General features: G+C 39.9%; 4 protein-coding genes across 6 annotated transcripts in view; 3 read left to right on the forward strand and 1 right to left on the reverse strand.

Annotated features, from left to right (window-relative positions):
* Positions 1–840: 840 nt before the first annotated feature.
* MAP3K1 (mitogen-activated protein kinase kinase kinase 1) lies at positions 841–61,537 on the forward strand. Its single transcript, XM_054397661.1, has 20 exons — positions 841–1,322; positions 40,250–40,400; positions 42,233–42,436; positions 44,325–44,525; positions 44,847–44,963; positions 45,497–45,645; positions 48,212–48,333; positions 49,045–49,126; positions 49,237–49,414; positions 50,066–50,356; positions 50,756–50,877; positions 51,874–51,965; positions 52,211–52,400; positions 52,711–53,989; positions 54,752–54,904; positions 56,296–56,458; positions 57,842–57,973; positions 58,993–59,135; positions 59,615–59,746; positions 61,002–61,537. The coding sequence occupies exons 1-20, from the start codon at positions 856–858 to the stop codon at positions 61,149–61,151; spliced, it is 4,518 nt and encodes a 1,505-aa protein (XP_054253636.1). The 5' UTR covers positions 841–855; the 3' UTR covers positions 61,152–61,537.
* Positions 61,538–62,031: 494 nt separating this feature from the next.
* On the forward strand, positions 62,032–74,793 carry SETD9 (SET domain containing 9). The gene is made up of 7 exons (XM_054397547.1): positions 62,032–62,199; positions 66,931–67,043; positions 67,806–68,170; positions 69,929–70,052; positions 71,866–71,981; positions 73,067–73,172; positions 74,705–74,793. The coding sequence occupies exons 1-7, from the start codon at positions 62,032–62,034 to the stop codon at positions 74,790–74,792; spliced, it is 1,080 nt and encodes a 359-aa protein (XP_054253522.1). The 3' UTR covers position 74,793.
* A 13,222-nt stretch (positions 74,794–88,015) lies between these two features.
* On the reverse strand, positions 88,016–111,443 carry MIER3 (MIER family member 3). 3 transcript variants are annotated; one of them, XM_054397240.1, is made up of 13 exons: positions 111,413–111,443; positions 110,619–110,643; positions 108,293–108,438; positions 106,411–106,545; positions 104,487–104,607; positions 98,116–98,201; positions 97,848–97,920; positions 95,434–95,585; positions 94,913–94,994; positions 91,456–91,550; positions 88,921–89,048; positions 88,600–88,745; positions 88,016–88,511 (listed from the first exon to the last, which is right to left on the reverse strand). In XM_054397240.1, the coding sequence occupies exons 1-13, from the start codon at positions 111,419–111,421 to the stop codon at positions 88,054–88,056; spliced, it is 1,656 nt and encodes a 551-aa protein (XP_054253215.1). In that variant the 5' UTR covers positions 111,422–111,443; the 3' UTR covers positions 88,016–88,053. The 3 variants fall into 3 exon arrangements, with proteins under 3 accessions (XP_054253215.1, XP_054253214.1, XP_054253213.1); XM_054397239.1 differs by lacking the exon at positions 111,413–111,443 and having other exon boundaries at positions 91,456–91,547; positions 110,619–110,667; XM_054397238.1 differs by lacking the exon at positions 111,413–111,443 and having other exon boundaries at positions 110,619–110,667.
* Positions 111,444–132,963: 21,520 nt separating this feature from the next.
* The window catches only part of GPBP1 (GC-rich promoter binding protein 1), a 15,955-nt gene continuing 4,739 nt past the window's right edge, over positions 132,964–144,179 (forward strand). Inside the window, 9 exon segments of the mRNA XM_054397883.1 lie at positions 132,964–133,026; positions 137,100–137,142; positions 137,145–137,222; positions 137,646–137,869; positions 138,837–138,903; positions 140,745–140,928; positions 141,684–141,825; positions 142,302–142,457; positions 142,733–142,917. Of these exon segments, the coding sequence (XP_054253858.1) occupies positions 132,964–133,026; positions 137,100–137,142; positions 137,145–137,222; positions 137,646–137,869; positions 138,837–138,903; positions 140,745–140,928; positions 141,684–141,825; positions 142,302–142,457; positions 142,733–142,917 (1,142 nt within the window).

The raw sequence follows: 144,179 nt of genomic DNA on the forward strand, positions 1-144,179 counted from the left end.
ACAGACGAAAACCAGTGTGCTCCGACGAGACATTAACGCTTCTGAGCGGTTAGAGAGATGGAGAAGTATCCGAAAAGGAGTGAAGCGGCGCCTGGCGAGTGAGGGCAGCCCCGCGAAGCAGGCGCGCAGGCTGCAAAGCAAGGATGTGCATTGAACTTCCTACTAACCCCAGAAAGGACTGAGCAGGTAAGCTCGGGCACGGCAGCGATTTCCAGGAAGCTCGCCGCAGCGCAGCAAGGCACCGCAGGCATTTTACTCTCTCCGCGCCCCTCGGCCGGCTACCGAGGAGGACGTCGCCTGGGGAATTTTGGGGGTGCTGGGGAGAGAAAGCACACAGAGGAAGTGCTAGGAGCTGGGTCGCACCGCCTGGAATTTCGGGAGCGTCCCAGCTCCTCACAGACTAGCGGCTGGCCCGGGACGGTAGACCTCCACCCAGGGGCCGCCGGAGTATCTACCGCTCTCCCACACGTGGGACGGGATGCGTGGGGGCGGGAACGTCCTCCCCGCCGAGCACCTCCGCCTTGCTCTCAAGCGTGGCCAGGCACGTCCCAGCCGTCCGCGGGCCGGCCCCATGCAAGGCCCTGCCCCTGACGAGCGGACGTGTCGCTAGGCGGTGGGCGCGGCTCCCTCCAACCGCCGACACCTGCGCGGGGGCGGGCGGGGCGGGATCACGTGTGGCCCCGCCTTACTGCACCTACAGGCGGCTACCCCGCCCCGCGCCCCTCGCCGCTACCAATCGGCACCCATCTCCCGCCTCCTCCCTACGCCGTTTGCGCAGGCAGCGCTGTTTCCGCAGCAGTTAGGAGTGCTGGCTGTCCCCGGTCCTCAGGAGTTCGATGTAACCCGCCAGAGAAAATGGCGGCGGCAGCAGGGAATCGCCCCTCGTCGTTAGGATTATCCTCGGGCAGCGGCGAGGAGGCGGCCGCTGCTGCTGCCTGCGGGAGCCTGAAGGGCGGTGCGGTCGCGGGGAGTGTTGCCGGGAGCAGCGGGGGGCTCCTGCGGGAGGCGGGCGGCGGCGGCTGCCGGGAGCAGCGCTCTGACTGGAGACGGAAGCAGCTGCGCAAAGTGCGGAGTGTGGAGCTGGACCGGCTGCCCGAGGCGCCCCTCTTCCTCGCCGCCGCCCCGGCCGCCGACTGCTCCTCCTCCTCCTCCTCGCCAGAGCCCCCCGAGACGCTGCTGCTTCACTACCTGCCCAGGCCGCCGCGCTCTAGCCCCGCCAGCCCGGCTGCCTCCCCCAGCCGCTGCGCCGAGCTCCTGGAGCCGCTGCCGGCGGGGACCGACACTGTCGCGGAGCGGAGGATGGAGCCGTCCCCCCCGTCGAGGTGAGTGGGCTCCGGCGGGAAGTGGTATGTGTGAGTGGGCAGAAGTCGACTCTGGGCGGCCGCGAGTGACAACGGCGGCGGGTCTGTTTCCGCGGGGATGTCTCGGGGTAGGCTCCAGCGCCCCGTTCACCCTCGCGGGCGCCCGGCTGCCGTCTGGCCACGACCCGGCGGCGGATGCGGGGGCGGCAGGAGCTGCCCGCGCATCTCAGAGCTGAGACACGGCGGGCAGCCTTCGTTCGCCGCCTTCCTACGGGGCGCTGGGGGCACCTAGTACGTGGGCAGGGGAGGAGCGGCTGCCCCTTCGGCCTTCCGCCGCTGTCAGCGGCGCGGGGCAGCTCGGGGCCCGGTGGCCAGCGTCGTAGGAGCCGAGCCGCGGGGGGTGGCGTGTGTGTTTGCGGGGAGTGCTTTTGTGCTGGAGTCCCGAAAGTCTTTGAAGTGTGAGCTCGGGGTGGTGGCGGGGCCGGATATGTCAGTCCTCGGAGCGAGCAGAGCTCTCGGACTCTGCCCACAGCTCTGCGGTGCCAGGCGTGGGCTGCGCCGCGGTTCGGGCGGCGGCTGTGCGCCCGCCTCGGGTGCTCACCGGGCACCTGATCACTCTCCGCGCTGTGCTGGCAACATGCTGCACGAATTTAAGGAGTTTTTTGTTTGTCTGTTTGGTTTTTTTTAAGGACTTATCCGAAGCCTAATTCCAATTCGCAGCATCGTAAAATCGCAGAACTGATTTGTTTAATTCTTAGAGAGGGAGGAAAGGCTTGTAAATATTTATGTCCTCCATTTTTTTCCAAAAGAAAGTAACTTTGTGGTGGTTTAGTCTAGGTGATACATTTCAGTGGTTTCACTTACTGCCCTGATGTTTGTAGCCCTTATTTGCCTTCCATATGTGTTACGTGCGAAGTTCTTTTTCTTGAGGTTTTATAGAACTACCCATATTCTGCTTGTTTTGACATGTGTAGAAGTATTCAGGATGAAAGCAAACTCAGTCGATGGTGAAGCAGTTTAAGTACTTTAGACCACATTAAAGCTTTAATATGCAGTTGCTAGTTCTAACTGGTATGTATGGGGGAAGGCACTGCAGTAGTGATGGTGTAATTTTGATGTGCAGTTCACAATTTCATATGGATTACACGTCAGGTTTTATATTATGTGGACTGTGGAGTTTAAGGACTTAATATTACTATCCAAGGATCTGTTATAATACTGTCTTACAGCTTCACTAGTTATTTAAACCGCATAAGAAATCTAGTTCGAGCTTGGATCCATGACTTGTGTAATTCTTTTTAGTTGTGTCTTACATCAGTTAAACCTCAAAGGTACTTTTTAAAGGCTTATTTGTCCTAGATAGTTAGTTAGAACTGTTTTCTAGACTGTTGTACTGTTTTGATGAATTCTCAGCAATTCAGGTGAATTTTGGTCTGTTTCTAGGGCAGTATAAAGGTACTAGATACACTGCAGTCATGATAGATGAGAAATGTCTCGGTACTTAGAGTGGGAAATCTGAAGCATTGGGGGGAGATGTATGGATGTTAGCAAGTAACTTATTTTTATGACCCTTAGCACCATCTTTGCCTCTGAAATGGTAGTGTACTGTATTTTATAATACTCTAGAAACCAGTTCCGTAGTTTCCAAGGAAAACAAAGAATCCATGTCGGAACACATTTAAAACAACTCAGTCTTATAATGATGGCAAATGTGATGTGGGTTTGATATTAGAGGATCAGGAAAATATCTATGTCATCTATATCTGGCATTAATGCTGAAAAACACAGTCTGGCCTTGCTAGGCAGTCCCACAGCAGCAGTGACAAAGCAGCTGTGGAAATTTTTTCCTTTTGCTTGGACAATTTTGCTTTCTTTTATGTACCTGCGTTTGGACAAGTCAGTGTTTTGAGTGTGTCTGCAACTTACAGCCCTTCTAAATGCTCTTTGAGTAGGAATATCAGCAAATCATGGACATACTAAATGACAAGTACTTTTCTCTTTAGTATTTAATGAGGTAGTGTACTTTCAATTTATCATAAATGCAGTTAAAATACATGGTAATATTAATAGTGATTGTTCTTCAAAATACTGTATATAAGCATTTGTAGGACATCTCAGCAATTCTGTACGTCATGTTACCAGTAACCAGATGTTAGACAAGATATTACTCTGTCAGGCCGTATCAAAAATTTAAAATATCTCTCTGCCCTTCCTGTAATATTAATGGATTTGTTCTAGCCCAAGGAAGTAGGTTAAGTTGTATGTAACAGTTAGCATATTGCACATTAAATTTGTGTGAAGCTGTTGCCCAAATACTTATTAAGAGTCAAACTGAAGGACATAATCAAAATAATATATTGTGTGAAAGTTTTTTTTCTGTTCTGTTTTTAAATACAGTAGTTGAGCTTTCCCGCTAAGACTCTACTGTTAAAAATAGTGTGCTTGTTCTGAAGTCCCCCTATCAGTCCCTTCGGTATTACAGTTACTGTATTTAAGTAGATTTTCTGTTTCTCTTGGTGCAGGAAGACCTGGATAAGCCGCACAATGAAACTGAGAAGGGAAATTGACTTTGCTGTTAAGTCTTAAAATGTAAATATTACCTTTTTTTTTTCTTTACTGCTTGTTACAGCAGTAAAACAAGTATTTTCACTAAAGGCTGTGAACTTTGTAAACTATCTTTTTATATCACTGTAAGAGGAATGACTTGTTTTATTAGGAAGTGCAGCTTCAACATAACGCACTTCAGACATCTTACCCTATATCTATACTGACAGCATATTGCTTTGGTTTATATGAACTGATCCAAACAGTGATTTAGTGATAACTCTAGTATGATTTCCTATTACTTGAGGGAAATCCATGAGAGCAACATGTACCTCTTTCTCTGGGACTTTGATAACGTTATTTTAAAACATCTCAACCCTTTAAGTGATGTTTATTCGTGCCTGAAATTGGTGTAGGTGACTTATTACATCCCAAAGTACAGGATTAGTTATGCTGCCATAACCACCATCTTATACAAATGAAAAGCAGGAGATGCTGCAGTTCATCTTCTCTGCATATGTTAACCATGTACTGTGTGACTTGTGTGAAAACTGTTTGAATTTGAAAATGCATGTGCTAGGTAAGAGATGCTTCTCAGATTGTTCATCAGCTGCAGAATAACCTTTGTAGATAGTTTTATTGTATTTTCTGCAGTTGCTTTTTGACCCTTGTTTAAGACACCCAAGATACACTGTATAATTAAAGGTTTAAATATGTACAAACGTGCATTTAAAAGCTCAGGTTTAGCTCTGTTTATTAATTTGTAGCACCTTTGACTTTCAGAGGAGGGCATAAATGCTTTAGCAGAACACTGGACAGGGAAGTGGGGCAGGCACAGAGTGACAGCAGATGCAAAGTGCAGTGTGGCCGAGATTTGACTTGCCTTTTTATTTTTAAAAAAAGTTATTATGTCTTTGTTTGTGTTGTCAAAATGTAGCTAAGATAACATATACTGCTTATTATTGACCTTGGCTATTCTTAGCTAAGGTAAAATGCAATTTTATGTCTTTTAACCAAGTCCATAATGCTGGATATTTTTAACCAGCTGCTTAAATAAGCCATATTTTTTTCTGCTTCTGTTTTGAGCTGAATGCCACTGTGAGAGAAAATTCAATTCCTACCTGTTCTGTGGCTTGAGAGTACTTTTGGAAGAGGGTCACCCTCTACCACCATGTCTGATTTTTATCAGTCTTAGTTATTGCAAGTAGTAGGGTTCTGCTTAAATGGTCTGATCTGGTATGGCAGTTTCTTTGTTCCTATGCTAAGTAAATAGATTGTAGCTAACTAATCTGGAGCTTTCTGTCTCACTGGATTTAGTGATACCAAAGGTTCAGTCTCCACTGTCACTCAGTGGAGTCTGAATACTGCTCAGTTCAATACCTGTGTGTAGACATGTGCAGTTGTGCCTTTAGTCAAAGGTTAAACATATAGAGTACAATATTTGGAGATTTTTTTTTCCCTTTTGTATGATGGATTTGAACATCATGAGAGTCTTCAGTGTGCTAATGCATTTGTTGTTATTTTAAGTTGGAGTAAAGGTAATGATGCAGATGTGGAAAAGTTTACTGTGGTGCCGAAGAGGATGAGGCAGGAGTAGCAACAAACATTTGGGGGTAGGGTGATTGGGAATGCTGCTGCTGGTGGTTGCCATCTTTCAGTATTGGTGAAACTTGGATAAGCTCGTTTAAAATAGAAATAATACATTGCCATGTAGTTTCACTTTAAGGAAACTTGTAAAGCAAGTTTTCATCAGCAGTGGGTGATAGGAAAACAGATACAGTTCGAGTTCTGAGTTTCTAATGCTAATCCTGATGTTCTTGGAGGATTCTCTTCAAAGATGCAAGAGTCATTCTATTTTACTTGTTAGCTGTTTTGCTTTTACTTAGAACTCTAGAAATAGTCACTCTTTTGCTTGAGGCAAAGTGGATAGAAAGCCCTTAAGAAGGCTTCATTAATTGTCTCTAGATGACTAGGAGAACGTGGTTAAATGGAAAGTTGCTCTCAGTTGCTTCCTCCTTTTTTATCTTTACCCGGAGGCTGAGTGTGTTGCCTGCAGGGCACTTCCTATTTCCTGTTGTCACCACAGTGGAGAACTGGAGAATCCTGCTCTGTGGTGAATAGAATTGATTATTTTTAAATAAGATATGTTCGGATTTGTTGGGTTTTTCAATGGGTTTATTTTTGGTGTTTAGGGTTTTTTTTTTTTTTTGTTTCTTGGTGTGGGGAGCTTGGCTTCTTTTTAGGTTTTGGTTGGTTAGGGAGTTCTGTTGGTTTTGCTATAGTATTTTTTCTTGGAAGATCAGTTTTATTTGGTCTTGGCTGAAAAATGTCCTGAAAAAAGCAGCAGCTCTGTTTACTTGATAATTAAGTTCCATTTTAAATTGTGAATTGTCTTGTGTCTGGAAACATAAATTACTTCTCAATTGTCTAAAAAGCTGTTAGAGCTGATCACTTTTCAGTTTTACTTAGAAATACCCATTTTTTCACTAGTGCTCAGCATCTGATGACTAAGGGTTTGAAGGTGTTTGCATAGAGTGTTTTATTCTTCAAATTTGTCATTGAATATTCATTCCTGTTGCTATGATGTGAAATTAAACTGGAATTCAAGTTAGTCTACCTTTGTTTCACACTTCTATGTAATTTCTTTTGTGTCCCTGAAATGTAAACTACTCACATAATTCATTGAAATGTAACAGAGTATTGTTTGTTCTCATCTTTCTCATCATAATACTCTAATTTTTAGTGTAATGGCTGCTAAGATACTGTCTATACTGGGGGACTTCAGTTCTTCCCTAGAACTTCTCATCGACAGATTTCTCACTGTGCTTGGTACTGCGGCACGTTGTAACTTACCCAGGGCCACTGCAGAAGGTAAGAGTAGAATGCTGGAAAAATAAATTGCGCCTGCTAGACCACGCTGACATCTGACCACATCTGACGTGTTTTCTGAGCTCTTCGTCCTTTTATTGAGCATCTTTGCTGCTTTTGAGCAAACTGAAATGAGTCAGCTGTGGGCAATGATAATCAGGTCCCTTTTTGAGCTGGTAGTTACCAATCAAAGGTATGCCACTAATACTCCTTGTTTTGGCCCAGGGGGTATACATTTCATTCCACCGAGGATTTTTTGTTTGTCCTGTATGACCATCATGCTTGTATCTTCAGGATTGTTCCTTTCAGATACTAAAATGGCTCTCTGCAATTATTTTAAATGTTCAAGTAAAAAAACCTAATTTGTGTTGTTTGGGGTTTTTTTTTAAACAAATGTTTAGATTATTCATGTTAAAAAACCCCAAGTGGTGGCTCATATAGTTATGTAGAGTAAGTACAGTCTTGAAACGGAAATATAAACAGCTGTTTTTAAAATGGACTGGAGGTGAATTCTCTTAAACTTAGGCATATTAATATAGTAGTAATTTTTTAAAGTTATTTCAATATTACCTGTATATAGTTCCAGAATACAAGCTCTTCTATAATTATAGAACATTTTGTTGGGTTTTTAATTGTATATTCTGCATTTATCTGTAATGAATAGCTCAGTACACTAGGTTTCCTAATCTCTGCAGGCACAGTGGATGCCCCAGGGTATATGAAGTGCCTGCGCGCTGGAATTTCTGTTAGGTTGTCCATGGGAAGTATGACAACTAATTTTTTTTCTATACTGCACTAATGTAATCAGGCTCTTCACTGCATGTTGGCTTCTGGCAAGGTAACCAGCAGAACTACTAGATTTCCCTTTTCAACTCCAAGGTTAGGATCTCCTAAACTGCTACATCCTGCTAGACACTGTCTTACTCATATGTTCTTCAAACATCTTAAAATTAACTGAGAATTCGTTCTTTTACCCCTGACAGGAATTTAGTCTGAATTACAGCTGTGTGTGTTTTATCCTCCCCAGAGGCTCTTGGGAGGAAGAGCAAGGTTACGTGGGGAAGAGGTCTTGAAGACATGCAGATTGTTCTGTAGTTGTTTTAAGTCAGTATTACAAGAAGGTCTTGTGTACAAGAAGGCATGAAATTAAAGTCATCAAGCCACACAGATCTCTTGAGGGTAAGCTTCAGCATTGCCATTTTTAAAATGCAGTGTTCCAAACTGATACAGACAGGATTCGATGACTGCTCTGTTTGATTTCTCTCACTGTGAAAACTGGCTTGCAGACTGATACTCAGACTGGCTTTCCTTTTTTTTAAGAAGGTAGTTAATCCTCATCAGGGTACTGAATAATAAAATATTTTGGGTTAAACTAAGACATCTTCCATCTGTGCAAAGTTGTAAGGTGCTTTCATGTTAGGGTGTTTTCGCTATTGTAAACCAGCATATGTTGATCCCTTCAGCAAGCTGAGTGAGGAGAAATACTGATTGGAAAAGTTTTGCTTAGATGTTACAGGCCAATTTAAAATTACTGCAGTGGGTTATAGCAGTGTAATGTCTGACCACTGCTTTTGGCTTCTGCTGCAGGTCAGTGTGCTGCTGTTGAAAATGGTTACTGTCATCACGCATTTCAACTATACTGCTTGTAGTGAAAGATTCAGTTCTTTAAAACAAAGCTTTTTCCTTGTATTTCAAACTCAGATGAGCCCAAGTGACTGTCCTGGGAGTGTAAAGCAGGAGGGAAAAGGTTAGAAAGAAGCAGATCAGTAAAATAAATATGTGAAATGTTTCCTTATATCAGAGGTGCTTTCAGCCCAGAATTTCTCAGAAATTTTCTATCCACAAAAGAAATTGGGTTTTGCAGACTGCAATTCTGAGCTCTTCTACAAATTCTGTTTCTTTTCTACAATAGAAGCTGGACTACGTCATTTTCAGAAGGGGGGGAAAAAATGTTGTAAGGCTTTGAGCTGAAAATTGCTTTATGAGATGTCCCTGGGAAAGGTCTTGATGACATCTCTTTCAAACCTTTACAGTCCATACCACTTAAATCAACGTTAGTAACTTTCTTTGGCTGTTGTTCTTGGGATACTTTGTAATGTTTTCCAATAAAATCACAAACCTTTGTGAAAACTGTCATTTCTCAGAAAGGTAGTGTCTTTAACCAGATAGTTCCTGTTTTCTCTAATGGTATTGAACTAATAAAATGGCTAAATGTTTATCTTCTTAACTCATTTGGATTAGAAATTGAAATTTCATTATTTACCTAAATCTTTACTGATTAGCTAGCTCTTTAGAAAGCTATGTGTATGTATGCTAAGAGGAACAGTGCTGCTTTTTCTTCAGTTTTGTTTATTAAGCATGTGGTTATGTTGCGGCATGCTTGGGTACAATGGTAAAACATCTTGTCCTGATAAACATGCTGAAGTATATGAATCCCCTTAGTACCTCAGCAGAAAATGGGTATGTTCTCCAGTTTGCTTGTTCTGACCTGCTGTGAGCTGCGTGTTTGTGACAGTATTTCACAGTTCTTCCACTAGTGAGGATGCCCAGCAAAGCCAAATGGGGAAGGACAAACGCTTCAGCATTTTGAAATCAGCTATGTATGAATTAAATTCCTGTGTTTTAGAATCAACTGCAAATTGGAATATAGGTCTGGTGCCAGGGCAGGCCACTTGTAGATCCTGGGAATCAAGACTGCAGGGGAGAGCACAGCCAGAACTTAGCTTTTGGCTTCCTTTCAGCCCAGGGAGTGGATTGCCGAGGAGCTAGCAAGGGGAACTGGTAGGAAATTTGCCAGGTTCTACCATGCAGACAAAGTTTCGTAGGAGTTTCATCAAAATATGTCCCTGATGTTTTTGGAGGGTTTTTTTTTTAATATTTGTCAATGTTTCTTTCTAGGCAGCATAATTGTAAATAGCTCATCCTTAAACAAAAATACATGTTTTAATCCTGTGAGTGAACCTCTACTAAAGCCAGTGCAATGGTGGAACCTTCCAGGCTTTACTGGATTCTTTTGTGAGCAAGTCTATATTTTATGTCTATCCCACTTATGGTTTTAGTGCCTTAAGCTGAAATAAAGCAAGACTGACACTGAATAGATGAAACTAATCTGGGTGTCATGCAAAACATGAATCCTGATTCAGAGGAAAATCAGGACCTGAATTATGACTGTGCCTTCCTTGGGGACATATTTGTAACTCTTGCAGTGTTCTGAAGTTTCTCTGCTTGTCAGCTCTGTCAAGCTACTGGCAGCAAAGCTAAGCTAGTATAAAGCCTGTTGTACTCTCAATGACTAGGTAAGTGCTGTGCATATTGTAGCCTTCAGCTACATAAATCTTGGTATGGGACCTGTCTGATTAGTGAGGTGGACCATGCTGATTTGTGAAATAACTAAAAATGGTGAGTTTCTGCCATGGTTTTAACCTAAATTCAAAGGATATAGCAGCGAAAGTTGTCACAAGTAAGAATATTACAATTTTCCCCTTTTTTAATTTTTATTTTTTCTCCACTACAAATAGTTATACTTAAGGAGCCAGAAGATTTTGAAAAAGTACTCAAGTTTGCTTCTTCCAGCTTACTAGGAAATAATTCAGCTCCATTCCCACTAATGTTTGTAAGGGAAAGACTACTGCACGTTTGCTTTATCCAGTTACCGTTGCTACAAAAGATGTATTAGGTTTCTCTGACTGTAGAGTCAACAGGGCTATGCAAATCCCTGATCTGCACATCTAGTAAGTAGGCAAACTGGACTGGGACAAAGGCAAAAATGAAGGACTGATTTGTGCAGTTGTGCATTTCCAGATCTGTGAAATCTGGATATATTGGATCAGATGGCCACTGTTAACAGGATGAGTTTAAACAAGACCAAATGCCAGGTTCTGCACTTGGGTCACGACCCTAAGCAACGCTACAGGCTTTGGGAAGTGTGGCTGGAAAGCTGTCCAGCAGAGAGAGGGACCTGGGGGTTCTAATTGACAAGCAGCTGACCATGAGCAAGCAGTGTGCCCAGGTGGCCAAGAAAGCCAATAGCATCCTGGTTTGTATTAGAAATGCTGTGTCCAGCATGAGTAGGGAGGTGATTGTCCCCTTGTACTCAGCTCTGGTGAGGCCACACTGAGTATTGTGTTCAGTTTTGGGCACCTCAATACAAGAGGGATGTTGAGGTGCTGGAGTGAGTGCAGAGGAGGGCAACAAAGCTGGGGAAGGGCCTGGAGAATAAATCTTGTGAAGCGCAACTGAAGGAGCTGGAGTTGTTCAGTTTGAAAAAGAGGAGGCTGAGGGGAGACCTCATTGCTGTCTACAACTACCTGAAAGGATGTTGTAGAGAGGCTGGTGCTGGTCTTTTCTCACAGGTAATTAGTGATAGAAGAAGAGGGAATGGCCTCAAGCTGCAACTAGGTAAGTTTAGACTGGACATGAGGAAAATTTTTTCACAGGAAGAGTGGTCAGGCACTGGAATGCGCTGCCAAAAGAGATGGTTGAGTCACCAACCCTGCATGTGTTTAAGGGTCATTTGGATGTGGTGCCTGGGGTTTAGAGGTGAACTGTGTAGAGTAGGGTTCTTGGTTGGACTTGGTGATCCTGAGGGTCTTTTCTAACCTCAACTTTTCTGTGATTCTGTGAAATGCTGTCATCTGTGGAAAAGAGTTCTACTAGTTACACTAGGTGGAACCCAGCTGTGTTCTCACTCTGTGGGGATAACACAAGTTCTGTTATGGGAGCTGGCACTTTAAGAAGTCTCTTTCCATTAAGTATTTTCAGTTAATTTTTGCAGGAGAAGACACTGTTATGTATGGATTTCAAAACACTTTCTTGTGTAGCAGATACCATGTCAAACTTATTATTTGATGGAGGTTTGTGGAATTTTTTTCCCTACTTTTTGTGCTTGAAACCATGAATAATCAGTGTATATGCATAAAAGCAAAATTTTCATTGTAGTTGGGCCAGGTTTTGGCATTTGTCAGTTACAGTCAGTCTATGCAAATCTTTCCTTGGGTTTGTTTACAATCACATTCAGAAAACACAAAATGCTATATAGATCTTGCTCTTTATTTTCCTCCCTTGCATTTAGTTTAGAGAACCAACATTTTACTTTTTCTCTTGAAGGCCCAGTGTCTGCTCCATTATGTTTTGAGTCTTATTGTGGCAACGTCTTAATTTTGATATCTAAAAGGAAATGGGAAATGAGACAACATGGGTCTAGCACTGTTACTCCCTTTCCATGTTCAAATAAATGTAATGTTTTTATAACTGGGAGGGATAAAGCTGGCTTTCACAAGGGAAGTTGTTAATGTAGTTGATTCTTACCATGGCAACTTTTGATAAGGTGTTATTGGGTTACCCATATACTTATTTGTGGTCACTAATTAGAGGATTTAAAATTTTTAATTTTCAAAAGCTGTGAATGGGGAGTCTGGGTATTGAAAAGCTAAAAAAAAAACCTAAACCAACCCACAAACTATTCAGCTTGCTTATAACTTTATCTAGATGCATGGCTGGATGGCTAATGCTTAACCCAAACATAACAAGCAAGTAGATGGGAAGGCTGTCTTCTGAAAGTGTTGACCTTCTCTGTCTGCACTGCTCAGAGGGATGCAGGTTGGGCCCTGTATCAGAATGTTCACATCTGAATGTTTGTTGTTAGAAATAAACCTGAAACTGACTATGCAAATACATTTAGCATTTTAGATAGGATTATGAGACAGTCACTGCTTCTGTGCCACCTGGGCTGAGGTCAGCCTTGTTCCAACTCCATTTTAAAGCCATGTCTTCTGCGTGATATCTGCATTGACCTGGGACTCTGTCACCCTAGTTCACAGATTGCCTGTTAGTTTAGTGTAGCAATTAATTCAATGGGTGATGTCAGTCTTCAGTGTCTAGTTCACAGTTAGGTCACTTTCAGTACCTACTGTAAGATTAATTTGTTGAGAAAAGTATTACCATAAACAGTCCATTAGTAAGACAGAAGGGCATGGCTTGTTTCGCACACAGGCTTTCCTGCAACTATATTTCCCGCAGTACTTCCTGGAAATCAGTTTTTATTTCTTGCTTTTTACATACGTGGTGTAGTTTCATAGTGATTTCAAAAGCACTTACACACCTGTTTAAATTGGGGACTGCTTTGCCATTTGCTGTTCCATTCTTGAGAGGCTGTGATACAAGAGCTCTTGACAAGATAAATATCATATATTTAGTGATTACAAATGTTTTCTTGATCTTTGATTATTTTATTAAAATTTAATAGGGAACTTACCAGTGTATTAAAGTAAATGCTTTTTACACCCTCTTTTCTTAGACACTGAAATAAAATTTATATTGTGTTAACAAAACAAAGAAAATGAAATTGGACTGCTTGGTAATCACCTGTTTAATTTGCTTTTGTATGCTGAAGCACAGCTAAGTAAAAGCTTTCTTGGTAGCATCTCAGAAAATTGCTTCAGATTCAGTTGTCTGGGTGAAAGAGATTTCCTTTAGGTGAAAGATTTCCTTTGAAACGAGGAGGATAATTTCCCATTTCTTCAGCTGGTTCAGTGAAACCTTGTAGTCATTTGCCACATTTTTCTGGCTGTTTCACTGCTTGAGTGATTATTAGTGCTTCAAGTAACAGTCCTAGTTTGTGTTTTGTATTGCTTATCTTTAGATGAATTGTTAAAGGAACCTTGCTCTGCTTTAGGTTATACTACTGATTTTTTTATTTTTTTTCATGGATTCTGATTTTTAAATCCTCAGATTGTGCAAGTGTGGGTGGCAACATGCAACTTACTGAGATTTTGCTTATGATTCTTTCTGTTAAGAAATACCTGTGAAATCTCTGGAGGAAAGCTTTAGAGGGCAGATTTTACAGTTTGATCTTTCCAAGAAAGAATGAACATTCTTGAAGGTAATTCGATCTTCATTTTCACTTAATTTCACTTGATTTTGAATAAGATAGTTACGGCTGCTTGTAAATAAGTCAGTTTAAAAATTGTAAATTGTTCTAATGAGTCTAGTGCAAAGAGTGAGCAACTAAGAATTTGCTTCAGAGGGAAGAAAAAAATGCCACAAAGACGCTTTTTTAAGCTGTTGTTTAAGCTGGATGTTTAGATTTTAAAATGTGAACGTATTTTAACCTAAGTTAGTGTACAGAGTAATTTAGTACAGAGCAGAAATCAGTTCAAACAGAAATCAATTGCACTGCCTCACCTAAACTTTTTTCCTCCCATGCCCATTTGGATTCTTTCCCTTGCAATTAGGCACTATTTTTTATTTTACAAAGTAACTGTCCTATTGTTTATTCACTGTATTTATTTTTTCTTTAGTATTGGAGTTTTAAACACATTCTTGTTTTCTATTCTTCTTTCTAGGTTGATTATATTTCTGTCTGAAGTATAATCCTGCTCAAGTTACTAAATTTTTTTTTTAATTAAAATTTAAGGTTCTGAATTTCTCTTGTTGGCATTTGATTTATATGTTTTCTGGGGATAAATGTATCTTCTTTAGTGTTCTGTCTTTGATAAGAATTGCTTATGCATAAAGTGAAGGTTGGATTTTAAATACAACTGAAATACAGAATTAGTTACCAAATTTAGACTTCAAATTTAAGTAACATTTTGAATTTTTTTGTTTTTAATTTTTTAGAAACCCAAATTTCTACTATAGATACTTCCATATAAACTGGGAAGATTTTGTAGTGTGAAGGTGACAACAGCAGTCACTGTCAGTCCTTCACCTCATTCTGAAACTGGCAATAGGGACAAATTAACTGAAGAGTATATGTATCAGCTGGTTTGCTCAAAATGATGTGGTTTATTCTGGCTTTTTTAGGATTGAGTGCACAATATTAAGCATTGCTTGCATTATGAATTTGAAGTTGGAAGTGCCTAAGAATCTTCCAAGAATAATGCAAAAATATTTACTTTTCTCAGATGTTGTATCTTGCTGAAGGTGCTTTTTGTTTAAATGTTCTCAAAGAGACTAGCTGGCTTTTATCTACCAATTTGTAAACCAATAAAGTTTAAGGTCATCATTGTAGTGGACTAGAATTTTCTTGTCATGTGAAGTTGTAAGATGGTTTTGAACAGAAATAAAAGAATCGGTGAATTCCCTTAGACCACTGAACTGAAATGAATAGGAAAAGCTCTGGAAATCAGATCAAGATGCTTAAAAGCACAGATTCACTTACTGCCCTTTTTTTTATTTAGGGCATTGTAGTGTGCAAAACGACGGGATAATCTTCATGAGAAACTGGTAATTGAAGTAAAAACTTTCTGCAGGAATGTATGCATTAGTTTCAGCAGTGTTTCATATTTCAATTGCTGTGTGGAAAGAGTATCTCAGTTGGTGAATTTAGTACTGTTAATTGACTGAAGAATTCTTTTCTAGGATAGTCCTGAAGTGAAATGGCAATGCCTGCAAATGATGGGGCTTTCGGACCTTTTGTAAGAGACAATGATTGCTCAGCCAGCCTCAAAACTTGTAGTCTGTGTTGGTAGGGATTTGAGTCTGACAGTGGGATGTGGAGAGGAAAAGGGACTGGTCTTGGCTTTACTGCCGACTCTGGAGCCAGTTCAACATTGTCGTTTATGGCCAATTTTTCTGGGTTTGCCATTGTTGTATGCATGTGTTCCAAGTACTTTCAATTTTTTTTTTCTTCACTGCACTAAACAGTAGGGTGAGAGTTAAGGGAAAAGATATTTCAGTAATTTGGTTTTATACTGGAGTTTCATAGGTGGATTTCTGATTTTGGCTATTTTCCTGAAAGCACAGATGCCCCAGGAATGCTAGTTTAAATAAAGCTCTTCTTGTAGGTGCAAAATTATGTGGATATCATTCAAACATAAGATGAGGAAATGAAGTACGTATTGTTCCTTAATTACACACATGTCTAGGTCTAATACTGATGTTTGAAACCAGTTAAATTTATGAAATATATTTGAATAGTGTCTATTGACAAGGAGGTGCTACACAGTACTTAGTTTTAGTATTTTCCGGGATGTTTTCTTAAGGTCTTAAAGTCGGAGAAACTGTAGAATTATGCCTTTGCTTTCATTGTAGATGCACAACTCTTAATGTGCAGGTATGAAATTTTCTGTCATATACATACATGAGTTAGGTGTTCTAGGCAAACTGACGTAAAAACACCACACAGAATTTGCTATGAAGTTAGAAATCTGGAAGTCTCTTTTAAGGGGTAATGTTTGGAGGAAAAAGAGAAAAAAAAAAAAAAAGAAAACAAAAGTGGAAGTTACAATTGTTCCATGGATTTAATCTAGTGTTTATTCCTGGTTTTTCGTCTTTGAAATGCTTTATTCAAAATTAAAGGGAAAGAAAGTCAAATCAGACATCTTCTGCTCCCAGAGACATAGTGTCGGTTGGGAACATTTTGGACCCAGAAGAAGTAAGGATGCCTTTCAGGACTGCCATAGAGGTTGTTTTCACAAGTGAAATATTGCTGACTACTGCAATGTCAGCTCATGGGAATGAGGAGTAGTGTAGTAATTGAGAAACTGTGACATATATATGCCTGTGTCACAAATTACATTACAAAAATGCCTAAATATTATCAAAGGATCATTGTCATGTCTGATTTTCCAGCACTTTGTGGAAAAAACACTGTTTCAGTCTCTTGTCTCAATTTATTTCATTGCCTATTAAGTACCAGCAAAATTGGGCAGGTACCTCTGTGGCACAAGTGACAGTTATGAGATACTTGAATATATGGAATGAAGTGCAAGGAAAGAATAATAATATATGTAGGTTGAGTTTTTCGGTGTGTGTAAGGAACAGATACTGAAGTGATTTCTTTTAAATATCTCTGTATTGTTTCAAGGCTTCTCTATTTACATGTTTTTCTTCCAGATTTAGTGTTAATAGGTATAATTGGTTGGTTGATTTGGGAGGCTGCCATTATTTCAGCATTGCTCTGATATCTTCATCTAATGGCAAGTTAGCAGTAGGTTTCAGTATGTTTACACTAGAAGCCTTGGGTTTAGCAATCATGCACTGAATGGGAATGCATGAAATATCGTCTTGTTTGCTTGTAATTTTACTAACTGGTGAATATATGAAACCAAAGAAACTCAGACAAGGATAGCTTTTCCTTCCCCACACCACTCTCTACCCCCTAGACACTAGTGGAGCTTGTGTTTTGTGTTGAAATAAACACAGACGCTTTTGCTTGTTGTTCTTATGCATTTGAATTCTACTGCCCTTCATATCGGAGAAATATTTTGGTTGAGTAAACTGGAGATTTTATTTTGGCTAACTAACTTGCTTCACGCATCAGTCATTGGTTTTGTCAGCAACACCTTCATGTGTGGGCTATATTTTGTGCATTGCTTTCTTCTCTGTAAGAACACTGATTTAAATTAATGGTGTTTACATATATGTGAGCACTTCCGGCTTAATGGGTCCTGAATTGAGGTGGCTGTGTGATGCTCCTATGGATAACAGATATTATTACCTGATGGATATGCAACTGCTAGTTACTCTCTAATGCACTATGGAACTGGAGCTGGTAAGTTGCAAATGGAACAATCAGCTGCTACTTACATGGTGTACCATATTCCAAATTAGCTAATGTTTGCTTTCCTATACTACTTTCAGGTAGGTGTATTATATAAATGACACAAGATTTCTCTTGCTGTAAATAAAATAATGTTTTGAAATATTTGCATTTCGTGAACTTCCAAAAAAAGGGGGGAGGGACGGAGGAGGAGATCTGAGTTTGTTTTTCTCCTAGATGAATTTTTTTTAAAAACTACTTATGTGAAAGTCTTCTGAGATAAATTCCAGGTAACTTGTGCCTTGTACGTTTTCAGCTTACCTCGTGCAGCTGAATCATTAGTGGATGGTGAGTTTACTGTGGGTTTGATGCAAAGTAACCGTTTACTGCAAAGAACCTTGCCAGTGAGTGTATTCTGCTGTACAAGGAAACCAAGTCCTGATTTCCAGTGAAACACTTCCTGTTGTGTTCTTAACAGCTCTGTCATAGTAAACTGTTTATTACTTGAACAGATTGGCTGAGGAGAAGTTGAATTGTGACAGTTCGTATATGTATAGGAAAAGTCCTGTGCTGATCATATCTGTTATGTACTTCAAATGAAGTCAAATGTGTACTGTGCTATTCTTACAAATTCAGTGCAGAAGTCACGTAACACTGTCACACACACATTTCCCTTTTGTAGCTGTTGAAAGAAACAGATGTTTTTCTACATTGTCCAACCATTTTGTTTTGGGTTGGGTTTTTTTAATGTAGCAATCCATAGGAGAGGAATTGCCTCATAAAACATGCTCCTATGGTTGAACAGCACTTGAAAAGAACTTCTGTTTTCCAGATTTCTGCCTGTCATGAATTGAATTTCACAGAGATTTTTGCATGCAGAAACAGGAAAGAGAAGAGTTTTTCTTAGCAAGAAAAAAGAAACTGAAAGCATGCAGCTGACTTGTGCAAAATGTTTTTTTCATTCCCTGTTTCTGCAAGGAACAGAGTCCTTGTGAAGACTTCTTTAACTTTAATTAGTAATTATTTTGTCTTCATGCCATCTGTGTTATGGTAAATATATTTTTAAAGTGTAAATTGAAATTTGTTCTTCTCATGTTTGTTTCAAAGAAAGCATGAGAATGCAGCTTCTGTGACTGTCTGGTCTTGTTCTATCTAGGCCTTGGGAAGAAATTTCATTTTTGTTGTTAATGTCTTCAATAATCTGAAGTTGGTTTATTTTTAATTCTGCTGCTAGCTTTCCTTTATAGCTGATGTACAATTCTCAGCACATTAATGAAACACTATGAACATCTAGGTACACTAATCTGTTCCTGTCTGCCTGTTAAATGTTGGAAAAGTGACAGTCATTTTGATAGTTTTGCAAAGCAGGAAATTACAAACTTCTTGCACTTTGTCAGGAACTTCAATGGCTAAAGCAGGAACAACTGCTGAGATCCCTAAGAACATATTCCAAAATACAAACACACAGTCTGTTTTAGCTTCACTGTTTGTGAGGAAATTGATTTAACTGAAGACTTTTTTGTTGTTTTTTTTTTTAATCATTTCCAATTGATAATTTTCTAATTTGTTTAGGTATGACTTATAGGTAGATTTTTAACAAGGCATGATGCAACCAGACCTTATTCTAAGAATTCATTGCTAGTACTACAAGCTCCAGGCAAAGTCCTCATGAAGGCCTTACTTTCCTGTTCTGGGCTGTATATACAGGATAATGCTGGCAGTTCCCTTTGAATGTCTGCTTGCATGAACTGCTTCTTTCAGGGTTTTAACACAAACCCTAGTTGTACAGCTTCTCTTTCTTCCCTCACCAAAAGGTCAAAAAGGTCATTTGGGTTTGGATTTCCACCTACCAGTTTGATTTGACTTACTCATTGAATACATTTTATGGCAATATAAGATGTCCTAATCTTTATTTCTCTGCCTCCTCATCTATCTCTCTTTCTAAATAGGAAAGAAATTTTAAGGGAAGCTAAGATAGTAGATTATATATATTACTAGGAAATACTGTCTGTGTAATTCATTGTAATGTATATTGGAGTTTGTAGTTCTCCACACTGGGAGAATTATTTGGCTTTTGCAGTTTAAGTAGTAGTTGTATATAGTTCTCTTAGATTTTTGTTTTTCCCCTGAACATTAAAACAGTGAAATTTCTTGTATCATTCTTGTGTTTTAATGCTGATAGTATCACATAAACAAAGACATACAATATCATCCTTCTAGGGAAGATCATCTTATTCAAAGCAAATAGCAAAATGAATTTTGTGAACCAATTAGTACCCTTTAGTACTTGGGAGTACTAAGAAAACCCTTCTCCTTTTTGACTTCTCTACAGGAACAGATTTGATGATTAGAACTTTTAAATTTGCCTCAGGAGTTTAAAAGAAAAGGAGAAGCTCCAGTGGGGTGTATGTTTATGTCTTTATGGGACACATAAGTTTAAGTTACTGTATTCCCAGGCCATGAGTTTTTCTAACAGTATGTTTTGTTCCCAGACCTACATTTGCACATGAAGGTGGCATATAAATTGGAATAAATGGCATGCATTTACCTCTGATACATATCTAACATAACTCTGTACTACAGTTAATTTAAGCTGTCATTTTATCTTTTTTTTTTTACTTTAATATTGTGGTATACTGAGTAAACATTTTTCTTTTTTTGTTCCTGAGGCCAACTTAACTTCTTTTAATCATCTTGGGTAACTTCATGTGACATGCCTTCAGTTTCTAAAGTGTAGTCTGCATACAAACCAGCAGATGAAAGCTTGCAGTAGACTGAAAATCAATTGGGCAGATTCATATAGAGGCTTCTCCTTTGATTCCTCCCTGAAGCCACACAATGCTGAAGGTGAAGGTGGCGAAGAATCTAAGGGGAGGAGTTGCTCAGAAGTTGTTCCTATAGTTTTACCACAGCTTCACATAAGGTACTGATCAGGTGAACATCTTGTTTGGCCTTTTAAAGTTTTTTGGTGTTTGGTTTTGGTTGGTTGGTTGGGTTTTGTGGGTTTTTTGTTTGTTTGGGGGTTTTGTTTGTTTTTTAATGGGAAGATCCTGAAGAGTAACAGTGCAGTTGAGAGTCATGTGAATGAACAGTATCACAGTATATCAGAGGTTGGAAGGGACCTCAAGAGATCATCAGGTCCAACCCCCCTGCCAGAGCAGGATCACTTAGGGTGGTCCGCACAAGAACACATCCAGAGAAGGAGACTCCACAGCCCCCCTAGGAGGGAGCCTGTTGCAGTGCTCCATCACCCTCACTGTAAAGTTTCTCCTCACGTTGAGGTGAAATCTTCAATGTTCTAGTTTGAACCCATTGTTCCTTGTCTTACCACTGTGAACCACTGAAAAGAGTCTGGCGCCCTCCACTTGACACCCAGAGTCTGTAGTTGCCCTATAAACTCTATTTGTGTATGTAGCTTCAAATCATACTGCCATGCTTCCTTTCTGTCTTGAAAATGTAGTGTTATCTTCCTGCCACAAAGAAATAAAGTAGTTATTTTAGGGGATTAACCTCTTGAACAGAAAAAAAAAATCTACAGAAAGCTAACAAAAATAGTAGTGTTTGCTTTCAGTGTGTTATGTTTTCCAATGCATCTAATCTCATGGCTGCAGATCATAGCCACTGCTATCTTGCTGAGCTGATTCAGATTGGATGAAAACAACCTTCAGATTTCAGAGTCTGTAGTTACTATTCCTACAACTTCATTTTCATGATAAGTTTTTCTTCATCCTCTGAAAATGTCGTCTTCAGTGTGGTAAATCCTATTTCTGCGTGTGGGGCATCTTCTGTGATGGAATAAATCTGTATTGTAGTACATGTGTGTACCAAAGAAATGGAAGATCTTACTATTATTTCTTAAAAGACTGACTGAAGTTTGTTCATCAGAAATACCAAGCTGTCTGTTTTCTTGGAAAACTATTGCGGGACCATGCTTTGAATTGGATTGGAGATCAAATGCAGTTCAACAGTTTCTTCTCTCGAGTTTCAAGTTTCAAAATGTGTAGTGTTGTTTTCAGTGTTGTTTAAGTCAGATCCGTATCAGTAGGGAGGAATCGATCAAGGAGGCAGTAGGAACTCTTCAAACTGACATTACTGCAGGGTGGTGTATGGAACTGTTGCAACAGGTTGCCTACCCCCAAGTTACATTAGCTTCTATCCCCTTCTTCCTCTGTAGTGGCATATATAGCTCTTTATTCAGAGCCTAGGTATTTAAATTACTTAATGTCATCTCTAACTGCTTCTTCCCTGAAAGGGGAACACAGCAGTCTTCATGTATCTAAATGTCTGTCATACACTGCTGTATCATTAAAACTTAGCTAAGTTTAAGGATGGCATTTTACAATAGCACGAACTCTTAGTCTGTGTTTGCATGTGCCACCTGATGCTGGATTTTGTAGATCAGTTGCGCTGCCAGTGATCGTTGTAAACTGCTGTAGGAGACAAGAGCTGCAAATTATGTCCCTCTAGAGCAGGTAAGCATAGCTTAAGACCATATTTTCCTACCTTTTATTTATTGTGAATTAATTGTATTTAAAGTGTCTGAAATGCAGCATTGGGGGTGGGGGGACTAGGGGGGCACATACAGGTAATAGGTAAAACACATCTGTGCTTGCATGAGCATCCAAATTTCTTCTGGTTTTCTTTTTTGAAACTTGACAGAGGGGCAGAAATACTGTCCTGTGCATAGGTAAGGCTTGGTGTATTAGGCTTTCTGCTTAAAGTGTGGACTTTTACAAGATTTATGTGGTAATGGCAACAATATCTAAAAAATTAACCATATTTTATGATTCCTTTATAAAAGACAGTCATACCATAGACTTAGCAGAGTTTACCTGATTTTCCTATATAGCTTTAACTTTGAAATATTTCTTTGAAAAGAAATAATAAAAAAAGTTCCAAGGACAATGCTAATACATGTGAAACTGAAAATCAGAGCTCTGATACTTCCTCACTTTACAGAAAAAAAAAAAAAAAAAAGGCATGCAAGGATAATTTGAATAAAATCTCTGCTATTGAGGACTGAGGTTTCTCTTGTTTTCAGTTCCACTGCTGTCTGAATCATACTTGCTAATTCCTAAAAAGGACTGTTCTTGTTAATCAGGTAGTGGTAGTAGTGACAACTAAGAAGCAGGGGAATATAAGCAAAATATTTGTAATCTTGCTTATTTCAATTTGTTTCAGGGCATGTAATTTCTTACAGAGAAATGCTGGGAAACAAATAATGAGAACAAGAAATTGCTTTCAGTTGAGTATGTTGGCAGTGTACATCTGTGCTAAAGATTTCAAAGGTTGAATATAAATGTATAAAATGCAGCCACATCAGTTATGCTATTAGTCTTTAAATCTGCTTCTTGATGGAAGACACCTGAAAAAGAAATGTAGGTGACTGTCGTTTTTTATTGCCTAGAGTGGGCGTTTCTGAACTGGGAGTCTGCACATTTCTCCAGGCTTTATACTTGTTACATATTTTTTCAGAAGTTGTCAAATATGAATGTTAAAATGAAAAATGAAGTTTCCAAATCAAGAGTTTTGAAAACAATTATGTAAGTTTGGGCTTGATACCTTTACAAACAGAAAAACCTTCTATGATCTTGTTTCTGCAATTTCCTTAAAACGTGTATCATGAGAAACTTGAACTGTGGAACTTCTCCATGTGTGTAGCTAAATGATTGTTCAACCTATCAAAAATGGGTTTAGTTATCATAGAATCATAGAATCAAGAAGGCTGGAAGAGACCTCAAAGATCACCAAGTCCAACCTGTCACCCTAAACCTCATGACTATCTAAACCATGGCACCAAGTGCCACGTCCAATCCCCTCTTGAACACTTCCAGGGATGGTGACTCCACCACCTCCCTGGGCAGCACATTCCAATGGCCAACCGCTCTCTCTGTGAAGAACTTTCTCCTCACCTCCAGCCTAAACCTCGCCTGGCGCAGCTTGAGACTGTGTCCTCTTGTTCTGGTGCTGGTTGCCTGGGAGAAGAGACCACCCCCCACCTGGCCACAACCTCCCTTCAGGTAGTTGTAGACAGCAATGAGGTCACCCCTGAGCCTCCTCTTCTCCAGGCTAAACAGTCCCAGCTCCCTCAGCCTCTCCTCATAGGGCTTGTGCTCAAGGCCTCTCACCAGCCTCGTTGCCCTTCTCTGGACGTGCTCCAGCAATTCAACATCTTTCCTAAACTGAGGGGCCCAGAACTGGACACAGTACTCGAGGTGTGGCCTAACCAGTGCTGTGTACAGGGGTACAATGACCTCCCTGCTCCTGCTGGCCACACTATTCCTGATGCAGGCCAGGATGCCATTGGCTCTCTTGGCCACCTGGGCACACTGCTGGCTCATGTTCAGGCGGCTGTCGACCAGTACCCCCAGGTCCCTTTCCACCTGGCTGCTCTCCAGCCACTCTGTCCCCAGCCTGTAGCTCTGCATGGGGTTGTTGTGGCCAAAGTGCAGCACCCGGCACTTGGATTTGTTGAATGCCATCCTGTTGGACTCTGCCCATCTGTCCAGCCTGTCAAGGTCCCTCTGCAGAGCCCTTCTACCTTCTAACAGATCAACACCTGCTCCCAGCTTGGTGTCATCTGCAAATTTACTGATGATGGACTCAATCCCCTCATCCAGATCATCAATAAAGATATTGAACAGGATGGGGCCCAGCACTGATCCCTGGGGGACACCACTAGTGACAGGCTGCCAGCTGGATGTGGCACCATTCACCACCACTCTCTGGGCTCGGCCCTCCAGCCAGTTCCTAACCCAGCGCAGAGTGCTGCTGTCCAAGCCACAGGCTGCCAGCTTGGCCAGGAGTTTGCTGTGGGGGACAGTGTCAAAGGCCTTGCTGAAGTCCAGGTAGACTACATCCACAGCCTTTTCTACGCCCACCAGGCTGGTTACCTGATCATGGAAGGAGATCAGGTTGGTGAGGCAGGACCTGCCCTTCCTAAATCCATGTTGGCTGGGCCTGATTCCTTGGCCATCCTTCAGGTGCGCAGTGATTGCCCCCAAGACAATCTGCTCCATGATTTTCCCTGGCACTGAGGTCAGGCTGACAGGCCTGTAGTTCCCAGGTTCTTCTGTCCTTCCCTTCTTGTGGATGGGCGTCACATTGGCCAGTTTCCAGTCTTCTGGGACCTCTCCAGTGAGCCAGGACTGGTGGAAAATGATGGAGAGAGGTTTGGCCAGCTCATCTGCCAGCTCTTTCAGCACTCTAGGATGAATCCCATCAGGTCCCATGGACTTGTGAATATCCAAGTGACTCAACAAGTCTCGAACTAATTCCAGATGGATTTCAGGAGTACAACACTGCTCCTTGACCCCATCAACCAGCTCAGGAGACCAGTTATCCTGAAGTCCTCCTGCCTTACTGTTGAAAATGGAGGCAAAGAAGGTATTTAGAATCTCAGCCTTCTCCTCATCCTTAGTGACAATGTTACCCTCCACGTCCAATAAAGAGTGGAGGCTCCTCTTGCCCCTCTTTTTAGCATTAATATATTTATAAAAATGCTTTTTGTTGTCCTTCACGGAAGCGGCCAATTTAATTTCTAACTGTGCTTTTGCCTCTCTAATTTTTCTTCTACATGATCTAGCAACATCCTTAAACATATCGCTAGTTGCCTCCCCCCCTTTCCAAAGGCGATAAACCCTCTTTTTTTTCCCTTAAATCCTTCAGGAGCTGCTTGCTCATCCAGGCCGGTCGTCTTCCCTGCCGGCTTGTCTTACGGCATGTGGGAACTGCCAGTTCCTGTGCCTTTAGGGAACATTATGAGACATTAAATAAAGTTTTATGTATACCTTAGCTTTTCTTAGTAAAATTACCATTATAAAAGCATTAGTACATTGTTTTTGTCGTCTCAGGGAAGCAGTACACTGCTTTTACTTCACTCTGAAGCTCATGTGAGCATTAATGCTTCATGATAGCCTGACCACAAGTTTTGTATCTTTTTTATTTTTAGTTAGCTCCTTTGAGTTAGGGGCCAGGGTTGAAACAAGGAAAACTTGCCATTACTTAGGCATTGTGAAAGTCATTTGGGAGCATTCCAGCGTTTTTCTTGTATTGGGAATATTTATGAAATGGCGTTGCTATTATTATTATTTTAGATTTCTTAATGCAAGTTTTTTCATAGTGTTAGAATTCTGTGGAACTGCTTCATTAATTTTCAGAGTTTGTTTGTAGAGGACAAACTCAGCTGTGGACAGAGGATTGCATTTGTTGAGCTTTGATTGCATTGATGAGCTTACACAAGTAGTACAGAAAAGCATGGTGTATAGTATTGCAAAACAAACAGTCTTTGTCTGGTAGTCTGTGTGGGCGAGTGATTTAACGCACAAGCATACTTTCAGGTTTTTAACGTTTCTTTGAAACCATGGATTTCACTTAGTGCTACTATCTCAGCTGAAGCGATGCTACTGCACAGATGGTTAGTAACTGCTTCCTATCTCTACCTTTCAGAGTCCTTTATCATAGATGAGAACAGCATAGCAATTCTTTACCAGATTTTTCTTGGTTGCTGGTTCATGGCTTGGAGTCTGTTTTGCAGTTACGGCTATCTTAATAGCTTGAGTGGGCCACAGGCTTATTCTGTCAGCTCTGTGAAAGGTGTTTGCTTAAGCAGTTGTGGGTCATTTAAGAAAAGTGGGTAACACTAGTCTTAAATTGTAAGTGATACCTTAATAACATACACAAAATCAGAACCTATTAGCTTGAATACTGACAGTCACTTTATGGTGAAGTGAGAGGTTTAATTGGGCAGATAGTTTTAAAAGAAGGATCTGACATTGTGCACTTTTAAAGTACTAAATACTCTGTTCTATTGCTGATGATTATCAACGTTAAATATTTTAAAACAAGTCCCCCAAAAAACCCAAACTTTAAAGTGCATCATTGTAATTCAGTTTATTAGGTTCCATTTTTAAGGGAATCTAATACATGCAAGAGAGCTCTGCCTTTGTCACTGGAAACGTCGCCTCTGCCTGAAGGGTACATATATTTCCATATTCCCATGCTCCAAGTAAGTCCCATCCCACCCAAAATACCTTTGGTGCTTGTCTTACAATGAATGCTGTTGAATATGGTTCTCTAAATAAGCTTTTTTTTTAAAAAGTAGTCATACTTACTGTGTAGCTCCAGCAATGTAAAACTACTTTCTTTTCTAAACCAATGATCTTTTCATTTTTATACTTGTGGCTTAAGAGAAATGAAAAATCTTTCTTGTAAGTCACTTTAATGTGATACCTATCCATCATAATAGCAACTCTCAAGTAGTTTTTGTTAGTTCTGAAATAAGTGTTTTTGAGATCCATTAACAGTTTTGCTGTTTGACTTTTTATACCTTATTTTACAACTGCCTTCTATGTCCACGAATCTTATGTACCATGATTGCACATGCTTATTCCCATTTGTAAATTCCATTGTTTCCACAACTTTTTTCCTCCTTTCTTGATTCTCCTGTTTCAATAAAAAGATGACATGGGTAAATTTAGCTATAACCATAGTGATTCTTTGATTACTTATTTTAAATTATTACTGCTAGCTTCCCCCCCACGAAGTTAGATACAGATTTGTTCCAGCTACCATATAAGTACATATACTAGAATATTTGAATAATACAATAGTGGGAGATGGGTGCATATCAGTGTAGTTTCTGGGCTGTTCCACAGGGTGGCTTGTTTTTTTATTTTTCTGTTGGCTATGTCTTTTTGTACTTCCTTAGATACAAAATTGCTTTCAAAGTGGCTTGGTGGTGTTACTCAGTACAGTGATATTTTGCAACTTTTCAAAAAACGTTTAGTTTAACCAATCTTGATGGAAGGAAAGGATTTCTTGTAATTAGGAAACATGGGAATTCTAAATAGTGCTATGCTTAATTAACAAGTTGCTGTTTAATATCATAAATGCAAGGAATGAGAAGTACCCAAAACATTTTCTGCTAGACTGATGAAACGCAGAAGTGGAGGTACCACCCCCAGCTCCTCCATAGGATTTACTTGATTTGAATTCAAAATGTTTTCTGACGTTTTTCAGGAGGGGTAGGTTTGGGGTTTTTTTACTTGTTTATTTTTTATTTTTCACTTACTAATTTCCATTTAATGATTATCAAAACCACTGGCCTAGAGAACTCGGGAGTGTGGTCAAAGTGGGCTGCAGGAAGGCGGTTTTGGAAAAGAGATATGGACAGTGTGTTTGATGTCCTACAAAACCTGCTGAAGCTTGGCAGTAGTCCACTGGAAGTCAGTCTTAACTGAAATCTGAAAGTAATGAAGGTATCTTTATTCATTACCACTGTTCCTGTAAACTAGGGCTTTGTCCAATACTGCTACTCTTTCATGAGCTTAGGACCACATACGTCTCACTAGATAAAAATAAAATTTTGCTTGCTTCATTTATTAAGATTGTTTAACAGATAAGAGCTTTAGGGTGAGCTAAATGTAATTTTTCTTATTTCTTACATCTCTCAAATCCTGGAGGATCTTTATCAATGATCTGGATGAGGGGATTGAATGCACCCTTAAAATTTTGCAGATGGCATTAAGCTAGGAATAAGTGTTGATCTTGAGGATAGGAAGGCTCTGCAGAGGGGCCTGGATAGGTTGGATAGATCGGTTGAGGCCAGTTCTATGAGATTCAACAAGGACAAGTGCTGGGTGCTGTACTTGGATCACAATAACCCTGTACAATGCTGCAGGTTTGGGGTGGAGTAGCAGGAAAGCTGCCTGGCAGAAAAGGACATGGGGGTGCTGGTTGACAGCTGGCTAAACATGAAGCAGCAGTATGCTCAGGTGGCCAAGAAGCCAAAGGCATCATAGAATCATTCAGGTTAGAGAAGATCCTTGAGATCATCAGGTCCAATCATTAGCCCTACTCTGCCCAGTTCACTGCTAAACCATATTGCTAAGATCCACATCTAAACAACCTTTAAACACATCCAGGGATGGTGACTTAAACACCTCCCTGTGCAGCCTGTTCCAAGGCTTGACTCAGTGAAAATTTTTTTCCTAACTAGCCTAAACCTACCCTGGTGCAGCTTGAGGCTGTTCCTTCTTGTTTTGTGAGAAGAGACCAGCACCTACCTCTTTATATTGTCCTTTCAGGAGGTTGTAGAGGGGAATAAAGTCTCTCTTCAGCCTCCTGACTAGACAGTCCCAGTTCTCTCCACCACTCTTCAGAAGACTCATTCTCTAGGCGGTTCCACCTGCTTATTTGTTCTTCTTTGCACCTGTTCCAGTGCCTCAATGTCTTTTTGGTACTGAGGTGCCCTAAACTGAACATGGTACTTGAGGTGTGTCCTCAGTTGTGTCAAGTACCAGGGGACAATCACTTCCATACTCCTGCTGATCATGCTATTTCTAGTAGAAGCCATAATGCCACTGGCTTTCTTTGACACCTGGCCGCACTGCTGGCTCATATTTAGTTGCTTGTGGATTAGAACACCCAGGTCCCTTTCTGCTGGACAACTTTCCAGCCACATCCTGGCCTGCATCAGTCATAATGTGGCAAGTAGAACCAGGGAAGTGATTGTTGCCCTGTACTCAGGTAAGGCCACACTTTGAATGCTGTGTTCAGTTTTGTGGCCCTCACTACAACTCCACAACTCCCTACAACTACTTGAAAGGAGGTTGTCATGGGTGTTGGTTTCTTCTCCCTATTATCAAGTGATAGAATGAGAAGAAATGGCCTCAAATTGCACCAGAGGAGGCTTAGATTGGACATAAGAAATTTCTTCACTGTAAGGTTATCAAACACTGGAATAGGCTCCCTAGGGAGGTTGGATTGCTGTGTCTGGATGTGTTTAAAAGACTGGTAGAGTTAGGTAATGGTTGGACTTAAAGGTGTTTTCCCGCTTTTCCGTTCTAGGATTCTAAATACTATATATACACTTAATACTACTTCCAATTGCTGTTGCAAGGTATGTCTTGATGAAATTAGGCTGTTTTCATACATTAGCGTGTTTTGTGTAAGAGTATTATCTGTTTAATATGATCTCATGGTCATGCATCTTTCTAATTGCGTAGCATTATCTTTTTATGATGGGGACCCATGATTTGTGCAACTGTGTTTTCCCAGGTTCTTGCTTACAGGAGAACATATTGTGCCTAGGAGGGAGTAACTACACTGAATTTAGTTCAAAGCCTTTCTGATGTAATTCTGTTCACATTGGAACATTGTGTCCTTCTTCAAATCACTGGTTACCGGTTGGAGCTCTTGTGAAGTGATGCTTCTCTAGTGTTAATGCTTTCATTCTGCCATGTGTATGCATCTGTAATTTTTATGTCAATTTTTAAGTTTATTTAATCCTATATCAGAGGGATGTGAGCTCACTGCATTTTTATTCTGACAGCGTATGATTTGTAATTGGAATAAAGAATTGAATTTCTAAAAAAGTTTGCATTAATATAACTCAAATACTTAAGTACATTGTTATAAGTGAGATAGTAGTGCAGCAAAGTTTTAAAATAATCTGTCAAGGATATGCTGAAGATAAGAAAAAATAGTATATTTTTGTTAAACAGTGGTCCATATACTTGCTGTCCTTAATTGGCTTCCTTGCTTTGTTAGCACAAACATATTTGGTTATTATGGTCTTTTTTTAATTGTCTTTTTATTGCTTGCTAATAACTACTTTGGGGGGTTTTGTTTATTCTAAATTACCACACTAAATACTCGCCTTCTCATCAGATAAGATTCCTACACTTGTTTGCTCATTATTCTATGCATTTTAAAGAAGCTGAAATAGGAGTTACTGAAGTTACTCAAATGGTAACCATTTTTAGCTATATGCTTGCACAAGTTTTGAATGCCTTTTCCTGACATTTTTTTGTCATGCTAGCTGCTTGTTATCTTACAAAAATAAACATTTGTAATAGTAGCTGCCATTGTTAAAGTGGGTGTAGTTACTGTATGCTTGGCCTTTGGCTAGATTAGTTGACAGATATCACCAAAGAGTCTCCTTGTTGCACAGGGAGATGGTGGTCTCTTCACGCTGCATGAAGCACTTTGCATGCACACCAGGCTGTTACATATGTGAAAATTTAGGAGCCAGTTCACCAGTAAGTGTCTGCTGATAGAAAATATGCTGTCCATTATGGATCTACTGTAAATGGGTTAAGAGTTCTAATATTTTGCTATATGGTTGTATTTCTTCACCAAAGAAGGTTTTTTTACTTCATTTCTAAACTCCAGGAAAGCTTTTTATGCCAGAGCCAGAAACATACATGGAAATGTTCAATCCTCTTTGGCTTTTGGAACACAAATTAGTGTATAATCAAGGCTTCACAGGACAAGGACACTTTGAATGGATCTCTGAGTGTCAGTGACCAAAATAGGTACTTCTTTTTCAAGGTTTAGTGCTTATTTAGTACAGCTTATTATTCCTCTATCAACAAATCATATTAATTACCAATGTAACTCAGATTTATTCTTTCCTTTTTCATATTTCTTGTCCATATATTTATCAACGTTGAGCATAATCTTAAAGAAAAAAGAGACACGGACAAGATATGTTAAAAAAAAATTGAGATGATAAGCATACTATGGTCCTTCTTCATGATTCCTAAATGCTATTTCACTACAACTAGTCAATGACAATAATAATTTATGATTGTCCTCAGTGTATGCTAAGAAATATAATATCAGTGATAAATCATTCATTTTTATCACAGAAACATGGCAGTAAAATTATTCTTCAGAAAAGAACAAGAGTATGCATGTTGAACATATTTCTGGGTCTCTGATCTCTAAGGTCAGAGATTGTTTGGTCTCAGAATTAGTGGGAGTTTTTACCTTTAATTTTGTTTTTAATAACAAGTTTGGTTCTTATTTTGCTTTGCATGCTATTTCCTGCCTAAGCACTAATTGACACTTAAAATGTTTTGCTTGTTTGCTGGAAAAAGCATGCTTATAAGCCTTTAATTTTAATTACTTTCTTATGGTTATTTTCATGATTGTATTCTGCTGAGAGAAGTGCTCTTTCCTGCATCTGTCTCGGAACATTATAATTACTTTGTTTTGAATGGTGTTAGAATGGTCTAAAATTCCCTATCTGATGATGTTTTGTGGGGATTGGGGTGTTAAATTTTCTAAAATTCATATCCAGTATGTTAAATGTGGACATGTTTTACTTCAACAGCCATCTAATAAGCAATGAGAAATTTTGTCTTTGAAAGCAGGAGAGACACTTAGCAGTACCCAAAACTTCTGCTTTGGATTTTATTCTACATTTAATCCTCTCTTACTGTTAAGAGCTTCAGATTTTTGTATCATAGCTGTATTTGTTCTGACCTGATGCTTTCTGTATTTTAGGTATTGGCATTTCACCTGATATTTGTTTTGGGTATGACTTGTTTTGGGATAGGACAGGCTTAAAGAATCTGAATTCACAGTTGACTTTTTGTTGCCTTAGAAGTTAAACTGAATACTAAAAATGAAGAATTTGATTCTTGTAAAAGGGATTTCACTTAGGTGATACATGACCAAGTAAAAACTTCTCCAAGAGATGGAGGGCTACCCTGAGGGGGGTGGGGGAACCTTTCTAACACCTACATCTGAGACCCTATACCGTAGTGCAGATGAACTAGTCATGTGGACTGTCAGTACACACTCATATTCCATTCTCTCTTCAAGACATTACTGCTGTTCTTGGAGTAGGGCCCAATAGTATGTTGGACTGGGATAGGGGCATCCTGGCCTGTATTGGAAATAGTGTGGCCATCGGGACCAGGGAGGTGATTGTCTTTGTACTCAGCATTGGTTAGGCAACACCTCAAGTGCTGTGTTCAGTTTTGGGCACTGCAGTGCAAGAAAGACATCAGGGTACTGGAGTGGGTACAGAGAAAGGCTACTAAGCTGGTGAAGGGCCTGGAGAACAAGTCCTGTGAGGATAGGCTGAGGGAACTGGGGCTGTTTAGCCTACAAAAAAGGAGCCTGAGGGGAGACCTTATTGCTCCCTACAACTACCAGAAAGGAGGTTGTGGAGAGGTAGGCACTGGTCTCTTCTCACAAGTAACTAATGATAGAAAAGAAGAAATGGCTTCAAGCTGCACCAGGGGATGTTTAGGCTGGACATTAGGAAAATCTTTTCATGGAAAGGGTTGTCAGGCACTGGACTTGGCTGCCCAATAAAGTGGTTGAGTCGTCATTCCTGGACTTGTTTAAAAGCCGTATAGATCAGGTGCTTGAGACATGATGTTGTGGCAGACTTGGTGGAGTGAGTGAAATGCGGGACTTGATCTCAGAATTGTTCAGGCTGGAAAGGACCTCTATAATTCTATGATTCTATCTTCAGTTGCCATAACCTGAACTGGGCATACTGGATTCTGTTCTCTGCTGGCATACTGTCATACAGTGATAAACATATGAATCATGGTGTAAGCTGAGAATCATAATTCTGATGTGTTTAATCATGTAAGCTTAAGAAAATAACTCACCTGCACGATTATCAGTAGCCTTGGGGCTCATATCAATATAAATTATATATTTCCTGTAACTTCTAGAAATTTTGCCAAGTAATAGTATAAAGTTTTAGTTTTTATAGTGATAAAATGCCAGATTCCATGTGCAAGCCTTCAAATACGGAAGTGAGGAGTCTGAGAGATTGTATAATGTAACTGCTATTTTTATGTCTTGAAACTACCATACCTTGATGTATCTGAGTTGGCACTGGGAAACTGAATAGCAGAAAGGATTAGAGAGCCCTAGGAGCTTTTACAGTTCTTGAATCAGATGTCTGATAGCCTCCTTAGGAAAAATGCATAAAAGAGAATCTGATTTCATTACCTTTATAGACAGTATCTGTTGCAATCAGAGGCTGGTGTTTCTTGGCTTGTTTTGTAGGAAGAGTCATTTTTAGTGGATACTGACTAGTGCCAAAATCTCAAAAGTATGGCTCTGTGGCTTCAGCAATCCAGCCAATGATTTTTGTATTTCAAGTGGGTGAATTTTGATTTCATAGAAGCTGGAGAATTCAGGCAGGTAACTTAACCTCTGTGACTTTAGTTATCCATCTTTGAAGATTTGAGCTTTCATCACTGCGGAGCTGATCCTTCTTGATTGGGGCTTGTGAGATTCCATTGAAGTTGATGGCTCAGGTCTGGAGCTAGAGGTTTGGTTGTGAATATTGTCTTGTTAGCAAAATAGTCACTTTGACAAATGCATCTTTTGAAGTGCTTGGTAAAATGACTTTACAGAGAGAGAAGACAAGTCTCTCAGACTGGGACTTAAATAGCAGCTATTACTGAACTAGTAGACTTTTAAGTGTAGTAGTTCTCTTTTAGAGCTGAATCACAGCATGTTTTTTCTGTCATGTTCTCACATTCTGTACAGGTTTGTTTCCCTTTTTACATCAAAATGCTGGCAGAAATGGTGTATATTTTAGCTTTCAAAGCTACTTTGATGTAGCAATGCAGGGGCTGTTGCCTGATAGTGTTTTCTGACAGGGACTCTTGCACTGAAGCCTGGGAGGAACCAAAGAAGCCTGCTGGGTGTTTGCCTGTTTAATTACATGTGGACATCATTTATGTGTTTTTATAACATATGTATATTTCAAAACACTACAAATACATTTATAATAGACACAAGCTTATTTTAGGTAAATAGAAGAGTGCTTCTAAAGTAAAATGCTTGTTATTGATCTATCTACATTATATAGTGGTGGTTCTTCAATGTGAAGGGCAAACAGTAGATATATAGTACTCCTTGTGCACATCAGTGAATGGTATGTTGGCCAAATGAAAAAATGGCCTAAGTTGTTCTGAAGGGAAGATAGTTATGATCTACTGGAGTAGCTGAGGCAGCTAGAAAAATGAAACATGATTCTTATTTTCCCTTTTGTGTTTGTCAGGTAGTTGTAACAAAAGAGTAGAACTTACTTTCATGTTTGGAACATTTAGCTAAAATCACTGGTTTAGGAATACAGATTCATTAGTCTCTTCTGAAGTAGTGTGTTCGTTGTGGTGTTTCAGGGACTGCTTCCATTTTGTACCAGGGTAAGAAAGTTCCCTGTTCTATTTTTCATATTAATAGAATGTGTCATAGCTAGTCTTTTGCTTTGTTAGGATGGGCACAAATGGTTATATGATAGGTACCAGCAGCAGAGGATCAGTAGGAAAAAGAACAGGAGGTTTACAAGAGGGCAGACCATGTGTTACCCATGTTGATCTGTTTGTGTGGGGGTTTTGGGGGTTGTTTCGTTTGTTTGGGGTTTTGTTGTTGATATGTTTTACTGATCTTGATATTGTGGAACATACTGAACAACAGAAAAGAATCTGAGCACTAATAGAATTGCTAGTGGAAAGATGTTATCTAAAACACTAATAGCTGACCTCAGTTCAGGGAATGGCTAATTCTTTTGTCCCTGCCCCCCACAATGAGTGCTGTTTTTAGCATGCCTTCAGGCCAGCTGACTAGCCCAGCGTTCTTGGATCAGTTCAGGCTTGGGCTGTGGGTAGCTAGATGCCTGTATTTTTTGCTTTGTTCCCCAAAAGGATCCCTGTCTGCCCAATGTAAGATTAGCCCCAGTATTGATTGTCACCATATATGGTACTTGTGCTGAGCAGAATATGTTATTTCGCACGTTTCTTCTAATTCAGCGCTTTTTCACCAAACCACGGGCACTTCTACTCACAACCTGCTCTTAAGTTCATTGATCATGCTGATAGAGCTGCTTTGTGAACCGTACTGTTCATGAATGTTTTGTGATCACCTGTGTTTTGACCACAACTGGTATGCAAGTTACCCATCAAACATGCAACCAACCAAAAAAAACCCTCACCACACAAAACAACAATAAAATGAAACAAAATTAGTCTGCGGTAAATAACTTTTATCCTTATGACTGGATGTTTGAGGATATAGCAAACAAAGCTTCCCATTCTTAGTAAACTTACTCCTATTTCAAAACTTGCCTTTTTCTGGATTTCCTGCTGCTAATAAAATGTGATCTAAGTGTGGCTATTTGGTAAAGCTGTTTGCCCACATAAGGCAGAGAAGCCAAGGCATGTAACTCTTTCTATAAACATTGAGAAGCACAGGAAAAGGAAATTGAGCTGTGATTCAGCTTTTGTATATAATTATATACCCTTTGTAAGAAAAATACTTGCAGAGAATTCACGTTAAACTCACTGAGATGTTTGGAAGTAAATCTTGCTTATGTATTTCACCATGGTTTGATAAATAGTAAGTATATTGCATACCTGGTTTTAAAATCTTGAATCATTAGAATCATAGAATGGTTGTGATTGGAAGGGACCTCCAGAGATTGAGTCCAACTCGCCTGCCCAAGCGGGATTACCTAGGTCATGCCACACAGGAACATGTCACAGGATTACAGGGTGTTAGGGGTTGGAAGGGACCTCCAGAGATCGAGTCCAACCCCCCTGCCAGAGCAGGTCACACAGGAATGTATCAAGACAGGTCTTGAAAGTTGCCAGAGAAGGGGACTCCACAACCTCCCTGGGGAGCCTGTTCCAGTGCTCCATGACTCTTACAGTAAAGAAGTTGAGGTGGAACCTCCTGTGTTGTAGTTTATATCCATTGCCCTATCACAGTACTTCTTGACATCCAGCCCTCAGATATTTATAAACATTTATTAAATCTACTCTTAGTCTTCTCCCTAGACTGAAAAGCCTGAGGTCTCTCAGCCTTTCCTCATAAGGCAGTGCTCCAGTCCCTTAATCATCCTCATAGCCCTCCAATGGACTCTCTCGAGTAGATACCTGTTCCTCTTGAACTGGGGAGGCCAGAACTGGATGGAATATTCCAGGTGAGGTTTCACTAGGGCAGAGTAGAGGGGGAAGAGAACCTCCCTTAATCTGATGGACACACTCTTCTTAATGCACTCCAGGATACCATTGGCCTTGGCTACAAGGGCACATTGCTGTCCCATGGGTATGTCCAGGTAGGCTTTGAAAGTCGCTAGAGAAGGAGAATCCACAGCCTCTCCTGGCAGCCTATTCCAGTGCTCTGACACCCTACCAGTAAAGAAGTTTCTCCTGGTGTTGAGGTGGAATTTCTGTGTTCCAGTTTGACTGTTGCCCCTTCTCATATTACAGGACACAATTGAATAGGAACTGGAACCTGCTTGATACCTACCCTTAAAATACTTGTAAACATTAATAAGGTCCTCTCTGTCATCTCATCTCCAGGCTAAATAATCCCAGCTCTCTCAGCCTTTCTTCATAAGCCATGTTCCAGTCCCCTAATCAATGCGTGTAGGCCTCTGGGCTCTCCAGTAGTTCCCTCTGGACTGGGAAGCCCAGCAGTAGTCTCACTAGGATGGAGTACAGGAGAAGAACCTCCCTCGATCTGCTGGACACACTCTTTTTAATGCACCCCAGGATACCATTGGCCTTCTTGGCCACATGGGTACATTGCTGTCCTATGGGTAACTTCTTGTCCACCAGGTCTCCCAGGTCCTTCTCCATGGGGATGCTCTTAATGCAGCCCAGGGTACCACTGGCCTTCTTGGCCTCTGGAGTGCATTACTGTCCCCTGCATAACTTGATGCTGTCCCATTTTCCACCGGCACTCCTAAGTCATTCTCCACAGGCCTGATTTCCAGCAGGTCAACCCTTAGTCTGTATTGGTGCATAGTGTTACTTCTCTCTAGGTGCAGGAGAATGCACTTATCCTTGTTGATCTTCATTATGTTCTTTCTCTTCAGCTCTCCAGTTTATCTGGATCTCAGTGAATGGTAGCACAGCCTTCTGGTGTATCAGCCACTGCTCCCACACTGATCTGCAGAGATCAAACTTTTCATGCTCTAGCTATTCAGCTGCTCTTTGCAAATCTTCAAGCTTGAGACACAGAAACAACAGACAATGTTTTGCCTTCTCTGTTGCACAAGGTGTTGCAGTAGATTATTTCTATGCAGTACCACTAATTTTATTATATTTAGTTTTATAGTTCACAAAGCAAACAATACAAAATTAACAATGGAATTATTAATGTGCTGGTAACTGAATATATATGCATTAAAACAAGTAGTAATCACACTTGAACTCCCTCACTACTTTAAAATTAAAATATAGATCAATTTATTTCGAATTTCATGGCTAATATTACAGGAACTGATGTCCTCTAGTTCAAAACTACTAATAAACAGAATTTAAAAAATCCTTAATCCTGCCTTGGGGGAAGAGGCAAAACCTAAGAGTTAAAATTTGTCTAGAAAAAAAGCCTATGTTTCTTGGTTCAATCATGAATAGGTGAGGGTTGGACTACATGGTCTTTCGAGATCTCTTCCAACCCCTAACATTCTGTGGAACATTCAAGAGCAAACCCCTTGTTTTCTGATGAAGCAGAGAGGTGGGAATGAGAAATGTCAGAATCTCTGGTCTAAGCTAGCATGTTCTCTGAAACTTATTTGGCCTGCTCCTTAGTTTTGTCATTGATGTTCAAATAAAGGACCACCTGGCAGTCACTTAAGCATTTTGTCAACTTGACTTATAGGTTTTGTTACATGAAAACCAGAATTCTCTGTATCCTGCAGGATTGAGACCTCAGTGGAATACACTCTGCATTTTATTATTTTTAGTTTGTGCGAAGATATGGTGATACGGAAACTGGAAACCTAGCCATTGTCACATAGGAATACTTCAGCTTGCCTGGAGTAGATGAAGGAGTTTGCTTTAGATGGGGGAAAAAAATTATATATAAAAAAAAACAACCCTACAGGCTCAGGGCCAAAACATGAGGATGTCCTGCATATGCAGCAGGTTTGTATGGTTACAAGAAAAATAATCTTTTTCACAGATCCAGAATTACAGGAATATTTAGCAAATACTTTAGCCAACCTTGAGTTAAAATAGGAAGTTCTCTTGAGTACTGCAGAAAGTGTGTTCTATAAAAATACAGATAATGTTAAAATTCTTCAAAGAGATAACTGATTTACTAAGCAAAAGCTTTCAGACGTGGTTGGCCGTTCCCACCTGCATGGAGGAAAAGCACAAGAGTTCTTTGTGCAGGCGAGAGTTGATCGGTTTAGCTGTCACATGAGAGGAAGATAGCTGCTTCTGCTCTTTAGAAAACAAGCACAGATTGTGAGGCCTTCACTGTTGTATTACATTGTTCATAAATTCAAGTCCTTCAGTTTCTAAAAGACTATTTTGTATCAGTTGGGAAGTTAATCATGGTTATATGAACAGATGAAATACTGTATCATTCTTCCACTGCTGGGATGCTGTTTTCTGTCTTGTACACTAACTATTCGTGCAGTGGAGAGAGATGGTTCATTCCACAGAATAACTAATATGAAAGCCAGACTAACTCCATGTCTTTGACTTGCGTCTGTACTATTTCAGAGCTGTATTCTTCTTATGCAAAGAATTTTGTCTTTGAACTTTTTTTTTGTTTAACTGGGGGAAAATTGTAAAATTGACCTTTTTTAGACAGTAGTTTTCCCCCTATAAACTTTTAGGCACATTCTCCGTTTAAACTCTACCAGCTCCTGTAGTATCTTTGTTTTTGCTGAATTAGCACTAGTGTTTTGTCTCTGTTTCTGGAGAACAATAATGTGGAATTCAGTGCTGGGACAAAAATAATTTTTCTGGTCACATTAGTTTTGAAGTTAAGCAAGCATTAATACTTAATTAAGCTCTGGGGGGGAAAAGGTAATTTTTATTTGGATAGTGCTTCTATTTATAAATATTTCTGAGTTTTTAATCACTAGACACAGTCCTGAGTGTCTAAAATTTGTTATTAACAGTGGGTTTAGATGTTATTTGGGGAAAAAAAAAATGTATTTTGTTTACAATATCCATCTGCTTATTACATTTCAGCACTGAACAGGAAGAGCTATTTCCTGCCTCAGAATACTTTGTTTCCTTTGTCTCTACAATGAGAGGGGAAAAAATCCCCAACACAACAGGAGTATTCCTTCTGACCAATGAAAAGCTTGGTTTTTTTTCTAAGTAGAGATTTGTGATAAATGAACCTTAGTAATACATTGGTGATAAAGACAGCAACTGTAATTTTAATATCTTACTGTGGTGAATGTTACAGGGAGTATGCTATAGGTCATCCCACAGTACATGAGGGTAGTTTTAACTGGGTAGTTTTAACTGCATAGATAAATGATTTAGAAGCTGAAGACCACATGCATGAAAGTAGCTGTTACAATTATTATGTAGCCTTATTTTCCACTTAAGGTTGTGATTTTATTTTAAAATAAATCTGAGTTCTGAGAATTGGCTTAATCAAGCTTGGTTATTTTTAAAGATGGCTAACTTCAAGAAAAAGGGTGGGGATCATGTGCTGCTGCTTAAGAATGTGGTTTTCTTGGTGATTTAGCAGATAGCTCAACAGAATGAGGAAATCTTCCAGACTGCTCATATTTGTTTTTCTGTGTCTGAGAGTATAGTTTGCTCTCTTTGTTGTTGCCAGCAATCACAAGCAATTACTTTGCTGTAGGTCAAAAAAGTATAAGCCCAGATGGATTATGCTTTCATTTTACAGATACAAACTTACTGTGAATATTCCTATAATTATAACTGACTTGAAGAGCTTTTGAATCATCAGTCACTCAGAAAGCAACTCTTAAGGCCACTAGCTTTACTTTCATGACTTTTGTGTTCAGTTTAAACATACAGTGTATTAGTTTACAAGCCCTCTTTTTTGCAGATGAGCTCATGTATAAGAGGAGGTACTACAGACATACTTTTATGCTTTCACATGCTATGAAGATGGAACAATTTCACCCTTACTTTATATTCATTTTGTAAATTGTTTTAAATTGAGTTTGCAAGCTTTGAATTGCCATGAAATCCAGAAACCATCACAACACTTGTGAAATCTTTGGTGAATGACATAAGGGTAATTTTTGTATTGGTTTCATATTTGCCAAGACCTTTCTTTTTACTTCAAACAGGTGTGCTGCAAATGGCAGAGTAGCAAATTAATTGTAGTTCTCACAAGGTTTGCTGCAGTGAGTTGAAAGTAATGTTTTAGCAGCTTTGCTCTAAAGAGAGGGAAAACAGGATAGCACAAAATGTAAGAATACAGTGGTGTTATGCTTTAACTACAATTAGTTGTGGTTACAGCTCTATTTATTTTTTATTTGCTGTAGTCGTGACATGGAGAATAAAGAAACCCTCAGGGGATTGCAGAAGATGGATGACCGCCCGGAAGAGCGCATGATCAGGGAGAAACTGAAGGCAACGTGTATGCCAGCCTGGAAGCATGAATGGCTGGAAAGAAGAAGCAGGAGAGGCCCTGTAGTAAGTGGCACTGATGGAAAGCCAGTATCTGTTAACAGCTATTACAAATAAAAATCCCTTGAATTTCTTTCTGTTAAACATCTTTTTCTTAACAATTTGCATCTTCTTAGTTATGGGCCTCCTGCTCATTTTTTATAAGCTGTTTAGCAGGAAACTGTCTGACTTTCTGAAATGCAGGCATTTACTAAGCTTTATTTTCAGAAAAAGGCCTATAGCTATGCCACTGCTTTGTGCGGTATAAAATAGTGCTGTGGCAACACTGCCCTCTAATGTGAACAACAGAAGTAGCTCCTGTTCTTTAGGTAAAAACTTGTGTGTGAAGCTTCACTACAGTGCTTTGTACTCCTTTGGTTCTTTACGGGTTTGATAGCTTCATTTGGTCTTGGCTTGAAAATGTTAAAGACTTGTATGTATTATAATGGAAGTCTATGGAATGTTTGCCAGATGAAGAAAAACTGCAGTCTTACTAGAACCAGAAAAAGCAAAGCTGAGTAGCCAAGTCTCAGTTCTGCAAAGCTTTGGAGGCCTGTGTGTGTTATTACCCTTTTTGGTAATGCTTTTGTAGAAATGCCTCAGAAGTGGTTTTAAGAACCTGTGGGCAGATCAAACCTGAAACTAACTAAGCATCGTTAGAATTTTCAGTATAATGATGATTAATTAGTAGCCATGATTTGCCTGTAAGTTTGCTTGCATTGGTTGATGGGAGTGCTAATTAAAGCTAAGACATTCTGATGCAGTAGACAAGTGTTTGGGAGGACAGCTGTTTTAGAACAGAAGAAGGTTGTGTTGGTAACTTTGTCATGAGAATGAACAATGAAAACTCCTAGGAGTGCACCAAAAAAGCAATATCTCAAAGAGTTAAGTAACACAACAGTTGATACTTTACTGCATAGCTCAAAATTGCTTCCCTGTGCAGGGCACCATTTTCCTTGAAGTTTCTGGCATTTTCAATACAACTTTTGATGCTCTAGATTCTCAATTACTACAACTTTATATTTTAGATGTTTTCAAGCACCAGCATCTGGGAACCGTAACTTGTCCATAGGCACGTGAATTTGGATTCTGACCTCACAGGAAAGGATTTCATGCATTTTGTGGGTCTGACAGGCAGGCAGATGAACGTTCTCTCAAAATATTCCATACTTCAGTGTTGAAATCCAGGGTTCTGATATGGAGTACTGTATTAGAAATATATGTACACATTCTCATTGAGTGCATGTGTACTATTGTGTACTGCACCATAGCCATTAGCTCAAATTCCAGATGTGGTGTAGCTGTTTTACTTGCATGGCAGGCAGGAAACCTGGGTGTGGTTCTTCGAGGGTGCAGCGCACTTTGATTTTTGCTGCATTGCCTCCAGGTTTAAACTAATTTTTACTTTGCAACAAATGTTGGGCTGTAGAAATAGCAACCCTAGTTATTTCTTAAGTGATACTTACTGTGTATAACAGATAAGGTCTGTGATGTTGGATCAAATATTGTATAATGCCAGCAGAAAAAAATTCTTTGGGGCTTCTACTGTCCAAATGGGGGAGCTGCTGTCCTTTGAGGTATCAGGAATGACAATTTGAGAATCAAATCAGTTGCTGCCACAAGTATAGGAAGTGGAACAAATGGACAGGCTAAAAGGTTCTTGCTTTTGTATTGCATATAGATTATCAAGATAACTCCTATAACATGTTACTGTTAGAGCCTAGGGAATGGGAAAACTTTGGATGTCTGGATAATGGCTTGATTACATAATGCTAGTAAAACAACTTTTGATAAATTTGTTTTAGATTATTGTAAAATGATCAACTCATAATTCTAATACATGGCTTAATTCTTGCAAGGTGGTGAAACCTATCCTTGGGAAAGGAGATGGATTGGAAAGTAACAAACTCTCTCTAGAACCTCAGGCTGAAGGACAAAGCACTGCTGCTTCACCTACACAGAAAGGAAGACGTAGTCCTTCTCCTAGTAGCTCTTCTTCATCATCTAGAACGGTTAAATCTGAATCACCAGGTGTTAGAAGAAAAAGGGTATCTCCGGTGCCTGTAAGTTGTAATTTTTACTTTGTCTATATTTTGCAGTGTTTTGATTATAAAGGTCATTATTCCTTCCTGTGTAGGGCAAGATGGCTGATACAAAGGGACTATGACAGGGTATTATTATTGGGGTGAGATGCACAGTAAGTTGTTTGTGTTAGGTTTTTCATGTGTGGAATTTTATTCTCTGTTCCTAACTGTGGGGTTTTTATCGGGTTTTTTGTTTGGTTTTTTTTTTGTTTTTTAATTCAGTCCTGCTTTCAGTTTTGATTTCAAGGAAATAAATGACAGTCATGAAGACATACGCTATTTTAGCTTGGTTTGCACAAAAAGGTGCTCGTAGCTTCTGTTGTGTTTTGCTTTCCTGTAGTTTTTCCTGTCAGTTCTCCAAGCAGGTATATTTCACTGGGGATAAGATTTTTTTTTTTTCCTGCAGAAAAGTTACTAGTATGCTATTTCTGATCCTCTGCTGCAGAACTGGTTTTTATGTAAAGATTAGGGAAGATCTAGGTGTGTATATTGTTAGAAGACTAAAATGTCTATCATTACATTTGAGTAGATGTGGGATAGAATGTTTTGAGCAGTAGTAACTGGCTTCATTAAGGAAGATCAAGAAGAATAATCTATTGAGCAATAATACCTAATGGGTTGGTTTGTTATATAAATACTCATCCACAGTTAAGCTTCAGCTGAGTTGTCTACAACTTCACAGTGCCATTAAATAATAAGATCTAATTGTTTTTATTGTCCTACTGCTCTAAACAGTGTTTCTGAAATCAATTAAAATGTACTACCATTCCTCTGAACTGGGGACAAATACCACAAGTTACAACACTGCATCACAGATCCTTTCCTGTTGACAAGAAAAAATGAAAGGTTAAAAAAAAAAACTCCAACCAAAACCATAGCAACCTACCAAACTATCTGATTTACCCTTTGATCCATATTTGCTTAGTTTTCCTTTAGTTTATATTAACATTTCATGTGAAAAGCCTTAGAAGTTCAGGCTATCTTTTACTTAACTGATAGAAACAGAGTCAGTTTTAATTCAATCATAACATAAAATTAGTGGACAGAGAGCAAATTTTAAATTGTAGAGAGCCACTTATGCATCTCATGATTCTAGAAATGTGAAGAATTTAAATGAAGACAATTTTAATAAAACATTTGGGACATTGAGTTTTGATCATGGACAAACAAACAAAAAAAACCCAAACCCTTGACATCCTGAACTGGAAAATGCTTTAATTCTGTAAAAGGGAGGAAACTATATCCTTTTTCCCTTTCTTGACTATATTTCCTTTTGTAAACTGTAGTCATAGAATGTCTGCATTTATGACATCTGTTAGTGTTATAACCTAATATGATAATTTGCTGTACTGAGTCACAGCTCTATAATTATCTTCTGATTGAATTATACTTGCTAATTCAATAGTAAAATGGAAAGACAACCAATGAGGACTTGAAAGTAGAAGCAATTTGGAAGACTTGTTTTCTGTTATGATGTCAGAGAAACCTTCAGTTATAAAACTTAAGATTTTCTTCTGCCTTTGGGTTCTGGGCATGGAAGAAAAATAATCCTTTTCACTCATGTAGTTTAAGCTAGTTTGCTCTCTTGTTTTGTGTCATTTAAAAGGAAAAAAAAAAAAGAAAACAACACCAAACCCAACAAACCAAACAAAAAAACCCAAAACAAAACCCCAACAAAAATACAATGAAACAAAATCCAAACCAAAACAACCCCCTTCAGGAAAAACAAAACCAAAACCCACAAACAAACAAAAAACCCAAAACCAACCAACCAAAAGACAGGGGAAAAAAGCCCATAACCCAAATCCAACACCTAATTAAACTTACTGTTGCCCTTGAAATGCTTCTGATTGTACCACTTACGTAGTTTCAGAGCGGACGGATAACACCACCTCGAAGAGCTCCATCTCCAGATGGCTTCTCTCCGTACAGTCCAGAGGAAACAAATCGTCGTGTCAACAAAGTTATGCGAGCCAGGCTGTACTTGCTGCAGCAGATAGGACCCAACTCTTTCTTGATTGGGGGAGACAGCCCTGACAATAAATACAGAGTGTTTATTGGGCCTCAGGTAGAGAATCTTTTTGTGTTGTCTGTGATTTTTATTAAGTTACAGTTAATCCCCATTTTTCACTCAAGGGAACACACTTAACTTGAGCTTGGAGGAAGTGGAATTTAAAAATTGACTAACTTTCTAGGGCTCCTTTACTCTCCAGAATCCTAGCCTATGGGCTTGCTGCAAGTAGATCTTTGAGGAGGTCTTTCATTTTGCATAAACTTCTTTCCTGCGGGGGTAGGGGTAGTATATGTTCTATAATACACTTAAATATGGAAAAAAAAATCTATGTAATTATCACTTTAGTGGAGCCTTGTGCTATACTTCTCTTCACAGACTTGTAGCTGTGGACGTGGGACATTTTGTATTCATCTGCTGTTTGTTATGCTGCGGGTGTTCCAGCTTGAACCCTCAGACCCAATGCTTTGGAGAAAGACACTGAAGAACTTCGAGGTAATTGATTTTTATTTTGTGGTTGTTGTTTTAATAGATCCTAGTGGTAGTTCTCAAATACACTCCAGGTAAAAAAGTCTGTTGCTTTTTAAAGTGATAAAAATACATGTTTTTAATTACATTTTTCATTCAATTTCAGAAGCTCAGAAAGTAGAAAAAAAAAAGCTGAAAATAAAAGACATAATAGTAGAGAGCTATAGTTCAGGGAGTGATTCGGATCTTAGATTTTCTACTCGAATGTATGTGCAACTGATTAGCTGAAATGTAAACAGAAGGGGGTCTTCAGAAGTAATTGTGTGTACAATAAAGCTGTTATTTATTTTTAGCATGCAAATATGTTTGTGTTGTAAAGTGTTTCTTGTGATTTGTTTATTAGTAAGACTTCTGAAAATCCTGCTGCTACTGCTAATGCTTTATTATGAAGGTGAATAGGTTTTTTTTTTTTCTTAGAAGTTAAGCTTCAGTAATGCTACTTTTAATTGCAATCTATCCATAGCATAAATACAACTGTTGCTATCTTTTTCTGATGTTAGGTTGAGAGTTTGTTCCAGAAATATCACAGTAGGCGTAGCTCGAGGATCAAAGCTCCATCTCGTAACACCATCCAGAAGTTTGTCTCACGCATGTCAAATTCCCATACATTGTCATCATCTAGTACTTCTACATCTAGTTCAGAAAACAGGTTAGTATTTTCCTAAAGGAATTAAAAGCTTAATTGTGTAGTGTTCTTCTGATTTTGGAAGTTTAGAATCGCCTACATTTTTTTAATTTTATTTTTTTAACTGTTTTCATTTCAAGCCATGTTAAGTCTCTATTTGCAATGAAGTCAAGCTTACGTTAGTCACCAGGGTATCAAGTGGGCATATTTGAAAATAGTTGGGTTTTTTTGGTTTGGTTGGTTTCGGTTTGGTGTGTTTGGTTGGTTTCATTTTGCTTTTGTTTTGTCTGGGTTTTTAGTGGTTTTGTTCATTTTTGTTTGGGTTTTCTGGTGGTGGTGGTTTTTAACCCTTTTTGAACTTAGGAAACTTTTAAAATGTCATTGCAAGACTGAAGCATATAAACTTTGGAAACATGTTTGTTTGCATTTGTTCAAAGACAGCATTTGTACATATGTTAACAAATGAGGAAACATTTTTTTTCTCTTGTCCTCCTTGGGAGAAAAGTACTTTGGGTCAATGCAGTCTGTGTAAATGTGTATTTGGAAAAAACAAACAAACAAAAAGCCAAACCAAAACAACCCACAACAACAATAAAACCCTAAAAAAGCATATATTAAAAAGATTAAAAAAAAAAACCACACAAAGAAACAAAAAATCCAAACCAATTAATGTGAAATGGGTCATTACATTAAGTAAGCTACTAAATTACTATGATTTCTATAGTTCAGACATTATTAAATAATACCTTCTTTATAAATTCTGTGGTTATTTGATTTTTTTTTTTTTCTCCCTGACGTCCACTACTTGAGTGCTTTTGCATGTCTTTTCTTCATTTTGACAATATTGGTTAATTGTTTAAACAAATGATTTTTGCATGCATTTGTGGGTGAACTAGACATCATCTAAAGAGATGAAACCACAGAAATAATCAAAATTGACACCTTCTGTTGTGTAAAGTGAAACCTAAATTGAGGAATACCTAGAAGTGTTACTTTGTGATAATAAACATGCAGTTGGATGAATATATTCAGACAGGTTTAGAATACTGATGCACAGATCACAAACTTAATTTCCCATTGTCTTTTACTTAGTTCTCCAAACTGCCAGATTGTGTCACTGCAAATAAATTGCATGAACAAAGGAGTTAAATGCATAATCTCCTCTGGAACTACTCTACCTGACAAGGCAGTTTCTTTAATGTAGATACCTTGTATAGAAAAATTATTTGGGGCTTTTTGGTTTGTTGTGGGTTTTCTGGCATTTGTTGGGTTGGGGTTTGTTGTTTCGTTTTGTGTGGTTGTTTTGTTGAAGTTTGGTGTGGTGGTTGGTTGGTTTTTCCATAGAATTGGCTTCACTAGATTGTGAGCTTCACTGCATTATTTCTCATTTTCAACAGGGTGAAAGATTTTTCAGTTGTTTGCCAGTGCACCTGATCATTAGTTTCTAGCTCTGCTAGTTCAGTGAGATAAGTTGCTGGTTTATGCAAGTCTTGCATGAAACAATTATTGGAGAACACCCAGCATCATATGTGTCTGAGATAAAAAGTTCACTTACTGTGGCTTGCAATTATATTTTTGTTTTCTACTATTTGTTCAGAAATGACTTTTAAATGAATACTTGTGTTTCTATACGTGCTGTGGAAATTTATTTTTCACACTAAGATGATTCTCGTGGACTTTAAAGTTAAAAAAAAAAGTCAACCATTTGCAAGGAAAAAGAAATTAATAAGTTAATATATACACAAATTAATTTTGGTGAACAAATACAGGAGTCCTGCAAAGTTTTACGTGCATGCTAAATGTAACTTAAATGTTTGCTATGGATAGCAAGAGCTTTGGATATTTGAACAGTACTACAGATTAAAATCTGTTGTTTTCACTACCTGTTGCTTAAATTCAGAATAATTTTTCTGGTGAAACCTTTCATTGTATCAATTTAAAAGTTAAGCTGAGGGTAAATAATGGAAGCAACATTTGAAACAGAATTTTGTGAATTTGTTGGTTTGTTTTTTTTTAATATCGGTGTGTGACATACTAGTATGTTACTGTTCATGTCAATCCATTGCATGTGTTCCTGTGAATGATAGAAAATTCTCAAGTGGCTATTATCTTCTGTTAGTTTTAAAGTCTTCTGTGTGTTCATCAAATAGTGTTTACAGTTTCCTGTAAAGGGCTAAGGGCTATCGTGTGACTCAATACTCTGAAAAGAGCATGATGGAAAAAAAACGTGGGTAGCTTTCAAACTATAAAAAGTTCTTAATTTTTCAAAACCAAAGGATAAGTAAAAAAGCTAAGGTTAGCTTGTTTAAAGAAGCCGTACTGAAAAAAAAAAAAGAGCGCCCAAGGCTGGTCCTTGTAGTCTAATTGGTACCTGACCTAATTTGAAAAGATGTCAGGCTTCGAACAAAGTGTTGTCTGTACTCAGTACTTCTGAAAATTTGGTTGCTTACATATTATTCAGATTGCAGTTTAGGAGAACAATTTGTGAATAGCCTATAGTTATTCAGAAGTAACTATTCCAAACAGAAAGTTATTTCTAGTCTACATTCTGATACACCTCTTTTACAATCACAAATATCTATTTTCATAGTATGAAGGATGAAGAAGAACAGATGTGCCCCATTTGTTTGTTAGGCATGTTGGATGAAGAGAGCCTAACAGTGTGTGAAGATGGCTGCAGAAACAAATTACACCACCACTGCATGTCAATATGTACGTTGTCATCTTTGCCTTGTGAATTGCTGGTGACTCTTACTATGACTTAGTGTTTTCTTTGTTGTTGTTTGTTTTAAAAGCAAAAAAACCCCACCGAAATAACAAAATAGAAATATGATCTTAAGTGATGACTGGCAGCTGCTTGTGAGAGTTTGGTATCATTTGTGTACTATCAATATGCCTTATATTATTAATTATTCACAACTCAAGTTTGTCATTTGGTATTTTGAGAAGGACATTAACTGCAAGGCTAGAGGTTTGAGCCTCTTCTACCTGAGTGAAGAGGTTATGTCCCATTAGACCAAGGTTAGGAACACTAAGTCCCCTGCATGGAGGTCATCTACTATCAGCAAGCAATGATGTAGTGAATGATGAAGTATGCACACATTACATTAAAGTTTATAAACAGTTACAGCTTGCTTCAACAGATAAAACCATATCTATCATATTTTAATACTTTTGAATAAGTATTGCCTTTGCTTGAGGTATAAAGAGTTCAGTTCAGGACTTTGAATATTAATTGTAGTGCTAAACTGAAGTATTTCTGCTTGCTAAAAATGCCCACATTTATCAGACTACTCAGACTATTGAAATGGCTCAGTTCAGAAGCACTGATCCTTACACTAGCATTCTTCTGTAGTAATGCCATTTTTGGGTTTATACACTATAAAAGTGAAGTATGTATTATATTCCGTTGCTGTGTTCCAGGGGCAGAAGAATGCAGAAGAAACAGAGAGCCGCTTATCTGTCCTCTTTGTAGGTCTAAATGGAGATCTCATGATTTCTATAGGTAAGTCTATATATAGCAATCTACCTGTTTCTGGATCCTAAAAATGCTGAAATATTTACTTGAGTAAATATTTCATTTGTTAATTCACATTATTTGTTGTCAATCTACAGTCATGAATTGCCAAGCTCAGTGGATTCTTCTGTTCTCCATGTGGTTCAGCAACAAACTCAGCAGCAATCTACAACTGGATCACAGAGAAGAACTCAAGATAGCAATTTTAACCTCCCTCATTATGGGGTCCAGCAGATACCTGCTGCCTATAAAGATTTAGCTGAGCCATGGATTCAGGTAGTTTTACTTTGTGGAAGAAGATTCAAATGTAAAAACTGATTTTGAACCTGATCTCACAGATCATCATTGATTATTATTTGAAAGAACTATATTTAACTTCATCACAAGAGGAGGTTTTCTCTTCTCACTGTTTTCTAATTTGGGCTTCAGTTTTGGACTTCACCTCAGGTCTCATATTAAAGATCCACGTAATAAAAGCGTAGTATTCTTAACATTAGTTTTGGTTATGCAAATGTCACGTAAATACCATGTTGGCACTTGTTACCTAAGTTGTATTGCAGGAGTCTTGGGATGGTCTCAAATGAGACCACTTGAAAGCAGCACCTTATTTTTAGGGTATTTTGTGCCAATGTCTACAAACAGTTTTCCATACTGAATAATTGAAATTCGGAGTGAATTAAACTGTCCATAAAGATATCCCCTCCACTTGTCTTAACAGAGTTTTTGAAGAACTGATGACTTGTTATTTATGTTGCTGCATTTCTATAAAAGAACCTTTAAGACATACCTTCTGACATTTTTACTGCCAGACTTCTTAAGATTTTTAACCAGAAACATTTCTCTGTTCTTTTTGCTCACTGCTCCTAGGTATTTAAGTTGCAGTATTACTCAGTTTGATTCCTGTAATGTTGCTTTTTTCCTTGTCAGGTATTTGGAATGGAGTTAGTTGGCTGCTTGTTTTCTCGAAACTGGAATATACGAGAGATGGCACTTAGACGTCTTTCCCATGATGTTAGTGGTGCTCTGTTACTGGCCAATGGCGAAAGCACTGGAAATTCTGGAAGTAGCAGTGGAAACAACACAAGTGCTGGAGCTCTGGGAGCAGCTAGTGGGTCATCTCAGACCAATGTCTCGGGAGATGTGGTGGTGGAGTCCTGCTGCAGTGTGCTGTCCATGGTCTGTGCTGACCCTGTCTACAAAGTGTATGTTGCTGCTTTAGTAAGTAGTTGTTTACTTGTATTCTAGGAATTTCAAAGTTACTTAATTTTTGAAGGGGAGAGAAAGGGAGGAGATCTATGAAATCAGGAATCTGGTAACTGTTGTTGATCATCTTGAAAACAGGATGAATAAAATCCTGCACAAGAGTGAAATGTCATGACTTTGTCCAAATTTAAAGAAACACTTGTTACTCATGTTGTTAACAGTACTTTATGTGACTTAAAATCACAAAGAATACAGGAGAGATTCTAACAGTGGATGTAGTAAGCCATTTATCAGTGGAATATTGAAAGGATATTTTTAATGAAGTTTAAATAAAACTATTTACAACTCTTACAGTAATTAAAAATTGTGCAGCTAATTTGATTTCCTGTGTAATACCTGTTTCCTTTCTCTTAGAAAACTTTAAGAGCCATGCTAGTGTATACACCTTGCCATACTTCGGCAGAGAGGACTAAACTACAGCGACTTCTCAAGCCAGTTGTAGAGACAATATTAGTTAAATGTGCAGATGCTAACAGGTATGCTTCCTCATGAAATTAAAATTCATTTTGTTACTAATATGTCTTGAAACTTCATTTATTTATATGGGACCAGGAGACTCCTTACAGTTGGTGGTAAAATAAAATGTGATGTGTGGATCATAACTATAAAGAGATCATGTTTTTGTTAAAGCCTAATTTCTGTCAACAAATTTCTGGCTTGAAAGAGGTAGGTTTTGAAGGCACCTGGTTGTATGTTTTACAATACTTTGCAGATCTTAAATGATACTTGTTTTCATAAGGCCTTTCCCCCACCCTCCTCCATTTCAGCTGATGCTGCTTTGGTCTAATTCTTATGACCCACCTTTAAGCAGTTAGCAAGTACCCTTCAGCAAGTATATTGTTTCCAGCTTCAACAAAAGCTGTTGTACATCTGTGCAATGAGTGCTAGTATTATGAGACTTCTTCTTATTTCAGAATGTAATCTTAGGAGATGGCTGTTCTGAGTGAGTGCTTTTGGCATTTCAGGCTCAAGTAGTCCTTGTCTTTGTCTCAGGCTACCCTCTCTATCCTGTTAAACCAACCATCTCTTCACTTTTGCTGTAAACTAGATGCAGAAGTCCCACCAGCTCTGTCTCCTTAGGTTTAGTTCCTACGTTTCTTCTGAAACTGCAGCTAAAGATGCCCCAGTAATTGTCTAGCAATAGAATATTTAAAGTTAAATGAAGTAGTTAAATAAAACTGTGTGTTGTGTTGCTGGATTCCTGGATTTGGCCTGCTTTTGCAAGAGGTTGAGGTCTTACTTGGATTTTTGTTTATTTATTAGTGCTTGACATAACACTTCTGCAACTATCCTTGTAAAAAGTCAAATATTGGTAGCTCACACATAGAGAATTATAGAAGTGTATTGGAGTAAAGTCATGTGAAATTATTTTCTGTGCACAACTCCAAGTTAATGATGATTATACTGAGTAGAATGTCTTTTCTTGAAAGCATCTGCTAAAAGATTTTTTTTCTGGTTTTAATTTGTTACAGTCGTACAAGTCAACTTTCAGTCTCGACACTGTTGGAGATGTGTAAAGGACAAGCGGGCGAGCTGGCAGTTGGGAGAGAAATACTTAAATCTGGTAATAAGAGCTTTTCAGATATAATTGAATTATAATTAAAAGCAAATGTACAGAAGCACTTTAGATCTTAATGGGTTTATCCAGTGTCAGCATGGTTAAGAAGCTTCTCAGCAGTTTGGGAGGAGAGTAATTCAGGCACACAATGTGTATTTTTGTAAGATATGGTTCTAATCTTTATTTAGAACAGAAGTTAGACTATGAGCATATCTAATCTTTACTGTACTTTTTTCTTTTTTTTTTTTTAGGGTCTATTGGTATTGGTGGTGTTGATTATGTCTTAAATTGTATTCTTGGAACCCCAACCGAATCCAACAACTGGCAAGCACTACTAGGGAGACTTTGTCTAATAGAGAGACTTCTGTTGGAGTTCCCTGGTGAATTTTATCCTCACATTGTCTGCGGAGATATTTTACAGGCTGATACCATAGTAGACAGGTACTTGCTTATACTATATGACCACTGTTCTTCATACTTGAGTATGGTGTTGGTGATTTCTGGAAAAAAATTCATTCTAATTCCTGTAAAAAAAAGTCTATATACATACGCAAAAGTGTACTTACTTTATGGAGTAAATGGTTATTAAAACATATGACTTTTGAAACAATTTTGAAGCACCAGTGTAGTATTATATCTCCTTTCTATGGCAGCAATGACAGCTAAATACACCATCTTGTAATGGCTTTCCTGGCTTTAGTTAGCTAAAGCATATCAGTGTGTAAAACATCTTTTCTTTTTTCTTTTTTAGGTATAAGAAACTTCTCTCCCTCTTAACGTTCACCCTGCAGTCAATTGACAATTCCCACTCAATGGTTGGTAAACTGTCACGGAGAGTATTTTTGAGTGCAGCAAGAATGGTGGCAAGAGTGCCCCACATTTTTGTAAAGCTGTTAGAAATGCTAAGTGTGACAAGCTCAACTCATTATGCAAGGATGCGTCGACGTCTGATGGCAATAGCAGATGAAATGGAAATTGCAGAAGCCATCCAGCTAGGCATGGAAGAAATGCAGTCTGGGGAATGTCGACACGAAGACTTTTTGCAGCTGCCTGTACCAGATAACTCTCCAGAAGCCACAGAAAGTAATACTCCTAACAATACTATCCAGTTATCAGGGAAAAGTGCAAAAAGTTCAAGTGATAAAAAACTGAGTGCCAGTCCAGAGGACATTTCTGAGATGCTGGCTGGCCTTGCTGTGGGACTTCCTGTTTCATCAGTAACCACTGAGCAACCAAAGCCAGCCATTCAAACAAAAGGAAAATCCCATAGTCAGTGTTTGAACTCATCTCCCTCAACCAGTCATTCCCAGTCACTATTCCCAACACTTTTGTCTCCTTCAAGTCCATCTGTACCAGCTGGCACTGTAACAGATGTCTCTAAACTCAGAACTCAGGGATTTGTTCCCTGCAAAATCCCCTCACCTTCTCCTCAAACAAAGCGTAAGCTTTCTCTCCAGTTTCAGAGAAACTGTTCTGATAATAAAGAACCAGAGAAACTTTCTCCAGTTTTTACCCAAGCCAGGCCACTGCCATCCAGTCACATACATAGGCCAAAACCATCACGACTCACTCCAAGTGATGTGAACAAGCAGGGAGAAACCTTAAAACACAGTATGACACTTGACCTAAATGATGCTTCGCATTGTGATGGCAATAGTAGTAGTACTAGCAGTGCAGTTATACCAAGTGAGGAGACAGTGTTCACGCCAGTGGATGAAAAATGTCGATTGGATGTTAATGCGGAGCTCAATTCCAGTATTGAGGACCTACTGGAGGCATCTATGCCAACAAGCGATGGCACAGTTACATTCAAGTCTGAAGTTGCAGTTCTTTCTCCTGAACGGGCAGAAAATGATGATACTTACAAAGATGATGTTAATCATAATCAAAAATGCAAGGAAAAGATGGAGGCTGAAGAGGAGGAAGCTTTAGCTATTGCTATGGCGATGTCAGCATCTCAAGATGCCCTTCCAATAATTCCCCAGCTGCAGGTTGAAAATGGCCAAGATATCATAATCATTCAGCAGGATGTAAGTATACCTATGGGGGGTTAGCATAACTCTTAGCTGAGGTTCGTTGAATTTGTAAAAGCAGTGCTGCTATGTTTCCAAAGATATAAACCACAAAGGTCCTCAATACCCTTTCCTACGAGTTGGAGTGTAAGCAGTCAGCCAAGTTGAGGGTGCTAACAAAATCCTTCCATGGTTACAAACAAGTTTAGAGAACGTATTTGGAAGAGAAATATGTCATGTACCAACCCTTAACGTGGCAAAGAAGCATGGAAGTTGTGAAACTGGGAAATGAGAACAAAAGGGTTTAAGCAGGCATAGAACTATATTAAGTGTTAGTGCTGATTTACTGTGCAAGTAGACAATAGCACAAAAAATAAGAAGGAAGGAAGTACTTGTGATCCTTTGCATGAAGTAACAACATACAAAGCATAAAATGGAAGAAATAAATTAAGTAGAAAATTGTGCTTACTATTAGTACTGTCTAAAATCTTAACTAGATGTGAGATCAAGAACAGAAAAGGTCTTGTTCCTATTCCTTAGATCTTTCCTTTCACCTTCAGGTAGTAACACAGAGGAGGCTCTCTGCTCTTAGAGGAGGAGTGTGTGGGTTAGGGGATACACTGGTGTTCTGGGCTCAGCTAAAACATGTAATGTGCAGTACAAAGTGCTGTAAGGGACAGGAGAAGTATATAAGCTTGGATGTTCAGTAACCTTCCAGAATGTTTACATTTTTAGATGAATGCTAGTAAACATGGAATTGATTAGCAGTTTAATTTACAGACACCAGAAACCCTACCTGGACATACCAAAGCAAAACACCATTACAGAGAAGATGCAGAATGGTTGAAAGGTCAGCAAATTGGCCTTGGAGCTTTCTCTTCTTGTTACCAAGCTCAGGATGTGGGAACAGGGACATTAATGGCTGTAAAACAGGTAAATATTTAAAGTAATTCACTTTATTCAATGTACTATGCTTGGTCTTCAATATTTCTTTGGAGTATTAAATATGAAAGCTTTTGTTCTCACCGAATTCTCATGTTTCTTGCTGCTTCTGGTCCCTGTCATGAGTTCTCATACAATACACAATAAAAAGTCTTTACATGCATGATATTAACATAATATTTACAATTTTTCACTTCTCCTTAAAATGAAAAGAGGTCAAAAAAAAGGCAAAACATAAAAACCCACCAAAAAAAAACCTCAATCAAACGAAATAAACAACTTGTAGGGCTTTTTATGTGTGAATTTTTTTCATAGTTCTTCAAATGCATTTTTACTTTCACCAAGTTGATAAATCAGTGGGGGAATTAGGCATGAAGCCCAAGTTTCTAGATATAAATTAATACTCTATTTGCAAGGTAGCTATGAAATGTAGCTTCCCATTACTTTTCAAGATATTTTTTTTCTAAAACATTTTAAATGGGGGAAATATAGTTTAATGCTTGCTTCCTCTGCTCCAACAGCCAATTTTGAAGCAAGTATTTTTAATATTTATGTTGCTAGATACACAAGTATCATTGAGAAAAGAGGCCCAAATGCATGTTTCAGTCAAGGTTTTTGAAGGTTATAGATATGAGTAAATCTTTTATAATTAAAGTGCTCTTGATCTGAATGAGTGATGTAAACATTGAGGGAATCTTAGTGCTAGCGTTTTCTTATTAATTCTAAATGAGCCTATCCCTATGGAATTGAGCAATTTCAAAACATTTAATCAAGGAAAGAATATCATCAGCTATTTCTCCTCTAAACTGTCTTGCTTCTGACTTACTCCTTGAGGCTCCTCCTGAAGAGATGATGCCCAGAGGACATTCTCTGCATACACCATTGTTTGAGATACTGGGTAGGTCAGGACTGGGATTCATTGCAGTTCTATTGCAGGACTTCTGATCTGCTTTCTGCCCCCACCATCAAATTTCTGGGATAAGGTCTTCAGTTATGAAACAAATAGTACGATTAAACTGGTAAAAATCATGCAAATAGGAACAACACCAGAATCTTATTTCGGGCCTTTCTTTGTTTTCTACAGCATGTGAAAAATTAGTACTTTTTCCTGGTTTAAGCAGAGGAGAACGAACAGGGAAGTTTCCCCACTCCATATTTGGAGATATTTCTCTTGGATATTCCCCAGAAGATCACTCTCAATTTTCTACAACTGTCTTGAATGCAGATACATTCTCAGCTGAGGGGCTTGAGATAAAAGGATACTTGCTGTTTATTGATGGTGAAAAGGGATGGAAACCCATCCATTCTTGTGACTGTACTGGAGTGGGCTTGCATGACTGGTAGTTACATGAGATAAGTCTGACTACTTCATTTCAAAACAGGTGACATATGTCAGAAACACATCATCAGAGCAAGAAGAGGTAGTTGAAGCACTGAGAGAAGAAATAAGGATGATGAGTCATCTGAACCATCCTAACATTATTCGAATGTTAGGCGCTACATGTGAGAAGAGCAACTATAACCTCTTCATTGAATGGATGGCAGGTAAACAACTACTATGGCAACGAAAATTAAAATACCAGTGAAGTCTTCAACTGTGTAGTTTCCTACTGTGTTATGCATCACTTTGCAAATTTGTGTTAATCTGTTGTACAGTTAAAGTAGTTGGACGCGCTCCCCTCCCCCCAGAACAATTATTTACCTGCATCTAAAAAAGGATTTAAAAACTTGAGAGAGACACTTTAGTTGGAAATATGTCAAACTGGTGCATTTTCAGCATATCTTTGTAATGTTAATTGTTATTCCAAATTCCCTAGCAAGCTATTTTTAATATCTGTCATTTGGTTTTGTCCTGACCATTTTCATACAAGTTGTGTGGTGGCATGCAAAGGAATTGAAGAACCTGAAGTAAATTTCTAGTAATAGGTAATAAATAGGATGCTTCAGGGAAAAAAACATGTTCAAGTCTCTATTAGGTAGTAATTTAGAAACAAATAGGGAAATACTTTTATTGTCATAGGGAGCCAGAACATGAAACTCTATTTCTTTTTTAAATAGGGATTTTATTAGTTTTATGGATAGGATTATATGTTGTTACCATCCAGTTACCAAGACTAGATTTGGTGTTTTATACATCCTTATTTCTTGTAAAAGAAATCATTACACTTGAACTTATATTCTCAAAAGAGATCACATAGCAATACCAGAATGTGCTAACAAGCAAAGCCCAAGTATGTGTTATTACACGCTGTAGTACAGAAAGTGTTTTCTCAAAACTAAGGGTGTTTAATTTTCTTAAAAGTATGATTTTTCTAAAATACTATTTAGATAATGAAACATCAGGAATTTTCTTTGCTTAGTTCAAGCCCCACTTATTAGAATGGAGAGGCACAATGGAAGTCCAGAATCTTGAGTATCTATATACCAGTTTTGGAAAACAGAGGAAGATACTGCTTTTATTTGCTTGTCTACTTGTTCCTCTGTGTTGGTGCTTGGATGGTAACAGAAGTAAGTTAATACCCCTCAGAGGGAATGCTTACTGGAGGCTATGCATATATGTTGTCCCAAAGAAAGCTAGTACTCCACTGCCTAAACATTAATGCACAGTGTGGATCAATGTGTTATTATTTTTTACCAGCAACAGTGCTTTGTACACTAAAGGATTTGTGCATTCTTTTAAGCAAATATATAATTATTAAAAAGCATGAAGACTTTACCCCCTTCGATGTGCATAGTTCCAGATACAAAGTAATTAAGTCACTGAGTATATTACTTTCGGCCGTGTTTTTTTAGGGAGGAGAAATCTAGTTACAAATTTGGAATACCAATACCAAGTTCCAGTTTTAGAAGGTACTGCTTCATTCTACTAATACAAAATATAAGTGTTGATAAAATATATGTTGTTTTTGTTTTTTTCAAATCTTCTAGGTGGTTCAGTTGCTCATTTGTTAAGTAAATACGGAGCCTTTAAAGAATCAGTTATTATTAATTACACAGAACAACTGTTACGTGGCCTTTCTTACCTCCACGAGAATCAGATCATCCATAGAGATGTTAAAGGTGAGAATTACTTTGAATGCCTTTTAAAAATCAGTATTCAGAAAGTAACATCTGTTTTGGTTTGAGATCTATTACTTCTCTTGGATACCATCTCAACAGTTGCATTCTATAAGGTTTGCCTGATCATTCTGAAGAACCTCTAATTACTGAAGTTAATCAGAATGTTCATAGCATGCTTGGGGATATTTGCTACTTGTGTCAATGCTTTAGAATATTGTGTTTTCTCAGTTTGCTCAAATAAAATACGAAGAGGCCACATAGCTGTCAATACTGCTAGTTAAATTAATGCAAATGCATGCACTGAAATGATAGTTAAATATGTGAATGAGCCAAAATAAAGAGGTCACATTTCTAATGGAAGTACTCTCTTATTAGAGTGTGATGACTTTATTGTTATTGTGGTGACTTTTCCTCCTTCATCATAGTTGAAAATAAACACATTTGTACAGTGTTTGAACAAAACGTGGGCTTTTTTGGGGGCAGGGGGGAATACCAGCTTTACTAAACTTCTCCATTTAATGTTACTGTAGCCATTCATGAACTAGAGAGATCTTAGATGAGTAGTAACACAGTAATGGCAAATGTTTGTCTTTATTATTTCTTGGTGAAATAGGAAAGCTTTCAATTGCTCTGCAGTTCTCTTCAAGGTAACTCAAAGTTGCTTAATAATTTTTAATTTCACAGGGAGCTGAAAGCAGTGAAAAATTCGAGGGTTTTAGGTCACCATTTTCTTTCATTAGTCTGTCTCCAGGCGTTGTTCCAGAATCCTGTGTTTGCCTTACTTTGAAAGTTTGATAGCTCCTCTAAATCTCTTGAACAGCATCAAGCTGTGTGCAGTGTTGTTCAGGCATAATAGGAAGGTGACATTATTAGACTTTGTTCCTGATTTTTAGGTTTTCTTGGGAGTGGGGAATGTGAACCTATTTACAGTTTTGAAATGGAGTGAGGTAGAGTGTCTGTTCATCCTTTTGCATTTAATAGAGAGCCAACTAGCAGTATTTTTATTATGCTGTTGACAGGTGCCAATTTGCTAATTGACAGCACAGGTCATAGATTAAGAATTGCTGATTTTGGAGCTGCAGCCAGGTTGGCATCGAAAGGAACGGGTGCTGGGGAGTTTCAGGGACAGTTGTTGGGAACTATTGCATTTATGGCACCGGAGGTAAGAAAACAGTTTTGGAAGTTACTTCAAAAAGTTTGTTTGAATTCTTTGAGCTAATTTGTACAGCCAAATAACATGAAAATATGTTTTAAATGTATTTATGCTAAACAATAGGAATGATTCCATCATGGTGTTAATGACATTTATTTTCTCACTGTCATAGGTGTTTTAAGTAGTTTTCTACAAAATCTATCATAAATACAGTTAATAAAACATAAATGACCAGTTGATCAAGAGCTAATTCTTGCAAGGTACTTTGCCTCTTGATGAGGCATTTTATTCACTAGCTCTGTACAGCTCTAAAATCTTACAGCATTTATATGACTTACCACTGTTTCAACATGAAATGTTAATCAGAATGCACTTGGCTGATGTTTTTGGTTTTTTTTTTCAATTATTTCCTTTTTTTTTCCATCTAAATTATTTAGTTAGGAGACTGAATTGGGTAATCTGAGTTTTGGTCTGTCTTGTCTGTCCAGGTTCTGAGAGGTCAGCAATATGGTAGGAGCTGTGATGTGTGGAGCGTTGGCTGTGTTGTTATAGAAATGGCTTGTGCTAAACCTCCCTGGAATGCAGAGAAACACTCCAATCATCTTGCTCTCATATTTAAGGTGAGGTAACTTGTTGTTACCAATATGCTAAAAAAGACATTGTTTTCGTATACAGCAATGTGAATTTTATAAAAGCATCCAAGTAGTAGAGATCATTGCAGTAGCTCATCTTTATATTGGAGCTGCTAGTACAAAATCAATACTGATGCCAACAAAATTGTACTAGCTTCAAGTTCAAAAGAAAAAAAAAGGCTACCACACAGTAATATGTAGAACAAGCTCTGTTCTAAGATACAAATACTTAGTGTAATAGGCTAAAAAATATTTATGGAGTTGATCGTGACTCTAGGCAGAACATTAGGATTTGACAATTCTCGTAATTCTATAAAACACAGGTGCAAAAGAAGTTTTTCTACCATAAAACATTTGTTTATTCATATTTCATAGTGGGAAATGTCATTTGGCAAAACCCTGATGTTTCAACATTCAGGTGCTACTGAAAGATATTTACCATTATGCCATGCTATGTATGAATACTGTCCCTCCCTTTTCTAGGTCATCCGTATTGACATCTTATGTTTCTTACTAAGATCAACTTAGGTATATTTAATTCTAGTTGAACTCTGGGCATGAATTAAGGAAATAGTGCTGCAAGTGAAGAAAGTGACTATTCTCATTTTCACTAGCATGAGTGAGAAAGTGTCCACAAAAACAGAACTAGCACAGCTGTATTCAAATATGTTCTAATTAAAGTATGTGATAAGAGATGCAATTGTCTTGGCTCTGTGTTTGTGCGAATCCAGTAGTGACACCCTGGTGTTCTCAATCATCTTGGTTACTGTGATCCAAAGAAATAAAAATGAATTTTGGGAGTGGTCTGCACCTATCTGAGGGATTGCCCTTTATGGTGGTAGTAGAAATGCAGTATAGACGATGCAAGTGAGCATGCCCAGCTTAATGTATGAAACATCACTCTGCTTAATGTATCCCAGTGTTGGCTTATGTCAGTAACGGGAATGGTGACTAGTAGACTAAAGAATATTTCTATGTATGGCATAAGAGCTCGCTCAGTAGATGTTCACTGCAGATTGTGGCTGTAAGAAGAAAATTGAGTGCAAGGAGAGAGGCAGACTGAAAGACAATAAATGTAAGGGCAACTTAAGACTCAAAAAGTGGTAACAAAGTTCAAACTGCAGTGGGAAATATGCTAAGCGTGGAAAAGCATGAAAAGGATCAGCTTGTGGAATGTTTTTGGGGTAGGGGAAGGCACTTAAGAGTCACTGACTTCTAAAAAGTTATTTTTCTCTTTGTTCAGATTGCTAGTGCAACTACTGCTCCATCAATTCCTACACATCTGTCTCCTGGTTTGAAAGATGTGACTCTTCGGTGTCTAGAACTTCAACCTCAGGACAGACCACCATCAAGGGAGCTGCTGAAACACCCAGTCTTCCGTACTACATGGTAGCTACTATGTATAAGGCTGGGACACTGAAGAAGATACTACTGAATATACAATAACTGTCTTGCAGTGCAGTTAAGCACAGCAAATCATATTATTCTGCTGGCCTTAATGATAGATACATCAAGGACTTAAAGCCAGTGGAGAACCCTACCTAAGTATGTGATTGACAAATCGAGATCTTTACCTAAGCTCATTATGCAACATTTCATGACTTGTGCAGAGATATGTAAACTGTGCCTTTCAAACATCTGGCTCTGTGTGAACACAAAAGCATTTTTCCTTAAATCTGCATGATTATTTAGCAGACAAGTGATTTTTTTTTTTCCCAAACTTTATTTGGAGCACTTTTTCAGCAATATTAGTAGCTGAGGGGCTCAGGATCTATTTTAATATAGCAATCATTGTTCCATTTCACATCATGTACATGTAAGCAGAGAGAGGATTCTGCAATGAGTCAATTTTCAGTGCTGGTCAAAAGGAAGTTCTGTCTGTCCTTTTTGAATGACACAGTTCTCGGATTAACAAATCCAAACATTGACAGATACTTTAAAAGAACTTCCTTAAAGTAAGAGCAGGCAGTTGCAGTGCACTGCATTTACTGCTGACCATGTAATTTCTTTTGAAATTAAAGTTTATTTTCAATGTATTTTTAACTTTCAGGGAAAGATGCTCTTTTAAAATAGCCTTTAGAAAAAAGATGCAAGTTGTGTTATGGAACATCTTGCTTATAGGAGAGTTTTAAAAACAGATTAGCTGTACATCTGAACAAAAATAAAATGCTACCTTCAACAAGGCGGTGTTGAAGGCTCTGATAGCGTAGGTTATTTAAAACAACAAAACATTAAAAAAAAATCGTTCTGCATCAAAGAACTTAGTCTGAATCATGCTAAAAGTTGCTGAGCCTTCTCGTATAGCAGCTGCTTCAGGCAAATCATGTAGAGAGGTTTCATGTCAAACCTATCTGCCATTAAAGTTTATGGGGGATCTTGTACTTCAGCGGGAGCAGGTGCCGACTGTTTGTGTAACAAAACAGAGGTCATGTTCTCTACTGGTAAGTTTTACCTGCTGTTTTCCTTCTGCCGTACATCATCTATTTACTGTAGCCATTAGTGATAATTTAATTTGAAAATGTTGAAAATAGTACCGTAAGAAAGGTATTTATTTGAACAAGAAATAAACTTGGGACTTGAAAAGAAAGATAAAGTAAAATGTGAAGTAAAGCTTCACCTGTAGTGCAAACCTTTTTTTTAATATCAGGTGTGTTTGTTTTTTTTAATAAAAAGGTTTTAAAAATTGTTTTAAAGGCAGGTTTTTGGATTCTGATGCATGTAATTCCGAAGGAAAATGGCAGCTTTTCTTTTTTTTTTCTTGTTTAAATGGGGATATTTTTTAAATCAAATAGTGATTGTGTATAATCCATTCTGAAAAAAAAAAATACTGTTTATGTTTTAACTCTTCAGAAGCCAGTTGGACTGGATTGTTGGACTGAAATAGAATTGGTTTTCAAAGACTCAGGACAAACTAAATAAGCTATAGTACATTAGAAATGTACCATACCAATTGGAAGTAAAACATCAGAAATGTAAGTTTACAGGAATGATAGTGCTGATAGTAATTAAAGAGAAAAAAAAAAGGCAGTGTCATTAGTTGTGGATATGCTTCTTTTGGAAATTTTACATTCCTTTGTTTTGGAAGTTTGGTGGACTTTGAAGAGTTAAAAAGATAATACTGAAATGTGAAGTTTGGTAGCTCTAACTGTTTTGTACTTGACTTTTGGTTTTTTCGACCACTTCAGAATTTCTCATTCTAATAAGATTGTTTCCAAGTCTTTCTTATGTGCAAGCTTTAAAGGATGCACTCTTGCCAATTCATGTACTGGAAGATCAGTTGTCAGTTTAATACTATTTCTGGCAGAAATGTAAATTGTATAAACTGATGAACCTCAGCTAATCAGTATTACTTTGTAGATCACCATGCCTACCACATTTCAAACTTAAACTGTCTCTAGGTGTCCAAATGCATTTGTTTGAATTTGTGTTTCCCTTGGCTTGCTGATAACTGTGGTGTTTTTAAAATGCAGATGTGATGTAATATTCTTATTTCTTTGGATCAAAGCTGGACTGAAAATTGTATTGTGTAATTATTTTTTTTGTGTTCTTAATGTTATTTGGTACTTCAGTTGTAAATAACGTCTACTGCTGTTTATTCCAGTTTCTACTACCTCAGGTGTCCTATAGAGTTTCTTCTACCAAAGTTCACTTTCACAATGAAATTATATTTGCTATGTGACTGATTCCTAAGACTTCCAGGGCTTAAGGGCTAACTTCTATTAGCACCTTACTGTGCAAGCAAATTTTACAGAAATCTCTGGGTTAAGAAATTTGGCTTCATTTTATCCTTTGTTATTTTAAATATATCAAGATATTTTAATTAAGTTTTTACCCCATTGAACCAATTTTATATAGTATAATTTGTACCTATTTTGGTGGGTTTTGTCTTTATAGTAAATAAAAGGTTTTGAACAAAATTTATCTTTTTGTTTATTGTATAATGTCAACACATTTAGTGTACACTTCTCTGCATGCAACACTGTATCAGTTTAGTTTCCAGCATTACATGACACATCAGATAGTATTGGCTGATACATATATATCAGTAAAGAATGCTTAGATAAAGGGCAGCACAAACTAATTCCTTTTTAACTGATAATATAGTTAGGAACTTGTTATGACAACACTGTACCTATGGGCCTCACTTGCTTATGCCCTTAGAACAAACATTAAATGTCTAAATTCTGCATTACTGCAAATGTAGTTATTAATTACCAAATCATGTGAGTTGATTTGGTTAGATCAGTTCTGGAGCCATTGAGGTGTATCTTGGAAGTTTAAACTGATATGTTTTCAGTGAAATGGCTCGAGTTGCTTAAGTAGTGAACATAATACTTATTCAGGCAATCTGAATAAGTATTGCAAAACTAGGGCTTGCTTCACTTGTCTTACTCCAGATTTTATGACATTTTTAAAGTATTTTTTTTTTATAGTTGAAAATTAAGTTCAAATGTTCCATGGTTGGGGTTCATGTGTGTGACTAAATTCTTCATTTTAATGGTTGTATCTTTATAGTCTCCATTACTTATGTGAGTTTGTGCAAACAGAGATGAACCTATGAACTACCCAGCAAATCTTCTGACAAATTCTGATGTTTTTTAAATCAGACAAATGTTCTAACTGAAATGTCAAGAAGGAAAAGGAGAAGTATTAAATAAGATGAACTGAATGTTAGCTAACTTACTTACTTTATTTGGTCTACCATGTAACTCTGGAATCTTACAGTATTGTGTTAATTGCAATGTGGTAGTCTCCTTTGTAGGAAAAAGGGATGGCAGCGATCACCTGCAGCTGGTCCCCAGGAGTTGGCAGTGAAGTCTTTGGCTTAAAAAAACCCCAGATGTCTTCATCTGAAAAGGATATGTTCAGTTCTTCTGCAGGCAAATACTAAATAAACTATGACCATTTTAATTTCTCTGTGGATGACATTCAGTCATAGGCTGCAGTGGGACAGTATTTTATCTTTGCAACAATTGTTTCAAGAATGTCCTGTCCACCTCCAAAGACACTACTTCCTGCTTACAAACTTTACTCCCATGGCTTAGTTTTCCATGCCGAGGTGAACCACAGATGTGACGATCTTGCTTTTAAGAGCCACAATAGGCACATGCATGGTAAATGTGCATGTTGTTTCTCCGTATGGCAGGCAGCTGCTGAATGCCACGAAATTGAAACCTTTCTTCCCTGTCTTTACCAAGAAAGGCCATAAGATGGCAGGAACGCATCTCGAGACAGCCACTCTGCCATTCAGTTTTGTGTCCCTCAATTGCTTCAGTTTAGAATATATCATTAACCAGATCTGTTCTTGGAAAAGACGTGCAAGTCCAACACTAGAATTAAAGTGAATATGGAGTAAATAAAGTGATTTGTAAATATTTGCAAGGCTCTGTGACCAGAAGTTAATCCTGATAGTTTCATTGCTTTGGTGGGCCAGCCTCACAAAATCCCAAAGGCCGGGTCTGTACAAATCATCCTTGGCAGTGGTTTGAGGTTTGATTTCTCTGTTCATCTGAAACCCAGTTCTCAAACACTAGCTCCATATTAATTTTTATACTAATTTCCAAAGGAAACGTGCTGCCATGTTCTGTCTCATTTTGCCAAGAACTTCTGACTATATGCCACTAGAGTGGCGTATAAGGAGCAGCATCCAAAGACCTAACTTCTATTAAAGTAGGTAGCCAAGCAGAGAAGGGAGGCCATGGAGCTTATAACATTACCCTTATCCAGGTATCTCTGTTAAAGAAGCACAGTCCAATTCACAGGTTCCCTGAAGCAGAATCTTAGGCACAGAATTTCATAATAATAAATAATTTAATGGCATAGTGAAGCAGCAGGGTCAGCTTGGGCTGAATACCCCAGAGTGGGACCCTCAACAAAGAAATCCCTGGGTATGTGTCATCTAAGTGAAACCATTTGAGTAAGTGCATAGGTTATTGTGACACTGCTTTATGGTTGAATATATACTGCATTGTTCCAGTGAGGGCCACTGATTGGTGCTTTATGGTGTAAATCTAGTTACTTTGTATAAACAATGCATGGCTTACTAAGGGACTACATCCTTAAAGAGGATCTGAAAGATGGATGATGCCTGATTTCTGCAGGAAATTCCTATCAAACAAAAGGCTTTAAGACGACACCATGGACATCAAGACCTAAAGAAACAATAACTGTATGTCAGCAGAAGAAACTGCAATCAGCAAACTGAAGATGTGAAACTGTTGCAACATATGTTAATAATGAATGAATCGTGATCATTAACATTATAATAGTAAACCCCATGAGCTGAGAAGCCCCTGGCCTCCAGGACCACCCCTTGCAGAGCATGCACTATCAACTTTGTAGATGCTGTTGCTTTAATTTGAAGGTAAAGAGGCTGCAAGATAATCAAGAAATAGAGTAAGAATGGATATGCATAGGTGGGATGAATACATCTATCAAATTTGTGCAAATAGGTGAAACTTCGCAATTAGGTTATCGTTGTGGAATACTGCCTAGTTCCCAACTTTGCAGAAATCTGATGTAATTTTGAAGATCAGTTGCTGAGTAATTGTTTTCTTTTCTACATTCTTTGATTGTTCAAAGACAATTGATGGTAGAATGTGGCACCAAAATACTTTATGCCTCTACCCCACATGCACTCCAGTCACCAAGTGCTTGTGGTCTGCATTATCTTCCCACTGGCTGGCTGTGAGGTTTTGGGTGAACGCTGCAGACTGCTTCACGCCTCTCACGCTGCACTCAAAGTTTTGACTTTAGTTAAATATGTAGGCTCCTCTTTTTCTTTTTTTTTTTTGTTCCACATTAGCGATGCCAATTATAATTTTGTGATTAACTTTTTTTAAACTAATTTAAGGGAAAACTAACGCCGAAAACTTTGGATTCCAATTATGCCTTCCTCTGTGCTAAGAGCACAGCAATGTCACATGAAGTTGGTATGTGCTACTTGAAAATGCACCTTGTTTCTGTCCTAAGTGCTGTTTGATCTCACGGGTGGGGTACTGTTTGTTACACGCTGGGGGGCGCTGACGGCCGACCGGGACAAAGACATGGGCTGCGGCCCCTCGCTCCTGACCAGCCAATGGCAGCTCCGTAGGCAGATAAGGCTGCGCGTCCAGAGCGCTGATTGGTGGAGTCAGTAGCCTCTCGAATGCGAGTGGTGCCCATGGCCGCAGTGGAGGGGGCTCAGCTCAGGCGCCGCCATGTTGCGAGCCCTGCAGCGGCGGTGGGACGCCTACAAGTACCGCTTCGTGCCCTGGGTAGCCCTCAACCTTCGCCGCAAGCGCAGGTGAGGAGCAGGGGTAGGTCTTCGGCGCCACTGGGAAGCGGCGAGGCCGCATGTGGGAGCGCGCACACATCCCTGACGCCGTTTCCGCCCTTCGGTGGGGTGAGGCGGGGGCAAGCGGTGCTCTTCGGTGGGTTTTCTGCAGCGTTTTTCGCCCTTGGCCTGGAGGAGCTGCTGGAGGTGGGTGAGAGCTCATCTCTGGGGATGTGGAGCTGCCGTGTCCGAGACCCTGCTCCTCTCCTGTTGAGAGCGACTGGCGGCGCCGCAGCGGCGGTTTTTGACTGAGAAGTGCTTGGCGGAAGTGCTTCAAGCCTTGGGTGTCGCTTCGGTGACGTACAATAAACGCTTAGATACTTCAAAATTGTGGTTACGATTAAAACTAGATAGAGGGATTGTGTGTGTAAGATATGTTTGTCCTTTTTAATAATGAACACTGTTTAAATGAGTACAACGTTGTTACAAGCATCATGAATTAAAATCTCACTGGTCGGCATGTTCCTCGCCTCATTTAACGTCAGATGAACTATATGTATTTTTATAAAATTTTATTCTTGGCATATTTGTCACCAAGAGCTCAGTGAGCTTTAACAAAATATTTGCCTTGTTGTAAATAAACAGATGTTGTTTTATTAGTGGGACACGTATGAAAGAATATTATTTACAGTTTGGGTTTGTTGGAAGCAACAGTGCATATAAATTGCTGGTGTAAAATTTTAGTTAGGAAAAGTGTAATTTTTCTCTTTTTTTTCCTTTCTTTCCTTACAGGACCCTCCGATATGTTCCTGACAGCTCCCAAGACAAAATTATCTCTGATGATGATGTCTTTAAAACACTACTGAAAATATTTAAAGCTCTGTTCATAAATGATCTTAGTAGACAAGGACATATTTTAGCCTTACTTCCAGAAATGAAATGTAAATATCTGGAGTTACTGACTATTGAGCAGAAGCGATTAAGAGGAAATTCCTGTAACTGTCAGAGCCAACACGTGTTTAGTCCAGAAGAAGTTCTCTTCAATACACTAGGGTTCACCATCAGTCGACAACGAAGTTCCCTGCTATCTGCTGGAACTGGAGTTTTTGTCACCAAAGGTTTTGTACCAAAAGGGACAGTTGTATCTATGTATCCTGGTAATGGAATGTTCTTTTTTTCTGATGAAGTTGGCTGTGATTTCTAACCATCTTAATTATAGAATGCCAAAGTTCTATACTGATTTTTATTCTATATTATTATTTGTGTTACTGTATTTCTGTCATTCCATAACAAAATTGCAAGTTACGGTGAATATTTCTGTATAAACTACCAGAGTTCTTTTGAAAATAAGGAAAGAAGTATTGGAGTGGATGTAATTTTGTTTATAAAAAAAACACTTTCAATACTCTGATTTTTCATCTGCTTGTAAAATTCTTCCAGATTCCTTAAACATAAATACATGGGATCAATTCCAAGTAGATGAACAATACAGTTTTAATTCTTCGGGGCTTCTGTTTTGGGTAAGGAGCTAAAAGATGAGGTTTTAATATCTCCACACTGATCAGCAGACAAGGTGATGAACTTTTTCAGAGTTCAACAGTACAAACTGGAGAATGAGAATAAAATCTTAATTTAGCAGACACTCCATAAAGCATATCTGAAAAAGCAGCATTTCGCTGTCCCTCCTCATCTCTTGGACCTTTGATTGTTTCTGTTTCTTAAAAAAGATCTGTAGTTTTGTCAGCATGGCCAAGCTAGGACAGCTCTGCTGAAATGCTTTAAATTTATTTCTGTTTCATCTGTCAATAAAATCATCCTATGAATGTAGTCGGTAGCTTGTGCCAGCATTGCAGGATCAGGATCAGTCCAAGCACTGGGCAGTGGCACATGTTTTGCCATGTCAAAGCAGCTGTACGTGGTCAGTACTATTGTCTGATAGACTAAATGGTAGTCACAGGGAATGAGCCTGCAACCTTGCAGCTCTCCAACTTTCAGGCACATGCTAAATCCGAGTGTAGGCTCATCGAGAGTCTCCTCTCATTGAGACTGTCATCGAGAGTCTCCTCTAGGAGCTCAGCTGGCAAAGCAAGAGGATGAGCAGTTGAAATGCCTTCCTTTTTTAGTGGTATGAAGGAAACTGTAGGGGTGCTGACTGGGATATGGGCTGTGTGGAGGGGCCAGGTCAGTGCTCTCCTTGCTGTTAGGAGCTTTGCCCAGCTTCTGAGAGATTGCAATGAAGGATTTCTACAGAGGGTTGATGAAGGCATGCTGGCAGGGGGGGATGGAGGACTGCACTGTCCTTGCAAGCCAGTCTGCTGTCACTTTGCTGTGCTTGGAACCCAGGGCAGGTTAAATCCTGTCCTCGTGGGAAATATCTGCATTTGTCTGGGTTTGGTTTGGCATGTTCCCTCTCTTGTACCTAACAAAATGTCTGATCTGGAGGTTGCTTCAGGTACTCTGCTGTCTGTGTGTACCCTTGTCAAAGAGCCCTGATAACGGTAGTAACGCAATAGCCTAATCTCTTCAGCTGCACTTTCCTTAGCAAACTTTGCTTGACGTTTTCCTCTCTGAAGCCGACCAGCTGGCTGTAACACTCTACCTCTCACACAAATACTGGACATGGGCCTTATCTTTAATAATTACCTTCAGTGGCTTCTGTCCATGGAATATCTCAGCTCATGTAGATTTTCTTTCTGGGGGGAAAGGGGATGTTTGTTGGGTTTTTTTTAATCTCCCAAAGATGTGTCTAAAACCTTGTGATTTTACAGGTGTTAATGTCATTAACCAAGGGAATTATCTCCTACTTCCCCCTCTCTCCTTGGAGTTTCTGTGTGGAGAGAATTGAGTGATACCATAAGCCCATTCTGACAATGAACTTATTTTCTTCTGAAATAATCATATCTGTCTTGCAACAGGTACAGTATACCGAAAGCACGAGCCCATCTTTTTCCAGTCTCTTGGCAATCCCTTTATTTTTAGGTGTATAGATGGTGTCCTTATTGATGGGAATGATAAAGGACTATCAAGATCAGTATACAGGTAAGCAGCCAAAAGGAATAGAGGACAGTCACTCAACTGAATTAAAACAGTGGTATTAATAGTCTCAGTTCCATGTGGTCTTACCCTAAATTGAGTTCTGTTTCAGTATGATCCACCTATCTGTATCTTGTAGTGCAAGCAACATAAGGGTAGGAGCTTCTGGCTGTGATCTCTTACATAGGTGCTGAGTCTTCACCTGTAGTGCCAGTGGGAAGTGTTTTGATGTACAGAGACTGTTTCCTTTAAAGAAAATACTTTCAGTAGGAGTGGGTGGAGGCATACATTTTTTTAAATGCTTTTGATCTATTATTCAAATCTGCTTAGTGTATATATAAAAATGAAAGTGCCACTATATGGACTTCAAAAAGTTCAATCTGGTAACTTTGGCTCTGGTCTAAAGATGAGCAGCACTCAGTACTTCAGAAGGGGAGAAGTAACCCTGATGATAATGGTGATAAAAGTGTTGCGAGCAGCTCAAGGGCCCTCTCAATTCCACTCTGCTGAGACCTCACATGGAGTACAGTGTTCAGTTTTGGGGCCTCCAGCATATGAAAGATGTTGACCTGCTCAAGAGGGTCCAGAGAAGGGCTGTGAAGATGACCACCATCTCCCCTACAAGGACAGACTGAGACAGTTGGGGTTGTTCAAGTCTGGAGAAAAGAAGGTTCCAGGGAGACCTTAGTGCAGCCTTTCAGTACTCAGAGGAGTGAATGCGAAGGATGGGGAAGGATGATTTATCATGGAATATAGCGATAGGATGAGAGGTAACAGTTTTAAACTGAAAGTGGGTAGATTTACGTTAGGTATTTAGAAGAAATTCCTTACTGTGAGTGCTGAGACACTAGAATAGGTTGCCCAGAGGAGTGGTGGATGCTACCTCCCTGAGGGCTTTAAGTGTTAGGGATTTGAGCAGCTTGATCTAATGGAGCGTGTCCCTGCCCATGGCCGGGAAGCTAGAACCAGGTGATCTTTCAGATTCCCTTCCAATTCAAACCCTTCCATGTTTACATGATTTTTTTATTAGCATTGTCATCGTTCACGTTGCTGCTATTGTTATTGTTAGAATTGTTGGAATTCTGTTGGAAGTGACTGCTAAGGATTATACAAGTGAAACTCCCTGCTCCTTGCAGGATGACCCAGAAGAAAACAATATGACCCAAAACAGTATGGCTAAGAGTATCATGAGATGTTCCTTCAACTCATGACAGGCTCAGTGCCATGACCATTTCCCTGGGGAGCCTGTTCCAAGTGACAACCACCCTCTCAGTGAAGAGCTTTTTCATAATGTCCATTCTGGACTTCCACTGATGCAGCTAACATGGGCTAGTTTAGCTTACCTTAAATTTGTGTTTAATTATTACTTGGAAAGGAAATTAATAACAAGCAGTATTATCTAATATAATACCTAATATGAACACTTCTACCTACTAATACCACATTTTTCATTCTGGGAAGGAGCTTGAAGTTGATACCATAATGAGCCTTCACATCTTTAGAGGTGAATGAGATGTGTTGACACTTCTGTAATGCTAACATCTTGATACTGATTTCTGGAACTGTATGCAGTGAGTTTGTGTGTGTTCTTCCACCAGAGTCTAAATGACACCACACAGTAGTGGGAGCTTTAAATGTGCTTTTTAAAGTAGCATCTAGGTGTTGGTTTGTGCAGACATACCCCTTACTCCAGTGTTGTCTCCCAAGTGGATTGGACAGCTGAAACTTTACCCAGCAGCTGTGGCCATTTCTACAGAAGCACAGACAACCTGTGAAGTGAAGGAGCTGTGATCCATGTTAATACTGCTGCTCATTTCAGGTCTTGCAGCAGGAGAGATCAATTTGGCCCATTTCAAATGAGCGATGAGAGCTGGCTCACAGCTGCCCTGCAAAACCCACTGGCAGTGGGACAGTATGTCAACAACTGCTCACACGGTGAGTTGCCAGGTAAAATTTCCAGGGTTGAGTTTGTCTTTGGATATAAATCATTCTGGAGGTGACACAGAGAACTGGATACTGATCACCCAGGAGAGTGCTGTTTGAAACAAGGTAAGCTCTTGCTGGATAAGACTTTCTGAGGCCTTTTGTGACAGCTGGATGTTAGAATCCTTTAACACAGCCACACTTGAAATGCCCTGTGCTTTTCTCACTGACTCCCTCAGTCTTCCCCCTGGTATGTAGTTTGAAAAGCACGTATGCTTTAGTTTGAAAAGCACGTATGCTTTAGTTTGAACTATAACACTTTTTTTAAACTCACATTTATGCACAAAATCTAGGAGAGTGTTGGTATGATCTAGTTGTTGGACATGGAGAAGGGAACTCTTTATTCTGTCTCGCATAGTGTGTGTTGGTCTTAAGGTTTAGGGGAATAAATGCCTCCTGGGAATGGCTGTGAGTTACAGCTCAACTGCTACCATGCCTAGCTTCCAAGTGGCTTTCAGAGCTTGCATTACATTAAGGATACCCTGCCTCCAAGCAACATCTAGAAAGGTTGCTGGAGTAGCAGACCAGGTTATTGACTGACACAGAAATGAATGGCTGTCCTGTGAAACAGGTCTGTGTAAAGAAGATTCCCTTCTTCCGGGTGGGCAGGTGATGATCTTCTCCCTGGCTGCATTTATGACATATTTTGCCACCAGATTGTCTCCTTTTTTTAACTGTAGAAGCAAATAGTGTATATTAGCAACATTTAGCAATGCTTCAAATTACCCATGGTGCTATGCTAGTAGTGCCCCTTCATATACATATTGATGACTGTAACTGGTCATCCTGTTTAATGCAGTAAGGATGAATTAAAGCTCCTATAGTGGATTATGTACCTGATGTGTAAATTCGAAACAGGACTTCAGAGGAGTGTAGTAGCTCCCAACAGAGGCATAATTTTTAGGCTTGGTGAAGCATCGGGTACTTTTGCAGCAATATATTTGATATTTTTACACATCTGTCAGCCCTATCTAAGATTTTCTGAGTATCATAGAGACTTTCTATTTTCTTTTTTCTTTTTTTTTTTTTTTCCCTAGAAAAAGCAGCCAATGTGTATTATCAGGAGTTTGATGTGCCGGGATGTTTTCCAATCGAACTGAAACAGTATCTTCCAAACATCGTCTACAGCCATGATATAGAGAGGTTAGCAGAAATCAAAGAGCTCATAGATGTGTATGATGTAAAGCATACTCTATGTGTGAAAAAAAGACAAATGTGGCTGAAGAATGATACTATGCTGTAGGAAGATGAACTACACAAAAATGTGCACCTGTATGGGAGAGTTAGCTGATTGAACAGACTAAGTGATACAAAAGATTGTTTCCTTTTCCTTCCTTTTTCCACATCTTGGCAAATGAGATCAGCATAGTTCTGAAGACATGGTTTTACAAGCAGTGGTTACACCATAGTGTGATTCTTCAGAATTCCATAAAGAATGAGTTCTATTTTGCTTGTGTTACAGTACTGAGATTTTTTGGAACGTACTTCAGATGTAGACAGCAATCCTTAATCAAAGCCCATCTAAAGCAACTGAGATTTAGGCATTTTGCTCTCCTGTTCTCTGTGTTGTCATCTCTTTCTCAGATGAATTTACAAGAAGAAATCTAAAATGAATTTGTATTAAGTGAAACACTAGGCAGTGTGAAGGCATTTCTAAAAGAGGTGGATTTTTAGGTCATAACAAGGTTAGTCAAGACAGAGAAAAAGACACTTAGACAAGAGGAAAAGCTACAACAAATCATTCTCCTAGACATGCCTACCCACAGGTGCTTGTTATGACTTAAAAATTAACCTCTTTTAGAAATTAAAAGATTTAGAAAGCTTTCTCAGATTCTTGTTTGGAAATGTGGGAAAAATGACAATTAGCTGGGTATGTTCAGGGAACAATGCAGACAAAAAGAACAAGCTATGGGACTGTTTCAGGAAGGGGGAATTTCAGTCTCTTCCTTGGAATCTGTCCAAGGAAATACGTTTTTTAATCATAAATTCTCCCAGGGTACATCCTCTAGATGAAGGATCCTGTCTGCTTCTAGCTGCATGTTTTGATACTGGTATTTATAGTGCTGACAACATAGGTAACCTGGTTTCTAAACCTTTTTCTGCCTTGTAAAGGAGTTCTTTGTACTTGTTTACCTTTTAAGTGGGTTTTTGTTTCAAAATGGCTTCATGCTACATTTTTGTAGTAGTGGGGACTGTTTGGGTTGATGCTTCACTATCAACCATAGTTTGCAGCAGGCCTGTGATGCAGTTCAGAGCTGTCTCTATGGATGTTGGGGTGCGAGTGAGTTTAGCCAGCTAGCACCTGTGCATAGGCATGTCTGGAAGAATGATTTGTTGTAGCTTTTCCTCTTGTCTAAGTGTCTTTTTCTCTGTCTTGACTAATTCTTTTAATTTCTGAATACTTTTTTTGAGTGGTAACACTATTTGCATAGCCACATAGGCTGTACTTTTTTTTTTTTTTTGTAATTATGTAAGTTTTGTTTATATTTGCTGTGTGTATTTCAGTGTTGTTTTTCCAGGCTATCTGGCCTGAATTATGCATATGACTCCCAAAAGTAATATAGACAATACCATTGTTTTAGCTCCTTGCCATGAAGAATTAAAAACAGAAATAAAAATCAAAGGGAAATAAAATTGTTCACTTACACGTTTTGCTTTTTTTTTTTTGTTTACAGTCACCCAAGGTGTGTCGTGCTTGTCACACTCAGAGACATCAAGCAAGGAGAAGAACTTTTTTCTAATTACTACACTGTTGTCAGCTGAATTAATAGATGAAAGACTGAAGAATTGTATGTCATTAAAATACTATGTGTGTACTTCAAGCTTCAGGAGCATTTTTAAATAATAGAGGGCTGTAGCTTTACCATTTAGACAGCAAGCTGCAAGCTTTTATTTCCCTGAAAATACTCCACATTTGATGCAGAAGTGAAGGTATAACTATTTGTATCATTAGATTCTCAGTTGTCCACTGTTGTTGATACTGCTTAATAGTGTTCAGCTGTCCACAGCCTGGGTCATTTACCTGGTGAGCAACAGCCAAAATACACACAGAGCAGAGGTATTTCATTTATTCCAGTTCTGCACAGAAAAGGGTGCTGGGGGTAGTTCCATAAAGCCAGCACACTGACAGGGATGTGAGTGTGCCCCTGTGCTCAGCACTGGTCGGGGGACATCTCAAATTCTGTGTTCGGTTTTGGGCCCCTCACTACTGGAAAGACATTGAGTTGCTGGAGAGTGTTCAGAGAAGGGCAGCAAAGCTGGTGAAGGGTCTAGAGAACACGTCTGATGAGCATCTGAGTGAACTGAGATTGTTTAGCCTGGAGAAGAGGAGGCTGAAGGGAGACCTCATTGCTTTCCACAACTACCTGAAAGGAGGTTGTGGTGAAGTGGGGGTCAGTCTCTTCTCTCTAGTATCAGGCAATAGAACAAGAGGAAGTGACCTGAAATTGTGCTAGGGAAGGTTTGGATTGGACATTAGGGAAAATTCCTTGATGGAAAGAGTTGGACATTGGAAGAGGTTAGCCAGGGAGTTGGTAGAGTCACTGTCCCTGGTTCAAGAAACATGTAGACATGGCACTTCAGGACATGGTTTAATGGCCATGGTGGTCTTAGGTCAAAGTTTGGGCTGGATGATCTTAGAGGTCTTTTCCAACCAAAAGAATTCAATGGTTCTATGATTTTGGTTCTATGATTTTACATCACATAAATCTTTGCATGCATGGTCAATTGATTACCTAGTTCATTATACTAAGGCTGCCCTACATTTACATAAAAATCCTCTTCCTAGAGGTGTAATTTTTATTACTAAAATCACCAATGAGGGGACACCTCATTGGTTTGATCTCTGTCCAAATCTGTCTCTGGTTTATGTCAAGAAGCCATAGCAAAGTATTATCTACAAAGCTGACAGAACCTTACTGTCTTTAGATACTGCTCTTGATTACCGTGTCTTGTTTTTGCTTCTTTTAACCTTTGAACTCATCCTGTCCTTTAGTCTTGAAGGCTTTCCATTCTTGTTATCCAGATTTCAGACTAGTTCATTATAGGCTTATTCAGCCTGAAATCTTTAAACTCTATTCTTCTGACATCACAAGAGCTCATAAAATAAACACCTAAATGTGGGACATGTTATTTAATCTTTTGTTCAGTTGTCATACATGAGGGAAAGCAAGACCTGACCTTCACTGGCTGCAGCAATTGATTTTTGTGTGCTGGTGGCTATAGGAAGCCAAAAAGCGGCACAAGGAGGAAGTACAGTCAATCTTTCCGAGCAAGAAGCAGCTGAACATGGGAACTGAGCAAGAAAAAGGAAAATGGAAGAGTAGAAATAGTGGACAAGTGCTACGGCCTGTGAAAGGTCTCCAGGTATATCAGACTTTGTTGTATTTAGTTTCCTATCTCTTCATTAAAGGTGGAATTCTAATTCCCTGTGTGCCCATTCAACCACCAACTTGACACCACCAGTACCTGAGAGGAGGATGCACACTCACATTGGTTCAGATGTGATGTGCAATCTGACATCAACCCAGTAAAATTCTTAATGCAATCTATACTGTGTTAATCAGGTGTTCCCTGCAGAGAGGAGGTTGTAGCAAGGTGGGCGTTGGTCTCTCACGCCTAGTAACAAGTGATAGGGTGAATCGTAGAATGCACTGGTTTGGAAGGGGACTCTAGTCCAATCCCCCTGCACAAAGCAGGGACAACCCCAACTCCCCAACTACATGAGGTTGCTCAGAGCCCCATCAAGCCTGACCTTGAATGCCTTCAGGGGTGGGACTTCTACCACCTCCCTCAGCAACTTGTTTCAGTGTTCCACCACCCTCATGTTAAAGAACTTCTTCCTATGTACAGTCTAAATCTACCCTTCCCTCACCCTAGTGCTGCAGACCTCTGTAAACAGTCTGTCCCCAGCTTTCTCATAGGCCTGCCTTCAGGTACTGGAAGGCTGCTATAAGGCCTCCCTGGACCCTTCTCTTCTCCAGGCTGCGTAACTCAGCCTGTCTTTGTAGGGTAGGTGCTTCAGCCCTTCCACCATTTTTCTGGTGCACTCCATCAGGTTCATGTCCCTCTTGTGTCGTGGTCCCCAAATTGCACCTGGGGAGGTTTAGATTAAATATTAGAGGAAACTTCTTCACTGCAAAGTTGGAGCCTTGGAACAGGCTCCCAAGCGAGATGGTTGATGCACATCACTGGAGGTGTTTAAAAGACACACAGATGTGGTGCTAAGGAAACGGTTTAGCACCAGGCTTGATAGAGTTAGATAATGGCTGGGCTTGGTGATCTTAAAGGTCTTTTCTAACTGAAATAATTTTATGATTCTCTAAGTACTTTGAAAGATTATTTGCCTGGGTGATTTACCATTGGAATTCTCATAGAAAAGGGACCTACTCGGTACCTTTACCTCTGTATGTGTGTACACTTAGTGGTTGAAGAAGGAAAGGAAAATCAAAAATTTAAGGTAGGTTCAATTACTGACAGGCCAGACCCACAGAGTCCTTCTCCCAGATGCAGACCCACAGCTTGCCCATATTAAAATGCTGTTCAAGTTCAGGAGATGGTTTGCATGTTTACATCTGTTGCCAGCTGTGATGCAATGGCTGGGATCCTCAGTGAGGATCACCAGCTGTCTTGGGACTGGCTGTGATTGAATTAATTTTCTCACAACAGTGTTTTGGCTACTGCTGAGCAGTGTTCCCACAGCATCAAGGCTGTCTCTCCAACATTTTTCCCTCAGCAGTAGGCTGGGGGTAGGCAAGATCTAGGAATAAGATGTGGCTAGGGGAGTTGACCCAAACTGACCAAGGATATTCCATACCATGTAACATCTCCTCAGCAGTTGTTTAAGAGAAAGAAGGAAGTGGAGGGGCATTCATTACTAGGGCATTTGTCTTTTGGACTAGCTGAGTATGACCATATACTGAGGCACTGCAATCCCAGGTAGTAGCTGGACACGAGAGTGGGAAAATATTTTTGGTTTTCTTAGCTTCTGTACCACCTTTACTTTGCCTTTATTAAACTGTGTTTATCTCAACCCACTTGTTTTGTTTTCCAGTCTTGTTTTCTCTGCTCCCTTGTCCTGCTGAGGGGAGTGATGGAGGCTTGGTGGTACCTGGCATTCAGCCAAGGCCAGCTTACCAGGCCAACAAGTTGCAAACAGGCATAGGTGGGGAAATGGAAAGTTTCACCACTGCATGGAGAATTTTAGGCTTATTTTTCCTGGATTGGTCTGAACTCTTTACCCCTGTAGTAAAGAGTCCAGTAGTCCTACATGTTCAGCGCAGGAGTCCCCAAACTGCAGATAGTGGAGTGCTGGGCTGAAAGGCCAAGTAGCTTAGCAGATTAGTCTAAATCCATGTGCCTTCTCAGCAGGAGACAAAGCCTAGAGTCCTTGGCACTGTGGTCTTGATTCAGAAGCACTGAGGGCCCACTGCTGTTGTTCAGATGAGGCAATCAGATTTTTGGAACAAATGAAATTGCATCAAGATATACCCAGCTGGTCAAACCAGGCTCTTCTGAAGAAAACTGGTCTTCAAGGCTCTGATTTCTGATTTCTTAGCTCAAAAGGCAAAGCTGCTGGTAACAGTCAACTGGAATTCTCCAGGAGGTTAAGTTGGTAAGTTGGAACCCTTGTTGATTTAGTATGTCAGGAGAAAAGAAATGCTTGAAAGATCAAGAGATGAGCTAACAAACTTCGAAAGGGTGCTGTAGACTCCCAGAAAGAATAGAAAGAGGGCCTTCCTGCTGCAGAAGAGAGGCATTCCTGCTGAGGGGAAGGAGCTGCAAACAGTCAGCACAAGAATTGGAAACTCACTTTAAAAAAGCAGTTCTTAATCAAGTTACCTAAGTAGTCGTTCCTGATTCTGAAGTAAGTATTACCAGTATTATTTAGAGCAGGTGGACTGGAAAGTGTCAGTGGCCAAGCTCAGAGAATTGTTGTGATCAGAGTCAAATCCCATTGCTGGCTGGTCACAAGTGGTGCTCAGTTTTGTGGTCAGTCTTGTTTAATATCTTTACCAATGATCTGGACAAGGAGATCGAGCACACCCTCAAAAAGTTTGCAGATGACACAAAATTAGGTGGGAGTGTTGATCTGAACAAAAATAGGAAGGCTCTGCAGAGGGATCTGGACAGGCTGGATTGATGGGCCATGGTCAGTTGTATGAGTTTTAACAAGACCAAGTGCTAAGTCCGGCACTTTGATCATAACAACCCTAAACAACACTACAGGCTTTGGGGTGAATGGCTGGAAAGCTGCCCAGTGGAAGAGGACCTGGGGGGTGCGGGTTGACAGCTGGCTAAACATGAGCTAGGAGTGTGCTCAGGTGACCAAAAAGGTCAACAGCATCCTGCCCTGTATCAGGAATAGTGTGGCTATCAGCAGTAGGGAAGCAATCGTGCACCTGTACTCAGCCCTGATGAGGCCACACCTCAAGTGGTGTGTTCAGGTTTGTCAACTCACTACAAGAAGGACATTGAGTTGCTGGAGCATGCAAGCTGGTGAAGGATCTGGAGAACAAGTCTTTTCAATGATATAGACAGTGAGGTAGAGCGCACCCTCAGCAAGATGACACCATGCTTATGGTGTGGTCAACATGCCAAGGATGGGATGTCATCCACAGGGACCTGGACAAGCTTGGGAAGTGGGCCCTGGTGCACCTCTTGAGGTTCAACAAGGCCAAGTGCAAGATCCTGCACCTGGCCCAGGGCAATCCTCATTATCACTACATGCTGAAGGCAGATGTAGTAAGAGAGCAGCCTTGTGGAAAAGGATTTGAGGGTACTGGTGGATGAAAAGCTGAAGGTAAGCCAACAATATGCTCTTGCAGCTTGAAAGGCCTATTGCATCCTGGGTTGCATCAAAAAAAGTGTGGCCAGTGGGTTGATGGAGGCGATTCTGTCACTGTGTTCTGGAGAGACCTCACCTGGAGTACCATGTCCAAATCTGGAGCCCTCAACAAAAGGAGGACATGGATCTGATGGAGCAGGCCCAGGAAATGGCCACAAAAATGATCAGATTGCTGTAGCACCTATCCCAAAAAAGGCTGAGATTTAGGATTGTTCAGCCCGGAGAAGGCTATAAGGGAGATCTTATGGCAGCCTAAAAGAAAGCTGTGGAGGGACTGTTTACAGAGACATGTAGCACTAGGACCAGGCACAGGAGTTTTGAACTAAAGAGGCAGATTCATACTGGACAGTAGGAAGAATTTCTTTATTATGAGTGGTAGAACACCAGAATAGGTCACCAAGGGAGGTGGTGGAGTCACCGTCCCTGGAGGTGTTTAAAAAAATCTTAACAACCTGTTTTAATGGCCATGGTAGTGTTAGGTTGATTGTTGGCCTCGATGTTCTCAGGGGTCTTTTCCAGCTCAAACACTCCTATGACTGATTCCATGAAAGAGCCTGTGTCGGCCTTCCTGGTCAGCACACTTGTGTCTGAAATGCCTGTCCACATGGAGGGTACACCCCAAAGGGCTGGGCTGTGGGGTGATCAGTGGCAGCTCAGAGGCCACTCCTCCCTCACTGCTTCATTCTTAAAGCTGTTTTGTCTGTCAGCAGGGCCTGTGGCCATGGAGAGCATGGTCAAGGCAAACATCTCCCCCCTGCGGCATTTCTGATTTGGAAGACTCAGAATAAGTTTGTCAGGCACTGAAAAAAAATATTCTGTGACAGTGCTGCAGGGTGTGTACCTGTGTCTGTGTATCCAGAGGCATGTGCTTGTGCACTCATGCACAGGAGTGCTCCTATGCAACTAAACACAAGCTGGGCTGAGTGTAGTTTCCCAGGCCGCTCCCATAGCACCTCCTCTGGTAGGCAGAGAGAGAAAAAGGCATGACATGCATAAATGTTGCTGCTCATCTGTCCCTCCTCTCTTGCTCTTAAAGCCACAATTCCTTCCCAGCTCTGCTCCTAAGACCCTACTGTGAGCTGCTCTGGCTTGCTAGACATGTGAACTACACCACCACAAACCTCAGGCTTTCACATTTTTATTGTTCTCTGCTACTGCAGCGAGCTGAAACACCTCATAGAGGGACCAGAGAGCAAGACAGTGAGGGTTAGTGGCTGCAACTTCATAGAGTCAGAGAAGGCTGTGGGTTGGAAGGGACCTCCAGAGGTGATTGAGCCCAGCCCTCCTGCAAAGCAGGATCACTTAGGGCAGGTCACACAGGAGCACATTCATGTGGGTTTTGAAGATCTCTAGAGAAGGAGACTCCACAATCTCTTTGGGTAATCCATTCCAGTGTTCAGTCATTCTCACATTAAAAAGTTTTTTTTCTCATGTTGAGGTGGAATTTCCTGTGATTGACTATGTCCATTGCCCCTTATCCTATCACTGAAAAGAAACTGGCTCCACCTTTCTGACAGCCACCTTTCCGATATTTGTAGGCATTGATAAGATCCCCTCTCAGTTTTCTGTTCTCCAGACTAAACAGCCCCAGGTCACTAAGTCTTCCCTCATAAGAGAGGTGCTCCCTTAATCATCTTTGTAGCCCTCCATCAAACTCTCTACAGTAGTTCTCTGTCCCTCTTGAGCCGAGGAGCCAAGGGCTGCACACAAGATTCCAGATGTGGTCCACTAGGCCTGAGTACAGGTAGGGGAGAACCTCCCTCAATCTGCTGGACACACTTTTCTTAATGCACCTAAGTATACTTATTGGCCTTTTTGGCTATCCATCAGGGCACATTGCTGCCCCATGGATAACTTGTTATCAGCCAGGGCTCTAAGGCCCTAAGGCCCTTCTCTGTGGAGCTACTCTCCAGCAGGTCAACCCCTAACCTGTACTAGTGCATGGTGTTGTTTCTCCCCAGGTGCAGGACACTTAATCCTTGTTGAACTTCATTAGATTCCCCTTTGCCCAGCTCTCCAGTCTGTCCAGATCTTGCTGAATGGCCAAACAGCCGTGTAGCGGAATCAGCCAATACTGCCTGTTTGGTATCAGCAAATTTGCTGAGGGTGCACTGTCTCTTCATCTAGATTGTTGATGAGTATGTTGAACAAGATGACCTAGACAAGAGACTGACCCCTGGGGAACACCACTAGTTACAGGTCTCCAACTGTGCCCTTGATCGCAACCCTCTGGACTCTGTTTAGCCAGTTCATGATCCATCTCACCATCCACCCTTCTAACCCACATTTTCTAAGCTTTCCCACTGCTCTCCCTCTGTCACTCCTGGGTCTACCCATTCTGTTACACCATTGTAGAAGGCTATCAGATTAGTAAAACATGACCTTCCCTTGGTAAATCCACGTTAGCTGCTCCTGATAACCCTATTTTCATCCATGTGCCTAGAGATGACCTTCAGAACGAGCTGCTCCATCACGTTTCCAGGGATGGAGGTAAGGCTGACTAGGCCCACCTTTTCTGATGATGGAGTAAGAGTGGCTTTCTTCTAGTCTCCATGCACCTCTCCCATTCCTCATGATCTTTCAAAGTCAATGGAGAGTGGCAGAGAACATCATTCAGGTCTTTTAGCATTCATGACTGCATCCCATTGGGAACCATGGATTTATGTATGTTCAACTTACCCAAATGATTTCTAACCCAACCCTCACTGACCAGGGAGAGTCCTCCTTCTTCCAGAGTCTAGGATTCCTGTTGGCTAGTCCTAACAGTAAAGACTGGAGAGTTTCAGTAACTCTGCCTTCTCTGCATCCTCTGTCACCAGGGCTATCATCTCATTCAGCACTAGGACCACATTTTCCCAGTTCTTCTTTTGCCATTGATATATTTGAAGAAGCCTTCCTCATTCTCTTTTACTTCATCAGATCTAATTCTAAGAGGGCCTTAGCCTTTCTTCTTGCATCCTGACATACCCTAACTATGTTCCTAATTTGACTCATGGTATCTTATGAAGCCATGCTTTAACACACTTGGTTTGCATATGAAGATGATGTTGTACTTACCCCTGACTGCTTAGCTCCCTGGCCGTGTGCTCTATCCCTGTGCTTCTTCTGGAGCTCAGCTGGTGACACAGAGAAACAAGTCAGTAACTGCAGGAAAAGCAGCAACATTCTTCTGTGAAGCTAATGAACTGCATCATATCTGTTTGCAGAGCAGGCAGATGTTTGCCAGCACCAAGGCCAAGAGCAGGGGGTGGCTAAGCAATGACACTGTGAGGCAGGCAGCCCATGACTTCAGCATAGCATAAAGCCAGCATAAAGAGTGTGTCTCTGCTGAGCCATCCTGTCCTCCTTCCTGTACTGGAGAGGCCAGATTTGCTGGGAGCTCTAAATTATATTTTTCCTAAAGAGATGAAAGAGAAGTCCAAGAACTAGGGGCACACTAAGTTTTACTCACATATCCTGCACAGCAAGGGAGAAGCCTTCAGGAAGTTATCTTTGGTGTTTGCTCACAACCTATGCTCATACCCCATCCCTGGAGGTGCATGTCCCCTCCCTGGAGGTGTTCAAGGCAAGGTTGGATGAGGCCTTGAGCTACCTGGTCTAATGGAAGGTGTCCCTGACCATGGCAGGCAGGTTGGAACTAGATGATCTTTAAGGTCCCTTCCAAACTAAACCATTCTGTGAATCTATGAACTAGGAAATGGTGTTTTAGTGAACTGATCACTGAGGTTTACTTTCTACTATTTGCTACATTGTGTTTTGTGTACAAAACAAGGACCTGGGCACCCAACAGACAAGCATCAAAAAGGATTTCAGGGGCTTATCTTTTCAATGGCAGAAGTGGATGTGTCCTGAGCTTAATGGAAATTAAGTAGCTAGAGTAACTACTAACCTGGGAAAGGAGGTTTACATTATATATACATATACTTATTAAAACAATTTAAGACTCCACAATTACAAGACTGGCAATTAATAAAAACAAAAAAGGATTAAATGTGGTCAGTCATTACAATCTAACACTGATCTTTATGTTAAACAAGCAAAAAAAGGGAGGTGCTGCTTCTCACCAGTTTTGAATAGGTATTTTGTTTTGCACCTTTCGTCAACATTCATTACAAAGATACTTTGAATCTCTTCATCAGGGGAAGCAAAGCTTATTACACTACTCAGCAAATTACAACTTTTGGTATCAGAATTCTATCAGTTTGCACTCCTATTTACTTGGGTGCAGGAAAGCACAGCACTAATTCTGGCCTTTGACAGACCTTAAAAGTAATACAGTATTTTTTCAGGGTACAAAAATTTTCTCAAGGGAGAAGAAAATCAAGACAAAAAGTTTAATTTCAGCATATGGCCCAAGTTGAATGAACTATTTGTCTTCACGTTTGTAAACTAGCTCAGCATGGATTTAAAAGATTTTGGCAAGTTTCTTACCCCAGAGAACAGTAATGCTCCCCACGTAGTTTGAATACTGGGTTATGCTTACTGTGATGTGTTACTCCAAAGCTATGTTTTAAGTCTCATCTAAGATTTTGCTATATCTAGGCCACACTGTTTTAAGGTTCTAGGGAAATTATTACTTACCTTTGTGCTAGCACTGCTCCACTTCACAGTGGTACCTAGAGTTACTAAAATGTGTTCTGAAAATAAAAGTAGCAAACATAGTGCAGATGCATGAAAAGCTTTACAAGTAAAGAAAGGTTTCCAGACATTTATTTCTGGAACTGTACACCAGGTATTAAAGTACAACAAATACAAAATAATGCTCAAAAAAAAAAAAATCAGTGTCTATGTACAAATACGAAAACCAATGCAACAACAGCAACTTCCTCTTGAACATCTGATATTAAAACGTGTTCCGATTGTCACTAGATTTGTTGTTATGTACAGGGTACTTACTTTCAACCAAGAAAGACTGTAATCTCTGTTTTATTAGGAGGACTACAATAATTTCTACTGTATTATACAAGTGACAGTATTATTCCTCCTCCTTTGAATGAAAAATAGGAGTAAAAAAAAAAAAACACCAAACCCCAAAAACAGTAACCTTGTCATTATTTTATAAATTACTGTATTTAGTTTCCCTGTCTGTAGACAATGTGCTTGTAATGCTGGGCAAATAGTCTCCCTGTTGGTCAGTTTATCCATTAGTTTACATTCAAAGTTGAAATAATCACTAGACTTTGGTTAAATTAAGTGATATCACTATGGTTCTATTTTATCTGAAGTTTTCCTATATTTTTGACCCTCAGTTTTAAAAACTAAAGCCAGGAAATAATTGCACAATTCACTGACCTAATTGTACACAAATTAGTTTTCTTCAAACGGTATTGTACATCCTTCAAGTAAATGCAGCGGTTTGACCATGACAAGAGGGAAAACTAAACATTTTAAAAGCTATCATGAGAAGATGATGTATGACTAACGAAAGTATTGCTATAATCACAGCACCAGTTACACGCCTAAATAAATCAGCTACCCTCTTCGGATTCCCTGTACATAAAAAGGATACATTTACCAACACTGCAGTTGCCCATTATGGATTTTTTTGGTTTGTTTATACGAAGAAGAGGCATGGCAAGGGACAAAGAATTCATCACAGTTTGTTATAAGAATTGTGCTTCACCAGCTCAGAGCCAAGGCAATGGAACTTCTTCACACTGCTGCAATTCAGTTATCTTCATGCTGACTTTCAAAACGCAATTCTTTTAATAAACAGTAACAAGTTCTCCATTTAAATGTTTAAACTGAGAGAAAAAAAAGCAAGTCCAGCTTTAAAGAAAAGTTCAATAAATAGCTATTTTACATGGATAAAGTCATAGTGGTATAAATTTATGAATGTCACATCAAGCATGCACAAAAATGTTACTATACACAGAAGTAGTCAGAAAATATTGAAATAGATATCTAAAAAGATATGAAGGATTTACATATTTACAAAATCTTGCAAATTATTGCCTCATTTTAACAAGGAATTAAAAGTAAACGATACCAGCTAGCTAGCCAATGGGCTAAAAAACATCAGCATTTAAAAAAATCTATTAGACTAGCTGGAATCCATTTTTCTCTCATATCACTTTCTGAATTTTGGTCAAAAGTCTTTATTAAATAACTAAAGTGTCCATTCAACTTGCTGACATCTCAAACCTTAGACAAGTCACTGTCTACATTAAGAACCCAGCAATGCATAGATAAACTGAATATATTACTGCATCAGGTAATGAGAATGGGCATGTCCATTTAAGTGCAACTGGTATAAGCATTCACTCATCTTTGTATAATGATCTTTATACAGACCAGCCACTCACTGTAAACCCATAGATAAACTTGAACGTATAACAATGGAGGATTATGGCCAGTATTTTACAAAATTACATACAATGTGTTGATTCATAAACAAAAGAAATAAAGTACAAAGTTCAGCACAAAACACAGCAACAAGAAGCTGACAACTTGGCTAAAAATGTTGAATACAACACAGGGCCAAGGCTACCCATTATTTACTGTATACTTATTAAAGTTACATATTTCAGATGTGCAAGTTAAAAACTGATTAAAAATTTGTATCTACTTTTGTCCACTGTGCTGTACTATTTTGTTTAAATGTGCCATTGCATAAAAACTTCAAAGCAATCTTTACTAAGATGCTGTAAAGAAAACTCCATATACTGCATCCAAAACTCAGGATGTCAATGCAGTTCACAGTATGCACAATAAATACCCTCTTCCCTTTCAAATATTAAAATCACTATTTTCTAATTACTCAGCATAACCTTGAAGCAATTATTACAAATATTAGCAACACCTGAATAATGAAAACAAAGTAGTGGTGATTGATTTGTAATAGAAACAGTGCAAAGAAAAAACTTGGGAGGGAAAGGAGCAATCCCACTGAAGTAAGGTTCAGATTCTCATTAAAAAACCCTGCAAGTTGTATGCTACAACATCAGGTTACAATCCAATACTATGTGTTGTTTGAACAAATATTTGCAAGACACACTCTGGATGGTTAAATTGCACATAGTGTTCAAAAGAACAACAATAACAAAACATTACTGAAGTTAAATAGTTGTTTTTATGAGAAACATTTATCCTTTCCTATTTGACCAAGGCAGCAAACTGCCGTTTTTGAGCCAATGACTTGCCAAATTACACAAATGCAATCTAGGCTGAAGAAAAACTTTCAAATACATACTTCAAGGTTCTACTATTCCTATGTAATCTAGACAGTCTGTCAAAACAGTAACACTTTGAACTGCAGCACTCCAAACGATTTAAGATGTTTTCCAAATGTAGACCGTTTAGTGGTGAATCCTAGGCTGTGCAGACTGTAGCTTTATACAACATCTGCTGCCTTCGGAAAGTTAAGGTACCTGATTACATTACTCTTCAAAGTTGTGGACAAAACCCATCTGAATACAACATAGCCTAAACTGCATCCGTTTAAGCCAGTAAGTTTAAAGTACACAGATACCTACGGCAGCATAATTACTTGTGGGTAAGGTAGCCATGGCCTATAATTTTGCAACAGCGTCAAAGTGTAGATGTTTTCACTTTACTCATTTCAAGTCCCTTGTGCTAGCTTCCACCAAGGTGAACTTGCTGTTTTGTAAACTGAAGTGCTCTAGTTTAGGATCCCATGAGAGAAGATTCCATTTAAAAAACATCCTTGTATGTTTGTGCAGTTTAAATTAAAGAAGCCCATCCCTGCTTATATAAAAAATTAAAAAAAAAAAAAGAATTTAAAATGCTACATTGAGCAGGGATCAGGATTGGTACCTGTAAACATTGTTATTCCACTGCATCCATTACGGCAAAAGTAACTTAGACTACAAAGCCACTCCAATCCATTCAGAACTTCTGTGCTGGTTTCAAAGTGGTGGCCTCCATCTACAGGCTTTAAAAAAAAAAAAAACAAGAACAAAAACTGAAGCAGAGCTTAAAGCTGCACTGCAGAGTTCTCTTAGTCCCGAACTCTGACGAACATCCTATGACATTTCCACATTTATGGACTGAAAAAAGAAATTACTCTTGATAATCAAGATATAGTTCTATACATACAAAGACATCACTGATGTCATAAAGTTCAAACTTCCAGTGAAAGACTAAGCAAACCTGATCGTTCACATCAAGTTTACTACTACTGCATATAGTACCCACTGTTTGTTTAGGTTCCCACAGTCATTCTGAGTGAAGGGCAGCATGTTGGTGAAGAGTGTGGGTATTGATAAAACCATTTGTGTCGCTTGCAGATAGACTGCTGAAGTCAGCCACTGAAACAGCCATTTTGGCACTGGTAATATGGTGCGTGTGGTTCTCAAAGTCCACACCAAGGTTATTTACAGATACATCATTCATAAATGATTCTGGGACTGCAATTCCCATTTTCAATCTCTTCACAGGTCTTTCTGTCTCCTCACTGCACATGTTCATTTGGTTTAGCTCTGAATGATAAAATCCAGTCTCAAATAAATTAAAACAATCACTTTCACCATTGCTAGGCAAATTAAGCAATTCTTCTGTTCCAACAGGCACATGATTAACTGGTGCTCGGGATAAGCTGTCCATAGGAGGAAAGGAATCATCCAGGCAGTTCATGTCTGAAGTGTGGCAGACTGTAGCTACACTATTTGTCAACGCTGGAAAAAAAAGATAAACACAAATGCAAATTCAGTAGCTGTTTTCATTATTATATTTTTTTTTTTGTTTTTACCCCTCTTGATTTACCTGTCAACTCATTGGCAGTGATAGAGTTCAGAATGCTTAGCTGTTGATCAGGAATGGTTTCTGTTCGACTATTAGATGTTAAGGCTGAAGAATGCACTGCGCCACCCAGGGCTTCTGCTTCATCTACCAAACGATCCATGTAGTCCCTTAAAGGAAAAGATCCATAATGTATCATTTAACCAGAAAACAAGACCTAAAAACAGTAATAGTTGCCATAGCCACTGTAATACTACACTACAATGACAGAACAAAAAGACCCCACCCACATCTTCTACATTTACCATTTGCAACAGAAACATATTTCAAGAACGTATTACTTACGTAACTCCCGGATGATGGTTGTACCTCTTCTTTCCAAATCTTGTTTGCTGAGCAAAGTAATCATAACGTTCTGACTTTTTCCACATGTAATAGAAAGCTACACACTCAGCAACTGTTCTGGTTCTTACCTAAAAGGAGGCAAGAAGAATTGACAAGATTAAAGCAAAGACACGTTTTGTCATCTCCCCAATTCCTGCAGCAACGATAGTTCTATTGTTTTAGTGTCTGTAACCAACTAATTAAATAAAGAGACTTCAAAGAGGTCCACAGTTTCAAGTATTACATTTGTTCTACTGTATGCATTATTGGCTTTTTTTAAAACAAGACTTAAATTGTATCTATGTCTGAAACATTTATATATAAATACACATTAACAATTTTTTAATGTAAGATGGACTCTTAAAGCGGAAGAAGCTGAGCAAATCAGTAATGTAAGAGAAGTGAAGCAGAAAAGACTTTGGGTACTTATTCATACTTTAGGTCATCTAGCCCAACCCCAAGCCTCAGTGAGGAAGCACATCTTCAACTAGACCAAGCTGCTTAGAGCCCCATCCAACATGACCTTGAATGGTTTCAGAGTGGTGCTTCTACCACCTCTCTAAGCAACCTGTTCCAGTGTTTCACCACCTTCACAGTAAAAGAATTCTTCCTTGTATGTAGTCCAAATCACCCTTCTTAAAGCTGTTACCTTTCTTTCCTGTTGCAATGGGTCTTGCTAAACAGATTGTCCCCATCTGCCTCACAAGCCTCCCTTTAAGTACTGGGAGTACTCCCTTTAAGTACTTTCTCTTCAGGTTGAACAACCCCAACTCTCTCAGCCTGTCTTTATAGGACAGGTGCTCCAGCCCTCTGGATCATTTTTGTAGCCCTCCTCCAGACCTGCTCCAAAGGGTTAATATCCTTCTTGTGCTGAGGGCTCCAGAGCTAAATGCAGAACTCCAGGTAAAGTCTCAAGAGTGGAACACAGGGGCAGAATCACCTTCCTTGACCCACTGGCCACTGATGCAGCCCAGGATGTGATTAGCTCTCTGGGCTGTGAGAGCACATTGTTGGGCTCATTCTTTTCAGGAAAGTCTGCAACTCTGGAGGCTTTCACAATAGATCATCACAACAGCAAATACTTAAAATACAAAATAAAATTATAGCCTTGTTGGCTGGTAAATCTCAACTGTTGAGATGGTAAAAACTCAAAAGACATTTGATCTGTGTTGTTTGTCTCATCCCTCAAAATGAAGGTTGCTTTGTGAAGTCAGATTCTTAGAGAAAAAAGAATAATTTCTTCTACCTGTATCCCTATCCATTATGTCCATTTTCAAATGTAGAAACATTTCACATCACCATCAGCCCATGACTCCAGTTTAGATTCTACAACTAGAATATACAACCCTATCCATATATAGTCAAGCAGCAAACTATGCCTGAGCTTAATAAAATACAAAGAAACATCCAGGGCAAATTCAAAGTGCCTCGGGTGTGGCAGCAAGTTTAGACATAAAAACACAATAGGCACGGGAGGAAATTAACAGATGCCCATACACTAGTATATAAAATCCCATTTAACAATGCTTTGCATTAGAGTGGTATGAAAATTTCACTCCACAGTAAATCTTCTAGCTAATACTTTCCATATACAAGTGACATCAGCTTATGCTGGGTCTCAGAACTTTTCCCTAAACTTTCTGGAATTTTTGTTAAAAAATTGTTAAAAACACCCCACTGGATTTCTTACACAAATTCTAGTCCATATTGACAGGTACATCAACACACTTTACTGCTGGAAAAAGTTAACTTTTTTATTATTTCTTTCCATCTCTGTTGAATTACTGTAAGGGCCATTTGAAATCTGAACCACCCAAATATTATTTAGGACAGCTTAAAACAGGTATTGAGCAGGACTTGTTCAACAAGCTAACCTGTTGAACAGAAAACACAAACATAAAACCTTCACGGTGCTACCAAAGCATAAAGGATATATGCAGAAAATTTGAGAACATCCATATTGTATGTTACTTTTTAATAAAAAAAAAAACAAAACACAGCAGAAAAACCAACCAACAACAACAAAAAAAAAACCACCCACCAACAAAAACCCCACCACAACCAACCAAAAACCCTACTTTTAAGCCACAGAGTAATTAAGAGTTATCCTTATCAAGATTTTCTGGCCAGAATACAGAGTACTGATAGAGGATTACATTTTTGTTAAAAAACAAAGAGCTAAGCCTGGTTAAAAAAAAATAAATGAACTAAAGATGAATTTTACCCTCCCACAACTGCAGTATAGAAATACTGTATTCCTAAGAAAGGCATGTATTTGAACTAAATTACAATATACAAGGACAACAATAAGCTGATTTCAGAGACTCACTTTTCCAATGACATCCGAGGAAAAATTAGCATAAAAACGCCAAGATAGTTTTAAAATATAGGTTCTTGTTTCACTCTTCTGCATAGCTTCTGACAAATGTTTTGCTTTAACAGATTTTCAGCACTGTATCAACTAACAATTTTTCTATTTAACTGTAAAACACTAACCTTGTTTTTCTGTATGAGATGAAAGTCCTTTCCATAAATCAGAAGTGCATGTTCAAAGCTTCTGCATTCCTCTTCTGTCCATGCTGTCATTTCTTCTAGGTAATCACAAAAGTAGCAAGATAAACTTGATTTCAGCCACTAACCTTTCACAGCGAATAAAGTGTTTGTTGCTAACGACTAAAATCAGCCCTGCCGTGCAAACTGTGAGAACTGTGAAGGCCATATCAAGAACTTAAAGAGTCTAGGCCATGTCTTATCAGCAACTAACAGTATCAGTCTAAGTTGGAACTAGACAATATTAAAACAGCCACAGCTGCACAACTGCATGTACATCAAAGGAGCAGCCTACAAGTAAGCAACTTTACAGACATAAGTAACTGTAGACTCCCAAGCCCAATCAGCTTTCCTGTGCACCACCAGACTGCACAGAGGTGATCTCTCCTTCAAGGAAGGGATACCACTCATGGCCACACTTCAGGATTGAAGCACATCTTACCCAGCACCTGAGAGCTCTAACAAGGTAAGTGACATTTTACATTAAGCCTAAAAGTATATTATATGCTAGCAACATGCACATATATCAAGCTATAATGTAATTATTAAACAGTGGTTTAACAATTTCTATATTATTGTTTCATTACAATTTATCAATAATTGATCATAATTTGATCCTTTAATAATTCCTAAAATCTTCCAGTTAACTCCTTAATGATGACTTTTCTTAATTCACCTGCAACAAAAGTTGGTGTAATAGGCAAGACATGCAGATTCAATCACTGACTACTTTCAAAGGCACAGAGATAAACTTTTAGTGACATTTTCAGATAATTGGTTATGTGAAAAGCAGGATAATGGGAGTAAGATAAAAAAATAGTTGAAACTTGTAAGGGAAACTGAAAGATGGTAAAGAGAAGGCAATAATAATAATGTACAAGATGTTGAAGAGGCATTTAGGAGCTGCTTATCACTACAAGAAACATGAAAAACAGAGGATGTTACAAGGTGAAGCTGAACAAAGAAAGCAATAAGAAATGTTGTTACCTTTGTGAACAGACTAATTGCTCAAACAACTGGAGGAAGAAAAAGAAAAATGCAGGAAGATAGATGATAAAACAGAACTCATGATAATTTTGGTCCCGAATCCTTCCAAATCTTGTATAAACTTTTAAGTTAATCACTTCCCCAGAAGTTTGGGATGGAGATATTTACAAGAATTCCAATGAAGAACTCAGCAATGAGAATTAATTAATCTGAATTTAAGGTATTATTAAAACTAAGGTGTATGTGAAACCTCCCAGGGATAACCAGATTTTTCATAAAACACCATTCCATGAGATGTTCTTCAGCTGGCTAATCTGCACAAAAAACATGAGTGGAAGCAAGACTGAGTATCTCTGGCATACCTCCTTAACTGGAAGAAATGCTATCATGTAGGATCAGGATTGCTTTTGGGGACCAGGAATGTTCCTGAATGAGGGGCCATCCCCTAACACTGAACCACCCTATTACCTACTGAGTGGCATACAGGACAGGAGATACAGACCCTAAGGGTATAGAGCTCTATACAGCCCGTTTTACAGGGGTCTCTATAGCAGAAGAGAGACACTGCTATACCAATAAGATCATTAAATGAACTTTTTACTGCTGTTACAAAAGCAGTCTGCTTCAGGCTAAAAGAACAGAAGTGCCTATGATGATCACCCTATCTCTGCTCCTCTAGACCTCAAAAGCCAAGAAACTGCTAATAGAGGGAGCTTTATCCATTTAAAAATTGTACCTCATTGTAAAAAGGGATGAAGTAAGACAAAACAGAGAATGTAATGCTCAGGAAGGTCAGGACAACCAACCCCACATCTGACCTATCCTGACCTGGGCAGACTTGATGCTTAGCCTTATCAATAATAGCGATGAGGGGTGAGATAGTGATGAGATAGTGATAGGGGTGAGATGAACTGGTAACTGTCAGGACAATCCTGAGCTGACACAGACAGCAGATGGATCTAGCAAGTAAGACAGGCTCCTCAGAACTCCTGATACTTTCCCCAGTCTCACTGTAGTTTAACCCTGCCTGCTCACACCACAAGAGAATTCAGAGGATGAGAAATTGTGGGTTGAGATAAGAAGAGTTTAGTAACTAAACTAAAATATAATAAACAATGGTAAATAATTATAATGGAAAGGTGTGTAACAAAAAGAGAGAAATAAACCCCAACAAAAGACAAGTAATGCACAATGCAATTGCTTAACACACACTGAATAACGTCCACACAGCAATCTGCCCTCCTTGGTCAACTTCCCCTACTTTATATACCGAACATGATGTTTTATGGCAGGGGATAGTTCAGGTCAGCTGTCCTATACAAGCTTCCACCCAGCTTCTTGTACTCCTGCACGGTGGCAAAACGTGGCAAGTTGAAAAGTCCTTAATTCCTTATCAATGGAATTGAGCATTCTTCTCATACTGAATGCCAAACACAGCATTATTTTAGCCACTAAGCAGCAAATGAAATTACTTTGATCCCAGTCAAAACTAGGAAACTCAAACTCCCTGAAGAGGCCTTAGTACTAGCCACAAATGAGGCCACCACCCAGGGCCAATCTACTGAGACTGTACTTAGTCTGATCTGAGCTCCTGAAAAAACAAGGACTATCACGGATACAGAACAAGCCAAGCAACTGTCTTCTTCTAAAGGTCCTGCAAATACCTGCAAATAACTCTTTCATACTTTTAAAGGAGGAACTGCAAGCTTTGGTTTTGTTTCCTTAAGATAAACCCTGTAGCTCCTAAACCTAAATTTTAATTTCATGAACAACCAAAAGTCCCAAACTTACTGAAAAAAAGAGTTAAAACTTTAAAAATACTTAAATTATTTTAATAGGTCAGTTTTGTCTCAAGTATTGTTGCTTTCCATTCTTGATTATATCTTTGGGACGTTACATAATTGTGGAGGGGTATTTCAGGCATCTTACATTCATAATGGTGATCCAAAAAGTTTCAGTTCAGACAACATCTAAAGCTGACAGTAAAGGGGAAAAAGCAAAAGAAAAACCAAAACAATAAAGCAAACGACACATTTCAAAACATTTCTAGAAGCAGACACTGGAAACCTTTCTTTGCTTGTAAAGCTTTTCATGCATCTGCAGTGCCATTTGCTTTCTCATGCCATTAATTTTGCATTCCTTATTACAGAATTCCCAGGCTTCAAAAGAAAAGATCCCCAGTAAAGTTTCATGGTTAAGAAATAATCTTGGAAGTGATGGATTTTTAATTGTCACCTTGAGAATGACAGAGAACTTCCAGCATAACAGTTACTCTAAAACAGGCACTGACAGTATTACCGTACTTTACCATTTTTTAATGAGGGTATATAAAGTCTCATCTAACTCAGGCTGGGGCAGGCAAAGCAATGTGTGGATAAAAGACATTTCTGTAAAAAAACAGGTACTCTTCTCTTACCATGAGAAGCCTTTCCATTTGAGCAGTATCTCTCAATTGCTTCTTTAACATTATGGCTACTTTTCAGAAGTTCATACAGCGCCTATGAAACAGAAAATCTTTAGGAAGGACGAAAGTTTGCAAATATTACACCTAGACCACTAAAGCTAGTCTTTCAGTGAATGTATCTCATGTAAAAAAGGATCATTTATCCTTATACATGATGAAAATTGTAAAGTATCCAAAAGCAAAACCATCCAAAAGTTGAGGCAAGGTTTAATTAAGAAAATGTAAAACATTACATGCAATTGTTACAAAAATCTGGATTTGTCAACATCATGGCAATCAGAAACATCACAGATCACAGTACAGCCAATATTCAAGTACTCCTAATTTTAAGCATGGGCTTAAAATTACAAGTAACATCCTGACCTCAATAACATCAAAAACTTAGTGCTGCCTTTATAATACAAGGAATATAAAGAGAACATATGTTAATTAGAAAGAAATTTGTCACGAATGGAACAGGATGTAAAACATACCTGTTCATTGTCCCGTGTATGTAGCCCTTCAGGAATTCTGCCAATCATTTTTTCATTTCCTGTTCTTAGGGAGGTTTCAAAAAGGTATTCTTTAACTTTACTTTCTGAGATTACATCAGGTTTCCAAAGTAAATGGTCTTCGTTTTCATAGGCTGTTGAGACAGAAATCCATTAATGCCAGGTGTGACATTTTAGGCTGTTAACACTGAAACCTAGTCCACAAATACAAACAACATGAACACAGAAGTAATCAAATCAAGCACCATCATGTCCCTTTAAATTGCACTGCACGTTTGTTTTTTGTTTTCCAAAAGCCTGCACTGACTGCACTGTGACATGGCAAAGAGATTCAGGTTCCATAAGGATGAGATAAGGGACTGAGTTCTTGAGACAGAGAGTCTTTACAGAGCCGCAAACAAACAGCTAGATGATTCAAGTCAAATTCTGCATACGCATTCATCATCTTCATATAAACAAGATAGTAGGAACCAATTACTTTTTTTTTTTTAACAGACAAATACAAATAACTACAGTTTACAGTGAAAAAACCCTGTAGGCTATTACTTTAATATTTCAAATATTAAATGCAGTTAGTGGTGACTAACAGATCATTTGCAAATAAAATTTGACAAAAATTACTTAACAGCCTAGAAAACTAGGTCTCAGTATGGTAGTTTGGTTTTCCATGTACTCAAAACTGAATGTAGTTAAGAACTTGTAACTGCATACTCTACAAGCAATCAGAATGTATAGTTCTCCTTTACAGTAGAGTGAAATCATGTATGCACCTCTTAAGTAGCTTATGTGAGAGACGGTATGTTTGAAATACCAAGGGTTGGCCTGAAACTTTGCTGGGCTGTGTATGTATTTCATTATCAGATTAGCTATAAACCCTTTATTCTATAATCAACAGATGTGATTAACACTGTACCGTGTTTCACCTTCTTTCTTTGCAATATAATATTAGAGAATTATATAACTCAAACACATAAGCATAATGGCTGTTACAGTAAAAATGATGAAGATTCTATAATCTCTCATACAACTGCAGGAAACATTAACTAAGGTGAGGAAGCTAAGGCAAAGTGTTTGCCAGGATAAGCTCTTCAGAGAGTATGGAAGCGACTTGCACAAAATTCACTCATACAGCCAGGTCCAACCTCTCCAAGCACTGCTCACGCTCAACTTCAACCTCCTCTATGAAATAAAACATCCCAGCACTTCTTTCCGGAGTCCATGGACAAGGAGCTCTTCAAACTTTCTGATCTGGGAGCTACCTCTTTGCTCTTGGCCATGCCAGCTAACAACTCTCTCAATGGTTCTTTCTAGCACTAGCTCATTCCAGAGAAAATTGTCAAATTAATCCCTTCCTTGTCATGCTGTGGTGGTATTTTTCTAGCTCTTGGCTGAGGAGAAGTGAAAATATGTAAAAAGACCATACAGATGAATTCAGTTCTCACTCCTCCATTTTTTACAACCCATAAATAACGTATTTCCATCTTCAAAAAAGGGAGGTCTCCATAGTTCTCTTAAACAATATGGAAGATATTCACTTCCAATGTTTTTGGCTCCATCCATAACAAACCTTCTCTGCTGCAAAGGATCATTTCGACAAAGCAGTTGAAAATGGTGGAAAGACATGATATGCTTCACCAGAATAATATTCCCACAAAGTGTTGTACACAAGTAATTTACAGAATACTGAAAATTTACCAAAAAGAAAAAATGCCCTTCATTTCCTAACACATCCCCCAAACTGTTCCTTAATTTCCCAGCTGTTCTACCCATGACCAAGTTTCTTTAATTATTTATAATACACAGCTCTGTGTACTACACTTTTAGTCCAGTGAAGGTTTGTAAAGGTACAAAATAGAATTATTAAAGTTTTTTTTTCTGCTCTAGCACAACTGCAGTTTTTAACCTAAATTTTCACTGGAGTACCATCATACTTAAAATACCTGCAGGACCTGCATCTGCTACTAATGTTATGGAAATTTAAAATACTGTATTGTTTTTTCATATACATTTTGTAATCCATTCTGTTCTGCTTGCCAAAAACACTAGGAAAACACTGTTTTAAAGATGCTCAACATAACTGTCACATGTTTACTGCCCAGTTATGATACTCTGATGAAAATATTTCCTTTTTGACCCATAGTTTGCTGCCTTCTAATATTAACAGATATGCCAGAATTAATGTAATCCACCTTCCAGTGTATTCTTGAGAATGTCCTCTTGAAGTTGAAGAATCAGTCTTCTGAGATATAATTACATGGTTGTGTTACTTTTCTAGTGTCTTTTTAAGGTCTCTGACCTCAAAGGTCATTGAATTTACCTTATAAATAACATTTCTCCATCAACAGCTATGTACAAACAAACAAACAAAAATTAGAAAGACAGTCACAAGTACTTACGCTTTTCATTATTGCTGTATCTGCCAAGGTAAAGTGGAATTTCAGCCTGGTACTGTGAACCAACCATTATTTCCTGAAGATGTAATAAAAAATTAAAGAGAAGGGTATTATTCTTAATAATTTGTGTATAGAAGCATTAAAAATGCCATTAACCTGGCATGTGGCAGACACATCCAGAATGATGGTACTATTTTAGATACCTACTACAAATCTTCACGCATTTTTCCTAACCATAAGGTTAAAAGATTTTTAAAGATCTGCTTGTTACCTTTCTCAAATCTTCAGACGAATTACCATTGTCTGCTTCTACATCTTCACCATCTGATTCCTTATCTCCATCACACGTAGTGTTTGCTTCAGACAAAAAAGTTTTCATTTTAGCTAGGAAGAATTTCCAGTTCAAATATAACTACAAAATATCACTTATTTCAGAAAGGAACACCTGCTTTTATTCTAGAAGAGACTTACTATAACCCTGTTATTTCATGTTTATATCAAAATAGCATGAAGTCAGAAGGTACTGGTACTTGCATACTGCAGAACTGAAATATTTATTATCACCACAGTTGAGACAATCTAATGGTTGAAATGAAATAATTTTTCTTCATCAATTCTCTCAATAAAGGCTTATACCTTACAGAAAAGGTATGAGAAAAACAGGAAACCTACAGGTCTCTGACGTAGCCTTATATTAATCACAAAGAAAGTTTAAGGCATGTCTTTATTACCTACTAAAATCTTCCCTCAAAAGTTTTAGTGGGCATTCAAAACATTCCTTTGAATAAGGCTGACTGAGCATGGAGTGAAGATCCAGGAGAGATAAACAAAATGGAATAAGCAAAAGACTGCTTCACAGAATCACAGAATGTTAGGGATTCAAAATGACCTCAAAAGATCACCTAGTCCAACCTCCACCACAGTGGAATTACCTAGAGTAGGTCACACAGGAATGCATCCAAGTGGGTTTTGAATGTCTCCAGAAACAGAGATTCTCCAGCCTCTCTGGGCAGCCTGTTCCAGTGCTTTGTCACCCTCACAGGAAAAAAGCTTTTCTTTTGTGATTTAGTGGAACTTCCTATGCTCCACAGCTTGCCACCTTTACTCCTTGTCCTGTCACTGGACATCACTGAAAAGAGCCTCGCTCCATCCTCCCAACACCCCCCTTCACCTATTTATAACCATTAATGAGGTTACCCCTCAGTCTCTTCTTCTCCAAGCTAAAGAGACCCAGTTCCCTCAACCTTTCCTCATCAGGGTGATGTTCCACTCCCTGAATCACCATTGTGGCTCTGTGTTGGACTCTTTCAAGTACTTCCCTGTCCTTTGTGAATTGAGGGGTCCAGAATTGGATACAATATTCCAGATGCAACCTCACCAAGGCAGAGTAGAGGGGGAAAAGAACTTCTTTCAACCTCCTAGCCACACTCCTTCTAATACACCTCAGGATGCCGTTGGCCTTCTTGGCCACAAGGGCACATAGCTGGCTCATGGTCATCCTCTTGTCCACCAGGACTCCCAGGTCCTTTTCCCCAGAGCAGCTCTCCAATAGACCAGCCCTCACCCTATACTGGTACATGGGCTGTTCTTTCCCAGGTTTATTTCCCCGTGATATTCCTCTTGTTCTTTTTTTTTTTTTTCTTGAAAAGAAATAAAGCAGACCACTCCAAGAAATTCAGATGCAGTAGTCCATGGAATTCATAATTTAGATTCTGGCATGCTGTGGTACTGGTTTCTGAATTAACTCTATTTTTAAACCTGTATAATGCCCCACAGAATAGAATCTACAGTTCTGATACGACTATTCTCAAACTTCAGTAACAGCAAGCTCATAAACATAGTTGCAAGTTTAACTTTACCACAACTAAACAGGATCAATATCAGAGACAATATCCAAGACTCTATGAACTGAGGCTGTTCTATAGTCATTACTACAATTAACAGTCTCTGTTGTAGCAAAACAGCAGGCAAGAAGTTAACCTGAATGCCTGAAATAACAATATGCCTGGAAAATCATACCAAATTATTTTATTGCATTAATGCAAATTTAACGAAATAGCCAACCTTGTGAGTCCTTCAGACTACTACCCACTTCTGCTCTTTCAGGTGGGTAGTGACGATGTATCAATGAGAGGCTCACAATCAATTAAAAGAGACTTCAGAACCTTAGGGCAACTGCTAAAGGGATCAGGAGCTCAAGTTGTGTTCTCCTCTATCCGTCTAACGTCAGTGATGGACAAGGGAACGTTTAGGAAGAGCCAAGAGCTCAATTCATGGCTCTGGGGCTGGTGTCATCGACAGGGCTTTGGGTTCTACAATCACAGCTCCGTTTACAAGGCACCAGAGCTGCAAACAACAAATGGGACGCACTTGTCCCAGAGGGGGAAAAGGATCCTGGGGCAGGAACTGGCAGGGCTCATTGATAGGGCTTTAAACTAGATTTGAAAGGGGAAGGCATTCATAGTCTTCTGCTGGCCAGTGACAAACAGAGGGCAGCTCACCAGAGGCAGAGGGATGGAGAGCTAGTGAGGGCTCTCAAATTGCTGCCCTGAGGCAAGCCATGAATGATGCACCAGGACACTCTGTGGAAATCAAGGGGAATTGGCACAAGAGGAGGACAAGGCCAGCCCAGCTGAAGTGCCTCTATGCAAACACATGCAGCTTGGGCAACAAACAGGACAAGTTTAGGGCCACTGTGCTGCTGGGATGCCATGACATAGTGGCTATTACTGAAACTTGGTGGGATGATTCCCATTATTGGAATGTAGGGATAGATGGGTACAAGCTCTTTAGGAAGGATAGGCAGGGAAGGAGAGGAGGAGGTGTTGCCCTCTATGTCAGTGACCAGCTGGAATCAGTGGAGCTCCAACTGGGGAAGGATGATGAGCTGGTTGAGAGTGTATGGGTTAAAATTAAAGGCAAGACAGGGGAAGGAGATGTTACTGTAGGGGTCTGCTACAGGCCACCTGACCAACAGAACCAAGCAGATGAGGTCCTCCACAGGCAAATAGAAGTGGCTTCCAGGTCACAAGCCCTGGTCCTCATGGGTGATTTCAACCACCCTGACATCTGCTGGAAGGACAACACAGCAAGGCACCAGCAATCCAGGATGTTCCTGGATTGCATAGATGACAACTTCCTCCTCCAAATGGAGAGGAACCAACAAGAAAAGGTGCTATGCTGGACCTTGTTCTCACCAACAGGGAAGGGCTGGTAACCAATGTGAGGCTCAGAGACAGCCTTGGCTGCAGTGACCATGAAGCAGTTGAATTTAAGATCCTCAGGGCAGCCAGGAGGACATATTCTAAGCTTACAACCCTAGACTTTAGGCGTGCAGACTTTGATCACTTCAGGGATCTGCTGGCTAAAGTGTCATGGGACAAAGCCCTAGAGGGAAGAGGGGCCCAGGACAGCTGGTCAGTATTCAAGGATCACCTCCTCTGTGTCCAGGAGCAGTGTATACCATCAAAGAGAAAAGCAGGGAAGAATGCTAGGAGGCCTGCCTGGATGAGCAAGGAGCTGCTGGACACACTATCACTTAAAAGGAAGCTCTACAAGGAGTGGAGGAAAGGACAGCTGGAATGGGGGTATATAAGGAAGCTGCCTGAGCAGCAAGAGATCTGGTTAGGAAAGCCAAGGCACAGTTTGAATTGAATCTAGCCAGGGAGGTTAAAGGGAACACTAAGAATTTCTACAGGTATATTATTGGTAAAAAGAAGCCTAGGGAAGGTGTGGGCCCCCTCAGAAAGGAAACAGGTGAAATGGTCACAAGTGACCTGGAAAAGGCTGAGGTTCTCAATGACTTCTTTACCTCAGTCTTCACTGCAAGGGCCTCCAGCCACACTCCTGGAATAGTCATGGAAGATAATGGCAGGGATTAGGAGGAAGAACTGCCCATCATAAGTGAAGATCAGGTTTGTGATCACCTGAAGAACCTGAAAGTGTTCAAGTCCATGGGACCCGAAGGGATACACCCACAGGTACTGAGAGAACTGGCAGATGAGGTTGCTAAACCCCTCTCTATTATATTCCAAAAGTCCTGGCAGTCTGGGGAAGTCCCCACTGACTGGAAAAGGGGAAACATTACATCCATTTTCAAAAAGGGGAATAAGGAAGAACCAGGCAACTACAGGCCAGTCTCACCTCTGTGCCTGGTAAGATCATGGAGCAGATCCTCCTGGAGGCACCACTGAGACAGAAAAATAATGAAGAGGTGATTGGGTACAGTCAGCATGGGTTTACCAAGGTCAAATCCTGCCTGACAAACCTGGTGGCCTTCTATGAACAGGTGACAACATTAAAAATGAGGGGAGAGCAACTGATGTCATTTACCTGGACCTGAGCAAAGCCTTCGACACTGTCCCACACCACATCCTGGTCTCCAAACTGGTGACACATGGGTTTGATGGGTGGACCACCAGATGGATAAAGAACTGGCTTGATGGCTGCACCCAAAGAGTGGCTGTCAATGGCTCCATGTCCCAGTGGAGGCCAGTGACAAGCGGAGTCCCTCAGGGATCAGTCCTGGGATCAGTCTTGTTCAACATCTTTGTTGGTGACATGGACAGAGGCATTGAGTGCACCCTCAGCAAGTTTGCTGATGACACCAAGCTGTGTGGTGCAGCAGACAGGCTGGAGGGAAGGGATGGCATCCAGAGGGACCTTGACAGGCTGGAGAGGTGGGCACAAGCCAACCTCATGAGGTTCAACAAAACCAAATGCAAGGTCCTGCATCTGGGTTGAGGCAATCCCAAGCACAAATCCAGGCTGGGCAGTGAGTGGCTGGAAAGCAGCCCTGAGGAGAGGGACTTGGGGGTGCTGGTGGACGAGAAGCTCAACATGAGCTGTCAATGTGCACTTGCAGCCCAGAAAGCCAACCAGATCCTGGGCTGCATCAAGAGAAGTGTGACCAGCAGGTCAAGGGAGGTGATTCTCCCCCTCTACTCAGCTCTGGTGAGACCCCACCTGGAGTATGGTGTCCAGTTCTGGAGCCCCTATTACAAGAGGGATATTGACATGCTGGAATGTGTCCAGAGAAGGGCCACCAGGATGATCAGAGGACTGGAGCACCTCTCCTATGAGGACAGACTGAAAGAGCTGGGGCTGTTCAGTCTGGAGAAGAGAAGGCTCTGAGGTGACCTTACTGTGGCCTTCCAGTATCTGAAGGGGGCCTACAAGAAAGCTGGGGAGGGACTTTTTAGGATATCAGGTAGTGATAGGACTAGGGGGAATGGAATAAGGCTGGAAGTGGGGAGATTCAGACTGGAAGTGAGGAAGAAGTTCTTCCCCAAAAGAGTGTTGAGAGCCTGGAATGGGTTGTCCAGGGAGGTGGTTGAGGCCCCATCCCTGGAGGTGTTTAAGGCCAGGCTGGATGAGGCTCTGGCCAGCCTGATCTAGTGTGAGGTGTCCCTGCCCATGGCAGGGGGGTTGGAACTAGATGATCCTTGTGGTCCCTTCCAACCCTGACTGATTCTATGATTCTAACATTACGTATTAGACATGTTCATCTTAAAACTCAGTATCTGAGAAATTGAAAGAAGTGAGAGGGTGAAAAAAAAAAAAAAAAAAAAAAAAAGAGAAACTGCCAACAGTCCAGAGAACTGCAATTTCCCTTCCCTGAAATGGTGGGTATTCATTTTTCAAATGTGCTATCAAAAGTTCTAAAAGAGAAAGTAACATTCTGTTAGAAAACCATAGTAGCTGAAAACTAAGATGATTGTTTCTTAATATTCAGTAATTTGAGGGATTAATTTTTTCTATAAAGCTGCCACACTTTCAGTGTCATATTCATTAACAGTGTACAAGCAATGCTAAGGTGCCAGAAAGTCTGGAGTGTGTAATGGAAAGAAGGGCATTATAATTTTTAAGGGTTTTGTATCTCTCCTTCAATACAAATATCTTATTATGCAATCAGCAGCATTCAAAGGGCTATGATTGGTGATGACTGAGGAAGCACATCCCCTTTATTATTCCCTGTCACTAGAGGAAGGAAATCCCCTAGGATTACCTTAAGGATTTTGCTAAAATAAAACTGTCATATATATATAAATTAGGGAAAATGAGCTGCAACAGGCAATGACAAACATCTCATCCAGGTTTGGATAACTGAACTGATGGTTCTCTGATCTTTTCATAACAAAAGTTCCATGGGCAGTGAAATTCTGGCAGTCATGGTTTTAGAGGCCCCATTCCATATAAAACCACTTCAGCTCACCACAAGAAATCATATAGGAAAATGGAAGGGAAATAATCACAAAGAAACCCTGTCTCAGTTCACATCCACAGGCTGAAGAGACGTCCCTGGCTTAAAAGCAGCAATAAAAATCTTAGTAGAGAAACGCTAACTTAAGAGAACAGATGACATATTCACCAAGATATTCACAATCACATTAATTATTGGTTATGAAGTTAATTTGTAAAGAAATTAATTTTACTTGTGCTTTGACCACAGTACCAAATAGAAGTCTTTCAAGTATTCAGCAATACCAACCAAAGACAACATTTGTGCACAACACCCTGCAAAGCACCATTTCTCAATTCCCAGTACAAGCAGAGCTATTTTGCAATTTTGGTACTTTAGACTTGTAAGCCACATACAATGCTAAGACTTGTTGGGTACTATTATAAAATTAGGTTTCCTACATCTTAATGGCCGAGGAAAGAAGTCAGTAGCCTCATGCGAAGTAACTGATGGTGTCAAGTCATCAGCAGAGGACTGCGTTTCTTCATCATCACCCGACAAGAGGTCTTTAGCAATTTCTTCCTGTATTGTTAAAACAAAAACACAAAGCCTCAGACAAAAAAAAACAAAACAAAACTGCAGTACAGACCGGTGAGAATTTAGATTCAGCAAATTAATTCCCATTAATTAATATTATTTTGCTGTAAGTTTAGCAAATCATACTCCCTTAATTAAAAAGCTAGTTTGCTCCTCTTAAATCTAAGAACAAATGCAACCATTCAGAGTCGAACACAAGGGTTCATTTCCCCTTTGTCTTCTATTACAATAAATGCACATAAGTAACATCAATCTCGGATCTTCCTCCTACTGCTCCTGTTGAAAAACATCACTGGAAACTGCCACAAATCTTTGCAATTCTGTCATTCTTTGTGTCACAGATATACCAAAGCTTTAAAAGGCTGCTATCCCTTAAGCTCTGGGGAAAAAACAAACAAACAAAAAAACCCCAAAACAACCAACCAGGTATTTTCATAGACTTTCACTAATAGAACCATAACACATAACAGACAACCTCTTACCTTCCTAAAACACACAAAAAATGTTTCTGTAGGTTTTTAAAAATAAATATATTAAGGCAGAAAAAGCACACTTCCTTCATTAGCAGAAATGTTTAAACCTCTCTGTAAGTGGTTAGGAAGGGAAAGAACTGTATTACACAACAAGCCAACTACATTTTTGTAGCCTCAACACAATTGTGAATCCTAATGAGAATCAGATGTGCAAAGCTATCAATGTACTCTACTTTCTGTGGAATTCACCATTACATCATACTCACAGACAGTAAAAGAAAAAAAAAAAAAAAATCAACAAACAACCCTGATATACATTTACTACCTACATAATTCACTATTCAAGCTACTAGCTGCACATTCCTTATAGCAAAAAAATCTCAGAATTCAAGGTTAGCTTGAAAACCATAAAAAATGAAATTCTGGGGTTTTACATCAGCAATACAGCATACATAGTCACCGCACATAAAACAATCTCTCTCACTCCCTGGGCTGGAGACCTTTCCAAATCCTGATATGGATTTGACAGCAACATTTCAAAGCAGTCAGGAATGCATTTTCAACTTACTCTTTTGATACTTGAAGTGTGTGTCTATGTTTAGCCCGTATCTGGGGCTAAACTACAGCAGTAACTTTTTCACCTGATGACCCCTCCCCAACAGAAAAAAAAGGAATCAGGAAAAGCAGAGGATTCATAAGCCAAATTAATACCAATGACAATACAAGTTATATTCAACCTAGATAAAATGCAGCAATCACAATATTAAGAAAAGCAGTCCTCAAAAGCAGGACACAGAAGAGTCACAGAGAGAGGAAAGGCGAGCCCAGAACAAAACCATCTTCTCATCAAATTTCCTCCTTTATACTGTGTTGCTCATGGTATGGAATACACCTGTGAGCCAACTTGAGTCAGCTGTCTGACCTGACTCGGAATTGCTAATGGCCTACAGCCCATGGCTGGCCTGTGATTCTGTCCCAGCAGAACCAGGACAGCTGGACACCAGATTTATTATTTCTGGATACTGCATATATCACAAAAAACTTCCACCTATTTTAAGCTCCTCAGATGTGTTTTAGAACTGTTAACTTCTTCCTCATTTGTAGTAATATTGTGTCATTAAAGTTGCTATGTATTGTGTGATAATTATAATTAGATCCCCACCATCCTTGAAAAAAATTAATTCAGAGTAATGTTGCATACTTAAATTAACCGAGATACATATTTTGTAACATCAAGAGATGGTGAAAAATAATTTAAAGCCACCTGGATTTCTACTTTTAAACCAAAACACAGGGCAAAATGGTTCTGACTTACTTTATCTAGAGTCATATCTGGAAGTTCATCTGCAAGTTCACTTGGAGAGCTCTCTGCATTGGAACCTGCCATAACTGGAATTGTGGGTTCATAGCCATAGAATGCCAGTAAATCTTCCAATGGCATGTTTCCTTCCTAATACAAGAGGATTTCCAAACATTTAAATTAATTGCCACATACTTCTAAACAGTTTAGGCCTAAAAGTGTAAGACATATTTTGAAGTACAAAAGTAAAAAGCAAGCACAGAACTGAAATAATTCATAACCATGTGTCCTGGCATACAGTGAAGTCCCATCAAGCTACTGAAGAAAACTGTTTAATGGATGAAACTAAAGCGTAATCATTAAAAATGTGCTCCTTATCTGATTCATACTGTACAGCATGATTTGCCTCTATTTCTTGAGAACAAAAGATATCATAGAAACACTAACAACTCCCCCCACCATAACAAAATGCAGAAAACTTTCATCCTACATAGTTATAGCTGCAAGTATGTGAAAACCCACAAAAGCGAATCAATTTAGCAATTTTGAAGCCTTTTTTCCAATCTCCCACACAATGTATTTTATAATGACCACTGAGAAAGCAATAGCAGAAAGAGATGTGATACAGCTTTTGGTTACCATCATACCTGTATCCTAACATAACAATAAACAGTGGAGATTTTTTTTAGTCACCTGTTTCAAGCCATCAAAATATTAAAAATATTTTCCAGTCTTTATACCTTTAAAAGTTATATTACCTTCAAAAATTTCTTGTTGAACTCATACACTGATTAAATTACGTGTTTTCTTTAGTCAGCTAAGGTCTTAGTCCTGCAAAGACTTTTCACAATGGATAAACGTAAACTCATGTCCAAGTCTTTCCAGGATCGGGACCTAAAGTAATAAAGTGTTTAAGATGAGTGGCTCTCAGTTCTTCTATAATAGAAGCAGTAAGATAATTTTGTGGAGTAATAACTCCATTTTAACCACCAGACTTGGTAAGCTGCTTCAGAATTGTTAAGTACAACTTCGTAAACAGCAAAAATGTAATTATAAAAGTAGCGGGACATAAAAAACCCCAAAACCAACATAAAATCAGGAGTACAAATACTGTCAATTCCACATTTAGAAAGTTTGCTTTTACGTGAACTACAAAAACACAGCCTTGTATTTGATGCTAAAAATCACGTGTTCTTGGAACTGTGTTGACCAAAATCTGCAAAGTTATGCTAAGTGGTATAAGTGGGTCACTGAAGAGCAGTGCAACCAGCACCACTTCACAGCTGCTCAGAAGGTGTTTAAAATGGGTGATGCACTGGTACATACAAACAAGAGGTGTACATAGGAAATATGTAATTAAAGCATGCAAAATGGAATAGGAAAAGCCAAGGGATACTACTGCATGTCAAACTGAGGCAATCAAGGCATAGAACTACCGTTTATATAGCATGTGAATGCAATCCATCATACCTAAACCTGGACTGTTCGTTTGCATATTGGAAAAGCAAAACCTGACCAACAGAAATAAATACCAGGAACTTTCACTTAATACTACAGAAAAGGTACAGTTTCATTCTATATTCAACTTATGAAAATTAGAAATGGTGGGTTCTGGACTCCTTAAAACCAGCTTCAGTGATTTTTCTACCAAAGTAGAAGGACTACAAAATAAAAAATGCAAACTTAATGTAACACCAGCACCTTTTAGAAGGGCAAGTTTAGCTTTTTGGTGAGGATGGACTGCTAAACGCTAACCAAACCTATTTTTCTGCAAAGATGCGAACGTATGTTGCAGGAAACTGCATTATAAATTACAACCTGAAGAAGAGGTTGAGTGTTCTCTTCACTAAAAGTTACAGTATATATGGACATTTACAGGAGAACAAATCACTCTTACCTTTTCTAAATCTTCAATTTCAGAGCTGAAATTTTTCCTTTCTTCCATCATTTCCTCCTCTTCGAGAGTTCGCTCATCATCATAATCATGTACCAACATTTCAGCAGATGGGTCAAAGTCATGATCCTCAGATGATAAAGAGCCAACTACAAAAAAAATAATTTGAGTAATTTTTTCTATAACAACATATGAAATTACATCACAAAAAAAAGGTTGCATGAATTCTTTTACATACAGGGTTAGAACTCACAATAGAGTAATTGGAATAAATTCCAAACTACTTCCAACTCAACTGTTTTATCTGACCTTCCCTTTTTCTAAGAACAGCAGTAATTTTCTTTCTTGCAGTATAGACTTGAGAGAAGCACCCAGAACACTAAAACGAAGCTTCAGAAAGTGCAATCCCAAATAATATTTTACTGAGTAAAAAAATATGCTCAAAACATCCCTGAAATCATGATTAAGGCACAAAGCACACACATCACAAGGTTTCAGATGCAGCAAAACTGTGATGCATAGACTTTGATTTTATTTATGTGATTTATATGGTAACAAGTATGTTTTTTCACCAGTAGACAGTTAACATAGGTTGTGAATCAGCTTTCCAATAGCAAAATAAACAGTGACACTTGCTTCAGATTAGCCTTGCAAATACATTTTTAAATAAAACAAGTATTTTTAGGACTTGATCTAGAGAGGAAGAATAAACATAGCAGTTACCAGAAATATTGAGGAAAATATACTGAAAATGGCAACATACTTCTAATAGATCACATTAACAAGCCATTGTGACAGCTCTGCGGTCCAACAGACCTTTTCATCACTTGAGGACACTTCTAAGTCGTCAAAAAGTACTGTTACTATTTTAAGCGCGCTTTGTCAACTGTCAGAAAGGTTCTCATTAGATTCAACAAGTTTTAAAGACGAAAATATGCTCCATAAAGTCAGTGCTGAACAATGAAAATCACTGAATTATAGGGTTGTTTTACTCTTTTAATGTTTACTTCCTTACAGCTTTGGGGATGGAGAAAAAAACAGATTAGGATATTTCTCTGTGACTTCTGGTTTCCCCTTCTCGTTCTTACATACCAGTGCTCTGTTGCAATCCTTGGCTTACAGGCAGCAAAGAAATGGAGTTTTAAGAATTATTTCCTTGTATGAACTTCTTCAGAAGTTTTTAAGGAAATTGCTACAAATTTTCAATCCTCTTAGAAAAAAAAAATTTTAAAAAGCGGTATTCCTCTTTGCACTGCCTTCAGCCTTGAAAGAGACAGCTGTATATAGTAATACTTCTGAGAGCTACAGCATCTAGCTAATTTTTGAGCAATTCTGCTATGTTCATTCCTTATATGAAGGCAATTAAACTGTTTAGCTTGCTTAAGACAATACTGTGGAAGTCTACGCTATACTGGTGAGTAACATTCAGGCCAAAAATGCTTTTTATTCACATGCTATTCATATCATGGTCCCATAGCATTTTCAGTATAGCTGGTAACACTGCATCAATTGTAACAGTAGCATTACATGTTGAACTTGTCTGCTGCTGGCCATCACATCCTGATTCAGTTTTAAGGAAGCATCAACTGCTTTAATCTATTTTTCAGTATGTGTACTCCAAATTATTGCTTCTACTTACTGTTCTAATCCACTCGATGTTGAGTAACTCAAGTGGAAGTTCTATTCCACTCACAAAATTTAGTTTATAAAATTTGGATTTAAAAAGTCACGCTTTAGTAGCTCCAAATTCTCAGTATCACACTTGTTTAAAACCATATTAAAAAATACAAGTTCAATAAATTTCACGAATAGTTTAAAAGGATGACAAACAGCCAAAGTAGAAGGCAGTTACAGAGAAGCAAATACATTCCCCAATTACTTCTTAGAGAGTAGTTCTGTTGATGCTAACTATGCTTGCTTGTATAACGTACTCCACAAAACTTTAACAGAAGTTAAAGCCTTAAACATTACTTATTATGATTTTTAACATTTACTGGTATTACAAGTAAGTAAAAAATTTACATAACCCTGTAGTTTTCAGTAACAAGAGAAGAAGTTTCTCTCCCAGCTACATGGCTTTATTAAGATGCTCACTTAAAAGTGCTACAAAACTTTGTTTTCATTTTGGGTCCCGAGCAGCCAATTACTAACTGCAACCAGAGATAAGGAAAGGACTCCACAACGCACATCTCCTTCTCTTAAAAATCTGGCAGGTGGCTAATTGCTGTAGGAAAGCTACGAGGGGATAAATTTGGGAAGGAGCAGGAAAGACAGAGCGGTGTGCAGGCGGCAGGCCAGGTGCCGGAGCAGGAGATGGACGAGGACGAACCTGGGCTCGAACTCCCAAAGGAAGCCTGTGAGAAACAGAGATACATGAGAGCGGACTCCCTCCAGCCCGGCAGCAGGCAAAGATCTTAATTTCATGCGTTCCCTCTCCGCCCTCGGAGGTGCCCCCTTCTCTCGCCAGTCCCTTTTTCGCTGCTCCCTGGCAGTCTTAGTCCCTGAGTCCTACTCTGTTGGCCCTTCCATTCCGTTTTCGCTTTCTCACTCTTCCTCCCCCTCGCTCACTCCCCGCCTGCACTCGTAGAAGCCCCCTGAAGTCGTGCCCGGCCAAGCCGGCACTCCCTCTCCCGCTAGCCCGGACCGAGCGAGACATGACAGGGGCAGGCTGCGACGGCGGCAGACTCGGCTACCGCCGCTTCTTGCCCCCTCCCAGCCCGGGGCTCGCTCCTCCTCCGTCCCAACGAGCGTTTTTTCAATGTCCGCGCCGCGGCGGCGTTGCCGCCGGCCCGTCCTCTGTCCCGCGGTGCCCAGGGGAACGGCCGCGCCCCCTCCGCGACCGGTCGCGGCCTGTCGGACGCCGGCGGGCTGCGAACCCGGCACCCGCGCTACGCGGCGCCCGCCGTGCGGCCTAGTCGCGTAGGCTGCCACTGCCCCGGCGCCGGCGGCGCCGGCGGCCCCGGCGGCCGCTCCACCGCCACGACGGACCCCCCCCCCGCGCCGCCGGGCCGTCCCGGAGGCACCTTACGGGGATGTCGAGGCGGCCGTGGGGGGCCTGCCGCCGGCGGCGTCCCGCGGGGAGCCGGCCGAACCCCGGCGCCCCAGCCCGCTTTCCCCGCTCACCTCCGCCATATTGGGACGATCGGGCTGAGGAACAGCGCTGCGCCGAGTGCCCGGATGGGGCCGCTAAGCCAATGGCAGCCGCTGAGTCCCGGCCGGCGCCGGCCGGGGAGGGAGCGGAGGGGCCGGTGGGACCGGGCCGGGGCGTAGGAGGCGGTGCCGGGACGCCACCTGGAGCAGCGCCGCGGCCTGCTGTCCCGGCTTAAGAGGGCGCTGGGCGACCGTCGCGAGCCCGGGCCGGAGGGGCGCGGCACCGGCCGCCGCCCCCAACCCGCCCAAGAGGAAGAATGGGCCAGCGAAGGCTGACCGCTCCGGGACGAGTCGATCCGGGGCGGGGGGGCCCGCGGGCGGCTGGAGCCCGGGTGACTTGAACACCTCTCGTTTGGGTCAGCGTGCCTCTTACTGCCGCGGCCGGGAATGCCGTGCGGGAATAGTATTCGGCGACGTCCCCTGCGCTTCACTCAGTATCAAGCTTCATGTCCATAGGTGCTGGTATGGAGGAGGGCTAGCAGTGACACTGGTACTCAGAATCATCATGGTATAGAGAGCGAGATTAAGTGCACCTCCATCAAATTTGTCGATGATACTAAGCTGAGTGGTGCGGTTGATTGAAGTATGGAATAATATCCAAAGGGACCTGGACAGGCTAGACAGGTGAGATGAGGAGAATCTTAGGAGGTTCAATAAGGCAAAGTGCAAGGTCCTGCACCTAGGTTGGGGCAATCCTCATTATCAATCCAGGCCGGGGTGTGATGAAATTGAGAGCAGCCCTGCAGAAAAGGACTCGAGGGTACTGATGGATGAGAAGCTGGAGCCAACAATGTGCGCTTGCAGCCCAGAATGCAAATCACATCCTGGGCTGTGCCAAGCATGGCCAGCAGGTCGAGAGGCGATTCTGTTGCTATACTCTGCTCTGGTGAGACCACACTTGCAGCACTGTGTCAGCTCTTGGGCCCTCAACACAAAGACATTGACTTGATGGAGCGGGTTGGACCTGATGGATTTAGGTTGAACATAAGGAAGATGTATTTTACAATGACAGTAGTGAAATACTGTAACAGGTTGCCTACAGTTGTTGAGGCCCCATCACTGGAGACATCAAAGATCAGATGTGATGTGGCCCTTGGCAGCCTGACCTAGTTGGAGGTGTTCCTACTCACTGCAGGGGGATAGAACAAGATGACCTTTTGAGGGTCTCTTCTAACCTGATTCAGCCAGTCCATCTGAAATGTCAGGTGCAGGAGCCAAATGCCAGAGTTTTCAAATCTTCCTGTTGTTGGTTGCTTGCTGTGGCTCAGAGACTGTGGAATTTGTTTTGAAGTGGGTTTTTCTATGTAGAAGCTGAGATGGTTTACATGCAATACCTATTCCTTTTTTTTCAGTGGTATGTATTGTTCTGTTACAGATACTGGAATCAGGCCATTTTCAGCCTGATTTCTTCATTGGTGGCTATAAACACTCACACTTTTTATTTTGGAGTCATGTTTCAGCTTCTGGCCAAAACAGTATCTTGCTCTGTTGAATATTGCTGTGCTGGAGAGGAAGTGTGTGTCATGACAGCACTCAAGTGCAGTACCCCAGGCTTTGGCTCACCCAAGGAATTTGGAGGCTCAAGGCCGTGCTGCAAAGTGAACAGCTTCTTTGGATGTGTGTTTTGATTTGGATTAAATTAGTGAGGTGGGGATTATAAAAATATAGTTATCTTTATTTTCCCAGAAACCCTGCCCAAAATCATGTACATGAATGCTACAAGGATGCTTATGGGCAACTTTAATACAATTTAGAGAATTCAGTAAATGGAAAAGGCTCAGCCACAAAATAGCTTTACCCCACTTATAAAACCAGAGGCAAGCCAGGACCTTAGGGAAAGCTGAGAATGATGGTTTTATTCATGAGGACGGAGCAAGAATTTGGAGATAGTCCCTAGGTCTCTCTTCGGTGGCAGGCTCCAGAACTGCAAGTTTTATAATCCAGTTTGTGGATAACGCGGCACAAATCCAAAGGGACCCGCCAAAATCAAAGTGTCCTTAGACATGGATGCCACAAGGCAAAAAACTCGTGCAGCAGCACTGCTCGAGCAGTGCAAGAGAAGCCGCACTGCTGGCGTGTTCCAGCCAACAGCCGCAGTGTATACGGCAGGCAGGGCCACTCAAGGGCGGGCAGGTCCGGGGAGAAGCCAAGTCCGAGTGCTGATTTCTCCAATTTCGCCACGAATCCAGAGCGAGTCCAAAATGAGATAGCAGACTCCTTTCTAGTCACTCTATTTAAGACTTTCCTAGACAATGTGGCCAGTGCCAACGAAGAACCCAGCCAATCCCAGTTCCAAATCCCAGCACGGGCCTCCCCCACGGGTGAATACATGTGAGGGACCTCAGTTCCTGGAAGGAAGAATTGGAGCCTTTTTACCAGTCCCCCAGGGGAAGGGGAAGGCAATTTCGTGCCTTTGTCTTCCCCCATTCAAACCTCCGCTGATGGAAGTGGGGAAAGGGGGGTTTGAAGCACCCTGCAACAGTGTGTCCTAAACTGGGTTTGCAGACAGTGTAGGTACTTAAAAAGTGAAGCTCTATACTGTTTAATTTAATCGACTTGGACTTGTTGCTATGAGAAACAGTAAATTAACTTGTGTCACATGCTGTATTGCTGAGTCCGGTCTAATTCCAGTATATAAACTGTGTACTTCTTAAACTACACAGCAAACTAATTTTTGTAGATATACCTGTTCCAGATGCACCTGGAGTAAGATGTGTATAACATTAAAAAAAAAAAAAACAAACAAACAAAAAAAAAAACCACCCAAACAAAAAAAACCCACTTTGCAGAAATGCAATTTTGTAGGAAAGTTGCTTCAGTCACCAGAAGCTCCAGCAGTCTCTCTCTCTCTAGTCCATTATCAGTCTTTGCCTTATTCCAAAATTGTAAACTCAGGGAGTTATCCAGTAAAAACGATCAGTGACAGAGAGATGGGCTGTGTCAGAGCACACTGCATGTACTCAAAAATTAAGAAATACTTAATCCTTTCCACATTTTGTCTGGAATGCCACTGTAACACACTAATGCTCCTTAGCCTTTTCCAGTTTTGTTCTCTCCGGATACCTCAAACCCAGTTCCTATCCCTGTTCACTTGAAGCCTCAGCTCAGGTAAGGCAAACTAGCTTTTCATAAACACAATGTGTTCATGAAAGGTTGCCCATGGAGGTGGTGAGGCCCCTTCCCTGAGGATATTCAAGGTGAGGCTTCACGAGGCGCTGGGCAGCCTGGTCTAGTTGGAGGTGTCCCTGCCGACTGTGAGGAGATAAGTCCAGATGACCTTTGGAGGTCTCTGTTGGCCCAGACCATTCTATGATTCTATCATACACATTTTCTTCATAGGAATTATCCTTCATTTGGATGCAAGTAGGTATTTCCTAACTTCTGAAGTGGTTTGCTTCATCTTTAAACTGTTTAGCATGATTAAGTTTTTCTGTTGCATGCAATTTTAGAGAAAAAATTGTTGCTAATTTGCCAATTAAAATCTTTTAATAGGTTTAGATCAGATTTATGTATGAGGTTTTAAAATTATAATTCAGACCACTTGAATAAGATAGTGTAAACTCATAGCTCTACCACAGCAGACCATGAGGTGTGCTCCAAAGCTGTTGTATAAGTTGCAGCAAGAATTCTGTTAAAATTATTGCTCAGAGTTGGAGGTGGGGCTGTAAGAAGGGGATGGGAGTTCTAAAGTATCACAGTGGAATAAAAACCCAAGCATTTTCTTTTTCTGCCTTTCTCTGAGATTCAACTTCACACTTTGAAATTGCAGCTATACAGAAAAACTTACAAATATTTGCAGATTTCAATATCTACCAAAAAAAAGATGATGAAAATCTGTACCAAAAAGATCCAGGAAGTGCTCCTATTATCCTGTATCTGAGTGGGGGCTGGATTTTGATAGCAATATCTATAGAGCACTTCTGTGCTTTTACCTCCCAGTGATTTTCAGTAAGTACGGATGAACAATAAAGAGTGAGTATGGTGAAGTTACTGGAGTAGGCTTGTTTGAAGAGATGAAAAGGGACAAGGATAGGATTACACCACAATTAGCGTTTTCTTCAGAAACAAGGATGAGAGTGTGCTATGCTCTTAGTGTAGCTTGGAAACCAAGCTACCTTGTGCTTTTGCAGAGCCCTGGAGCTCAGTGCTTTTGCAGGCATCCTTCTGCTCTTTGTTTTAGTTTATTTGTCTTTCCATTTCAAATGCAAAGGGGTTTCTAGCTAGCCAGTATCACAGTCAGTTTGCCCTCCAGCTTCTTTTACATGTTGCTTACATAGCCTGTGGTTTCTCCTTTCTAGACTCCAGAGTTTTCACCAACTTCCCCCACTTTTTCCAATACTATCCTCTCACTTCCCAGATGGTATCTCCCTGCCTGTCCTTAGCAGTCACTCATTTCTATAAAGCTCCTATTCATGGGAGCTCCCTCAGCCATTTTACTGAGGTGGTCTAAGGAAGGCGTGTTATCAAGGATCCACCTTAGGCTGTAGTCTACAGCCCTCCTCGTTTTACCACTGAAAGGCCAGGATAACCATGGTGTGAAGAGGATGAGCCCCATGCTCGCTCAAGGATCCAGCTTTCTTGAGAAGGGCTTCCTGCTTAGAGAAAGCAGCTTTCTGATTGTCTTCATACTGAAATGTGAATTCACTTGCGATGTAACTGAAAAAAAAAGTTAGTGAGCTATACATAGAAAAACAGATGACCAAGTACCTCCTATGTATGCCTTACTGTTGGGCAAGGAGGAGTGTAGGAGTTTTTAATGAAAGGATAGGTGTGTGTTTAATTTGTGTTTAATTTGTAAACAAGAGCATGAAGAGTAACAGTTTCTTCTTACTATAGTGTTGCACCTCACTAATTTTGATTTTACGGCATCAGCAGATATGTCACACTGTATGAAGGAAAAAAAACATTGTGCTTTTCAGTGTGTCCAAAATACTCTAAATACTTACAAAGTAGCCATCATAATTTGAAAAAATATTTTCAGAAAACTTACTTTTACTTAGTAAATAATACTAGCCATTCTGATAAAGATACTGTGATGGTTTGAAACTGTCTTTTTAATTTTTTTCCTTGCAAAGTTCAAAACAGAGAAAGTGCAAGAGTGTAAATAAGTCATTACTGGGTGTAAGAAAGCAAAATACTGATTGTTCTAAACACTTCTATTGGATAGATAGAAATGTTTAAGAATTTGTCGGTGTGAGCTGAAATTCGCCCCCCCACCGACAATAACCAGGCTAGTTCAGTCTGGAAGCAAATGAAGGCTGTATTTACAAGCAGAGTCTAAAATCTACGATGAAATGCAATGAATATGTACAAGTATACAAAATTCACAACATTTACAAATATATACAATCAAACCAGAAAAGCACAACCGATCTCCCTTTGCTTCCCCCCAAGGGGACCCTCCCAAAGGGGCCTCTCTCTCTCCCAGGAGCTTCCCCCCAGACTCCCCTGGACAGAGAAGCAGAGTTAGTTAAGCAGAAAGTTGTTAACTTAGCTGCCAAGGTCAGCGTGTTATCTTCAGCCAGAAGAGAAGAAGAAACAGCAGACAGACAGCCCAGCAACTGCCCCCACTGCTGAACGCAGAGTGTGCAGAATGCCTACTTTGTTTTGGGTAATAGTTCTTAAACATTTCTATCTATCCAATGGAAGTGTTTAGAACAATCAGTATTTTGCTTTCTTACACCCAATAGTGACTTATTTACATTCTTTCACTTTCTCTGTTCTGAACTTTGCAAGGAAAAAATTAAAAATACAGTTTCAAACCATCACACAACTATTACCCAAAACAAAGCGGGCACTCTGCACATTCTGCATTCTGCAGTGGGGGCAGCTGCTGGGCTGTCTGGCTGCTGTTTTCTTCTTCTTCTCTTCTGGCTGAAGATAACACACATGGACCTTGGCAGCTAAGTTAACAACTTTCTGCTGAACTAACTCTGCTTCTCTGTCCAGGGAGGTCTGGGGGGAAGCTCCTGGGAGAGAGAGGCCCCTTTGGGCGGGTCCCCTTGAGGGGAAGCAAAGGGAGATTGGTTGTGCTTTTCTGTTGATTGTATATATTTGTAAATGTTGTGAATTTTGTATACTTGTACATATTCATTGCATTTCATCGTAGATTTTAGACTCTGCTTGTAAATACAGCCTTCATTTGCTTCCAGACTGGGCTAGCCTGGTTACTTGTTGGTGGGGGGGGGAGAATTTCAGCTCACACCGACACAGATACTGTAGTGTAAAAGGATAATATTGTTTTGAAAGGACTGATAAAGAATGTTTCCTAAATAAGAAGCCTTGTATTTGTGTTTCATCTATTTCTTTTGAGGCAATTTATAATAATTACAATTTTATCTTGAGAGAGACAAAATGATCAGTTAATTTCAATAATATATGTCAAACATACTGATATATAATTCAAAATTAATGCCTTGGTATTCCTTCAAAATATGAACTGTTACCTGTAGCTTTATTGAATTCTTTGCCCACAGAATGCTACTCCTGTCAAAGCCAGTTATACTTTTAATCCTAGAATAATTTAAGATCATCATGCCCAACCATTATCTAAGTCAACCAAGCCTGGTGTTAAACCATGTCCCTGGGCATCACATCTACGTCTTTTTTAAACACCTCTAGGGAAGGGGATTCGACCACCTCCCTGGGGAGGCTATTCCACTGTTTAGTAATCCTTTCAGTGTAAAAATTCTCCTAATATCCAAACTAAACTTCCTCTGGTGCAATTTCAGGGCATTTCCTCTCATCCTATCACTTGTTACTAGGGAGAAGAGACTGACATGCGCCTTGCTGCATGCTCCTTTCAGGTAGCTGTAGAAAGCCACAAGGTCTCCCCTCAGCCTCTTCCAGGCTAAACAACCCCAGTTCCATCAGCTGTTGTTTAGAACAATGGTTCTCCAGACCCTTCCCCAGCTTCACTGCCCTTCACTGGAGTGGCTCCAGGACCTTAATGTCTTTCTTGCAGTGAAAGCCCCAAAAGTGAACATAGTGTTGAGGTGTGGCCTTACCAGTGCCAAGTACAATGGGACAATCATTTCTCTGGTCCTGCTTGTCTCACTGTTGCTGATACATGCCAGGATGCTGTGGCCTTCTTGGCCACCTGAGCACACTGCTGGCTCATGTTCAGCCAGCTGAGGATAAAAAAACACAGGTCTTTCTCTGCTAGGCAGCTTCCCAGCCGCTTTTCCTCAAGCCTGTAGTGTTGCATGGGGTTGTTGTGACCCAAGTGCAGGACCCAGCACTTGGCTTTGCTGAAGCTCATACAAATGGCCTCAGTCCACTGATCCAGCCTGTCCAGGTCCCTCTGCAGATCCTTCCTACCCTCAAGCATATTCCAACTCCCTCCCAACTTAGTGCCATCTGGAAACTTACTGAAGGTGCACTTGATTGCATCATCCAGATCACTGGTAGCTACTAAAGAGAATTGGTCCCAGTATTGAGCCCTGAGGAATTCCACTTGTGAACAGCCACCAATTGAATTTAACTCCATTCACCAATACTCTTTGGGCCTGGCCATCCAGTCAGTTCTTTACTCAGTGAAGTGTCCACCCGTCCAAGCCTTCAGCAGCCAGTTTCTCCTCAAGGGTGCTGTGGGAGAGTGTGTCAAAGGCTTTATTAAAGTCCAGGTAAACAACATCCACAGCCTTTTCCTTATCCACTAAGTGGGTTACCTTGTCAGGTTGATCAAGCATGACCTGCCCTTCATGAACCCATGCTGACCAGGCCCGATCCCTGGTTGCCCTGTATGTGCTGTGTAATGCCACTCACCATTATCTGCTCCATGATCTCCTCTGGCACTGAAGTCACTGACATGTCTATAGTTCCCCAAATCCTCCTTCTGGCACTTCCTGCAGATGGGCATCACATTTGCTAACCTCTAGTCATCTGGGACCTCCTCAATTAGCCAGGACTGCTGGTAAATGATGGGAAGTGGCCTGGTGAGCACTTCTGCCATTCTGTCAGTACCCTTGGGTATATGCCATCTGGTTCCATAGACTTGTGTTATATCTAAGTGGTGCAAGAGGTCAGTAACTATCTCCTCTTGAATTATGGGGGCTTCATTCTGCTTCCCATCCCTATCTTTCAGCTCAGGGGGCTGGGCATCCATCAAACAACTGGTCCTACTACTATCTGCCTTGTTGGCCTTCCCCTGATTCTTATCCATAAACACAGAACCCTATTATTAGTATTATTAAGCTCAAGACAATCAAAGTACCCTCTGACATAGAGGGCCACCCTACCACCTGTCCTTCGTTACCTATTTGTTTTGAGGAGTTTGTAGCCGTGGGACATCTTCCTACATTTCTGTGATGGTCTCAGTATCATAGTTTTCATGATGCACAGTGGCTTCCAGCTCCTCCTGCTTGTTTCCTATGCTGCTTGCATTTGTCTAAATGTACTTCAGTTCCTCTAATGGTTCTTCAGAAAAGACTGAGTCAGCAATCACTTATGTTTTTGTTTTCAGGCCTGTTCAGTACTTACTAATTATATTATAGTGTATTAGTTGTGAAAATGCACAAAAATTTTAAAATCAAGTAGCTAGATATTACACACCCTAAAATGCAAATAATAATGGTCAGTTCTTTAATACACTTACTCGTGTAGGTGGACCCAATGAAGCAATTGGAAAAGCCATCTTAACTTCCTGTCCTGGAAGACACAATGCACAAAAACAATCCCATATGCTTTATACAAGTATTCATAGTGTTATTGCAAATGATGATGACTAGATGTTGCTCTGCATCTTTATATAATTCTTCCACTGTTTTAATTTTATTACTTGTACAAACGGCTGAAACTTAGCAGTAAAGGCTGTTTATTAGAACTGTTTGGGGTCTAACTGTAAAAATACTCCTGTTCAGAAGAATGGACACTAGAATTGGTGTTTATTATTAATATTAGGTGGCTATTTTCATTCTACCTTTTACATATTAGGCTCACTGCATCAGAAGATTCCTGGATCAAAACCGTAATAATCAGATTTCATATCTGTTATAATTTTTTTGGCCTTTTGCTTCATTCTTTGGTCTAGATTTATTGCGTATTGGGCACACTGGGTTTTTAGTATAAGGTCAAGTGTTTTGTACATTTTCATGGTGTGACACAAAAATGTAGAGCAGTAAGGAATTAAGTAAGTTTCCAGATTTTTCTTAGGTATTTGCTTAAACAATCTGAGTGTGTGATGTACTCACAAAGTATCTAATTTTCTGCTCCTAGAACAAATGAAAATCTGCACATTGCCCATGTCTGCCAAAATACAGTTTAAACTTTTGGTCTTGTATTTCATCCCATCATCCAAGTTTGTGCAGAAAACAATTTAATTTAAAATTGATTATACCTTTTTATTTTTTTAATTTTGAGAAGAATTTTAAGACTTGTATTTAAATATTACTGTTTAGTATTTGGTGGGTGTTAAAATGTTTCCTTTCATTCCTTATACCTCAGCATTTTCCAAATATATCTGTTACATTGTATTTATCAGTGCTTGCATATACTGATAGAGGCAACCCCTGAATAAAGAATGAGCTCTCTCTTTGCCAAGCAGACCCTTGTACATATATTATTCAGAATACTAAATTGGAATGAACGTGCTAAATTTGTCTTCTCTCCATCAGACTACTCAGAGGTACTTCAATCATTCAAACCCAATAATTCTTACCTTGTTCTTAAATATGAACTGTTGTCTAAATTCCATACAAGTTATCCTTTGTTTGTGTCATGGTTCATCAAAAGGACTTTTAAAATATGTGTGAGCATCTGTGGCAAAAATCTTAGCCTACTTCCCCATGTTTGATGAATAGAAGATAATGGGCTGTGTGGGTCTATCTTCCTCCTTGCTAGTTTCCAGAATAAATGTTGTCATAACCCTCTATAGCAGTTTTCAAAAAAAGATATGTTCTGCTTAGCCTACCTAGTTTCAGAAACTATTTCTGTTTAGTATTGATTATTTAGTGCTCTCACTCTCTCCTGTGATGTATAGACTTCTGAAGAACTAGGTAAAGTATTGGTTCAGAAGATCAAATAGTAAGTTTTACAGCCAAAGAAAAAAAAGCTTCACAATCTTGCTTCACACCTTTTTGCTATTCCAGCAATCTTCTATCTTTCCTCCTGTTCATGGCAGACTATGACTGTGTTTATGCTAGAATTTCTTCATCAGTAATGGAATACATATGGTTTTATGAGTATGTATGTATTATTCCACATACAAGCAAAACAACCTGTGTTAGTAGTACCATTGGTTGCTGGTATAAACCATGTGTACAATCAGCTGGACAGACTGTGCTACATTCACATAAAATATCATAAACCACATTCACATGTAATCCTCCCATGTTAAGAATGTCCTGTTGACTTTGCTGGAACTCCTTGAATGCTTGTGACACGTAAACTTAATCAGTTTGCCACTGATTTCAATAAGGTAGAAACACCACCTCCACCTTGCTTTTTACAAAGTGGACACGTCTCTTTTACAAGACAATTAGAGATACAAATCAAATCACTTTAAAGTAATTTCCCCAATGGCTATCACCACTTTTCCTGTGGTTATTAAAATTGATATGGTTATGGCTACTGAAAGGAAATAGAAGAATTGTATATGAAGCAACACAAATAGAATCCTATTAGGAGGACTGATATGGATAAATTCATAATCTCCTAACACTTTGTTTCTCTTTTGATACCCACAGTATGTAATGTATTGCAAAGCCAGAAGATGCTCAGAATAGTTTCACAGTGTGGAAGCTTTAGCCATAATTCACTCACATGAATTGAAAGGTTCTGTCAGGTCATTAACATACAGCCTCAGGTGTTTGTTGTGAAGGTGGCCTGGAGAGACTAAGGGAGCTAGGTCTCCTTAGCTTGGAGAAAAGACGACTAAGGGGTGACCTCATTAATCTTTATAAATATGTAAAGGGTCAGTGTCAAAAGGGTAGAGTCAGACTCTTCTTGGTGATGCCCCATGACAGGATAAGGGGCAGTGGGTAGAATTTGAGGCATAGGAAGTTCCACGGGAACACGAAGAAACACTTTTTCACTGTGAGGGTAATGGAACAGTGGAACATGCTGCCCCAACGGTTGTGGAGTCTCCCTCTCTGGAGATAAACCCACCTGGACGCGTTCATGTGTGATCTGGTATAGGTGATTGTCATGGTTTGAAACTGTCTTTTTGATTTTTCCTTGCGAAGTTCAGAACGGAGAAAGTGAAAGAGTGTCACTATTGGGTGTAAGAAAGCAAAATACTGATTGTTCTAAACACTTCCATTGGATAGATAGAAATGTTTAAGAACTATTACCCAAAACAAAGTGGGGCACTCTGCACATTCTGCATTCTGCAGTCGGGGCAGTTGCTGGGCTGTCTGGCTGCTGTTTTCTTCTTCTTCTCTTCTGGCTGAAGATAACACACATGGACCTTGGCAGCTAAGTTGACAACTTTCTGCTCTAACTAACTCCGCTTTCTGTCCAAGGGAGGTCTGGGGGGGAAGCTCCTGGGAGAGGGAGGCCCCTTTGGAAAGGGTCCCCTTTGGGGGGAAGCAAAGGGAGATTGGTTGTGCTTGTCTGTTGATTGTATATATTTGTGAATGTTGTGAATTTTGTATACTTGTACATATTCATTGCATTTCATCATAGATTGTAGGTTCTGCTTTGTAACAATACAGCTTTAATTTGCTTCCAGACTGGGCTAGCCTGGTTATTGTCGGTGGTGGTGGTGGGGAATTTCAGCTCACACTGACACAGTGATCCTGCTCTGGCAGGGGAGCTGGTCTAAATGATGTTTCAAGGTCGTTTCCAGCCCCTAACATTCTGTGATTCTGCTTTGACTCCATACGCTTCGTTTTCCTAGATACTGTTCACCATCATATTTTAGGGTAGTGTTGTGTTGCTTTGGGACTTGTAAATGATCAGACTGGTCTGAGCTTTCTTGGTATTATATATCATGCAGCATAGTGAGTCCAGAAACATTTTTTGTGGATTTTCCTGATTGAACAGATAGTCTAGATTCTAGTTACTGCTGATGCAGTAGTGATTATAAATCACTACTTTGAAAAAGATGGTAAAAATGGAACTTGAGAGCATGTTAAGTTTTGCTACCATGGTCTTAGTGACGACAGGTACATGTCTCAGGATTGGCTTTTTGGATGGCACTGTGGTTCTCAGTTGGGCTGGGTGGCAGAGCCCTGCCCTGCCTTCCGTGTTTTTGGCTTCAGCCTTGGCAGCTGACTGAAGGTAAGGACACAGCATATATCTGGTCGCGCTGCCTGGGAAGTCTCACTTCTGCAGCATTGGTCAAGGTAAATAGAAGGACAAAATTTAATGAATGAGGTAGAAAAGAGATGTTGCAATTGGTCAAGATTGTGGTGGGAACCTAGACATGCGCTGCTATTAGAAATTGGAACTAGGGTTGACTACTTCATTTGAGCTGAAAATAAATGTGACAATAGCCATTTCAGAATTTCTGACATTTTTTTCAAAGATGAAACTGACTTACTTTTCTTTCTGACTTCATCAGTTGTCAAATTTTACTATTGTTTCTAGTATTTGTAAATGATGAAAATGGGTTGATGGCATCTATATGCTTGCAAAATACATTGAGAAGTCCTCTACTGTTTGTCACGACTTTGAGACATTTTTGTAAAACTCCAGTACCTAATTGCAATTCCTATAATAAATCTCACAAACGGCCATTAAAAAGAAATCCAGAATCAAAGGCAAGCTCTAAAATCATTTGCCAGTACCCTTTCTAATTATAGTAAAACGTAATTTTGTGGGTTTCTTTTAAATTTTTTTATTTTCCCACCTAATTCATTGCAAAGTAATTTGACTTGAGTTGGAAATAAGATTTCAAAATTGCAAAGCGTTAATTCGGGCATTTCTTCCCAAAAGGGCCGCGCTGAAAGAATGGATGCGTGGTAAGGGTAACTCTGTCCGCATGCTTGTGAGCGGAGGCTGCTTCAGTCGATTCCGTGAAAATGATCGTTTTCCGTCGCTCGTGCAAAGGGCCGTTCTCGGCCCTTCATTACTTCACTTGCGGTAATGCAGGAGGCGGGGCCGCCTGCCGCGCTTTACCCGCAACAGCGGCCCTGCTCCTCCATCCATCCGCTGCAAACCCGCCGCCCCGCGCCTCGTCACTAGGGTAGCGGGGCTCTTCCCGACACCGACCAGAGTGCTTTCCGGGCTGGCGAGGCCGCGCTCACCGCCCGTTCCCGTCCACGACCACGGCGCACAGACCTCCCGACGGCCGGGCAAGGGCATCGCGATGCCCACCTGGCCCGGTTCGATCAACCCGCGTCTTGAGCCCGCGTCTTGCATTCTGTGACGCGTTTTTCGGCACTTCAGCCCTGTGAGTGCTGGAGCTGGCAAGGGCGGCACTGCGTAGAACAAGGGCTCGCGCCGCTGCATGGTTAATTACGGCGCCACCGAGAATTCCCGCAGAGGGGGCGGGGCGCGCGCTGGGGATTCCCCCACCGCCCCGCGCAGAACGTTCGGGATTGTTCCGTGACGTCACGGTAAGGGGGCTCCCGCCAGCGAGGCGGGGGCAGCGTCGTACCTTCGGTGGCGGCCGGAAAGCCCCACCGGGTGGCGTGGCGCTCTCGCGAGGCTGGTGCTCGCAGACCCTTGCGGCTCTGAGCGGCGCCATTTTGGGAACGAGTGGAGCGAGGCGGCGGTGTGTGTGTGCGTGCGCGCGCGTGTGTGAGGGCGGGGGCGAAGGGGGGGGGTGGTGGTGGTGTGTGCGTGCGGCGTTCTCGCACTTGTGGACCTGCGGCTCGCAGGGAATTTGGGGTGCAGCAGCCGCAGGGCCCGGAGTGCTCCCTCCTTAGGGGCAGGCTGGCGGTGGGCGGGGGCGCCAAGGAGGAGGCACGGGGATCTCGGGGCGGGTACTGACGTGCGGGGCGCCGGGCTGCCCCAGTCTCTCACCCGCCGCGCGGGCCGGCCCGCCTTCAGGGAGGGCAGGTGGGAGCCACTCCCAGGTGCCTCGGTGGGGCGGCGAACAGTGGTGGTGGCTGCTGCGGGCCCCCTCTATGAAAGCCGGGCAAGCTCCTAGCATGGGCCGGCGGAGTCCGTCCTGGTGCCCGCCGCGGTTCCGCAACAAAAGGCTGATCGTGGCCCAGAGGAGCAGCTGGGATTCTGCCCGAGCCCTGTCTGCCCCGCGGCTGCGAGGTTTCCCCCGGGGCGCGCCGGGGTTTCCCCAGGCGGCTTCCCCAGGCGGCTTCCCCAGGCGGCTGCAGGGTTTGTTATGTGCTTCCGCCTAACGTCACTATCCCAGCACCGTGACCCCCGTTCGGCTACTTTCTCAGATCTGTTCCTCTTTCGTAATAAAATGAGCAATGCACCTTTCTTCGTGCCCTTTTTTTCTTTTTTCTTTTTTCTTTTTCCTTTTTTTTTTTTTTTAATTCCCTCTCCCCCTTTTGTTTATTTTGCCTATTTTTTTTCTCACGGGAGCGAGAAGCAGAAGAACGTTTTCCATGATAGGCTGCGTTTCTCGATATAAACATGCCTCCTCCGGGATGTGACTTGCAGGTTTAACTGAGTCTGGGGTTCTCTCCCCAGCTGCGTGTGCGTTTGGTTTTTAATATTCAGGTTTATGTATCTAATGCCAGTTCAGATTTCAGAAGGGAAAACTCTTCTGGTTCTTTTTACCGTAGGCATCTCGGATTACGGAGTCCTGGATGTTCGCAGCTTTTTGCTTCAGTTGATAGGAATACAGGTGGAAACTTAACCTGCAGCCGTTCCTTGTGAAAGGGAGAAGTATCAGACACGATTCTGGGATTGTTTGTCCAGGTGCCTCGTTCTGAAAAGGCTTCTGAAACAGTCTTACAGGCATCTGAGAAGTGAATTGGAAGTTTTAAGGCCTGAGCTTTTTCTAGCATCACCGAGCGCCTCACCCTTGAATGGTTTTGTCCACATGGCATGGACACATGGCTACATTTATCAAGTTCTGAAAATCAACTGCCAAAATAAAGTGCTTCCATGGTTTTAGATAAATATTTTTTTTCATCTAGCCTGTATAGACATTGCTGAAAAGTTTCATGGCAAATATTTTTCCTCTTACCTATTTAGATTTTCTGACATAGAATTCTGTAATTTTACAGTGAGACCTGTTTTCTAAATGAAGAATCTAATAGATGTTTGTATATAATTTTTTCCTTTAATATTTTTAATGAAAAATGTTGTTGCCAATAAGCAGTATAGAGGTTTCCAGATAGCTGTTGTTTACAAATGTCACTGTTACCTGAAGCTAGGAAATGTTCCATGGTTCAGATGTGAAATTTGAATTTTTGGCTTCACAATTTGTGGTGTGAAGAATATATTTATTTCCTCTAGAGCTGATGCTTCTCGTAGTGATATGTACATGGAATAGACAGGAGAAGAATCTCTCAGAGGAAAAAAAAAAACAGCTTTTTATGACTGAGAGTTGGCAAGTTTTGGAAACACCCATGTAAAATCTAAGCAAGAAGGATGGGCAGCTGATTTCTGTGAGGTCAAACCTATGTCAGACAGCTACAAATGTAATATCAGTGAGAACCTGGGATATTAAAGAAGACAAACTGGAAAAATATAAATCACGTTGTGCTGACACCTAGCGTGGTCCTCTGGAATTAGTTGAGTGGTGTAGTGTTCATAATTTATACTCAACATTTTGTCAATGGAATGGCAAGCTGGTAATGCTTACTGCCTCAAGGTGGTTTTTGGGTTTTTGTTTTTGTTTTTGTTTTTTTTTTTAGTATTGAAATGAGCTTGCAGAATAAATTTTGCTTGCTATTTTTACTCACTGGTGGGGTAGGCAGGAACATAGGCAGGAGTGTGATTTTTCTGGGACATTAAAAAGTAAGTGCATCAAGACTGAATTCCTAGGTAAATTAGATTTCATGTTAATATTGCAATTTTAACAATGAGCTCTTCATACTTACCAAACAATTCCCCTGGCTATCTTGCACATCTTAGTCTTTTGTATTAGATGCTTTTGCACCATGAAGGTACTGATAATGAAGTTACATGATTTACCTTTTTTTGTGTGTAATTTCTTTCCACTGTTCTTTGCTACCCACAAAAGCCAGCTGTTTTTTACCAAAAACTATTTTCCTGCATATGCAGACTAGCTTTTCAGTGTCATAATTTAAGGTTAGGTTCTGAATAATTTGATTTTCTAATGGGAAAGAATGAGTCTGACTTGTCTGCAAATATAATGTTGCAAAACCTCTCTGCCTATTTGGAAGGACTCAGTATCTAGTGGTGAAGTAATTTTACTTTTTAGATGTATTGTTCTCCTTTCTATAGGGCTTCTGAAGATGGATATATTTTAAATGTTGAAATTAATGTTTACAATATTTTTTTGTGGGTTTGCGTTCAGCTGAATGGCTACTGCCTCAAAGAAAATTCAAGATGGACAGAACAACTTAATTCAAAAGTCAATGGTAATTTTACTTAAGTTTTCTCTGTCCTACCTCACCTTCATTATTCATAAATCATTGTTGACCGTACACTGAGCATTTGGTAAAAGTGACACATTTACCTTCGTCACCATCTTTGCACCTATTACAAATATTTTCAGGGCTTCTGCAGTGCTGAAGTAGTAGTATTGAGTGAATGGGGAAAAGAAATTTCTCCAGGGGCAAAGCAAAGATGTTTGGAAATATGTAAGATGTCTTTTATGTAAAGCCTTGTAGAAATAGTGAAGTTAAGCATGTGAAACTATATCAGAGGATTATGACAATATGTCTCACCCCCCTGTAATTTGTTGTTTTGACCACAAATGAAAGACTTGCACCCATACATTTTTTACATTCTAATTGAAGTACTTCTGCTCTTTGTGTTGTCTAGTCAGTATCTAAAAGTTTATGTAACCACCATTTTGCTTTCTTTGGGTGAATTTGTTGTTTTGTTATTGTGACTTCTACTTCATTGCTGTTTTGAAAACATGGAAACTGAAACATGAATAGGAAGCTGTTTCTGTAATCTCTTATGGCTGTGGCTCTTCTACATTGAATCTCAGTGTGGCTGGGGTCTGACTGAACTGAGCCACATGTGAAGGAAACAAACAAACAGAATGATCTCTCATTTCTTTAGATGGGTTAATCTCTTTTGTTTGAAAGTATTTGGTAAATGGAAAGAATTCAGGCAAAAGTACCCATTTAATTTGTGCTTTTTTGGTGTGTGTGTCTATTGTATGGCATAAACAATGGTAATAGAAGCTCTTGCTTCTTAACCCACAGAAACAGTGACAAGGTTCTTTTTTCAAGCTATTAACTTTCAATGCCATGAGATACTTTTACGTCTTGACCAGAGACTCATTGAAATCCTGGAGCTGCATCCCCCAGTTACTGTTTTGGGTGACATTTTTATCTGGACTCAGAACCTTTCAAGTTGGAAGGAACTCGTCAAGATCATTGAGTCCAACTCCCTGCTTCTTGCTGGACTACCTGAAACTAAACCATATGACTAAAAGCATCATTCAGGCATTCCTTGACAGGCTTGGTACTCTGACCACTTCTTCAGGGAGCTTGTTACAGTAATTGAGTACACTTACAGTGAAGAACCTTTTTTCTAATACTCAGTCTGAATCTCCACCTCACACGGCTTCATTCCATATCCTTGTGTCTTGACGCTGGTCACCAGAGAGAGATCAGTGTCTCTGCTGTTCTTGAAGTTGCAGATTGTGATGCCTTCTCTTCCCCAAGCTGAACAAACCACATGACCTCAGCCACTCCTAAGTCTTGCTCTTGAGGCCCTTCATGATTTTGGTCACCCTTGTCTAGACACACTGGTAGTTTGACATCCTTCTTGTATTGAGGTACCCCAAACTGCACACAGTACTTGAAGTGGGGCCGCACCAATGAGGCGTAGGGTGGGACAATTGCCTCCCTTGACCAACTAGTTATGTTGTGATGTCCAGTTTGTACATACAGTCAGGATTGCCCTGTCCCAGCTGAAGAATCTAGCAGTTGCTCTTCTTAAATTTCCTATGGTTGGTGACTGCTCAGTTCTTGAGTCTATCCAGGTGTCTCTGTAAAAAGTCTCTATGCTCGAAGGAGCCCACAGCCCCTCCTCATTTAGTGTTGTTTTCAAACTTAACATACATTCAATTTCTGCATCCTGATAATTTATAAAAACACTAAGGAGCACTGGTGTTAAAATTGAGCCCTGGGGAACCCCAGTGGCGACTGGTTTCCAGTCTGATGTAACCCAGTTTACAATAGCTCTTTGAGCCTGCTGATCATCCAGCAGTTCACCCAATGTGTTACGGACTTGTCTAGGTGTGTGCCGAACATTTTATCGAGGGTACTGTAAGAAACAGTATCAAAAGCTGTGCTAAAAATCCCAAACTACCACATCTACTGGCTTCCCTTGGTCAACCAAATGGATGACTTTGTCATAAAAGGAAGTTTAGTTAAGCAGGACTTTACCCTTGTCAACTTGTGCTGGCTATGAACAATGACTGCATTGTGTTTTCAGTAACTCTCAGAATAACCTCCCTGGTTTTACTAGGAGCTGAGGTGAAACTATAGGCCTGTAATTGTCAGTCTTCCTTTTTTAATTATTCTTTCCCTTCTGCATCTGTTGAAGAGTTTCAGTCTTGCTTCATTAAATTAACTGTGGCTTTACATCTTTCTGTTTGCTGGCAGGATAATTCCTTCTTTCTTTTTTTCCTTCCCACCTTGTTTGCACCTTGGGAAGTGCAATTAGTCTTATTTGTATGTGTATGTATTTGACAAGGATTCAGGCATGTTTTACAGCCATGCACCTGTACCCTAAACAAAATGCATGCTTGGTTGAGGCCCACTGAGATTTTTCTCATAAAATGCCTAGCATGCTGGTCCACTTTAATTCCTTCTTTAGTTTTTTGACTAGTGCTGACATGATTTGCAGGCAGCTATGAAGATGAGGTTCTTGTTCCCCTGAGCTTATACTTTAGGTTTTGATGTAAACAAAAGTTTTGTACTGGATAACTGTCAGCTTGGCTCTTTTACTGATGCATTTATTCTGGTACAGTCCTAAAATGAGTACATTTGTATTGAGAAATTGAATGGTGTAAACTGCTGTGCTGCATGAAAGAAAACCTGTTGGTGAAAGCCCTCATGACTAAGCAGAGTTTAAACATGCAGCACAGCTTAAGTGGAATTTCCTCCTGTGAAATGATAGAAGGAAATTGTGTACATGCTTAACTTTGTTAGTACTTCACAAGTGAACATACTTTACGCTTCTTTTATTCCCTTCCATTCTAATGAGATTGTGTGGTTTAAAATGTGTGGATAAAACGGTGTGACAGTGATGTAGTTCATCAATAACTTCTGGGGAAGTTGCCTTTATATTTTAATACTAGGAGTAAATTCTGTCCTGCAAGGAGAATTATTTGCAGACCTTCTCATAAATGAACTTGAATGAAACTTGGCATGCCTTTTTTTTATTATTAATAAAAACCCTCTGTATGTTTAAGCAGAATGCCCTATGTGGTGCTGTCAGTTCTTCCACAGTCAGGTCCACAGCTCTTGCTAACATTTTCTCATGTTAGTTTAAACTGAACTACATCTGTGCTCACTGGCTGATTCTCTGGCTTATGCAGCATTAGAGAACACACATTTATTTGGGTGTTGTGGTCAAGGGGGCAGAATTATTAATTACCCTCACAGCAATAATGAATGATATGGCAAGCAGGTATTAATAAATATAGTAACCCTTTATTAATGAAATATGCCATAACTTGTTAAAATACGAATGTTGTATGGTGGGAATATATATTTACAATGGGAATATGCAGTGTTAGGGCAGATATAAACAATTTAATGCAAACTAGGAGGCAATAACTTGAAAAGAGAAGGTCCCCAAGAGCAGATAGCACTCGATTCCAGTGGAGGGAGGCTCGATAAGAACCTTTAAACCCAAAGGGCAGTGAATTAATTACAGCTGGTTTTACCCACACGGGGATGCTGCTGCTGCTGTGTGAGAGTTTACCACGTGGTCCCAGGCTGATCTGGCTTCAGCAGACGGCAGGCAGTTAACTGTGCTCTTCGTGACAGGCGCTTGCTTGGTCTCTGGGGAAACTGAGGCACGGCATGATTCTGGTGGCAAGGGAAAGCAGGCTAGGCGGATCCGGCTTCTAGGCTTGTGGCTTCTCCAGCTTGCTGTGTATGGCTCATGGCTTTATTCCAGGCTCTGGACCAGGCACTTGAGGCAGGGCAGGGCAACGCAAGGCGGCTTTTACAAGATGGGTCCAAGTAGGCTTGAAGCAAGGCTTAAAGCAAGGTTTGAGCAAGGCAAGGCAAGGGCGACTACCAAGTCACCTGTATATATACATCTTGCCAGAGATCAGTTGGTCCAATGGGGCACTGAAGCTAACGTGCAGCTGCCCAATGGAAAGGTGTTAAGCCAGGCTATAACCATAAAAGACAGAAGCAAAGACCTTGTTTCTGGGGGCACAGTGGTCAGTTTATGTGCTCTCACCCCAGATAAACAGCTTGTTTACCAGCCAGGCAGGAGTCCTGTCCCCTTTGTTATTTTTTCTGTGTTGCCCTGTTTCTCTGCAGGAAGGAGGGGAGAGAAAGGGACCGTGTCTAGACATCTTAAGGCCTGTCTGGGTTTGTACTGGGCCATGTTGTGGCCTTACCATGACATTGGGTCTTCCTATGAAATACATGTCGGTGGTTATTACGTTTTCATTAGCTGAATTTCTAGCAGTTTGTATATCATACTTAAATTTTTGCAGTGTCTGTCTGCAGAGCATGATTCAGGTACCCTTAATTCAGGCAGCATTTCATCCATTTCTTTCCTTTTTGTGCTTCAGATAACATAGTTCGTATCATCCTGCGTTGTCTTCCTTGTTGAGAGTTGTTTTCCGAGCTGTGAGGAGAACATGAGATAGGAAAAGTATTCTTGAGTTTTGAGACATTACTTCTCTTGCCTGTTTTCAAACTTGAGAGTTTTACTAGTTTTTGACACTTTCTGGGCATGTAGACTGTGTCCAATGACTCTAAACAGAATATGGGGTTTGTGATGGCCCCAAGCATCTAGTTTCTTTTCATACGGAGCTTTTATTGGCATCTGAGATCTAACTTTTAGAGACTAATTAAAATCATCTTCTAGCAAGCTAATGAAATAGTTCCTGAAATCCATTCTAGATAGTAGCAGAAAGTATTTCAACAAGTTAATTTTGCTGTACCTTTCTGGATCTGACTTTATACAAGATGCTTTATGCCGCCTACAAGAGGAAATAAAGGAAGTAAAGCTACAGTTGTAGTTTCACAATACCTGTGATACATTTGATCAGTGTGAAACTTTGGGAATAAGAGTACAAATGTGATGCTATAAATGTGGTAGAACAATCAGATTCTAAACCATTCTAAACAGTTAGATTCTATGTGAAAAAATAATCCCAGAAATCAGAAGAGAAGAGAAATTAGGATTAAAACACCACATATGAAATCCTCTTGTAGTGTAGAAATCTGAAAAGTACTCCTTTCTGTTTTTTCCAATTGCAGGGACTTGCCATGGGGTGCTGAAGCCTCATTTCCTTGATTTGGAGAGACTGGACCTAAATGGCGCAGCATGACTTTGCTCCAGCTTGGCTTAATTTTCCTACTCTACCATCATCAACAAGGGTATGTTCTTTGTTGTTCTTTTGAACAGGTGCTCTCATTAGAGAAGTGTAAATGTCATAACATTCAGAGTCAAAATGCAATTCTCCTTATGAACAGGGTGGTAACAGATGATAGCTAGCAAGTCTTGTTGGGATTTAAGTAGTTATGCAGTGGTTGTCAAGCTCATACCTCTGGCAGAGCTTTTAGCTTGAGTCGCTGAGTTCAGGGAAGTAAGCAAATGCCTGGCCACATTATCAGATGTGTTGCTTGATTAAGATTGCCTTCACCAAGAGTTTGAAATTGATTACTGTATTTTGTGTTAGAATTACCAAGACAAGGGCATGTGCTTGATGTTCTTGTTTGTGGTTTTACTCTGTCCTACAAATTTTACAGAAGTGTTATTTCATTGTCCAAGAGACCTTTGAAACAGGCTTTCTGAGATGGTCCTTTAGTTGCTGGTGGGATGCTTGCTTCTGCTAATCGAATGTGGTGCTTTTAAATAGTTGTGTATTTTTACTCCAGTTGTTTCACTTAGACTCCTGTTACTCAGATTATATAGTGGGACAGTTAGCTTGGAAGCAGGAAGTAGTAATCCCTAAATCTTTAGGTTTTATAAATGCTCTGGAGAGTCATGAGTATGTCTGCCTTGTCTTTTTTTCCTGGCCTGTTCTTCTACTCTCTCTTAGTTGGCATCAATGCAGAGGCAGCCCTGGACGTTCAGACTCCTGTCATGTATTCTGCTATTTGTAGACCATTCCTGATTATAATCTTTTAAATGCAGTATCCCTATCTGCTGCTATGAGAGTGCTGTTGCCTCATTTGGATGTATTTAAGTTTCTTGCTGTCTTTCATGCCCATGGAAAGTGGGCATAAACTTGCAGAACTTCATAACTTCATGAACTCACAGAATTAGGCTTGTGCTATTATGAAATGTACAGTTAGCCATCAGTGTTAGTTGTGCTCCCATTGATTATATTTGTCTACACATACATACATGCATGCAGTTTTTCACTTGAATCTTTGAATGTCCTTATTGATGTTGCTCTATTTCTCATTCTTCTACGCTGACCTAGTTAGCTTCTTTAGCATAGTCTAAAAGTCTCAGTTGCTGTTCTGGGATCATCAGGCTCTATCCATTCCAGGATGATTCCTGCTATCTGTTTGTTTTCATTCTACTTCAGTTTTGATATATTCAACTCTTGGTCTGGTGTTTGTGGTTTTTTTTTTTTTTTTTGTTTGCCCAATTAAATATGCTTTCAATTGGAAAAGTAATTGAAGTGTGGTTTAATATGAAGTCACAATTACAAAACAGTCTTGACGACGTATTTCAAGAATCTGGTGGAATAACTTTACCTGTATACTTATTGTCGATATAGCATGATAAACGTTAGTTCCAGAACTACTCCAGTATCTCTTCTATGTATGATGTATAGGTTGTACTTGTCACCTCATTCCTGAATTGTGGGAAATTTTAATTGCAAGCACATACTTTGAATCCTTTTATCTCCCTTGATTCTTTGCCTTAAGGAGTTTAGGTAGACCTTCTTTCATGTCTTGCAAGAGGTCCGTAGTTGTATGTTTTCTTCACTGTAGTTTTTGTGCTTCATGGTTTGAGGCTTATTTCGCAGCTTACTTTCTTGGCTCATCCCTCACTGGTCAGCATTCTGTACTACATAGCGTTTTTGCATTATTAAACACTTGCAAAATCTTTTTAGTCCTAGCCGCTGTATAGTAATTCTTAGTTTATAGAATAAGGCTTGTCCTGCCATTTCTTTACAAAATGTAGAGGAAGGTCTCAAATGTTGTGGGCCCCTGTACCCTCCATTTCCTAGAGCATATTTTTTATTTGTGCTTCCTGTATATCAACAAAGTATACAAAAAGAGCAGACAAGAGGGATGGGAATGGAGAAGAAGAGGAAGGATGGGGTGTGGAAAGCGGGGTGTCTCGTGTTAATCAGAAGGGAGCTGGAGTAGGGCTATGGCATCAACAACATTTAACCTTGAAAAGCAGAAACCAAACTCTTCCTGGTCATTTTTTATTTCCCTGAAGAGACATGTTTAAAAATTGTATCTTTTTAAGCTTGGTTTCCCATCTCAATCCTGGGTAGCTGAGGCTTTTCCTTGCGTAAGTAAGGCTAATATTAGAAAAAACAAATGCCAGGAAGGTAGGATCATGAATGAACTTCTGCAATGTGGCTGATAGAGATTACATTTGACTGAAATCCGTCTTTTTTTCTGAGGATATATAATCTGTATAAGTTCCTAGTCATTTGGCTCAGTAGCTTTCAGTGCGATATTGCATTTGGGGAGATGGAAATGGAAAGGTGTTGTGACTATCCCTATCTTGGGATATGGATGAAATTTTTCAGAAGGGATTGCTGTAAAATGTATATGAGGAGCTTGCAGACTGACTGGTAAACTCAGTTTTTGCAGGCCTAGTTTTACTTCACGTTAAGCAACAAAATTGCTTCTTCAAAAAGCTGTGTTTCTTTCTTTCTTGGGTGGCTGAACCTAGTCAGATAATTTCTCAGTTTCCAGAATTTGCCAACAGATTTCCTGTTGATCACAAAATTTACTGTGATCTCTGCCACAGGAAGCTTGATAGACTCATACCTCCATCATGTGGGGAAAATGCAAACTACATGATCTTTGCTGAATTTGGAGACTTTGTTTTTCCTCTACTCACTTTGATCTGTGGAGTACTTTAAATGTTAATGCAGATTGATGAGAAAGTGGATAACTACTGCTAAAATAAACCAAGGGCTTTCATTTTCAGCCACACAACATTTACTGCTGTCTTCTTTTTTCTGTTTGTTTGTTTGTTTGTTTGTTTGTTTTTTCCCTGAATGTTACTCAGTTTGGAGAGGGAGTAAGCTTCAGGCAGCAAAGTTAATACTTTGCGTGCAGTAAAGTTTTTGTTCTCTGGAACCATTAAGGTTAGTTTGCTGACACAGTACCTTTCTACACAGTGACATACATTTGTATCTCTTCTGGCCCTGGGAAGTGTTGAATCTCTTGTACACATGCAGTACATATATGCAGGGCATATATGCACACAGTAAGTCTGCTGGGATGGAAGGAGGCTTTGCCTCACCTGCCTCAAAGTTTGGCTGTGTGGCAGGGAGATGCTGGGTAACACTGACGCTTGTGTTGCTCACTGGGAGATGTGTTGTATGAATGACAGTAAAGCTAAGCACCACTTTTGCAGAATGAAAATTTATTTGTGAATTTTTTTTTTAAGACATAGCAGTGAAAGGTTAGAATGTTCAAATAGTAAAGCTAGATAGAAATGATAAGGAAAGCAGCTGCTTGTGGTCTTTTTTTGGTTTAATCCCCTGAGTTATGAGTTCTAGACGGGATGTGTTATTATTTCTGAGTGGTGTTCTCAGTGTAAGGTTTTAGTTTACAAAGTACTTCCTACTGATATATTAAAAACCTACTTCTTTAAAATTTACATATTGCCTACTTAAATTGCTAATTTGAAGTATACTTGTGCATCTTACTTGATTGGATTTATTTGGTTAGGTTTAGATTGGATTTATTTGGTTAGGTTTAGAATGGATTTATTTGGTTAGGTTTAGATTTGATTTATTTGGTTAGGTTTAGATTTGATTTATTTGATTTATAACTAATTGCATTTGCCTTATGAAATTATAAAGGCAGAACGAATAAAGTGGGTCTTTTTTGGGGTGCAGCTACCTCTGGTGAAAGCATCTCCTTGCCTTTTATGGAATGCATTTCTGTGGTCCTTGACTACTCAAATTAAGATCCCAGACTTTTTTTCTGCCTTCCAAACTATGATCTCCTGTCCTTTCACACTTTTAACATTTTTTCCTTTGCTGCAACACATCATCTCTGTTTTGTTCTGCTGCCAAAACAAAACTGACACTTGGGGTTTTTATCTTGTATCACAAGTATGGTCTTCAGCACTGTTCAGTGTGCTGGAGCAGAAGGTATAGTTTCCACTTCGTATCGTGGGAGATGGTGACATAGTTCTGAACATGTGTATACCATGAGTAATGTGAATAATACAGTTTTGATCATTTGTTTTTGTTATAAGATATCTCAGGTCTACCACTTGTGCTCCTTTATAGTCATCACTGAACTTTGAGAAACATCCTGAAAATTTTTTGTGGACAAGAATCATTATGAAGCAAATCGCCGAAGACGCAGCTCTTCAGATGGGTTTGGTCCTAACATTGGATGGTCTCATGGAGGTATAATTTAGCTTTCACAGAACATCTTGAATAAGTTTAGATTGTTGCTTTTGATCTAGCTAGAAAAATAATCTGGTGATAATACCTCTTCTATGTCAAATTCTTACTCTGTAATGAAATAGAGGTAATGGCAAAGCAGGTCTTCAGAGAGTGGTATAATTCCAGGTGTATTTCTCTCTTAATAAAAGTGTTAAGTTAATATTCAGTCCAAAACTTACAAATGATGAGCCACAAAAGGAGGCTGACTTGTCTTGTGCTGGACCACAGTCCTCTTTCTCTAGCACTGTTTTGTAAGATTGTTCCCTACTGCTTATGTGAATGAAAACTTAAATTTACCATGCTATTGCACCTTCTCTAACGATTTTGCAAAAGCAGAATATTCTTTTAGAACGATTGATAAGTGCATTTCTTTAAAAATCTAAGGGCATTTTGGAAGAAAAGGGAAGAATGGTTGGCGTTCACAAGGCAGAAATGGTACCTAAAATATACACCATGGTGGGGGATACTATGCCGGATGTTCCTGTGCTCGTACCAGCTCTTTCTACTGTGGAAAAAGTCAAGGACTGTATGAAAACAGTGTACCTGATGGCAGAACTGGGAGAAGGGAAGACAAAGAAGTAGCCAAACAGTTTGCTGCTGAGGATTTTGTAAGTTTATTTAGTTACAGTGAACAAGGTTTCGTTGTTTCTACAAAGTGCCATTTTGTCTGTTACAAATTATTTCCATGAGGTTTCACTGGTTTCTGATCATCATATGTGAGGGATTACTCTTCCTGTAGGTAAAAGAGTGTTAGTCATTTGTCCAGTAACTTATTTCTCCTTTCATATTCAGTTTTTATCATTGTTTGTTATTGTTGTTAAGCATTTTTACTCTGGAGAAGGGGAGGATCGGGGAGACCATATTAATCTCTACAACTACCTGAAGGGTGGTTGTACCCAGGTGGTGGTTGGTCTCCTTTCCCAGGCAACCAGTGACAGAATGAGAGGATGCAGACTCAAGCTGTGCCAGGCGTGGTTTAGGCTGGATGTTAGGAAAAAATTCTTCACAGAAAGAGTGATTGGCCATTGAAATGGGCTGCCCAGGTGGAGTCACTGTCCCTGGAAGTGTTTAAAGAAAAGACTGCCTGTGGCACTTAGTGCCATGTTTTGGTTGATTGGATGGTGCTAGGTTTAGGTTGGACTTGATGATCTCAGAGATTCTTTCCAACCTAGTTATTTCTGTGATTTTGTGATTTAACCTCAATTAGTTTGCAGTTGATTGGTATGTGTATGTATTAATTTCTACACATTTAATTTACTGGAAATCTGAATTATTAACAAAGTGTTCTTTCTGCCAATGGCCTTTGAGATCTCATGCTTCAACCTAGAATTATAGGATGTAAGAGGAAGGATGAGCTTCCTCTTTGAGGAACCACACATCACTGGTTTTTTGCTTTCTGGACAGTTCATGTAATGATACTGATTGCTGCCTGTGATGTTATGTTGGAAAAGAGAAGCAAGTGAGCACTGATCTGTTTGGGTCATGGGGGAAAATGTCTAGTCTGTATTACGATTCTTTACTTCATTGGATCCAGAATTCAAGACTTACTTTTTAATAATGATAAAACTTTCTAAGCCCTCTTTAAATCCTGAATATGAGAGGGAACCAAAGCAGAAGACATCTTCAGCTGCAGGTGTGTGGGGTAAGTATTTCTGATATTTTTAAATGTAAAAATGTAGTGGAGATCTAAAGGAGTTTTGTCTGAAGCAATTTAGTTTATGTTAAGCGTTATAAAGATACACATTTATGTTACAAAAGTATAGACTGAAGATCAGGAAGCTTCAATATTATTACAGGGTAAGAATCCTTTTACTGGAGAGGTAAGACTTCTGTTTGAATGACTTTTGTCTGTTGGTCTGTAGAGGTAGCCACAACTAGGATTCTTTTCTAGGGAAAAAATAGATATCTGATTTTGTAAAGATGTCAAGAATTTACCTTCATCTTTATTTCTAAGGGGAGATGTAATGAAGGTTGGTCAACTGAACCAGTGAATTGATTGCTAGCTGAAGATGTAAAAGGTTGCTTCTGACTAGTTAGAGCTGTTGGAAAAGTTTGGAGGAGGACCGGGAAAAGCAGGTTGGCTTGTAGAGGTTTGTGAGTCTCTTCCTAGAAGGAAATATTTTAAGCTGTTGGTTGTATTTGGTAACAGATACAATCCTGAGAGTAAGCCTTGAACTGAGCTGTAGTCTGGGATGTTCTTACCTCTCTCTGAATAATCTGACTACTACTTTACAGTTCTGTGGCAAGCTCTCCAGGCTTTTTAGCATATTGCTCTTTACAAGCAAAGGAAGGAACAGTTTCATTATGTAAAATCATAGAAGAGTTTGGAAGGGACAGTCATATGGCTACAGTTCAGGGGCTTGTTACAGCTTGTGGCTTGATACCTTACTTTATTACAGCTCTGCCACTGCAAGCCTTGTTTTGTATTTTAAAAATGGAAATTAAGGGTATTATTATTCCTTTTTAAGGGAAACAATAATCAGAACAGGAGAAATGTTACCATTCCCTTCTGATGCCTGTTAAAAATGTGTGCTTCTGTTGCATAACAGTTTATCTTGTATATTTGTGATGGGAGCACACAAGTACTATGAAAAGTCCTTTCATAAAGTTCAGTGAGAGCTAAGTATACAGTGACCATGAGTATTTTGTAGCATCTACTTGCTAAACAAAGCTGAAGTAATTTATGCCTGTAGGAGTTTTTCTTTAAATGTAATACATGATGACTCTTTGTGAAGTAGAAATGCTCGCAGTGAGAACAGGTAATCTTGGAAAGGGCTGTTAATCCAAGATTTGAATGTGTGTTCAAAAGATATTTTTTTTTCATTTTCATTGCTGTTTTTAATAGATGTCAAACTTATAAATGTTAGTTACTTCGTATGTTAGCTGGCTGTGTCTCTTAGATCTCTCTTGAATGTGGAAATGTAAGCTTCAGATATTCTGTTACAAGCATCTGAGGTGTGCAGATAGAGAAACTGGTCATTACTGTGGTCTAGAGTAGCGCCATGTGTCTTATTTTTATAGGGCCTCAATGTGGAGCATTTGGCTCTAAACTGAGCTGTTAACAAATGTTAAGTATTCTCTTGATAACCTTAAAGAGAAATATGAAAACAATAATCTCTTTTGAAGATAAACTAACTATGAACTAACAGTATCTGGATTTTAGATTTGCAAACAAGAACTGTGTAGCTGGCTTCTTTGAAAAATGTCATTACTTTCTGAAAGTAAAATTCTTGCTTCTCCAAGTGAAATACTTTATAAATAGTGGTTGTAGAAAATTGAACAGAACTTTCTCTTATCCAGGTTTGTACAATGTGTTATTTGTGAAGCTAATACCTGGACTAAGTTCCTAGTGTACACTTGGTTGCACTGGATCGTATTCTTGTACAGTACCTCTTGAAATAGAAATGCGAGATTGTATACACATGCACCCACCCACCCACCCCTGCACATGTATATTCATACACATACTCTTCTTTTTTCCAGACTACCCTTTGAATCCTAAATCTAGATCTCCAAGAATGCTAGTCACTAAAAAGGGCAGTACGAAAGAACTGCAGATATCTGGATTCCCAGTAGCAAGAAGTTTTCATTCTCAACCAGTAAGGAACAGAGCTGGTGCAAGTTTTTCTAAAGGATTAGTCCCAAAGCCTGTCACTCCACCTACAAAGGTGAGTCTTTGATACCACAGGCATGAAAAATGTGAAGAAAAAAAATGCGTAATTCTGTATGTGTTTATTTCACTGGGAAATTACTGTTCCTGGAGTAGTAAGTTTTCAGCTCTTTCTAAGTGCAGCACAATTAAAAAGTGAGTGGAAACATTTCTCTCATTTTTTCCTTTTTGTGTACTGTAGATGGATCTCTCTTTTTTCTCATTTACCTTTCTGGAGAAGTGCAAGACCTGTCCATGTGAGAGTGGAATGTTTTTAACTTGCAGAACAGTGATGCAATTTGTAGATATGATTTTTATAGCAAAATATATAGGTAGTGAAGAAATATAGTTGATATAAAATTACCTTCAGAATTTCAGTGTCATTCTCTTCCCAAGTTCCAATGCAACTTTTCCTGTTCATCCTTTGACTTTTGTTTCAGGATTTTTTCTGTCCTCCTGAAAGCATACAGTGGGAGAGGTTCTTAACTCTCTATGGTTTTACATTAAAAACAATACTTTCAGCTGTTGAAGACTTTGGGTTTGTACCTCAAATAGGAGTTTCAATTGTTTGGAAATTTTAATCCCTATATAAAAATGTAATCAGTATTTGTGAGCAGATGAATTGCTTATAAAGAGTCTCTTCTGCATGAGAAAACAGGTGTTTGCACTGAATTTATGGTTGTAGTTTTGATTTGCTTTTGATTAATCATTTTTTCTGAAGATTCCTGAAAACAGTCCTATTATAGGTAAATTTCTGTTTAAAATATTGTTTTACCTAAACAGTGGAAACTCCAAGCAAGAGAAAACAAATGTGGGAAACTGTTTCCTCATGAATCTGCACGTGGTGTTGACAATTTCAGTCCTTTCAAATCAACTGCCAAGGCACTTATTATACCACAGAATTCAATGAAAGAGGTAAAGCAGTGTCTGTAATCTTTATCAAATCTATTAAATGTTTGATTTGGTTAGCTAATTGGTCAGTAAGTTTTATGCAGAATTGTATTAAGTTGTTTTTTGGAAGTTAATGTGCGAGAAATGTGGCAGGCATGTCACTGGCCTTTTAAGTACTGCAAAATTTGCTTTGTAGGTTTGATTTGGAGTAAAATGGTACCTTAGGAAATATTACCTGATACATTTAGACTTCAAAACTGCTTATGGCATGACACACTTCAGAAGATCCATGTTTTGTTAACTACGAACTCCGTAAACCTGCATCTCTGGGTTTGCATGTAAGAATTACATATATGAAGTGGAAATACCTTCCTTCTGCTTTTGACTGTGGATATACATGACACCTGAAGCTGCAGGGGTCAGGGAGGTTTTTGTCTTTTATTCAAAATTTTCTAAATTAATAAACTAATATTCTTTCTTTTTCTGCCTCCATACCATAGTGTAATCAGTCAAATTCTTCATCCCCTGATGAGAAAATTGGTCATCCTTGTTTAACAAAATTGACCAGGATACAAAGTGGTAAGAGTGAATTTTTGAAAGCATTGAAACAAGATAGAGTGGAAGAGGAACATGAGAATGGTGTTGGGGGAGAGAAGGTAATTTTGTTCGTAGTTATTGTAGATCCAGCAGTAGTAATTTTCCAGTGGACTATAAACTACTATTTGTTTTGCTGTAAGCAGCTGCTAAGTCATGGTCTTGAGGTGGCCAAGAAGGCCAGTGGCATCCTGGCCTGTATCAGAAATAGTGCAGCCAGCAGAACTTGAGTACTGTGTCCAGTTCTGGGCCCCTCACTGAATGGCAGGTCTTGTGGATGTTTACTTGTGAACTGAATTTGCTTTTAGACTTTATAATATAGAATTATTTTTAACAGGAAAAGAAGCCCTTTAACTTGTGTAACAGCAACAGTCCTTGTCATGAGAGAGATACAAACCGAAACTTGGAAAATGAAATTCCACAGAACAATGGCAGTGCTTCAGTTACATCTCAACAGGTTATTCGATCTTCAGCTTTCCCTCAAGCAGATGTTCTTTCAAGCTCCCTTGAGGCAGAGCATAGGTATGTACTTTATATAACATAGTGTTCATGATGTGTGAGCATGTCATAAATTCGTAGTAGTTCAGAAATCAGAATCTGAAAGTGCATGTTTAATGAGTACTGGTACTGTTTAACTTTTAGACATGTAGGAATTTAATACGGAGTATACTTGGTTTCTGCTAGACTTACACACTGACTTAAAATTTATTTATTAAAAATTTGACGTATTTCCTTATAACGAAGTAAAGCAACTTGCGTAGTGACTTCATCCCTCTTGATTTTCATCTGCATGTCTAAGAGGCATGTAATAGCTATTTGTACAATACACTTGGAAGTGCCACATCTTATGTAATACTCCAGTGAGTTTTTCCTCAATATTAAAATAATTATTTCTGTATTGTCGATGCTGTCACACAAGGCAATGCACTGTAAAGGGAGAAAGTAGCTTAAAAAAATAAAAGTATTGAAACAGTTCTAGTATCTCCAAAGCAACTGCAAAAGTGAGAAAGCTGTCATTTCCCAGCAGCGTCAATCTGGTGAGGAGCTTGTCATGAGCTCTGTCAGATTCTTACTGTTGCAGGTAACTACAAAATTGCAGTGATTATGTGGGGGGGTTTATTATTTTGTTAGGTATAGATTATATATTAGACTGGAAGACTTGCCCATTTGTAGTATGTATAGAGGGAACTTTAATGGCCTATTACCCTTCATGAGTATGAAAATTGAAATGCATCCTGCTCTATTTCTTTTTTCCCACTATTGGCTAGGGAGACAGAAATATTTTTTTTTTTTGAGTAGAAGATAGGAGTCAAACCTAAGTAATTTTATCAATTCAAATGATGTTGAATGAAGGCTTTGTGAGCAGGTATTTTTCCTTTGTGCTGTCCTAGAGAGGCTGTGTCTCCATACTGCCCGTTGGCTGTGAACTCTGCATGCATGTAGACAGATAGGTATGTAAATATTTCTTGGTAAATTGGGCTTGAAGCATCAGCCTAACTTACAGTATACCTGTACATATGTAGTAAGAGTGCTGTACAAACTATCTTGGATTTCCTACATGCACCTATCCTGTTGGTGTCAAGTTTGCTAGTCCAAAGTTGATTTTTTTGTTTCCTGTAGCTCACTCTTTTAACTGTTCTGGGAACCTAGTATTGCTCTAAAAGAGCAGTGGTCCTGCTAACTTTAATATACTTAAAAGTGAATTAGCCATTGCCTTAAATTTTACATTAAAAAGAGCTCTGTAACTGTTTACTTTTATTGTGTATGATACTATAAAGCTCTGA

Source organism: Indicator indicator, chromosome Z, assembly GCF_027791375.1.
Source record: "Indicator indicator isolate 239-I01 chromosome Z, UM_Iind_1.1, whole genome shotgun sequence".
NCBI classification, from domain to species: domain Eukaryota; kingdom Metazoa; phylum Chordata; class Aves; order Piciformes; family Indicatoridae; genus Indicator; species Indicator indicator.

Coding starts and splice junctions, on each gene's coding strand:
- SETD9 (XM_054397547.1), top strand. CDS start 62,032: ATGCTAAAAGTTGCTGAGCCTTCTCGTATAGCAGCTGCTTCAGGCAAA. Junction 67,044..67,805: donor AACCTTCGCCGCAAGCGCAG/GTGAGGAGCAGG, acceptor CTTTCCTTACAG/GACCCTCCGATATGTTCCTG. Junction 68,171..69,928: donor AGTTGTATCTATGTATCCTG/GTAATGGAATGT, acceptor GTCTTGCAACAG/GTACAGTATACCGAAAGCAC.
- MAP3K1 (XM_054397661.1), top strand. CDS start 856: ATGGCGGCGGCAGCAGGGAATCGCCCCTCGTCGTTAGGATTATCCTCG. Junction 44,964..45,496: donor AGACACTGAAGAACTTCGAG/GTAATTGATTTT, acceptor TTCTGATGTTAG/GTTGAGAGTTTGTTCCAGAA. Junction 52,401..52,710: donor GCTGATACCATAGTAGACAG/GTACTTGCTTAT, acceptor TTTCTTTTTTAG/GTATAAGAAACTTCTCTCCC.
- MIER3 (XM_054397238.1), bottom strand. CDS start 110,664: ATGTATCTCTGTTTCTCACAGGCTTCCTTTGGGAGTTCGAGCCCAG. Junction 98,202..104,486: donor CTTTCCTCGGCCATTAAGAT/GTAGGAAACCTA, acceptor TTTTGTCTGAAG/CAAACACTACGTGTGATGGA. Junction 94,995..95,433: donor ATACACGGGACAATGAACAG/GTATGTTTTACA, acceptor TCTGTTTCATAG/GCGCTGTATGAACTTCTGAA.